Source organism: Strigops habroptila, chromosome 4, assembly GCF_004027225.2.
Source record: "Strigops habroptila isolate Jane chromosome 4, bStrHab1.2.pri, whole genome shotgun sequence".
Classification (NCBI taxonomy): domain Eukaryota; kingdom Metazoa; phylum Chordata; class Aves; order Psittaciformes; family Psittacidae; genus Strigops; species Strigops habroptila.
In genome coordinates, this window is record NC_046358.1 from 3915341 (window position 1) to 4030765 (window position 115425).

A 115425-nucleotide genomic window follows, 5' to 3' on the forward strand; every position below is an offset into this window, starting at 1 on the left:
ACTATTAAACCTCTATCATCAGTGGCTCTATTCATTGTTGCCCTGGTCTTTGTGTACTGCAGTACACAGCCAGTGTAAATGTCCTTACATTACATAGAACATAGAGTGCCTTTCCCATGAAAAACCCTAGGAAAGGAAAAGCACATCTTTCTTATGGCGGTGTGGAAATACAAACTCTAGTTATGCAGACCACTGGAAACAAAACCCAAACTAACATCTAATCATAAGTTATATGGAAAGGAAATATACGTTATCTATAAGGAAAGGCAGTATAATTTTTTAAAGCTAAGCCTTGTCTTTTGTTTTTTCCCTTAAAGACAGTATTCAAAGTATCTTCCAAAATGTAATGAAGATCAATATTGTTATTTCCATTTCACAGACCGAGAAATGGAATCTTACAGGCCGTGAATGATTTATTAAAATCCAGAAGGAAGTTAACAAGATAAAAACCTTACACTGCTGCAATGGAGCAGATCTTTTCATCTAAAAGGAAAATCACGAACCTAGTATGTGCTTCACAGCCTGTACGCTTGCCTGTACACAGCGTGTCTGCTTGCCTGTACAGGATGTGGGCACACTGTGTTCTGTTCTGGTTTTCTCATAAGTGACTGGTTTTATGCTCATTCTCTGCCTTAGGGCTCAGTCCTTACCCTGCCAGGCTCAGGTCTGGACTGAGATTTCCAAACCAACGGGCCACCAGCGCAGCTTGGAGCCATCTCGAGATCTGCAATCACAGATCCCTGTAGGGAGTTCGACCTGGTGATGTAGAGGAAAAGTAAGAAATCCTGTATTTGTTCTCTGCAGTCCTCCATCCCTCCATTTTATTTTACACTGAGGGAGGTGAGACACTGGCACAGGTTGCCCAGAGAGGTGGTGGATGCCCCATCCCTGGAAGTCTTCAAGGCCGTGTTGGATGGGGCTTTGAGCTTCATCTAGATGAGGTTATGCAGATATGTTTGGTCCCTGTTAATTTAAGCACTTCAGGAAGGGCAGCAATAAAGGGTGCAATAGGACACAGGACAAAGCAAAGGAATTTCCCTTGGGTAGTAAGCCAAAAAACAAATCCTGATGAGGATGGTCAAGCAGTGCAACAGGCACCTGGAGAGGCCGTGAAATCACTATTCATAGAGATATTTAAACTGCGAGAAGGTAGATTTAGATTAGATATTGGGAAGAAATTATTTACCTTGAAAGTAGCTAGGCACTGGCACAGGGTGCCCAGAGAAGCTGTGGCTGCCCCATCCCTGGCAGTGTTCAAGGCCAGGTTGGACACAGGGGCTTGGAGCAACTTGGTCTAGTGTAAGGTGTCCCTGCCTGTGGCAGGGGGTTGGAATTGGATGAGCTTTAAGGTCCTTTCCAACCCAAACCAGCCTGTGATTCTATGATCCCATTCAGGGATGTAGCAGAGGACGGGAGACACTTGGAAGGATTTAAGCCACACAACAAACAGACGTGGGGTGGTAAATAGAAGAATCAACCGATGTAACACCTGCTCCCTCCAGCCCCGCTGCTTCTAAGCTCTCTGTAAGACAGCCCAACTGGACGCACAAGCCCAGGGACCGCAGGCAGCGACTTATCCCCAAGCTCTGCCTGAATGACCCGAGGGGGGGGACACCGCAACCACCGGCTGCTGCTGCTGCTGCTGCACATCCCGCAGCTCCAGCCAAGCCGGGCCCGCAGTCCCACGGACACTCATTCCCCTGGGGCGAGCACGGTGACGGGCCGGACGAGCCACCGTGGGGAGATGCTGTGGCCCGGCACGGCTTGGTACGGACTGGTACAGCGCGGCACAGCGCTGCCTGGCGCCGGGCCGAGGGCGGAGCGGCCGGCGGGACGGGACGGGGCGGGCCGGGGGAGGGACCCGTCGGCACTGCGCGCAGCCCGGCACGACCCCGGAGAGCCCGGCGAGTGCCTGGCACGGACTAACGTTATCCCGGAATAAGGCTGCACGCATGTGCGTCACCCCGGATGTGAACATGCCGGTCCGGCTCCCCGCTAGCTCGCTCCGCCCGGCTCTGGCGGATGGGCTAAGCCGTGCCGAGCCGAGCCGAGCCGTGCCGGCCGCCGCGCAGCCCGCTAGGGGCTGAGGGGAGGCGGGGCCGCCGGGCGCCCTCGAGGGCCAAGGTGCGAGAGTCCCCTCCCGGCGGGGGGCCCGGGCCCCCCGAGGGGGCCGGGGCAGGGAGCGGGGCCGGGGCAGGTGCGTCGCCCGGGCGGGACCGGGCCGGGGCCAGCGGCGGGCGGGATCCCCGGCGCAGCCCGCCCCGTCGGGGCCGCCGCTGCCGCCGCGTCCCCTTCCCCGGCCCCCTTCGGCGCCCCCGTCCCGCCGGTACCGCCCGTCCCGTCGCGCAGCCCCGCGGCCGGGGCTCGGGAGCGATGGATTTTCGGGGTAAGAAGTACGAGCGCGGCAGTAACTGGTCGGACCCAGAGGTGGTGGAGCTGCTGCAGCTCTGGGCCGACGAGTCGGTGCAGATGGAGCTGGAGAGCTGCTTGCGCAACCAGCACGTCTTCAACCGCATCGCCGAGGTGCTGCGGGAGAAGGGCATCCACCGGACGGGCGACCAGTGCCGGGAGAAGATCAAGAAGATGAAGCTGGAGTATCGTCGGATCAAGGATAACAGCAAAGCCCCGCGGGGCGGCAGGACGTGGAAGTTCTACGAGGTGATGGACCGGGTGCTGACCAGCCGGCCTGCCCTGGCCTACAGCTCGCTGAGCGGCAGCATGATGGCTCAGCAAGTGCTGCAGGGCAGCATGGTGGAGAGCTACCACCACCAGTTCACCTCCCCAGCCCTGCCCTTTGGACACTCCCAGCACCCTGAACTGATGGAGATCAAATGTGAGGAGGTGAACTCTGATGAACACTGCTTGACCCCAGAGCCCCCACCAGCCATGTCTTACCAGCAGGGCTCCCCTGAAGAACATGAGATGGAGAGAGCCTTCTTGGAGAGGGCCCAGAACGACTCTCCCATCTCCAGGGTGGAGATTCCCATTGAAACCAGTGTTTCACCTTCAGGTAGGGAGAGCCTTTTACGTTCCAGCGTAAGGTTTCTGCCTGGTTTCCCAGAAAGAGAGATACTATTTTCTGGTGCAGAGATAGACGCCTGGTTTTCGCACTGATGCTTGGAGCCTTGTTTTTCCACATCCCACAAAGCTATAAAGTAGAAGGCTGGAAGGTGCATTCATAGTTTTCTGGCCATTCCCAAAGCATATCTTGCTGCAGGTAAATGAAACCTAAAATGAGCTGGGCTAAATATTGTGTGTGGAATCCCGAGGGCTGGAATGTCACCACAAGCTGGGCTAGGCATTTGTGCTCGATTTCTGTATATAATGCTGACAGTGCTTAACCGTATTGAAACAAACAAGAAATTGCATGCTCTTTGGTATCATTGGAACATCACCAGGGCTGTCTGCGGTCCTCATGCTGAATTGTATCAGGAGACCCTTTTCTGCCATGGCTACGCTGTAAACCTGCAGGTGAAACTTTCCTTGTGTTCTTTTAAACTGTTTTCTGGATCTAGTCTTTTAGGATACTCAGCAATGAAGAATACTTGGGAATAATCATTGCCTGGCTTTATAAGCTATTTGTTAGGATTTGGAAAGATGTTTTTGAAAGTCACTGGCAGAAACAGCATTATCTGTTTACAGGAGATGAGACTACTGCACTGATAGTGCATTTGGCCATTGGTTTGCTCCCCGGAAGGATGCAGCCTGGAAATCCTGGAGATTTCAAACCAGACTAGGACAGGCAGGTGGAAGAGCACGGCTTGATGAGGGAGACTGGAACAGGCTGCCCAAAGAAGTGGTAAATGCTCCATCCCTGGCAGTGTTCCAGGCCAGGTCGGACAGAGCCTTGGGTGACATGGTCTAGTGTGAGGTGTCCCTGCCCCTGGCAGGGAGTTGGAACTAGATGATCTTAAGGTCCTTTCCAACCCAAACCATTCAATAATTCTACAATTCTATGATAACCCCGCTGAGGTTAATGTCAGAGATCAGGAAGGAATGGTTTAAACTGGCTGCGTTTAAACCACCACACTATGTCCTCTTTGCTATGGTGGTTGTGGAGGGAACTGACAATCATGCAGGTGCTTTCAGAGGCGGAGTATGGGTTTGGGGCTGACAGCATAATGGGGGCCCAGTGTGGGAAGTTAACTTCGAAGAAAATCTCAAACTTCAACATGTACCAAGCAGCTTTTACTTTGGTTTTCCTATAAAACCCTACAGTGGATCAAAGAGTGTTTCCTAAGAAAGGCAGGGGAAGGCAGCAGACCATGTCCATGCCGCTTTACTTGCTGCACATTTGATTTTTCTTCCTTTCTTTTCCATATCCACAGGTTTCAGTGAGCCCAACATGGCCAACTCGTCCCGGATCCAGAACGTGGTTCCCCGGCCTGGCTTCTCCGCCTTGCATCGGCTGAGGAAAAAGCGGAAAGGGCAGCGCGTGAAGGACCCGCTCGATGACCTCTTGCTGAAAACCCTGACATCTCAGCGGGGCATGGAAGAGCGATTTCTGCAGATGGAAGAACGCCGCTTCCAGCGGGATTTGGACGTGGAGGAGCGCCGGATGCAGCTGGAGCAGCGCCGGTTTGAACTGGAGCGGGAGCATGAGTTTCGCATGTTCAATGTCTTTGCTCAGATGCTCAGCATCCTCAAGCAGAGCCATAGCGGCTCCTCCTCCTCCGTTGCAATGCCTCAGGGCTTGGACTTCAGCCAGGCACTGTCTGAAATCACAGGAATGGGACGAGGAGGAGGAGGAGGAGACCTGCAGGAGATGAGGGCTCGGACGCTATCCAAGAGGAGGGTTGACATGCACGGCTTCTGCAGCCCCAGCGACTTCCAGAGAAGCCCCTACCTCTCTGCTCGTGGCAACATTGTCAGCATCTTCCGTGGCTCCACGGAGGAAGGGTACAAAGCTTATCATGCTGACAAGTATGATGAAGACAAGAACCCCAATGTGAGTGAAAACCTCAAAGTTATTCTTGCTAGGATTAAAGATTTCCTAGAGGTTTGCGAACAGATATGCTAAAAGTAATGGAGTTATTTTGGTCTCACTAATACGTGGCAAGTCAAGCTGTTTGAGGAAGAGAAATAAAAAGTGGTTTTGCATATCATCTGTATATCAGAGGTGAACTCCATGTTCAGCTCGGGTGTGCACACTCTTGGTTTCCCTATGGGGGAAATAATAGCAGTAGTAGACCTTGAAAGATGTAAGAAATCTGCAGGAACAAACAGAGCTCCTGTTTCTCCTTGACCATCTCTGATTATATCTGATTGTTGCAGGTGATGGGTGCAGGAGATACAACTATATAGACCTTTTTAAATTATTTTTAACTAACAGTGCTTTTTCTGCCTTACTACACTTGGCTGCTCAGTTGTAAGTAGCTCATCAGACCCCCCTTGTGGCACAAAGGCTGAATGTTAATTCTTCCAGGCAAATTATTACCAACAAGTATAGTAGATACAGATGATCTATTTGTGCATTACTTTTAAATAGATCCTGCATTCGGATACTGAATTGCTTGAAACTTACAAAATGTTTGATTATTATCCCGGATTTTAGTCACACTGTGTTGAGAGGTGAAAAGTAGATTTCAAAGATAGAAAAACACAGTGAAGTTTTTGATATAAGGTGCATTATGATGTGCAAACTGTCTCTTCCACCAACTGTTGTCTATGTAGGAGGCAGCTTTTTAAACAAATACCTAAAATTGGACCTGTACTTCAGTAACATCATAAAACATACAGTTGCTTAAATTTCCCTTTTTTAAAGATTTATTTACCCAACCTCTTCCAATAAGGAAAATGTGCTACTAGGTTTGAACTCTTCAAGATCTAATGTAGTGCTAAATAAGCAAGGTCACATCCTAAACCTGGAGCTTTGGGGTCATCTCCCCAGAGGGGAAAATGTAGTATTTGGACCACTTTTCATGACTACCTATTTATGTGATTTCTGAGCAAATGAGTGGAGCTGAATGGTAATGACTGATAAACAAATGCTTTAAGATAAAGAACCATAGAATTGGTAAGGTTGGAAGGGACCTTAAAGCTCACCCAGTTCCAACCCCCTGCCACAGGCAGGGACACCTTCCACTAGAGCAGGTTGCTCCAAGCCCCTGTGTCCAACCTGGCCTTGAACACTGCCAGGGATGGGGCAGCCACAGCTTCTCTGGGCACCCTGTGCCAGCGCCTCAGCACCCTCACAGGGAAGAACTTCTGCCTAAGGTCTCATCTAAATCTCCCCTCTGTCAGTTTAAAGCCATTCCCCATGTCCTATCACTATATGCCTTTTCCAGATTTCTGATAGCCCTCTGAAGGGTAACAAATTATTTAGAGAAGTGATAGCTAAAGTGATTTTTGCACATGTTTCTTGTGTCTATAAACAATAAGTTATTTCTTTTTTCTAGGGCATAATAAACTTTGGCACCAGTGAGAATAAACTCTGCTTTGACCTGATGTCTAAACGGGTAAGTCCTATTCCAAACAGAAACATTGAATTTGCTGTGTAGTTCCTCCTCGGTGCTTGCGCTTCCCTGGAGTTATTGCTGTTGCTTAAGTTTGTCTGGCAAAGGTTTTCATTGTGAATTTTTCGTTTGTTGGAAGTCACTTTTGAATCCAGCTATTTGTACACTTGTGTGTGTCATTTTTCCAGGAGGAGAGGAACAAAGGTATTCTTCTGTTTCTCTTCAGAATGGATTTCCTTTTGGGGACGTATTTGGCTCAGAAAACTAAATGAAACTAAGATGCATTTTATTTTCTTCTGCTGACAGTAGTTGATTCAATACAGAGGTTTTGAAATTAAGTTTGAACTCGATTTAATTTCAAGGATCTTCACATCTGTCCATTATAAGTCACACAATTTGGACACCCAGTTGTGAACTTGCCCAAAATGTGCAAGGTTGGCAGCAGTGAATGGTGGCAGCTCTTGAACCCTCTCAAAATCAGCCTGGTCAGCTGCTACCTGCTCACTTTGTTCAGTTGCATGCTCAAAAAATAGAAAAAAGTCAAAAGAAAACAACTGTGCTGTAGAGGAATGCTTCTTGGTTTGCATTAAAATCACTGCCCAGGAGCATCCTGTGAGATGGGCAGGCGGCACTTTCTCCTGCCTGAAGTTGTCTGTGGGGAGGGAAATCAGCCTCTGCGGTTTGAAGTTCATGGTTGCTCCCATTCCACGATTTCCCACCCTCAGAGTGATCCTTGTTTTATTTCTACCTGCCACTCCACTGACTCGGGGGGATGCTACCCCACCACTCCGCCTTCCAGCTAAAAGAACAGGTAAGGCAGAGCTGCTGCTTGCACGGATAAGGTGCCTTCTAGGCTGCATAGGTGGTACCTTCCTTCCTTCACTGTCCTCTCCCCTTAAACTAACACCAAGCCTGCCGTAAGTAGTGCAGAGGGAGATGGTGTCAGCTGCATCTTAATTAGCCTTGTTATGAAAATGAGTCTTTGTGGGCTGTAGTGAGATCAGCCATCATGTTTGTGGCCACAAGCTGAACAAAGATATTGTTGCCAGCTTCTCAGTTATCACAACCTAGAGTTACAGTGTGGATTCACTGAATGCAGCACCATGTGGGATCGTAGGCAAATGATTTGTTGCTATTTGGGATAAGAAATACTGTTTCCACTGAGTAAAGTAACTTATCAGATTCCTGTCTTCAACTTTTGACCCTTAAGTTAGAAAATGTTTCATGGCATGAGATCTCAGATGATATTCCTTTTATAGAATCGTAGAATCAACCAGGTTGGAAAAAACCTTTAAGATCATCAAGTCCAACCATTCCCCAGCACTGCCAAGGCCACCACTAACCCATGGCACTGAGGGCCTCGTCTACACGGTGTGTGAACACCCCCAGGGACAGTGACTCCTGCCCTGGGCAGCCTGTTCCAATGCCTGAGCACCCTCTGGGGAAGGAATTGTTCCTCATCTCCATCTAAACCTCCCCTGGTGCAGCTTGAGGCTATTTCTTCTTGTCCCATCCCTTGTTCCTTGGGAGCAGAGACCAGCCCCCTCCTGGCTCCATCCTCCTGTCAGGCAGTTGTAGAGAGCAATAAGGTCCCCCCTGAGCCTTCTCTTCTCCAGACTAAACTCCTCCAGGTCCCTCGGCTGTTCCTCGTAAGACTTATTCTCCTGACCCTTCACCAGCTCCATTGCCCTTCAGTTGGCCCATCTGTTTTCCTTACCGTTTAAGGGTTCTCCTCTTTATTACAGTAGCTTTTGGAAAACTCTGATACGTTTTATGTTGCATTCTCTAGATAAGTTTAGGAGGGAAATCTAAAGGAGGCACAGTTCTGTGCTACGTAGGCTTCAAGAACACCTACAGCAGAATGAAGGATTTTAATCCTATACTACCAGGTTGTAATTCTGCATGGGATAAGGACAGTGTCTTAAACTCCAGAGCTTGGCACCAGTTATTAAAACACCAGTACACAATATTGTGGGTTTGTTATCATGTGAGAAACTTTCACACTGCATGTTGAATTTCCCTCCTCCCCTGCACTATCACCTACTTGTTGTGTCCTCCCACGCTCACCTTTTTAATATTAACTCATAGATCTGGTTGCCGTTAAATATTTGGAAGGTACATTGTACATAATACTTGTTTTTGCCCTTTATGTTCTCTTCTCTGTGCCCATATCACCGCTGTGCTTTCTCTTGCAACTTCAAAGAACTGGATTATGTGAAACCCTGATATTTACGACCTTGAAAATACTTAGATGAAAGCAGTGTGCGTACTTTATCTACATATAAACATTAAGAAAGGCTCCACTCTGCAGGTGAATCTGGTTTTGAGGTCAGAGTGAACTCTTAATAAGGAACAAAGTGCCTGCCCCAGGGAAGAATTATTAAGAAGATTATTTCATTTTTCTCCTGTATTTTGAAAGCTCCTGTTTAACACTTATGAAAACTTATCAGAATTATACATCTGAAGGAGCTGCAGTAGCTTGGAACTGAGGTATAAATGAAAGCTAGAATTCATTAAAAAATAATATATTGCAAGTTTATTAAAGAAAATGCCTATCTGTGATTCGAAATCCTTTCTGTCTTTTTCTGACAGTCTAGAGCTGAGCTTTCACAACTGTGACTTACTTTCCAGCTGAAAGCTCTTGTCCTCGGAGCTTGGAACACCCTTTGGGACTCTTTGGGTTGCTTCTCTTGCTGACAGTCTTCTGCAGGCATCTTCATTATGGGCATCGTGTGCATTGCCCATTCCGCATCCCTTTTGTAGATCTCCATGCAGAGAAGTTTTGGCTTCAATAACTTAGCAGAACCCTGTGCTTCATATAACCTGAACTTATCACAGATCAATTTGCTGGTCTTTGCTTCTCCAAGCTGCGTTAATTTTGATGGTCAGTGGCTTTCTCAATCCAGTTTTACAGCTGTTGAAGTTGCACATGTGTGTGTGCATGCACAGGCATGTACCTGTATATGGATCCCGTCTATGTCCGTGTTTCCAATATTACTGATTAGGCTTTTAATGGTTCTTCTTTGTTGCTTGCAGCTGACACAGACTGACATGAATCTGATGGAGCCTCCACTGCTTCAGTATCCCGACTGGACAGGACATATGTTGTAAGTCTTCTCTTTTCTATAACTCTTCTCTTTTTGACTTCTTGTCTGATAAGCAGAATGGATGAATACATACCACTTTTCTAGGTCATTTAATCATCTTTTTCTTTGCAAAACTGTAAATTACCAGTTCATCCAGTTAAAAATCATTTTATGTGAGAGAAGATACAAATTTTCTAAAGCAAACAAAGTTTTAAAAGCAGTGTATACATTAACAAACTAGGTAACTCCAAACATTTCTTTGAAACATAGTAAACTTGGGGGACTTTAATCCTTCTCTTTGGTGCCTCAGTTAAAGCTCATCAGAAATGTATGCACGATTATTGACAATTATCCGTGACACCTTTGCCATGTATAAAAGTCATGTCTCTGGCATGGGCCTGAGCTATCCTGTTTTCTGGCTATTTTCACCAGCCTGTACTGTGCCCTGGCTTTATTTTCCTGAGACGTGGACCTGGGGAAGCCCAGCCTCTTGGAGGATAAGCTGAATCAATATTTGCTTTTGTGTCTTTCTCAGTTTACGGGAGGAAGTGGCTCGATTTTTGACCTATTACTGCAAGGCCCCTGCACCTCTTAAGGCAGAAAATGTGGGTAACCCACTTTCCATTGGTGTCTATTCTAATGTATTGCCATTTGTTGTCAAACAGTTTCATCTTCTTTTTTTTTTTAACAAATGATTTGGTAAGATGACAGCCTTTAATCATGTAAATGGGATTGATTCATAGCCATTTCAGTAGCTTTTGATGCGCACTTCAGCCAAAACACTTTGGGTCTACTGTATATTTTCCTTATGCTTCACAGTTGTGTGCCAGCTCTTTATGCCTTTGCTCTCTGTGGGGCTTTGTGTTTTCATCCCCTTATTCTTTTCTGGTGCCTACTGTGCCTGTATCCCTCAGCCTTGACGAAGAGTGCCCATTGTTTCAGTTGAGTTTAATTTCATCCCATTCTGCTGTTACACTGCAGGACAAAAATCAGTTTTATCCTGTAAAAGCTGGTGCAGCCATTGCTTTTCTGGCTGCAGTAATTCGGCAGAAGCCCATACTTCATGTGAACTGAAGTTACCAGTGATCGGTTTACTGACCCTTGCTTCTCCAAGGCAGCAGATTCTGCCTGATGCTTGAAGTGAAACTCATGGGACGTGTGAGCATCTGTCTTCTAGAAGCAGGAGTCAAACCTCCTCCTGTACAGGAGAGTGGTTCCACTTTTGAAAAGTTTGGCAAGAGGTCAAAGCTGATGTTACCGTGAACAGATGATAACAGAGTATTAGCTGATGAAAAGCAGTTTGCTTTTCTAGCAGTTCAGAACTACTCCCCATTTTATTCCCTATTTAAAAGCCTACTCTTTTTCTATTGCTTATTAGAATCAGGAATGGCACCAGGACAAAGTGTCTCTGAAACAAAGAACAGGATTAAAGTTATTTCTGGTGGAAGTGGGATTTCAGCAGGAAAATTCTGGGAACATCCATGCTAGAGAATTGGAGAGGAAATATAATTCAGTGATATAGTCAGAAATTATTCTGTTATAGTGTTTTCTTTCTATGGGCCGATATATCACTAACTTCTCTCTTTCTCCTGTAGGTGATCGTTTTAAATGGTTGTGGCTCTTTATTTTCTGCGTTAGCTACAGTCCTTTGTGATCCAGGGGGTAAGTAGATGGTTGGGAGATGTTTTTAATGTTTATTTTTGCTTGGAAATAATGTGTTAGTCTGTTTAAATGTTGTTTGATGGAAGTGAAGTAGTGGAATTGGCCTTGGCCTGCTGTGAAGTTCTTGTTCCGTGCAAGATTGTGCTAGGAAATTAATCATCTCCACGATCTACACATCATACACTCACACCTAGTGTCTTGCCCACTCTTTGTGGTTGTTAGACCTAAATGTGGGCTATACTCATGTTTTACCTGGGTCCTTGCAGAAGATATAAGAATTAATGTAAAAATAAAGTGGAGGGAAAGGCAGTAATATTGCAGTGTTTCCAGAGGGCACAGCTGTAAAACAGCTTTCATGTTTAGCTGACGTACATTAGAAGAGAGAGAAGGACTGTGACCTATTGATAACCAACCTTGTTTTCTTGGTTCCAGAAGCTGTTCTGATTGCTACTCCCTTTTATGGTGGTATCACCCAGAGTGTCTTCCTCTATGGTAATGTCAAGCTGGTGTATGCCTATTTAGACAGTAAGGTAAGATCTGAAGGAATACCAACCAGTTTAAAAGTAATTGATGCTAGAAAGAGCCAAGCTTTGGGAACCTCTGAAAGCAATCCTCAGAACAAGATTGGGCAGCAGCCTGTGGCCATTTTCCCAATTTATTGCTGGGAAGTTTGGCACATAATTTGCAAGGAAGTTTGAGACTGAAAATCTGGATTCCAGTCTTGTCCTTTTATTGTATCTTACTCCCAGTAATGGTTCTTGTGAGGGAAAAAATGGTCATTTTGAGCCTTGGAGACAGAAGTATGTACTGTCCCACTAAAAATGGTTGCAGGGGTGGAAGAGCAGATAGAGATCTTGCATAGTTTTATTTATTCAAGGATAAGCAGAGAATTCTGTGTGTGGCCAGCCTATGGTGAACATATTTCTTTGACTTTATTTATTTATTTGTTATCTCTGTAGTATAAAAGGATAAGAAGATGGTTCCTAGGTCATTATAGTTGGGGTTTTATTTTCTTTTGGGGAACTTTTCTCAGGGGGTTGGCTCCAGGCAGACTCTACTGAAATAACTTGGCCTTTTTTTATCTTTGTGATGTCTTTCAGATTACTGGAACAAGCACTCGGCCTTTTCAGCTTACAGTGGAAAAACTGGAAAAGGCCTTGCAGGATGCCCGGGCAGAGGTGAGTTTAACTGAGCTTCACATCACCAGTTAAGACTACAGTATGTTTGAGGTGGCACATCCCAGAAGTGCCAGCCTTGAAGAGCAAAACGTAGCCCCTGGCTTTCCAGTTGTCCTTGTAGATCACCTAAAATCAGGCAAACTCAGGGGCAGTCTTAGGGGGAACCTCCTAGTGTTATGCCTGGTCACAGCAGAAAGGATAAGCCAAGGTACCAGATCATTCACAAAGCACTGGAACCCATTCATATCACACATAAAAAGTGCTTGGACATGCACTAGAAAGTGAGCATTACCCAGGGTTTATCCTTCAGAAAGGCAAGGTGAGTTACCCCAAAACTGCTCTACGCAGTAGCGCACATGATTCCACTAAGAACACCAAGAGTTTTTGCAGGAGGGTGAGAGGTGCAAATCTAGAGAATAAAAGTAGATGAGTATCATCTTTCTGAAGAGTTAGTCTGTAAGTTTTGATGTTGTCCTAAGCCCTGTATACGTTTAGCTGCATCTTTAGATCATTACTGGCTCTGACATCTTCAGCCAAGTGTGCTTAAATGAGAATGGTTTGCATCCACATAGCTCAAATTCCCATCTTTCTTGCCACATTCATGGGCATGAAGTAATTACTTCCCAATTACTGATACAGCTGAGAAAAAGTTCTCTTCTGTGCTGAGAGCATCTTTCTCATTAATTGATTGACCAAATGGAAACAGTTGTGGCAGACTTCCTCTTCTCAAAATCATAGATTCATTCTATAATCTTGTCCTCGGTTCACTTTTCAAGTGATATAATAGTAAAAAACACCCTTAATTTGTGGTTCAAAGCTTTCTCATACAATCTAACCTTTGAGGTAAAAGTCACATTGGAGGCTTAAGGGGAATCTTGTGTCACACTCAAGTAAGAGGGACTGAAAATTTGCCCCATGATGTGCGCTTTCTTAATACTGTGTTGTGTTCTGCAGGGTGTCACTGTAAGGGCCTTAATTCTTCTGAATCCCCAAAATCCCCTTGGGGACATCTACTCCTTGTCAGAGCTACGGGATTACCTGGAATTTGCTAAAAGGTGCGTCAGTTTGGGAGGCTGAGGCATCCTGAGTCAGATACAGCTTCCAGAATCTGGTGGATTGCTTGCTGTCCCTGACTTTATCTGTGAATATCTTTTAAGTCAGGCAATCAGTCTATTCACACAAAACAGTGGGCTTAAGAGGGGAGAGGGGAGTACTGGAGACAAGGGAACATGGACTGTGCAGTCATCTGGAGCAGCAAAGCAACTTGCATCAAGGAATGCAAGTTTTATATGGTGGTAGTCCTAGTAAACACTATGGTGCTGTGCTTCCCTGGTAGGAAGCTGTGTTCCTTTCCTCACAGTTTTTCTGAGCAAAGACAAAGAAATATATGAATATGGGTTCCCAGCTTCATCCTGGATCATGGGTACTCTCTGAGATTCAGAATCCATGAGATTCTGAGTGAATGATGATAAAACTTACTCTAGATGGGTAGTACAGGAATTAATTTTCACTGGTGCATTCGAAATGACTGAATATTTATCTCATTACATGGTTGCAGTGGGTGACAGGGGAATATATCTCAAGTCACTTCAATGTACACATAATGGACCTTCTGAGTTGTGAGAAAAATGTTTTACTTCTGCAAAATTGGGTGTCCCTCTTCTTTGCGCAAGTCTATGCAGGCCTGAATCTATCTCTGTTTCTAAGCCAGAGCCTTCTTTTGTAATCTCCATTTTGTCTTTTTGCAGACATGAATTGCATGTGATAGTAGATGAGATCTACATGCTGTCAGTTTTTGATGAATCAGCCACGTTTCACAGTGTCCTGGGCATGGACAGGTAAAATCAGCTCCTATTCCCTGGCCATCTTCCAGTGACAGTTCAACATGATGCCTTGCTGAGAACTTGTGACTGGAAGTTAAGTCATGAGCTCGCAAATTCTGCCTTATGCCCATTTCCTCCTTTTTGTAATTTCTGAGTGGCAAATGCATTTTGTCAAGTGCCATCTAGCAAGTGGAAAATGGTGGTTAGTTTTCTGTTGGGATACATCTTTCAATGTGTGCTTTGGTATTTGCTTGTGACAGTCCCCAAAACCGGGAACAGCTGTTTAATGTGTTGAGAATGAGGCTTTTCTTCCTATCTAAACTTTGTTACCTCTTTCCTATGTTTCTGTTGATGCCTGTAAAGACTTTCTGTTGCTGTTTACTTTCTTTTTTTCACACAGTAGTCATGGATCACAGTGTTATTGCAGGCTGGAGGATTGGTTTTATTAGGTATTGATTTAATGAGATGAAAAACTTTACAAATCTCACCTTTAAAAATATAGTGGGGTTTTGTTTGGTTTTCTTTGGGTGCTTTTGTTTGTTTGCCTTTAATTTCTAGTTTTCACCAGTGGTGCTGTCTTTCTTTTCATGCTCAATTAAAGGAAATAAAGTGCACTTGGTGAAGTGTTAGCTCAGTGTTGCTGGGCTTGGATGTAAAAGAAAATTACTTAATTCTTGGCAGTTACATTGGCACAAGCCTGATTTCTGGCATTCTATGTACAAGCTTCATATGTGCAGGAAATCTGCTCATGAAATTCAGCACTTGCAGGTATCTGCATATCTGAAATATTTAAAACTCATGTCTAAAACTAGTTCCAAGGAGTTCCTATCTTCTAAGGTTAGATTGGATTTGAATTCTCCCTACTTGACTGATGTTCCGTGCTGCAGTGTCTGTCATTGTGTAATGCTGCCTCTCTGTTTCTGCAATGCTGCACTGGTGATCCAAAAGCTTCAGCACCTATGAAACTAACTGCTCATCTGCATCCTTCTACATACAGATTGCCTGATCCACAGCGGACTCATGTGATGTGGGGAATAACCAAGGTGAGTGCTGGTTGCCATCATGCCGTGGCTTCCTGGCTGGTAGCGTTGACCTGGTGTCCTCAGGTTCCTCATGCTGGAAAGAACAAGGCAGTAGTAATAGGATCCTGGTCTTCCTGTGTAATAAAGTAGTGTCTCTTGGTCTTCTGCAGGATTTTGCTGTCTCTGGGATTCGTTTTGGTACTTTATATACAGAGAACCAAGACGTTGCTAATGCAGTGGCTTCTTTGTGTTATTTCCATGGGGTTTGTGGATCTGTCCAGCACAAGGTTGCACAGCTGCTTAGAGACAGAGGTGAGTCAGTAGCTCCATGTGTGATCCTCTGCTGTTCCATATGTCTTTGTACCTGGGGCATCCCTCTGCCCCTTGCTTTCCCAAGTGGTCTCCTGTTTGACAGTCTTCTGTAATCGTGAAGCTGCCCATGGAACACGAGGTGACATTTCTACAGAAAAGGACCATTTCTGCGAAGCTCCTGATCAGCAGAATTACAGGAATGTGATAGCTATTTGTATAGAAATAGGCAGTGTTGTGTAAAACCAGCTGAGCAGAAACAGAATACAAGCTTGTGGGATGAGGGAAATGGAACTGGATTTCTAGCTTTGCCTTCTATGGAGTGTTAAACAGTCCACAAAAACGAAGAGCTATGAATGGAGGGAAACTTCCTTAGAGAGGTCAAGAAGATACTCTTCTGCACAGACTTGAAACTGCTAGATAGTTCTTGCCCCTCTTTTTGCTATTTGGAGAAACAGGAAACCGAGGAGGTGAAGGGTGAGATGGAAAAAGTCTCTGTGAGTGTTTTGGAAACTCAAACAGATCTGAATTCTTCCTCAGTTCATGATTTTTGTTCTCTTTATCTTCTCCTTCTGGTCAGACTGGATCAACCAGGTATACCTGAGGGCCAACCATGCCCGCCTAAAGGCTGCCCATACATATGTGACAGATGAGCTGAAGACTCTTGGGGTTCCTTTCCTCAACCGCAATGCAGGCTTCTTTGTCTGGATTGATTTCCGAAAGGTTGGTAGTCTTAGGGCAGGCTTCTCCTGGGGTGAGGGCAGGCACGTAGTGCAGCTGCATCTAAAGGAAGGCTTAACATTGTGATAAGCGCTTTGTTTCAACAAATCTGTTGTCTGATGAGCAGAGGGAAAGCTACCTGGTATTTCTGTCCGTTCTTTTCCTTTCGTCTGTCTGTGCATTTCCCTCCCTGCAGGAATCTTACTGCTCTCAAGCCACTTTCCTCCCCATTTCTTCCTTTATATCACAACTGCTGTACTTCAGAGGTAAAAGGTGTCTCCCCGGCCTTTGCAGACCTCATGGGAATCACAAATTCATGAGGATCTCAGTGATGTAGCATGTATGTTACTAACCTCTGGTCTTTCTGCTGACTCTCCTAGTACCTTAAGACAGGCACATTTGAGGAGGAGATGCTGCTCTGGAAGCGTTTTCTGGATAACAAGGTCCTCCTGTCCTGTGGTAAAGCCTTTGAGTGCAGTGAGCCTGGATGGTTCCGCATCATCTTTGCTGACAAGACCCACCGGCTACAGTTAGGTCAGTAGTCTTTTTTTCTTCCATCAGAATTTCTGTTTCCTCCTCTCTTTAAACCTAAACTGACTCTATTGTCTTTATCCTCTTGTCTTCTCAGTTTTTCCTCCATTTATTATAGAATCATGAAATAGTTAGGGTTGCAAAGGACCTTCAGACCATCTAGTTCCAACCCTGCTGCCATGGGCAGGGACACCTCACACTAGACAATGTCACCCAAGGCTCTGTCCAACCTGGCCTTGAACACTGCCAGGGCTTTACTGGCCATTTACATTTACCAGTTCTCTGGGCAACCTGTGCCAGTGCCTCACCAGCCTCACAGGGAAGAACTTCTTCCTTATATCCAACCTGAACTTCTCCTGTTCAAGTCTGCACCCACCACCCCTTGTCCTGTCACTACAGTCCCTGATGAAGAGGAACGTACCAAGTCCATTTCCTTGCATCCTTTGAATTTTTTTCTGGATTGGATGGATGTGGGGATACTTGTGGCTTAAACTAATCCACTAGTGTTTCTCCTTATACTACTGCAGGTATGCAACGGATCCGCAAGGTTTTGGAAGAGCGGGAGCAGGAGATACTGGCTGAGGAGAAGGAGCAGCCTTGTCAGTCAGAACAGGATGGCAAAGCAGATAGCACAGATGAAGTCATTTTTGTGTCGCGCCACCAGGAGCCTACCTGTGCCAGTAGCTCCAACCTTGGTGACCTTATTGGCCTCCTGCAGCAACAGATGCGTTCATCCGACTGGCTACAGAAGAATACAGCTGAGCAGTTTGCCCAGGAAAAGCCAGAGATCTATGATGTGTTCAGTAAACTGGTGGGGAAGCAGTAGGGGTCAATGCCTCCAGGGGCTTTCCTGAGCAGTGACTGACCCTGGGCCCCTAAAAGCTCAGCAGTGACTTCCAGCAAATAATATATTTTCTGTATAGCAAGAAAATCACTTTGTAAAACCCCTCCTCTCCCCGCTGTTGGAAATCTCTAATTTGTATTATATAGGTGCATTCCTTGGATTGGGGTGAGGGTAGGGAATGGTGGGGGTCTTATTTGCCTGCTGCCCCCTGACCTGCAGCATCATTGTATTTTGTATTTCATTTCTAATGAATATGCTCTTAACTCTCTTACAAGGTCCTGTGGTGTCATTTTTTATGCTTCTGATTTCATGCTTTCCAGAAAGATGGAGACTTGAGATTGTTACAATGTGTAAAGTTTCCCTTTTCCTCAGTGATGATCAGATGTAACTATTTCAGGGCCAGAAGATGGCTGCTTTCTCAAGGAGGTGCTTTTGGGCTCTAGAACCCACTGTCAGTCCTGATAACCTCAGCTAAGAGTACATAAGCACATGTATGGGTTCATCTGTATGGGTAAAGCTTTTCATTTTGAGTTGGTTTCCAGTCTAACCTCAGGTTAGATAGACCATATCCAACACCCTTGGTTGGTGAAATGCCCATTTTTGTTTCTATCCTTCTGTTTTGTATTCATATAAGCAAACAGCATCCATTGGCCACTTGGCACAGTGTCCACCAAAGAACTAAGAATGGAGAGGCGACTGAAAGTAGACGTTCTTTCTGCAGCCCATGGGCTTCTAAGGTGGCATTTTCCACAATTATCAGGGTAATTAAGGCAATTTTTTAGCTATGTTGGTCAATTTTTTGACTAAACACTATTCTTCAGCCTCCTTCCTCTCTTTTCCATGTTAAAAGACACTGTTTCCTGTATAATGGTGATAAAATATCTCAGTTGGAAAGTTTCAATGCTCTTTAATCTCTGGTACTATACAATTTTAGCTATCTTAAAGTAATTTAAACTGTTTTTTCTCCATACATATTAATCCAGAGTTCAACGAAATTGCCCATGAAAACTCAATGGAAACGTGCCTTTGTCCTCCTGTAATTTGTGCGGAGTTTCATCCTGGTGGCATTGTGGAATCTGTTTATATAATGAGTTAAAGAGGTGAAAGATAAAATTTAGGCTAAATTCTGTGCTGTCAAAGCAGTTGGAATATGCTCATTGCAAGTGAAGAATTGTCTACTACTCTTCTGATCAAGCCTCCAATATTGAATTGGAAAAGAAAAAAATTCTTCCATCTTGTTAAGTTTCTTCTCTGTGGATAATTTAGGAGAAAAATATTATTGAGAGTTAACAGGAAATCCAGATTATTCTTTGGTTCAATATTCAAGTAAAACAGCTTTCATCTTAGTTACTTTGTGAGGTGGGATGTCAGTGACTGATGGCTCACAGAGGTACCATTGTGGCTCTCTTGGTTTTGTTCTTGCGCACAGAAGATTCGGACATACGGGCATGTTGTAATGAGTGACAAGAGCATCTGTCTGTTTCATAAACCAAATTACCAAGGCATGGGTAGCAAATAATAAATGCAACTGCACTTTGGTGAGGTGATGGTGTAGAGTTGCCTGGACAGAGATGGAGTCTGACCAGTGGCTGAGAAGATGGTGCTGCATGTAACTGGTCCCTCTCTCGGATGCCAGCAATGGGGCAAGGCTGGTGATTAGGAAGGTGAGTGCGAGGGATAGATATAAGCATCATATTTGCTTATTAGTTTGGAATTTGTCCATATACAATTTTTTAAAATATATTCTTTTTTGGACAGGGCCTTGAGCAACCCGGCCTAGTGGAAGGTGTCCCTGCCCATGGCAGAGGGTTGGAACTAGATGATCCTAAGGTCCTTTCCAACCCAAACCATTCTATGATTCTATTATACTTTATTCTCCATTTGCTCTTGGGTGTCCACAAAGAAAGCTATAGCACAAGACAGGTCTCCTTAATGGAATGGGAGGTGAGATGTGAGCCAAAACACAAATGGACATACTGGTTTGCCCTGTCTTATTTATGTATCCAAAGGAGCAACAGAAATTTAGGGAGAAAGCTCTTTGAAATGAAGAACCAGGTAAGACTCTTCAGGCATTAGCTGAAGTGGTATTTCAGGGGATTCCTATAACTAACTCAACCCATTAATTACTCCTCATTTTCTTTTCTGCTGGTGTTCTGGTCACTCCTATGGTTGGAGTATGTTATTATACAACAGTAGCAACTAGTATAATATGTTTTTCATCCGTCTCTGTGTGGAAGCAGGTAGTAAAGCACACCTCTCTGTAGGAAAGGGCGTAAAACAGTAAAAAACCTCACAGCTAATATCATATGGCCCACAGTCACCTGCATCTGAGCTTGCTGTAACTCAAAATAACAGGACAGACACACACTTTATTGCATGGAATATTTTCCATGGGTGTTTTTTCAGGTTTAACAGCTGCCTGAGGAGCTCTCCACTGAGAAATGTAAGCCTGGTCATAGAAAGTCAAAATACAAGTGGAAATGAGGCTGGAGAGAAATGTGGTGTTACGAGTCTGCTGGTGGAATAAGCAACATTTGTTTTGAAACCCCATAAATTCTGAAAATGGCTTTACTGGTTGAAAAGAATTGGAAAATGTTTAGAAAGTCCTGTGTATATGTATATGGAAGTTAAATCGACTCTTATTTGCTGTAAGAATACCCTGACAGAAAAGAACACACAGGCTCTGCCTGTACAAATTGTTTGTTCCTTCTGCTACCTCCATGTTAGATGTTCTCTCTGCTCACTATTTCTCATCATTGTTATTAATGGCCTTTTATTCTCTGTGGTAAATCTCTACAGGAAAAAAGAAAAAGATAGAGAAATGATTAAGGACTGTCCCCCTCAGATTTCTTTCCTCTTTTTTTTTGTCAAGCAATAGGCAGAGCAGTACCTGAAACGATGAAGCAGTCAGATCTGTATTTTTAAAACCTGCTGCATTTCATCTCAAATAAGAAATGCCATCAAGATGAGTATAACAGTGTGCCTTCATTGCTTGTGTCCATTGTAATTAAATAAGGTGATAAAAGCCACTTTGCATACAATTTCTGTGTTCAGGTTATCATTCATTTGAGCACAGAGAGGATCTTAAAGGGTTTCATGGTCCTTGCCATGTTCCAGTCTCTGCCTCCCTTCCCCTCCATGCCCTTCTTTCTCTATTTCAAGGAAATGTGCAGCATTTTTAGCTTAGACATGGGAATTTCCAGTATAGCACTGCCCTTGGTCATAGGCACTTCCCTAACATACATTTCAGGTCTATTCTGGATGTGTCCATGTTTGTGGGAGGGGAGAATCTGTGAATCTCCAAGTGATTAACCTGTCTTATATTGCAGTTAAGTGAACAGCATAGGTGGAGCCCATTCTAGCTAAATATTTATGAAGGATCATGCACGGTTAAGGAATGAATCTGTGAAGATGAGTCTTCCCTTAAGGAAACTGAATACATCCCAAGCAAAATATCCATAAGGGAAAATACTCACTGTTAGCTTAATAGTTCTCTACCTTCACTGAAGAAGGGCTCAAATGCACTGTGATAGATATTTTCTTTTCTAAATAAATGCTAATACCTTAATTGTTGACTTTCTCTGTTAGAATGCATCCAACAGAGTATGTAGCTGGACTGACTGGTGTGTGCTCCCCCCATCCCCATAATCACCCAGTTATTTCAAATCTGCCTTGAGGTCAAATTATCATGTATATTGAGAATTTCTCTGCAGTCCTCCTGCAGTTACTTGGTTACAGAATCCCTCTGTCACTCTCGTGCTGCTGGCAGAGCGGTGATTTCATTTCATCAGCGAGATGGTGGCACACAAGGCTGGATATAAAACCTTCTCATGGAGGAAGCTACACAGATTACACCCCTCCAAAAAAATTCTGCATCTAAAATATCAGGCGTGCCAAAGGGTAAAGCTGCTTTTGCACTTTTAGTTGCATATTGCATATGTAATTTTTAATTGCGTATTGCATATGCAGCTATTTTTGTAAGATTGGCTGGCCTAACAAGGGATTGCTTTGGTTCTTTCTGAATCATGAGGAACAGGGCAAGGTAACCTACAAGTATATTTATATATATATACACAAAAAGGTATGTATTCCATTTGAGAAAATCAGAGTGGCAAAGTACACTCATTTCTTCATTCCAATTAATGCTCTTTTTATTAGTGACTTACATAAAACACTGCCTGATGACAGGATCCTACATTATCTGCAGCCGACAAATGTACTGGAGAGTCTGAGATGGTTATAAATACTCTACTTTTTGTCCTCAGTTTGCTGGGATTGGTTATTTTTAGCAAATAGCCAGTCGACCTTATCAAAATGGGGAATCAAAAATAGTCTGGAAAAACACTGCAAGGAAAGGCTATTTTTAGCTCTCTGTCTATTCCCTGCTGCTATCCAGCAAGGTCTGATGGCACAGCTCATGCTCGAGCACTTAGTTATTCTAGGAGAATGCTTGTCATGACCTGTTCTTTCCCTGAATACTTCACTGCAGAAAGCATCCAATTGATTAAAGATTAATGCATCTGCAAACCGTGACAGCTGAAAGCTTTAGGGAGGGGGGGGACGTACAGTGACAGAGCGTTTCTACCTGCATGTTTCTGCCACATTATAGCTTCTTTGAAGGGAACGCTTGCCTAACTGAATCTCCTCATGTCTCACATCCTCCAAAGTATATTTACATTTCTTTTTCCTTTCAATTCAGGAAGGCAGTAGAGGACGTAAAGTTACAGACATCAGGCAGAGACACTGTTGACCAGTGCTAGCAGTCACAAACCAGCAGCACTGGAGGTGTACAATGGACTGGCTTAAGAGGTAAAACCATGCAATTGGCTGCTAGATACAGTTTATTGATCTCACTAATTATAAACTCAACTGATATAAATGAGGGTATCATCTGGTTGTAAGCCATAAACCAAAATAGTGAACCAAGGCAATGACCTGGCTGTTACAACATCTTGCCTCCTCTCATACTAGAAACTCTTTCCTTTAGACCTTACATATTGATGGTAGCCATTAACACACTTTTCAGAAGAAAAACCCCGAGCTCTGATTTTGTAGTTATGCTATGCCATAGGCTGAAAATAAGGTGGAAAAGATGTCCCCAAGCCATTAGTTTTCCCCTCCATATTTGACTTTTACAACAATCTCCTTTTATTATAAAGGTGTTTCCAGAATGTGCTGCTTCCTGCACTGACTGCAAAAGGCAGAAGGCTCTCTGAGCATTTCTTTCTCTTCTATATACTGATTACCCCAGCAGAAAATACACGGTGCTGTATGCGACAGCAGGCAAATGTATGGTGTGATGATATAGCCCTTAAAGACGAATTCCCAGGTGACCCCCAAGGAGTCACAGAAGGCGGGACGCAAAAGGTTAAAGAAAAGAGAGGTGAAACATCTCATGTCTCTTGTGCAGTTATAAAAATTGATAGCCCATTATCAAGATGCTGATGAATATTTTTACAAGCTATAAATGGCAACCAGGAGTCTAAAAATAGATGCTGTGCTGCAGACTTGTCTGGCTTAGCTACATCACTAGAATATAAACAGGCTCCCTGATGTCGTTTCAGGGAACTCTCTATCAAACCAGACTACAGCCTCCATTTTTCTTGCTATTTTGAAAGAAAATAGCTGATGCTGCTTGCATTTCTTTAGTCCTGGCTTTTAATAAAATTGTATTGCTTTCCCAGTTTTCCTACAGGAATGAAACGATCATCAAGCCTCAATGAATATTTCAGCTGCAATTGATTTGATGCACTTTCTTCTCCCTGGCAGAGCAGGGAGGCAGGGGAAGTGCTTGTGGGCACTGCATGGGTTGTGCTCGGTGTCCCCCAGCCCCTCTGGCACATGTGGGCTGGCTGCTGTCCCCATCACACAACAGGGCTGTGGTCCCCCCTTCCTGGCTCAGTCACATCCAGGCATGGCTCATGCTGATGAGTCCCACGGCTGCAGAGATGCAGTGCTTGTCCCAGCAGCCCCAGCACATGAATGGTGCCCCTTCCGATTCATAAATGAGACATGGTCCATTCACCCTCCAGAAGGAGAGTTCCTGCCTCTGATTTATGAATGGTGCAGCTTGCAGCAATTTCAAGCTGATGTGTTAAAACCATCATATTAAAAACATCAGGTGCTCTAACAAGAGCTAGAAACTTGCACCAGGGTGGGGGGAAAAGCCAGCATCAGTGCTCAGAAAGGATGCTTTAAGATCTACGAGTCCTTTCTGTTAATGGCTTTGAATGTCACGGGCAGGATGAAGGAGGCAGCAGTGAGTCTGAGGAGAATGCTACATCACCTGCTGTGCAACGTGTGTGAGAAGAGGTTGGGAGAAAGAAGACAAAGCACTGCGGTGACAGCGTTTCTCCTTTCTTGCCGGAGTACCGAGCTGCCTCTGTGCGTGCATGTGGATGGCTTTGCAGAAAGTGGTATTCCCAAGGGCAGGTGAAGGGAGAGAGAACTAACTCATTGCTGACAGGCAAGACTGCTTGAGGACACTGTGCTCTGAGACAGAGAGACTCAGTTTAGAGGTTCAGAGCAGGGACAGGTACAAACTCCCCATCCTTTCAGAAACAGACGTTACACGATAGTACACCATCACCTCCCCAATGTATATAAGATGTAAATATATAAAAATGGATACATCAAAAATTAAAGAGGGGAATACATTTCAGGCCAGCAAAAGCTGACACTGTGAGATACATGTGCTAAGAGTGTTCTAAACAACCAAGGATTACAGGATTGGACCAGAGCTGGCCTGACTTGCATCCCAGGCAGTAGGGAGCAGGCAGCAGACTGGAGATGCTTCTGGACCAGAAGTCAGGCGACTGAAGGGGCTGCAGCAGGAGATGTCATCATGGCAGGATGTCATTGAGCTCTGGCAGCTCTGTGGCTGTTGTGATGCTCTCTGGAGACCTGCAGCTTTGCAAAACAGAGGACTTGCTTCTCAAACAGTCTGTATCCATCCTCAGACTGATAGTAGAGGAGAGCCAGTAAACAGATGAGAACTGTTTATAGGTAAAACATCCTAAAAATAGGATATTTATAGGAAACATCCTTGTTTCCCACTCAGTGGCACTGAACATAGCCAAGGTCTGCTGGTTTCAGCTTAGGGAGCAGAGGAAGGTAAAGTACACGGTGCCATATGCAGTGCCACTGCTGCACTGCTGCTGCTGAAGCATCCCCACTGCAGCACTACAGTGTGCACGGTTCCCCTGCAGCATCCTACCTACTGCTTTTTTGTTTGGAAAAGGTCAGTTTCCTCACAGACCAAGTCAGTTCCTATTTTTGGGAATGAAACCAGTGTCTGTGATTTCCATACAGCTGGAATTTTCTGCAACAAGTCTGTCCTGCTCTGCCTTCTGTCAGAAGAGGGGTTGGTTCAAGTTCCTCTTGAGAAGAGCTTGGGAAGGGTGCAGGTTTGGGTTTTTTCCTCACTTCAGCAGTGTGATCTGGCAGGTTGGAAAGTGACGCATGACCCAAAAATCCTCAGTCAATGAGAAAGCCTAAAATAGAGTTATAGAATCATGGTATGTTTTGTGTTGGAATGACCCTTAAAACTCATCCAGTTCCAACCCCCTGCCACGGGCAGGGACACCTTCCACTAGAGCAGGTTGCTCCAAGCCCCTGTGTCCAACCTGGCCTTGAACACTGCCAGGGATGGGGCAGCCGCAGCTTCTCATAGTTCTGGAAAGGCTCACAGAACTGGAAGAAAGTGAGCCAGGAATGCAAACGTGTGGAAAACCAGAGCGGTGGCATCTCATCAGTACCAATTTTGAACACCCAGACAAACATTAGCATCATCCCAACACCCTTCCTCACTTGAGAGCACCGCTTCAGTGGGGAGAGGCTTTCCCAAATCCCACAGCCAGGCTTTAGCACAGGGCTAAATCCAGTATTGAGAGGAAGTTCCCAGCAGGCAGGAAAGGTCCCCAGGGTGTGAAGCAGGTTCGAGGGGAGCCAGGCTGAGGAGCGTTGTACATGAGTGTAGCAGCCATAGCTGTGGTGACAAGATCATGAGGTGCAGGAACAGACACATAAGTGTTTGCGTTTGAAAATACTGGTTTTATCCCGCTAAAAGAGGTTGGAAGCCACATGAAAGCCAACGGGCGTTAAGGGGAGGACGCCCTTCACCCCTTTGTCCCCCCACACCAAGCCCTGACCCCCGCGGTGCAGGTCCGCCCTCCCGCCGCACAGAGGCGCCCTTCGCGGAGGCGCAGCCGGGCCGCGCCGCTCTTGTACGGCGGGTGGTGGTGGTGGCGGCGCCCGGCGGGCCCCGCGCATGTGCAGGCCGCGCTGCCAGGCCCGGAGGCGGCGGGGACCGGTGGCAGCGGGAGCCGGGTGAGCCGCGCTCCGGGCGGCCGCGACCGAGCTGGCGGCGCGGGCGGGCGGGCCCGAGCGACTGCGGGCGGAGGTGAGTCTGGGCGGCAGCGGAGCGGGGCCTGCCCTGGCCCGGCGCCGTGCCGGGCTGTCGCGGGCGTTGCCGGTGTCCCCGGGCCGGCCGTGTCTGCTGTCGCTTCCCGCCGCGGTTCCGTCCGCTGGGCAAGGGAAGCAGGCGGAGGGCCTGGCTCCTGCCGGTTGTGTTCGGGCAGCCGGGCCGGTACGGGCCCTCCGGGGCTGTTCCCGTGTCAGTTTCATCCCACAATGTTTTCCAACCTCCTTTGACTGCTGTGTCCTATTCCTGTTTATTCCAATGCTCCAGATGCCCGCAGGTGGCCCGAGCGGACTGTGTGCTGTGTGACAGTGATTAAACGTTTCCAGGGGTGGAGAGTTGCATTTCACTGAGGTTTTCCGCCCCCCAGGCTTAGGTCTAGACAGCTTTGCTGAGTGACTCAAGTGCTTGCTGCAAATTTGTAAGCTTTGTCATCATACAGGTGGTTCTGGAGCTCTATCAGGAAGGAGGAATAATGTGGTTAACAGTCAGAGGTGTATAGACAGTTTTTAGTTATAAAACTGATATGAATTTAATGTTCTATCTATCTAGAGGGTGCTGAGGCACTGGCACAGGGTGCCCAGAGAAGCTGTGGCTGCCCCATCCCTGGCAGTGTTCAAGGCCAGGTTGGACACAGGGGCTTGGAGCAACCTGCTCTAGTGGAAGGTGTCCCTGCCTGTGGCAGGGGGTTGGAATTGGGTGAGCTTTAAGGTTCCTTCCAACCCAGACCGGTTTGTGATTCTATGACTTTATTTTAGGCTTTCTCATTGCCTAAAGGTTTTTGGGCCGTGTGTCACTTTCCAACTTTCCAACGCAAACCAGTCTGTGATTCTGTGATACTGACATCTGTCATGCTAACAGCATCATACCTGTGTAGTCCTGTACAGCAGGCTTTAAAAGTTATCTCCAGAATCAGAATGTGAATGTAAATTGATGAAAGCAACTGTTAAATGTGGAATATCTGTTAGCATTTGAGATTATTTTTGTGCTGCTGTAAGTGCAGTCACTTCATGCATTAGCCACCCAATCTAAAGAGTCTTTTGTTAAGCACTGCCAAAGAACCATAACTCAATTGGTTATAGAGATAATTTAATGCCTTATTAATCCTTCCTTTATTCATATTTATTGTCTACAGTTGACTGTCAGAATTTCTTCTTTATGACAAAGCAAGAAAACGTCCCATTTGTCCAAAATGAAAACACATAATTATACCATCCACATTCTTCTTCAGGAAAAACAGGCTTACTACATTTAAAAAGCTGCCACTGTGGAGAATTCAGATTGGATTTATTTAGTATGGAAGCTTTAGCCGAAAGCCTAAACAGGTTTTTGCATGCAACAAGTAGCCAATTCTTCAGTCTGTAGTTAATATAAATTGCCTCTTGCTTGAACCACAACTCTGTGTGTAAAAGATGAAAAATTGCCTTTTCTTGCCAGAAAACTAGCATCTGTCTAGTTGGATATGGTGGGGCTCCTGCAAAATTCAGTTTGAAGGCAACTTTAGATTGGGAGCAGCATTGTGATTCTAAGTTCTCTGTGATGCCCCATTATAAGCCCTTTGTGGAGTATCCAGGTTTAGATGAGCAGTTTATTCTTTCATTAGTATTCACGTAGGTGCAGATGGAGTGGCACCTGCAAGGACTCACCCCTTCTGTAGTGTCTGGGATTTCGTCCTCCCTCACTGCCCAAGCCACGTTCTTTTCTGACTTGTGCTTGTTAACTGGCCAGTATCATTCCATTACAACCAGTCCCAGCACATCAGCCTCCTGTTGTCCTTGCCAGGTAGCAGCCCCAGTTGGCATCTTATGTTCCAGTGAGACATGTGAGGATCTGAAGATCTGAAAACCTCTCTCTTTCTGTTTTGTAGAGACAAGACATAGTTGATTCCATTATGTGTGCGTCAGCCAAATACAACACCCGGGGTCCAGCCCTCATCCCAAGGATGAAAACCAAGCACCGCATCTACTACATCACTCTCTTCTCCATAGTTCTGCTTGGCCTAATTGCCACAGGAATATTCCAGTTCTGGCCTCACTCCATTGAGTCATCCAATGACTGGACCGTTGAAAAACGCAGTGTCCATGATGTGCCTGTGGTCAAGCTTCCTGCTGACAGCCACATTCCTGAGCGGGGTGACCTCAGCTGCAGGATGCACACCTGCTTCGATGTCTATCGCTGTGGCTTCAATCCCAAAAACAAAATCAAGGTATACATCTACTCACTGAAGAAGTATGTGGATGAATACGGGACCTCGGTGAGCAACACAATTTCCAGGGAATACAATGAGCTCCTGACTGCCATCTCTGACAGTGATTTCTACACTGACGATGTGAACCGGGCCTGCCTTTTTGTGCCATCCATAGATGTCCTCAATCAGAATGCGCTCCGTATCAAGGAGACAGCTCAGGCTTTAGCACAATTATCCAGGTACTTCCTGAAAGTTCAGTGTGTGAATTTAAAGAACACAAAGTGGAGAAAACCAAGGTTAATGCAGGAAGGGAGGATGCAGTGAGTCGATGCCACAGCTAGGCTTTGGCAGAACTTACCATCTGTATATGGAGAACACCTTTCTAATTGCTGTCTGTTTCTTCTTTTGCTTTAGGTGGGATCGAGGCACAAATCACTTGCTCTTCAATATGCTGCCTGGAGGGCCACCAGATTATAACACTGCCCTGGATGTTCCTAGAGATAGGTATGAGTTTTGCTGTGTTTCAGTGCTCAGGTCTGGGTTTAAATGTTATTGAATAAGCAGAAGTGCAGAAGCTGAAGCTCAGAAGTGCAGCTGATGGCAAAGGACGTGCTCCTTAACCTTTACAACGCTGGAATATGGCTTTGTCTCTTCTCAAAAACAGGGAATAGAGAAGTCCCTGTCTTATGCAGACAAGTGCTTGCTCCTGAAATTTGACAGTTTAGGCCCATCCTTAATTTTATATGGGATGTGGCTGACAGCATTTACTCTTAACTGTTGGGCTTGCTGTAAGGATGGAGAATCTTGAGGTTAGACCTGTACGTTGTGTGTTACTGAAGCTGAATGCTTTACAGAATGTCCCATTTGATGTAAATTAGGAGTTCAAAAATGATTGTAACTGCAGCTTTCTGATAGAAGTCTTCAAGGGCCTTTTAAAGGGCTCTACTTGATTGAACTATGGTGAATTTCAATAGTTTTCGTTGTCTTAACAATTACTGTGTGTTAGTAATCGAACAAATGCTCTTAGTTATTCTCTGGCAAGGGTGTTATGAAAATATTTGCCAAAAACTTAAAAGGCATGAATCCTGAGCTCAATTTTCACTTGCAGAATAGTTTACATTTGGAAGAAGAAAGGAGGTTGTAAGGCAAAGAAAACTGGAATAACAGTAAGACATACTTACTTAGCTTAGATACCATTACTGAATGTTTCTACTAGCTTAGCTTGTATGTGCTTAGTTCTGCTGTGTTACGTCCCATGTAACCAGTCCATCTCTTGAAGGTCAAGGTTAACTTTCTTCTGCCAAATGTCAACAAAATCTTGCCTGACATGTGGGATCTTTGCTAAGATGATTGTGTATGGAGTATTTCTTAGTTTCTTTGCACCAAAGATGATTTAAAACATCCTTCAGTGCCAGAACATGTTTTTTCAGGATATGTTCAAAGAGTAAGTTTACTCATTGTAATTACATCACTGAATGTGAAGTAAGGCTTTAGGTTTTTACTTCTCTGTATGAAATATGTTACGTTCATGTGGTTTAGCCTGAAGAGGGCAGTCAAGCATCATTCCTACATAACCAAACCTGTTAATCTGTTAGTAAATACTTGGATGTGTTATCTTAAGATTTATACTTCTTAAGGGGAATTTTCATTTGATGATGCTCTGCTTATTGGAATGGACAGCTCTGGGACTGTGTATTTGCAGATGCACGTGTTTATTGAAGAAGCGGATTCATTAATTGAATGCAGTTCTAACACTGTACAACTGTTGGGGTTTTTTTAACTTCTTTTTCTATGTCAGATGTCCATTCATATTTGGTCTTATGTGACTTGGCTTAGTATGCAGGAAGTGTGTTATTTTGGTAGGTGTTTGTTCTAAGAGTTTGTCGTGCTAGCATGGAAAGTAAAGTAATTGGAATAAAACCCCAGATCTTTTTTGGCATACAGCTGTTGTCATAGCTTGCCAAACTGACTCACCCTGCAGCTGTATGATCACTAGCTATAACACATAAGAGAGGCAATAACAGTGCTTGGGATGGAGAGAAGGTGGAAACTCCTTTTTGTAGGCAGCCAACAGTCAGACTGTATTCGGTGTAGTACAGAACCTGTACTACAGGTCACTGGTGGAGTATGAGGTTATGATATGATTTTGGGGAACTCGAGTTCTTAGTTCACGTCTAACAGAACAAGCAACCTGTGTGTGTTTTTTAGTTTGGGAATGTTTGCACTTGCAGACTGGGTAGTTGACAAAGTGTTGTAGCATCTCAGTTGTTTGTAGTCTCACAGGGTGAGAGGCTGCAGGCTAAGATGAAGGTGCATTAGCAAAGCTCACTTGGTTTTGAATGACTCGTCTGAACTGCACCAGTACAATTCCAGAAATATTGGATTTGTGGGATTTTGTGCATCACTCATGAAATACACAGGTAACATTTGTGAAGTCTGCATAGGGAATGTGGCCTGCCTTCCCTTTTTGGCACATACCAGAGATCATACATAGCTGAACAGTAGTGAATCGTGAGGTTTGAGAGTTGTGTTCTGTTGACTTGCTGCAGAATATTAATTCCAGGTAAAATAAGACCTTATACACAAAGGGAAATTCAGTTATGGTATTTTTTACATCTGGAAAAGTCTTTAGCTAAAAAGTTACCTCACTGAGGGATTGTTTGTTTATTAAATCTTTAAATCCAATTTCCAGAGACAGCATAAAAGTGCTTCGTTCCATAATTTCAAAGATGGAAATCTGCCTTGTGGGCATGGAAGATATGTGGCTCGTATTAGGTGCCGTAACATATGTAGTCTTCTACCATAAAACTTAAAAAATAAGCTCTTTATTATTTGTTAATAAGTGCTATTGAATTTGATACAATAATGAGGATGAAAGGATTTCTTTTGCAAAGCTACTCTGTCGCTGTAGAATTGAACATATGAACTAAGATACTTTTTTGTTCTGATTCAGTTGATGAATTGGGTCTCAGTGACTTGTGAAGTTTGGCAGAAAGTTCATGATGGTGGCAGCTGGGCAGAAACATTTACTGTACAGGCCAGTTGGGACACTTCCTGGAGAGAGACAAAGAAGGATCAGTACCTAAAAAGTGGCAAAAAGTTGCTCAGGACCAGGCTTATTCCTCACTGATGGGTGCAATTGAAAGGTTATTTGTCTTGAGTACATGAGGAGTTAATATCTCTACTCTCTTACTGCACTGTACAGTGAAAATCTGAGCAGAGTTATTTAACTGGTGTTGGTTCCCTGTGGGTTTATTTAGGTAAAAGTCTGCATGACACACACCTGCTTTCTCAAGGCTGATGAGGTGCTGTCATGTTTTCACCGGATCCAATTAAAACAATCTGGTTGTAGTTTCCCAATTAGGGAGGGGGTTAAAAAAAGAGGAGGGGGTATGAAGTGCAAGAACAGCAACACCCAAGCCAGTTTTTTCTCCCTGCTTATAACTGACTTAATGTGGATAAGACATAGAACATGTGGCTTCAAGGGTGAGAGCTAGTCAGAACAGTGTTGTACATGTCACCCAAAGGGACATTGGAAAGGAATCCAAAATAATCACTTGATTTGGAACATAAATTCCCACCTAGCATGTACGTGATATATCATCCTGTTCTCAAGTTGATTTCTGCTCCTGCTATAGTTTGTGTTCTGAGTGAAGAGTAGTAAAGGGCAAGTTGTTCTGATTTTCTAATTGTCATCGGGCTGAAATGCATCTCTAATCCAGATCCTCTAATCCAGAGCCTGGGATTTTCAAAGAGCTTCTTAAGTGACACTTTGGACTGCTTGCTTGACTATATAGGTGAAGTCACATTTATGGCAAAGTGTGATTGTGGTGTTTAAACGCTGAACAACTGTGCTGCAGGTCAGAGCAGGAAGTGAAGTATCCCATGGGACATCTGATGGGAGTTAGAACAGGCAGAACATACTGGTGTCGATGTTCCAATGGGAAAAAATGATAGGTATTAGATGATAATTAGGTATAATGATAATTTGTTGTGTAACAGCTGTGGAAAAACTGCTTCTCCAAACACTATGCTAAGGATTTCATGAGCGATATCTGAAAAGAAGAATATCAGCTGATGGTTTGTCAGAGTGACCAGTGTAGTGGTGTATTTGTGTTCTGCTTCTTTCCACAGAGAGGGAGAGACATGAGTTGGAGTAGTTTTTTTGCAAACTACTTTGTATGGTACATTAAGCAGACCCAGTATCCCTGGGGCAATTTGAAGTATCACACGCCCTGCTGTTTGGTGACAAAGGACTGAAAGTTTGATCAGCTGTTTGAGAAGATTCACTAAAGAAGCTGAATCTGAGCTTCTTTTGGCAATGGGATGATGTGTTCATGGTGCCACCTGGTCACTGGAGATGAAACAGCAACTGAAAAGCTGATAATCCTCTACTAGCATGTTTCAAAGAAGCCTGATTTGGGATAGGAGATAGTACCAAGCCCATTTTTCTGGCCTTGTGAATGATGTATTGCTTTTTTCTGTACACATTGTTCTCTTCTGTTTCTTAATGCTCTTTTGTGTGGCAAAAGGTTGTCCCATCTAGGAAAAGCCACAGTCAGGGTCATCCTGTTGGGAGGTTGAATTACTTCTTAATTTATCGGTCCTGGATGATTCCCATGCTCCCTGCCACACAGTGTCCCAAAGCAGCCTCTACTGCTGGGATTTAGCTTCATAATATGCAGAGTTCTTGTTGTCATGTTTTCTGTTAATAGCATTTTTCCCTAGTTTGTATGATCACTTTAAAAATACAGTTGCAAATAACTCTGTTTTATTTTCCAGCCTGAGAATTCTAGAGTCACTGAAGCTGTTATTGTACCTGAACTTGTATCTGAAATATAGCTTGTCTCTAACACTTTGAGAGCTGTGCTATACGCTATTTCAGTGCAGGCATCGAGGAGTATTTTAACTAGTATAAATAATTGACAGTATATTTCTGTATATTAAAATTGACTTGGGACATGTAAGCTTGCAAAAATGCAAAGTTATCACGATGACTTCAATAAATGGTCCATTCCTGAGTGATCATACACAATCATAAGTATTCCGCTGATGACTAGATCCAGTCTGGCAGTAAGCCCAGTCCCTGAAAACTCAAGTGAACTGAAAAGCTGCATGAAAAACGCTGCTTACAAAATCTGAGGGCAAAACTTATCTCAAAGCATGCATCTTCCTGACGTTCTGGTAGTGACAATCAGTAAGTTATGCTCTGAGTTTGAATGGTCTACGTACTCTGTTTAAAGTAATTTTCTTGTGTTTTCCAGAGCTCTGCTGGCTGGTGGAGGCTTTTCCACATGGACTTACCGGCAAGGCTATGATGTCAGTATTCCTGTTTACAGCCCCTTGTCAGCAGAGGTGGATCTGCCAGAAAGAGGACCAGGGTAAAGGAATTACCATGAATTGGGCAAAGTATATTGAATATCATGTTTAATATTGATGCTGATAAAATATAAGTATAGCTACTAACTGGGCAATGTTGTAAGAGTTGCTTTTAATAACTCTTACTGTTACAATATATGATGGTTCCAATGCTAAAGGCTTTGGCTCATCTGCCAACACGTGGTTTAGCTATAAACTGAGGATTTCTTTTTGAGTGATTCTGGTTTTTTCCACTCCAGAAACTGATCTGTGAAATACTACAGCATGACAGTGTTTCCAGTAGAATTAGAATCAGTATTTCCATTGAACTGACAAGGTATTTAGCATACAAAGAAAAGCAGTTGTTATGTTTGGTTTCTTTAAAGTGTAAGTAAAGCTGGGCAGTAATTCAAAGCAATACAGATTCCCTAATACGTGATCACTTCAGACAAGTTGTTTTAGGATACTTAAAAGCAAAGTAACAGCAAAAGATCACTAATGCAATGTTAAAAGCATTGTGCTGTGCATCCTTTGTGACTTTAAAGAGATGGAAGGGATCATGGGGATCAATATGAATGCCTCAGGTAGTGTCAGCCAAGGCAAACTTTGAATGAGTAAGAGGAGGATACGAGGATGTGATCTTTACCTCAGTATGTCTTATAGATACATTCTTCATAAGTAGATGTTTTTGTGATTCTGAAGTCCTTTCAAAATGACATTGAGAGTTTGAAATGGGAGAAGCCTGCAAATACAGCTCTGAAGGGAAGCAGCTCTTGCAGAATGAATCTGGAGGAGGTTAGTGTGGTTAGCTCATGAAAAGAAAAATGAGAACTGATTTGGTTGTGGGAATAGTTACATTCAGAGCTTAGAATTCTGATTTTGTTTTTTCCTTTTCTAAAATAATGGAGTAAGACATAAACACAAAAAACACCCCACCAACCTTGTAGTTGGAAGTAAAACAAGACAAGTGGGAAATAAAGCACTAATTTTAACAAGAAATGTAATTAGCCATCACATTGAGCTACCATGGAAAGCGGTAGTTTCTCTACTACATTCATGTCTTCAGAATCAGAGTAGGTAGAAGTCTGGAAGACATATTTTGATTGATTATGGAAGACCCTTTTAATATTTTATAAGCCTCTTAATTACACAGCTGACAAAGTTTCACTGTAGCAAAGTCTTACCTCTGTTATGGTTTAAAAGATGGGCACACTGAAGCAATGGGGGAATGAGAGTAAATGATGTGTCCAGTGATTGTGAAGACCACATTTAGAAATACAGGAACTTTAGGTCCTTTTTTCTGACAGTATCCTGTAAAGAGTATGAATTATTGAAAACTGATTGAAAGGGTGCTGCCACTATTGGACACGAAAAGTTATTGTACTTTGGCTTGTACTTTGGCTTCAGTTGTCTTCTCCGGTAAGGGCAATGCTCTTGCTCTTGCTCTGAGGTGCTCTAGGTAAGATACCACAGTCATTTACAGGCCAAACTTGTGCAGCAGCTTTGCTCTCACCCTCTATGGTCCTGCTTGTGATGCTCCTGGACCAGGCCAGTGTAGGGACATCTGGTTGCATCCCAATTGATTCTTCATAGGTCTCAAGTATTACAACAGTCTACTGCTATTACTACTACTATTAAAGAGTGAAAGCCTGCTTTGTATTTCTGCCTGGAAAGCATGAAGGTGATGATAGGCATCAGCAAATATAGAACCAATTGTAAAGAGAGATGCAGTTGTATTGTTCCCATTCGTGTAGTCAGCGAAATGCTTTGTCTGGTTTTAGGTCAGTTTTTAGGATAAGGGAGACTGTTATGTGGGAGCCGATGCAGTGCATGAGTCTGTGTTCAGTGAAGGTGTTGGAGCTTCCATGTTTCTCAAAGGTGGTGGTTTTTCGTGTGTGGGGAACATACTGTTGTCTCCGGACTACCATCTAGTGGCCAGTTAGCATTAGTAATTGAAACGCATTCACAGGTTGGATTGCTTTATACTCAGAATTCAGGCTTGCTTGGGATAAATTATTACATTCCACTACACCAGTGTGTTATTTCCTGGGAGCTGGGACGTACTTTTGTAGCAAGATTTGATAACAGGATTTGGAGCATCATAGGATGGTGAAAGTTTCAAGGCAAAATTTGGTTTTAAACCTATACATAAACAAACCTGTATAATTTTTAGCTGGTGATAGGCATTTATTATCACTCATCTGCATCAGTATTTCCTTTTTTTAAGGCAAATCCTTTTTTATACCCCTTACAGAGCTAAACTGAGGAGGTTTGATTTACTTTCCTTTTTAGTTGGATTGTTTAAAACATTTTAAATCCACCTCTGCTGGAAATGTATATTCTGTAGAGCTGCTGGTAGCAAGTTGGTAGCAGCTGGAGGCTTGGGGAAAAGAATGTCTCATCTGTTAATTGGAGCAACTAAAGTGACCAGCATGAAAATGAGTAGAAGAGGTGAGAAGAACAGCAGGAGAGGTCTGACTTTATAAAATGTGTGTTTGTGTGCGTTTTCAGAGCTGTAAATTAAAGATAGCATCACGTGGAGTAGAACTGGAATCCTAAGCACAGGCTTCATGTTTGCTGTGTTCTTTTGGCAGCGCGAGGGCAGGCACTCGCTGTGTGTTCCTTTCAGTGGGGAGCAGTCTGGCCTGTTTAAAAAGGAAAGCAAAGTAGATGAGAATGAGTAGATGTTATATGAAATGCTGTTTCCCAACTTTAACATAACTTTTTAAAGCAGCGAGTACCTACTTTGAGACTGTATTCCTGTATGTTTTACCTTGAATGTTAATTAGTGTCTTGAAACACTTCAGTATTAAGGCACATCTTAAATATTCATGTTTTTGGAGCATGGTAGGAGTTGAGAGTGAATGGGATAATGGGTCTTCAGCTTTGTCCTGGAAATGTTGCCTTTATGTTGCCTAAAAGGGACAGAACTGAATCACACCTACAGCAACAACACACACAGCACAACACACACACACAGCAGCAGCAAGAGCTTGTCTTGTTGCTGCTGTCACCATATCAAGACTAAATAAGCACAGGGTAGGTGAGCTGTCAGTTCAGTATCTTTTTCTTTTTTCACTTAAAATTGATGAGAAAATACATGAGAGGAGAAAATAGCAGCAGCATTCAGTGTCCTATCTACTTTGTTATAGTACACAAACACCAAATGAAAGAAGAAACAATCCTGGCACCAGTGACAAGCTGTTTTAATACATAGCTAAATACTGTTTATTTCCATTTGTAATAGAGGTTACAATGCAAATGTCTGTTCTAATGTAATAAGCACTGTTTCCAAGTACAAATTTATTCAAAGTTGTAAATAATGCTGAGCCACTTACTATCCAAGGTTTAATTATATCGCATCATTACTTTTTCCAGCCTTCTCTTGAGTACTATATGGTCTTGGCAGTGTATCCACATTTAGTTAATCTTGCTCTGCTTTTCCAGGATGGAAGGAAATATGTTCTAGAGCATTTTGGAAGTAAACTCCCAGTGCTGTCAGGTAACCCTGCTGTGGTTTTTCAGTCCTCGCAGGTATTTCATCCTGTCATCTCAAATGTCTCTGCACCCAGAATACCGGTCTGAGTTGGAAGCACTTCAAGCTGAGAATGGGGAATCAGTGTTGATCCTAGACAAGTGTACAAACCTGTCCGATGGAGTCCCTTCTGTTCGCAAACGCTGTCACAAGAATCAGGTCTTTGATTATCCTCAAGTGCTTCAGGTAAGGCTGCCTCTCCTGCAAACTTCTCTTCCCTTTGGTGACTGTCTGAGAATCACAGAATCATAGAATGGTTTGGGTTGGAAAGGACCTTAAGATCGTCTGCTTCCAACCGCCCTGCCATGGGCAGGGACACCTCGCACTAAACCATGTCACCCAAGACTCCATCTAGCCTGGCCTTGAACACTGCCAGGGGTGGATCATTCAGCACTTCTTTGGGCAACCTGTTCCAGTGCCTCACTACCCTCACAGTAAAGAACTTCTTCCTTATATCTGACCTGAACTTCCCCTGTTTCAGTTTAAACCCATCACCACTTGTCTTATTGCCATAGTCCCTGATGAAGAGTCCCTCTCCAGCACCCTTGTAGGGCCCCTTCAGATAACGGAAGCTGCTCTGAGGTCTCTGCGCAGCTTCTCTTCTCAAGGATGAACAGCCCCAACTTTCTCAGCCTGTCTCCATATGGGAGGTGCTCCAGCCCCTGATCATCCTCGTGGCCTCCTCTGGGCTTGCTCCGACAGCTCCATGTCTTTCTTATGTTGAGGACACCAGAATTGCACACAGTGCTTCAAGTGGGGTCTCATGAGAGTAGAGGGGTAGGATCAGCTCCTTCAACCTGCTGGTCACTCTCCTTCTGATGCAGCCCAGTATAGGGTTGGTTTCTGGGCTCCGAGTGAACACTGCCGGCTCATGTTAAGTTTCTCATCAACCAACACTCCCAAGTCCTTCTCTGCTGCTCTGAATCACTTCTACACCCAGCCTGTATGTGTCTTAGCTGATCCTGTTTGGCACCGGTAGGGTACTTCCTTGGATAGGGTTGACTTGCTGACTATGTTTTGAAACTGTCTAATTTGTTACGTTAACTTGGATATTATATCCTAACTTTATTCTTATTTTTAAGAGTGCCAAGAACTGTGTACTCAAACTGTGCTGCAAAAACACTGCTTCCGTATAACAACTTCATGAAATTGGTCATGGTGGTCTTCTAGTAACACATGATAATGTCATGTAAACTTAAAAATGATATGAAGATACTGCCAAATCCAGCAGCAATGGGAGGGGAAACTTTTGGAGGCCAGACAAAATTGCTCACTTGAAAATTGGGGAAGAACACTGGAATCTACACCTTCCAGAATAACCAGCAAAATGACCTTCAGCAGGCATGAATTTAAAACTGATTCTTCACATACGACAATCCAGGCCTTGCTAGCTGAAGCTTGGAGCAGAGGATGGCTTTGTCAATTGGAGGGAAGATTAAAATGAAGTTATGTGAGGATTTATATGGGGGCAAAAAAAAAGAGCCCTCCACTAAAGGAGTTTGGGCAGATTGTATTTTCTGTATGCAGCTTAGTAGTTAAACCCTCCCAAATTATCTGTATAGATGCGACAGACTGAGCTAGAAGACTTGTCAACATGCAGCTATGAAAACATCTAGGTGAAATGTGTTTCATGGCCTTGGCCCAACTTCCTTTTGATGTGTCAGTGAAGATAAAAAACTAGATACCGTTCTCAGCCCCCTGTGTCTCTTGGCAGTGCACGGACAGAGAGGTGCTTTGGCATGCAGTGTGGTGAAGTGAGCTCTGCCACAGGCCACTGTGCTCTGTCTGTGGCCACCAGCACATAATGTGTCTTTGAACTTCAGCAAATGATGATAAAACAACAAACAAGCTGAGGAAAGGCGAAGTTTCCATCCCTCCTGTTATGTTTTGTAGGAAATATGTTTAAAATTCCTTGTGGAGGAGGGGGAGAGGGAGGAAAGGATCACCCTGAGTCCTAAACTTTCAGCCAAAAGGAAAAAAAAACCCCACGCTTGTTTGCTTTATTTCTTTAAGTACAGACTGGATTACTTAAGGATAGCAAATCAGGGAATTTATATCTATATCTTGCTATATATGATTTTATAACTCGGAAGAGAGTTGGCACATGCCGAGATTGTTAAAATACTTTCCTTTGCAGAGCCCTGCATCTCCCTTTGGAATGTCTGGCTGATAACAGTGGTGATGCAAGGAGATATATTTATAGTAACCTTTGTCTAGACAGGAAAAATGGTTATCTGGGCAGATGAGCATGTGTGTCCACATCTGGGCTGCTTTGTTTTTTTTCTCTCCCAGACCTTACTAGAGTTTCTTCCACCTGCTGCTGTGTGATCCAGTGAGTCAATGGTTAAAATGGTTAAAATGTGTGTTCTTTCTGTTCTTTCCATTCCCTGCACTCTTCTTTTGCTTCTCTTCCTGTCTGAAAGAGGGGGAAGGGGGATTGCAATCACAGTTCATCCTTTCCAGCACTGCCTTTATAGACTTCCTACTAGACAGGCTCTTGGGCTTCTAGGTTGCTAATGCTTCCTGTTTGCAGTCTTCTCTTGGATGAAATTTTCAAGGCTTTTAGTACTTTATGGGTATGAACACAGGTCTTACGATTGCTTTAGGAAACAAGAGAAGAGCCAGCAAACCCCCTTGTGTTTCCTAGTTCCATTTTGATGTTTTGCTGCCCTGCTGAGCCTCCTGGCTCCTTTTCCTCAGGCCACAGAACACAAGCTGGAGAGATGTTTTCTTATCTGTGGGAGCCCCTCTATCAACTTTATAATTTTTCTTTCTTAGATTTAGGGATAATACTGACTTGGGCTTTTTCCTTGTTTGTGTAGCTGAACTCTACAAGTGTTTATTTTGCAATCTTGAATCTGTAGGAAGATTCCTCAGTGGCAAAAGTCCCCATTTACAGGGTGAGTGCGGAATAGTCAAGAAGTCTTCTCTGCTGCAGTTTAAACTCATGGCTTTTTGTCCTGTGTGTTGTGGACATGAATAAGTGGATTATATTCTTCCTTTTTGCAACAACTTTTTATATCTTTGAAGTTCACTTTAGCCATCTTCCTCCTGCCCTCACCCCTTCACAATAAGTAGTATTGATATAGTCAATCTTTCCTTGTAGATCATACTTTCGAGGTAAGTAATCATCCTTTTTTTTTACCCCTGGAAGTGCATTGCCCAGGACTGAACACGCGGCTGTGTCTGAGGTCTTTTGTTACTGAGTAAAGTGAGTGATTCACTCAGGTTTCTTAGATTGTACTTCTTTTTGATTCTAATACAACTTGTGGGTGGGGTGGTTTGGTTTTAAAACAGCACAACATTGCTGACATGTGAATACCCTTTCTGTTCCTGTTCTTTCTGTAGGACATGTCCTCTTCTGCAAGGTGCAAAAGTTACTTCATGCTTTATGTTTATGCAGTTGGTTATTTTTATCTAAGTATTGAACCCTATACATATGGCTATTTTTAAGTCAGTTTTATCCATATAATGTCAAACTCTAATCCCGTTATCTGTTATGTTTGCTAATCCTACAAAATCTTAGGTATTGTCAGATCTGTTAAGTATGGTCCTAATTCTGCTACTCAGGTAATTAAGGGACACATTAAATATTGTTGCACCTAGGAAAGCTTATTTGGTCCATCACTGTTTTACCTGTGAGCCACTGCAAAGTGCTTTATACTTAGAGCTCTTTCTGTAACTGTAATTTATGTAACTAGAAATCCTATGAGGGCTTTATCTAGCCCATGATTTCTTAATTTGCTTAGGAAAGTACTATCAAATATGTCAAATGCCTTTTAAAGTTGAGATACAAAATCTATTACTTTTCTGCTATTACATAGAGCTGGATTGCGCTGTGATGGAAAAAAATTAGGTTGGCTTCATACAGTTTGTACTCAGTAAGTTCATGTCAATTGTTGCTCATCTTATGCCAAACTTTCAAAATTTTAACTTATTTTTCTCCTTGAAATTTCTCAATTAGAATTCTGAAGATTGGCCATTAAAATATAGCAAAGAATGGTCCCATTAGCTGATTTCTTATCTCTACACTTACGATATTTTTGAGCTTCTGGAAGATGAAGTTGTGTGATTATTTTGAATTAGCTAATAATTCAGAATACATTGGTTGCATGGAGCAAACCTGTTTTTGTTTTGACTTTTTTTTACAAGGGAGGAAGGCAGGAAAGCGTAATGCAGAGATACACACACACAAAATACAAATCTAACCTTTTGGGTTTTACCCTCATCTGTGTGTTGGATACCATTTGTTGACAGGAGTCCACATTCTGTGTCGTTCTACGTGGTGCCCGCCTGGGACAGGCTGTGCTGAGTGATGTTCTTCAAGCTGGCTGTGTCCCAGTGATCATTGCAGACTCCTACATTTTACCTTTCTCTGAGGTTCTGGACTGGAAGAGGTTTGTACTCTCACTATTGTACATTGAATCACTGCATAAGAGGCTTCATTGCATTTGGTGATTTGAATAAAATCTGTATAAGTCAAGTGTACTGGAGGTAACAGGGAATAGAATACAGACTAAGAAACTGCAGTCTTTGCCCTTGATATATTATGCATCAAAAATAGGAGAGGAAAACAACTGAGGCAGAGATGACAGAGTGTTCAGTTATCCTGTAGCTAATCATATTTTTTCTAAAACAGACTTGCTTTATTATCTTGTGCTTGAATTCAGTGAGGACTGGTCTGCATTCAGGTTCTTTTAAAGAAAGTATATGCTAAAAATTGAGTCACTTAAATGCTAAATTCACGATATTGTATCCTGATTCTTAAGTTCATCTGAGACTGAAAGGTGTAATTATTCTGTAGCTGAGTACACTGTGTTAAGAGCTTAGATAATTTTTCCATGCATACATTGTGCCCAGTTGCATGATCCTGGGATAATATGTACAGAAGTTATTAGTTTGGATACATAGCGCTGTATATGCTATATATGACTCTTCGGATGTATATGACTCTTTGGCCACTCCAAAAATCTCAGCTGACAGCAAGTCACTGGCAATCCAGAGATGTGAAATCAGGATTTCTGGGTGTCTGTCCCTTCCATGTTTGTTAGATTGTGTGCACAGATCAGACTTTTGTGGCATCAGCTGAGGGTAGACTGGTGTTGTGAAGGAACCACTACAGAATAATCAATTACACTGAGAGAAGATTGCTTCTTTCCGCTAATATCTTCTGAATATGTCTTATTAGAATAGGACAAGATTTTGGGTGGGAAAAGCAGTTGACATCTTTTAATGTATAACTTTTCTTCTTGTCTTACCATTCATTTATTTTCTGGGGTTGTTTTTTTGCTTATAGGGCCTCTGTTGTCATCCCTGAAGAAAAGATGCCTGAAATGTACAGTATTCTGCAAAGTGTCCCCCAGCGACAGATCGAAGAGATGCAAAGACAGGTAAAATAATGTCCTGTGTTTAAATGATTTTCCTTTATTTACGGTTGGAATGTAGGTTCATATACTTGCCTTGCTATGAAATCTGTTGGAATGCAGAAGCATCCATTGTACTCTCATGTTAATACTATATTTGACCCCCTTTCTTTATGCTAACCATATGCATTCACCGTTACTTCAGTGTTATGTCTCTACCCATCACTGGTGCAGCTAAATGTGATGAACAGCAGGTCTTGTTCATTACTACATTACCCATCAGGTGAGGAAGTTAAGAATATTGCATATGATTGTGATTGCAGAAGACCACTTCAGTTACTCAGTGTGGATTTGCTCCAACCTACTATGTTAATGTACGTGCTGTTGTGAAACATAGTACAGGATCTTTAGCATCCATAGTGATCAATGCCCACTCATCCTGGGTTGCAGCAGACCTCCTCAAGAGTGAAACTGAGGTTTTAACTAGTGATTTTTCATGTAAAGATCATGAGGTATTTGTCATGAGTGGAGGCTGCCAATTTCTACCAATGTAGTCAAACTCCACTTTGATATCACTTTTTCTTATGTCCCCGCTGCTTTCTTAATGCACCCTGGGATGGAAGCTCTCACTGAATGCAGGTGTACTGCCTCGTGATATATTAACATACTTCTGATGGAATCACGGTGTATATTTGTTTATTTTTTTCTACATAGTATTTAAATTGTATTAAAAAAGAAGTTCAAGAGTCTTTATCTGTAGAGAAGTTTTGGTTTGTAGATACATTTTAATCATTCAAAACACAAGGGAAGCATTAAATCCAAAATGTTTCAAATATTTTAACAAAGTTGACATTTTCTCTCAGTTACTTCTTTGGTGACTGAAAGAGCTGAGATCACGAACTGTCCAAACTCATGAATGAAGTCTGTGTTGACTGGGTATATAGTCAAAAGGAAATGTCTTACAGTTTACTCCAGCTGATGCTGATTCCTGTCTATTAGCTTTGCTGTTATGGACACTATTAGTTGTTTTAATTCTAGAGCTCACACACAGAGCAAGCTCAACAGATGAGGACTGTTAGCTGTGTGAGGATTTTCACAGTGTGAAGAGTTTTATTGTCAGATTAGGGGGTAGAATTCAACCATACTGTTCTTTTGGTGGCTGGAATATGTAAATTACATTTTGAGCCAGCAAAGAAGATGTTAATATCTGTTGTAAACTTGTATCTAGGATCCTATCATCCTTGTCACCTTATTGTACCTGAGTATATATAGTTATAATGTAGGAAGATACTGTTGTTACTATTTTTCCTGATGAGGAATTGAGGCATAGAGCAAGTGAGAGCTAAGTATGTAGGGAAACACTAAACTGTCTGATTTCAGGTGACTTTTAAAGATGCATGGGATTGCTGTAGTCACATTTCTGCAAGAATTGTGGAGACATGTTTCTGGTACTTGCTTACCTAACCTTAGTGACAGTCATCTTTTGTGCGGCCCTTGTATAGAGTGACCCAAGGTGTGTTTTTTTCAGGGTATAAGCTACAGCAATCTAGTTTTTTCTACCTAGACAGTGCTAAAAACTGCAGAGTGTATATTAATACTGACTACGTAGGAGAGAATAGACTGAGAATTAGCAGTAAATAGCTTTTTACATCAATTCTGTTGCCAGCTTCACTTCATTCTCTATCCAGAGAAGCTGCAAATATCACAGCAGCCATCAGAGGTCTCCTTTCTCTTTAGTCGAATCACCCAAATGAGCCCTTTTAATGGGGGCCATTGGCAGCACCAAAAGTTACTACCAGAGATGCAGGTGAAAAAGTAGCTTTGCTCTTGCAGCTCCTAGAAACATGGTTTTGCTTTATTTTCTTTTCCTTCTCTGAAATGAACGTAGAGATGTTAATACTAAGGTCTTTTGATGAATAAAGCTTTGAAACTGACGTTAATAGTCTCTTGAAGTGTGCATTGATTTTTCTTGCTGTCCATTTTACTAATATCATAAAACGACCATTTTGGGATGGTGTACTCCTCCCACAGAGAATGCACTTGACATTATGGAAAGCTTAAACAGTGATTTTAAAGTATGAAATCAGGAAACAACACTACTTTGTTTAAAAACAAACATACAAACAAAACAAAACTAACCAAACAAAAAGCATTCACAATGAAATAAACCAACAAAACCCCTCTTAATTCAGATAATCTGTAAGTTATCTATATTATCTGTAACTCCATAAAATTAAGTTGAAACAGAAGATACTTTAATACCCAGTATGCACTTGTATTCTGTGCCTGGAGTGAATTTTGTGGGATTATAGATGGTTTGCAGTAGTCATTGGGTCCAAAGCTTCACTGCACCTATTAGAAACTGTGATTTTATTGACCAAAGGTGAGAAGGATGTTTTTCTAAAGTTTACTCTCGCGTCTTGATGCTTTTGTTGAGGATATAGTTGTGTGTTTTGGTAGCTGGAGTATTCAGGATGAAATCACAAGGTCTGTCTTTCTCTTGTCTTCATGAATTTATTTCTGGCTGCATATTGAGGACACTTACACATGTTATCCAGACATTTCATGTCTTGGCAGTCTTATTTACAAGGTAAAGTCCCAGTGTAAGCATCTGTGAAATTCCCTTGCTGACACATGGTTCTATGTTGTAGCTATCTGATAAGGTGAAAAAGTACTTAGTGACTGATACTGTGTGGACTACCAGTAACTTGATTGCTTTTCCTAGCTGATAGTATGCACTAATATTCCACCTGTGCTACAGATTCTTGTTTCCTTCCTCCTCTTCAGTGTCACTGTTGCACACTTGCTGTCTTTCCATTTAAATGGTTTGGGAAAGTATGTTAAGACTTTTTGGCAAGACAAAATGTCTTACCAGTTTTTTTCAGCATCTTCACTTTATCGACAATGTGCAGGAATTAGTGAATAAAGATTCACAACATAAGGCTAAAGGGATGATAGGAGAAGAGATAATTTGAAGTTGGAATGAACCTTTAGAGGCTGGTGCTAAGGATAGTTCAGAAGCAAAGTTAATTTGGGCTGCTTGTGGTTTAAGCCCAGCCAGCAACTACGTACCACTCAGCTGCTCATGTGGGATGGGGAGGAGAATTGGTTTCTTGGGCAAGGAATTACTAAAATGAAACTCAACTAATACCCATATATAGAATGAATCTGCAAATGAACTGAGTGATTAATACATGTTTTCAGATGTGATCTATAACAGTTGTTTATTCTGCTTAGCCATGGAAAGGCTACAAAAGCTTCAAAGTACTCTGGTTTTGCAGGTAACCCATATTTCTCAATAATATTTAAATAGATTTCTTTGCTGTTTCAACTTCAAGGACTAATATAATAACACTTGATATACAATATTTTGGTGCTTGTTTTTCTGTCAAGTGAAAGAGGACTGACTTGAAACTGGTCTTGTTCTATGTTTGTCTTTTTGTGGTCTGTTCTAGTTCTCACTGAGTTCTCACTGAGGTCTCTGTCTAGTTCTCTTACCGAGATGGAAACATAGTTAGATCACACTGATCGTGTCGTTTCTTGTTTTTACATTGTGAAACATTTGGGTTTGATATAACAGTGACAAAAAGATTGGTCCACAACTGATGTTAAAATGAGGAAAAAATTACATTTGCAAAGAGCTTTTATTAAAACTGATATGAAAGTTGTTTTACAAGATCTCACTGTTTCCTTTGCAGTTAGGATTTGATTAGGTTTTTGAAATAAAGCTGGTTTTGTTGCACATAAAATTCCACTAGAGGAGACGATATGTTTTTGGTAAAGATTTGTGAAACATGCTTTGTCAGTACCTGCCAATTAATGTACTTTAAAGTAAAGTAAGAAACCAATTGACATGTTCTGACATGAGTATGGTTGAGATCATTCTCTTTTTAGCCAAACAACAAATCCTTGCGCTAAATTTCTCCTGGTTTGAGTAGGATGAAGCATGCATTCATCATACCTATCAGAACTTCCGGGTCTGATAACCTTTGTGGGATGGGAGGAGCCTTGGTGTCTGGCTGCTTTGCTTTTAGTGGTTCTCTTGATTATAACGTAATTCTTACGGAAAACCTCACAATTAAAACAGATTTTATTGTAAATGTTGGCTTGCCAGTTCTCTTTGTTGATTAGGTACTCTCTTTGCAGTATTCTATTGCAGTTGGTACTCTGGTGATCATGCATCAAGGTTAAAATAGACATGTAGATAGATAAATACACACACATATATGTATATGTAAATATGATTTTTTCAAGTTGAAATAGATTGTCTGCTTTTAATGAATATTCTCTATGCTTAATTTTTTTCTTTGTTTCTGGAGGTACTTCTAGCCATCCAGAAGAAGAGAGGAAGGCTCTTAAAGAGAAGTTATTACATTTAAAATACACAAGAACCCATATTTGAACATATTTTCTAATACTTTGTACACTGATCATGAGCATCACAATGCAGTCATGAAGAGGATGAAATACAGGTGCTTTAGCTTTCATTATATGCTAGGATCTGTGGCTGGTGTGACCTGGGCTGTGATTTCCTTTCCAATTTTACACAGCTTTATTTTGCTCAGTTGTTTTGTTGGTATATGGTATAAACCAGGAAAGAGATTTGTTGGTTTGAGCAGTGCTGGAGTGTGGGAAATCAAAGTTAATTTCTACTGTCCTGCTTTGTACCTGATTGTGCTGAGATCTCTGGAGATTAACTGTATTAACTTACACCTCTATTGTTCAAACTTGCAGAACATTTTGCCCTCAACAATTCCTGTTTCAGTTCTCTGTATTTCCTCACAAAAGGGAATGGTTTATGTGCTCAAAGCCTAGTCTATGCTGTTGTGAAAAATTGTTATTCAGTACTACATCTACTACAGTACTTCAGTACTACAGCCTCTGTCCCTGAGAACTGGAGACTAGCATATAAACTGCAATATATTGACTATCAAAAAGAGCCTCTGCTAGTTGAGCTGCTAAAATTAATAGCAGTCAGGATGAAACTTTTGCATCTCTGGGATCGCTGCCTTGTCTGTTTTCTACAGTAATGTTGTCATTCTCATTTTCTTTGAAGCTTCCTTGAACCATCCCCCTCTCACAAATAGTTCCATATGGAGCCTGAAACACTGGCAGAAGTGCCCAGAGGCAAGTCGATAAGCAGCTCAGCTGCGCAGCTACTGATCCAGCAGACTTGGTGCTGCATCCCTAGGCTTTCATTTTCTCTGCACCACAAACCAGCACCCAGGTAATAACAAAGTTCTAGGAGTGGAGGGGCAAGAAACAGAAGTAATAGACCTGCATGATAGAGTGATATTTGACATCTTGTGTTGCTCCTGAAGGAGAGTGAAATAGGTAAAGAAACAAAAGCAGAACAAAACTTTGCTGGTATCTGCTTATCCCATGCCTTGTGTAGTTTCCCTTTCCACAGGGTTTTTCTGATGTTTTGCTTTGGAAGCCTGCTAATCCCCAGAAACATATTTCATCGCTGTAGTTGATACAGAACTGTCTTAACTGTATGAAAGTTTTCTTCGGCTTATATCTGAGCCTCTGTGCCTTTTTCCCCTTCTTTTTGAGAGGTGAATCAGTCTATCTGAATATAGAGATGTATTGTAAATGTTTTTCTTCACTAAATATCAACATACTTGGAAGTCTTTTACCACAGATAGGCTCATGAAGGCATAGGATCAGAATATGAAAGTCTATGCAATGGGAATAGAAGAGTTATTCCTCTGTTTATTTAGGCATTCTTTCTCACTGGACAGATTTTAGGTAAGGAGTTTATTTTCAAAAGAAGGCTTTGTGTGCCTGTTCCTTTTTGACTTTATAACACTCCCCACCTCCTCAAAATAAAGCTTTTGAAGTAATATCTAGTCTGAAGACTGGGTGACTTTGTGTGCTCTAATGATGCAAGAATGAAGAGCTAGTGTTCTTGAGTGCAGGAATTCTTTTCATCCTGGTTTCCTAGGGAAACAAGGCTATGATCACATACAATGTGCATGCTGATTTCTCTTCTCATTTCTGTTACTTTCAGCCAATCTTACAGAGAGGTAGAAATGCTGGAGATAAAAAATTCCATAAAATCAGGTAGCTGTGTAGAAGGTTTTCCCAGAACAGGATGGCTTTTTAAGGGAAAATTTGCAGCTCAAGCTAAGAGTAATAGAAAAAAACTCCATATGAATGATTCTGCTTTGGGAAAGGTTTTATTTGGAACTGCACATCTTAGGCCAAAGAAATTCAGGTACAGCATGGCCAAATGATAAAGTGGCAAATGAAATTCAGTCCATAGTTAGGTTCTCCCGTCTTAAAAATGATATAATAGAACAAGGATGATCAGAAGTTTCAGAAGATTGATTAAATAACCTAACACTCTTCCATCTTGACAATGAATGGCTGGGATAAGATGAGGAGCAAGAATATAGTACAGAACTATAAAATAAGAAGGTCATGAGGAAAGTGAATGGATAGGACTGTACATTGTTTGACAAAATTTCATTTGGTGTTTCCTAGGACTTGTATTGTTGGGAATCTAGCCTGGAAAATTAAAGAAGGAGATGATCTTTTCCCAGAAGTAGTAGGTAGTCTGTGGGACTCACTGCTTCAGCATTTTGTGTGAGTGAGGGGGTTTTATTGGCATTAAGGGTGAATGAAGAAATCCAGAGAAGGAAAATCTGTCAGAGATGAATGCAAAGATATACCCCCTGGCTTAGTCTGAGTTGCAGACTTCTGGAAGCTGTAGAGTGGTAAAGGGGAAAAGGGGGAAAAGAGGATAAAACGGGGGAAAAAGGTACCTGCTGTGTGGACTGTTGTCAAGGACAGAATACAGGAGCAGAAGGCCGTTTGGTCAGATCTGGTGCTGTCACAGTGATGCAACTTCAGGACTCAGCTTTGCAGGGAACTTCGGTGTTATAATGCCTTGTGGAATAACCTTGTCAGATCATCAGTGGTTTTTTTAAACACATCTTAACTCCACTGGCTGCTAAACACTTCAGTGTGAGAATATTGACCGTGATGTATAGTAAACCGTGATGTTTCCTCCCTTGCATGAATGGACAATTCACTCTCCTGAAGCCCCACAAGATACTCTCTCAAGTAGTGGCCACGCAGCATTCTTGGGTTTTAGTAATTAAAGTTTTAGATAATCACAACCTCTTGTCTTTTCAGCCCATGTGGAGAATTAAAAGCTAAAAAGGGATGTAAATTGAGTTTAAAAAACATGGCTAGAAAACATGTAGTTCACAATGTTTGTTCCCACAGCCAGAATACCTGGACAAGCTATTGTGGTTTTTCTAGTGCATGTCTCATGTGCCTCAGCCCTGACCTGAAGAAAAGTTCAGACTCTGGGTCAAACAGAGCTGAAGACACATGCGTAAATCAATGACTTGTTTTAGTGCCACGTTAAAACAACATGAGTGGCTGGCTTTTCTGACCCCACCTCTCTTTCATTTAATGTGCTGCTTTGGCTCTTCTTTAAAGAGGGCTCTGTAGAGTAATTTCAGCTCTTATCAGCTTGCTGACAGCTATATGAGCCTTTCTGCTGGCTCCAGGCAATCACTGCCGGCGTGTGAAACATCCCATCCTTACAGTGAAACAGTCCTGGAGAGAGTTGAAGCAAATGGGTGGTGGAGTTTACCTGTGGGTGGTGCAGCTCACATAAAAGAGCTGGGATTTAGTTCTTGTTAGCCAATTAAACACAACTTCAATATCTGAACACTGGAAGCTCTTTGAGCATAATGAGATTTTTACAAGTCCTTTTAATTAGAATATTCAACTTCCAGCTGCAGTTCTTTCCCTGACAAGGGTACAGCTTCTGTCTCAGGGTTCTTCAGACTCATCATTATCAAACTTAAACGAACTTTCATCTCTCTGCCATTTGTAGCATTTTAAGGAGCGCGATCGGAGAGGCTCACCCTGCTTTCATCCTTTCAGAGTGCTTCAGTGGAGCTCCGGGTCCCCCATAAATGTCAGGCCTGGACAATTTGCCATCTTATCAGATGCAGGGAAGTTCGTTCCAGCCCTCTCACCCCTCCCCCAGAGGAAAGATTTGTTGCTGCAAACGGCAAAGGAAAGAGAAAACTTTTTCCTGGCTTACAGCCAGGATCACCATGGGAGTTGTAGAATCCTTGGCATTTATATATGAGCCTTTCATTGCTCCCCCCTCCCTCTTCATTTCTTGCAGAGAGTATCCTTATCCTACATTTTTTTTTCCCTGTTGTCTGCCTTGCCCTGTTGCTTTTCAGAATGAAGAAAACTCTTTTCATGCTTGTTGTATTACAGAGGGATCTTCGTGGCATGTCTGAGAAAGAGCTGTGCAGTTTGAGAGCAATCAGCACCTCGGTGAATGATTTTTATAGGATGCAGTTGGGCTGCCTTTGTATCTAGATTTGCAGCCTCTAAAAACAAAAGAGTAAACTTCAAGTGTAAGGGAGAAATGATGCTAGTTTAAGACCATATTATTACTATGTTTTCAAGATTAGAATTTAAGAGCCTGTATTTTATGTTGTTATAAAGGGGACTTCTGGTACTTACCCTTTGCAGTTTGCTATACACAGCTTGGATAGACTACAGATAAACCCAGATGATCCAAAAATTGGAAAGGCATGTACTTCTTTAAGAAAGAATATTTGAAAATACTCTGTGTCATGCACATGAAGCAGTGCAGAGAAATGGATGATTGAGCATCTCTCCTGGTGTTCCACTCATTCTTTGTTACTCTGTGTTCTCCTTCTGCTGCTGCTTAGTCTGTACATCACATTTCTTTATCAAATTCACTTGCTCCCCTTACCCCTTCATTACTGAATGTGTTACAACTTTAGCATTTACCTGTGTAGTGTAAATACACTGCATTGCTGTAGTAATTTGCATGTGAGTATATTACATAGTAGTAGTACATACAGCTTGGCCTTGTATCCATTTTACTGATGTTGGATAGAAGAATAAATAACCATTTTACTGAGAAGAATAAATAACTTGTACAAGGTCAAATCATAATACTAATATAATACTAATAGTGGAATTTAGGAATCCTGGTTCCTGTTTTAATGACTAAATCAAATGTATCTTACAACACAGTAGGAACATTTGGCTTTTAAGTTAGAAAGGTTTTACATGTCCTGTAGAAACACTCTGCTGCCAGATAATCTTTAGATGGCTTTTACTTTAATCTTTGTAAATTGTGCAGAAATATGTGACAGTTTCTTAAATGACCGTATATAGGAAAATTATCTTTGTTACAAATGGAAAAGTGGGCCGTGCTAAGAATATACTGTAATGCCTTTAGGCTTGCAAAGGGTGTAACTTGGGGGTTGGCTCCTTCCTTTTCCCTCTGCTGCTCTTTTTTTGTCTTTCTTTTTCCATTAGCTGACAATTTTGAATGGTCTTCAGGAATGAAAATGGCACCTAGCATTAGTTGTCTTTGAATATATATTCTATCCTGGTGGCTTAAATCTGTGCAGATGCTCTGGAGAGGAGGATTGTAGAGAGTGTGTGTATGATGGGATACTTGTAGTGTAGTAGAGAATCACAGATAGAAGTTGTTACATTATGATTAAGCTTAAGAAATACAGTTTCCTGCAGCCAGACTCAGCCAGTAATGGAATTCTGGTCCCAGGGGATCCACAGAATACTTCATCTCGGTTTCCCTGCACAGCAGAGTCTACCATAAAATCCTTCCCGGCACTGTAGGAAACAAAAGCAAAAAATAGCAATGGTGCCTGTTGAGGCATTGGGAAGAAACTTTCCTGATCCTGAATCTGGTGATGAGGCGAAGCCTGAGCATGAATGCAGCACCCATTAACCAACTATCTGAACCACTTTGGTAAGCAAGCAGCACCAAGCCTGGGCTCTGAGCTTTTCCTCTCACCACTTGTTTTGTTTCTGATCTGTTGCTGCCTGTGTTTAGTAGCCAGTGCTTCAGGGAACCTCCATCTATTCACTGGAGTCATGTTGTATGTATATCGAGGGGAGAGGGAAAACAAGTCTTTCGTCACAGTTTAATGCAGGATAAATATGCAAACACTGGTCAGTGGTGTGCTTTCAATCTTTTTTGGGGGGATAGCAAGGACTTCTGTAATAAGCTTTAATGATTATCTTTGAGGTTACTGTTCCTTTTTTACAAAATTTGGCTTCATGCGGGAAAGACTGTTCCTCTTTAGCATGTTATTTCAGATGTTTACCAAGAAGAAATAAATAACTCTTGTTGCCATCTCAATTATTTTGTCCACGGAAAATTATCGGTCCTGTTCACTTGCAGTGTGACCATCATGTAGTATTATCACATCCAGCAATTATTAATCACCTTATCTATTTAATCAGAAAGCCATGCACAGATTTTGAGTCATGAGGATGAGGGTTTTTTACATAGCTTGGGCTAAGATCAGTTACTTTTAAGGTGTGGGGTTAAAAAGCAGCACCATGTCCTAAACTGAATTTTTCCTGTAGATATGGAAAAAAACGCATAACTTCCAGTCCTTCACCTTTTATCTTTACAGAAGTCAGTAATATGTATCTATGTTCAAGCAATGCTGGCAGTAATGTCTGTGGTTAAAGTTGTCCAATGTTGAAAACTCTGTGTATGGGATTATGTGTGTGTTTATGCTTATATAAAATAGAACTATATAGCTTACAGGAAACTGAGCAAAACATGCCTTCATCAAAAGGGCAAGTTCTTCCTGGTAAAGAGCTTAAGCTCTGAAATTGAGGTATGTGCTGATTTTTGACTGCTATAATATGGTGGTAACCCTACCTAGACTTTTTTTTTCCTTGCTTCAAAAAGCTGTCCTTTCATGTGTGTGATTGGCACTGGGCTCGCTTTGTGTTTAGCTTCTCTAATCAAGGGAATTTAAGCTTCTATTCTCCCAGCATTAGTACAGCAGTCATGGGAAATCTCAAACAAGACAGATCTTGTTGCAGCAGTTGACACAAATAAAAGCAGTTGTGCTTTTATTTATTTATTTTTGATGCTGGATGCTGATTAAAAGTTTCCAAGCATCCTTTAACCATGTTATAAAGCCAACCAGCAGAGAGCAGGGCAGCTGCTGAGGAGGGGAGGTGCTGGTGGACATAGGACAAGATCACAGTGGGAAGCATCAGTGTGTGTAACTCAGAAAGCTGGGAAAGGTGTAAACAGATCCCCAATTTATCTGTAGAGTGGGCTCTCCAAACACTGGTTTATTGGCCAGTGGCTCCTGCTTTACTAACCTCTAACCTCTGCAATACTCGGAGGTGCTGCCCACCAGCCAGCCTTGTCTTTGAACCTCCCTTGGCTCCTGCCACCTCAAAGGCTTGCAGTCAGATTCCTGTGTTTTGCTTGGGACCTCGCCTCTCCGCAGGATGCCTGCAGCAGGGAAAACTGATCTACCCTGAGAACATAGACATATTTGAAGGCAATACCCCTAGGACTAGAAACCTATTGCTTTCAGTTTCAGGAGCTGTCCATCACTTGTCAAGAAATGTGGCTAAAACGTCCCCCCACCCCTCAACTTGCGGTTGTACAGTAGTTAAATGTTCCCTGCAATTACATGCATGTATTTTGTTTTCTCTTGTTTTCTAGACTGCTGTTGAATCAATGATGGCATAAATCTGGCTCGCAATAGGTCTTGTTTCGTGTTGTTAACAGGAATTGTGTTAGGTACAGGTATAGATCCAAGTCATTTTGACTATTCCTCAGGTTAGATGTGCTTGTCCCTTCAGAGTAACAGCCTGGTGATAGTAGAGTAATGAAGGAGCCCTGCAAACCTCTGGAAACTGGAGGGAAGAGGATGGGCTATTTTTTGTGTCTTTACATCATTTTCAGTGATGATTATGCAGATATGACTATGGAAGCCAGCCTAGGATCTATATTACTCTTTTACAGCTGTGTTATTTCTGTGGTGTCAACACATGTCATTTGCCTGTAAATAGGAAGACAGAACTGAAAACTCTTTGGGAGTGAAGGGAATTCGGGAAATGGTAGTTATTTTTTACATTTCTTGTTTTCAAAGCTATATGAAACTTTGCTTTTTAACTCAACTTGCTGCTTTCTTTGCTGGCTCTGTCTCTATGCTTTGCAACAGTATTCCCAGCCACAGCTGAGAATGGGGTGGTTCCTTGCTTCTCTAGTGCTGATACCTATTTGTTAGCTCTATAACTTGAAATGTCTTTTGGCAGTGGATTTGTAGGGTGCCAGGGCAGTAAGTTGTTTCCTGGCTGGTGCAATGTTGCTTTCTGCAACAGAGTGGTGGAGCTGACATACTCAGTAATCAAAGAAGCAAGTTTTAGATGCAGAAATGTATGGAGGGAGGGGAGAACACTGGTGCTAAGTGGTATTTTTATCTATTCAAGTCTTGTGTTCTTGCTATTTTTAAAACTATCACTACGACAAGGAATAGCAGAAATCTGTGTTTTAGGGGTCAAGATAATGAGGATTTCAACACCATATGAAATGTTACCATTTCATGAGAGAAAATAAGTACTATTCTATTGAAAATACCTTCTTCTGAGTCGTACAGTTGAGCCTGATTTTAAGCAGAAGGTTCTTGTTCCTAACAGAAGATGAAAACCTAAAACACAAAACCCCAGCTCCCCAAAAAAACTTCAAATCAAAAAACCCCAAAGAACCCCAAATCCCCACGAATCATGTGAAAGCATGGAAGCAAGACTCAAAATGTTAACTTTAACAGATATGCTTCGAAGAACCATTCTCATATATGCATCGTATGTGTTGTTATACATATGGATTACAATGACTGATACAAGGGATTCTTTTCAAAGCACCAAAGAAGAGAGTCTGAGGAAGACTGCAGTGCAAGAAGCTGGAGATTAATATCTTGCACTAACTTTTTCCTTTACCCTTAGCTCTTATGAGTCAGCATTTGTCAAATAGTTTACAGCAATAAAACCGAGAGCCAGTAGAAGTCAGTTACTCCCAAGTGGCTGGTATCTGTAGGGTAAGACTAGCATTTTGAACTCTGACCTCTGTCCCCTTATGAATTGCAACTTCAAAAAGAAAAAGAGGGGAAAAAGAATTTTGGATAGTGAAAAGATTTAGTTTTCACTCTCTGTTGTACCTGAAGTAGGCAAATGTGCTTGTTTCATGGCTGAAATCACTACAGTGGAGAATGTTGAGCCTGGTGATTAAATCCACCTCCTGCTTTCCTTTTGAGCCTGAATTACAATAAAAACCAGCGCCACAAAGTGTCTGTCTAGAATCTCTTCCTTAAAATATAGGGATGTAATGATACAAATTATTGTTTTACTTGCTCATCCTGCAGAAGTGTCTTGTAAATAAGGAATATTCCTCCGTAGGCTGCTCATGTAAGTTGTATAAGTTAAATAGATGGATATTTTCAGGGCTTTGCTTGGGACTCATGCAGAGCTCAGAAACAAGAGCTGAAAGATGGAATGAAAATTTAGGAACAATATTAAAAGGATGTTGTCATGTTCCATTAGAAGCAAACCTTGGCTAACTGGAAACAACTGTATGTGCCCTACATTGTTCTACTGCTCATTCCTTCTTTTCCCTTGTAGAGAAACTTCTCGTTTAAACTTTGGGAAGAGCCAGTGTTGAATTATGGATTAGTCTTTATCCAAAGTGATCAGAGACCCCCAAAAGTGTGATTATTTGCTACTCCCATTTTTTAGCTTTCAAAGGGGCATGCTGATGTTGTAAGCACTCTTTATACAGTATCTTTATATATATATGCACATATATATACACACTACAGCTTTTCTTGGATAGGTCCTTGCTGATAGATAGACACAACACAACACATATTAGGTCAAATTTGAAAGGTACTTTTAATCTGATCTTCTATGAAACATGAACATAATTTGGGAAACTCTCCAGTTTTAGACAAGTTAGCATGATTTTACCAGTATTCCATTGATTTAATGGATCAACTCTTAGAATTCCTACATAGTAGTCTACGTATGGGGACAAGAATCTAACTTTTACTTTCAGATTGCAATTTCTAAAGACATTATCCCCAGTTTTGGGTAATTGCACTGGCACCCCAACATAAGCCAATTTTTCAGCATATGGCTCTCTTGCATTTTTCTGTAGCTCGAATTACATGAAATATAAATGAAAATGTATTCTTTTAATATATTCTACATTCTTGTTTGTTCTCATTTCAAATCTTTGTGGCTCTCTGGGAAAATGAGAGGGCCTTCAGGTCAGTTTTGAAGATAGGGCTTTAAGGGGAAGAAGGATCATGGCCCACAGCTAGTCATTTACTCTCTCCTCTCATGCTCCCTTAATAAGAGGGGAACGGATTGTTCAGGAGGTATTTTAAGGTACCAGAGCTCTAAATTTCTCTCTGAATGACCCTGTTTTTTTTTCCTGCAGTGATTACAGAGAGAGGATTGAGCCAGCCAGCTTTAGGTGTGTTGAAGTTGATTGTGTGATATTGCTAAGGGTCCTAGACCAAATAAGCACTTTTATTTAAACCCAAATTCTTACCGATTTCTAGAAACAACAAATTGCTACGTAATTCTTAATAGTATAAAGTTTTCTGAGGGTTTGTTGTAGGCCTGTCTAAAGAAACAAATACAGCACTGATTTTAGCTGCCCCAGCTGGTATTGTCCTTGATGAAGAACCACATACTAAGTGCTAGGTGTGATCAGCAAGGAAGTTGTTTGAACAGGGAACTGACAGTAGAAACAGTAAAGCAGTCCAGAAAGAGGGGGCAGATTACGATTCGTAAGCAGAGAAATGTGGGAGTTTGGGGTTATAGAGTCCTCAGTCTGAACCTAAAATTTGCCTTGGGAAACATAAAATGCTTGTTCCTCCAAAAGAGGAACTTAAGCTTTCTCTTCTGTCCCATTTTATCCTGGGAGAGGAGTAGGGGGATTGAGAGCTCCAGCTTGCTATCTGATTATTATATGTCATCAGCTATCCTCATAGGCATTTTTAATATGGGGCAAATGTATGATAATTCAGTTTATCTTGAACCTCAGTAGCATATCTAATCCTAGTGCATAATGGAAAGAGATTAGGGTGGGGGTTGCCTGTGACCAAGTATAGTAGTTTTCGTGATGGGCAGTAACTTGTTAGGTCTCAGTAACTTAAAAAGCATTTAATTATATTACAGTATCACGTGTAACTTAGGAGCCTGAAGGTCTTAGTGGATGAACTTCCATGCCCAGAGCTGTTAGACGCACAGCAAAGCTGTAGGTCTCTTGTAATGTCTTTCATATCTCTGCTGAAAGTACACGTTAGCAAAGTACTGCTGCAGTCAATTACAATTAGCATTGTAATAGACCTAAATAATAGCTCTATTAGTTTAAGGTTTCTTTGTAAATAATAAGAGAAAATACAGTTGTTAATGTTTTCTGTTCTTCTATCCACCCCAAAATTTGAAAGGTTAAGTGTCACAACATCTCTGTGAGGTAAATATTACACATACTGCTGAGAGGCTGAAGTAGGGGCAAGAAATCAAATGAATGTCAAACATTTATCTGTAAATAAGTAACAGAACCAGGATTAAAAGTAACATCACCAAGCTCTCAGGCCAGTGCTGGAGTCTTTGGCCAGACTTCCTAAACTCAGCTGGCCACAGGGTAAAAACCAGGAACACCAGAGCCATCTAGAAGGGAAAACATTTAAGTAGAGTCGCCTCAGTGTGAAAATGGTTATATTTCAAGGCCTCGTAAACCTTTTAGGGCATTTTGGAAACACTGAACTCCTGCAGCGGGGCAAAATCTTACAGCATCATGGCGCCTGACCTAAAAGCTCAGAGAGGTGGTGGTTTATGGGCAGTTAACTTTTACTACTCTTTTGCAAACCTCGTTTTCTCCCCTTTTGCTAACTTTACCAACTCCCACCAAATCATGGGCTGTGAAAAGGCAGGAGGCTAGAAAGTTCCTTTCCTGGACTGTTTTCCCCTTAATCCAAATGTTACAGAAAGTATTCCTTTCCCTGCCTCATGCCCAGTGTTTTTCTTTTCACAAACTAACCAAAAGATTTACATTGATCTGTCTTGCACTCTACACCGGAGCACCATTAGTGGCATTAACACTAGAACTTATAAACATTATATGAATGGAGTCTGTAACCTGATGCTATTCTGGCTTGTAAAGAGCTTATAAAAAGATGCTGGGCCTTCAAGTGTGTTTATTTCTAAGGAAAATAACACCTTACCTAAATAAATGTTACCTTGTGTGAGTAGACTACCGTATTGCTGTGTGCTCCTGCCTGTTGTTTCCTATGAAAATAACTGCACATGCTTCCATCCCAACCTCTTGGCTGTACCAGTACATGCTGAATATTGTCAGTTTGGTTTCTTTGGACTCCACTTGAGCAAAATCCGGGAACTGAAAACAAGTGGAATTTGAGTTGGATGCTTGCTTAGTTGCTTGAAAGAACGCAGGATTGCCCGTTCCATCTGCAGGTTTGAGGAAGAAAACAACATTTCTAAACTTTTTCTTCTGCCTTACAGATACGGTTAGTATTCCTCAAAATGTGCATATGTATTTGTAGAGATAAATTATTACCTCTATGCTAAATTAAGCAATTTTAGTCTTCACAGAAAGTGGTGGGTGATCTAGTGAGGATGCAGCAGCTGAAAGTGGCGTGGGGAGGAAGGAAGGGAAACAACTTGAAACTACTTATGGCGTGCTTGAGTTTGTGACCTTGGTCTGCAGGGTTCACTGCTTGAAGAGAGGAGGGAGTTTGGTCTCCGATTCCTTCAGTCCTTGGCTTCCATGGTGAGGCTGTCTTGGCTTTGTAAAATCTTACACAGAAATTGAATTCAGGTAAATTAATTTCATGGGGAATTTATTGTTTTCTTAGAGATTCAGGTCACCCATTGGGCACACCAATAATATAATATATTTCTCATTCTCAGTCAAGTCATTCAGTACTCTACATTTGATTCTTCCACACACTGGTAAAGCTGTTACAGAAAGTACTGCATCTCTGTCTTTCCTCTTGGATCTATCCTAGATTTTCTATATGTCTAGAATTTTGGAAGGGAAAGAGAAGCTGTGTTTCTTAAATACATGTTTGCAATTCCTGGTAAGCCATACACCCAGAACAAGGTCCCATCGGTTAACATACATTCATCTGTGTTGTCTTAGCAGTTGTACAAAGTACCCTTTTGATCTCTGTGTATAATTTAGATTGCCCATGAGCTAAGCAATATTTAGGTGTATAAAAATGTTAGCATTCTCTACAAGTCTGTGGTCCATGTAGTGTGTTTCCTTAGAAAATTCTGAAACCTCATCAAGCAGACTATTGAAGTATTAGAAGTTAATTTCAGTTCAAGTTGAAAGGAATGGCAGCCTGACCATATCATAGAATCATAGAATGGTTTGGGTTGGAAAGGATCTTAAGATCATCCAGTTCCAACCCCCTGCCATGGGCTGGGACACCTCACACTAGATCATGTCACCCCATGCCTTGTCCAACCTGACCTTGAGCACTGCCAGGGATGGAGAATTGACCACTTCTTTGGGCAACCTGTGCCAGTACCACCCTCACAGTAAAGAACTTCTTTATATCTAACCTGAACTTCCCCTGTTTCAGTTTGAACTCATCACCACTTGTCCTATCACTACAGTCCCTGACGAAGAGTCCGTCTCCAGCATCCTTGTAGGCCCCCTTCGGTAGTCATAGCTGTGTATAACCAATGCTGTATGTAAGACAAGATCTGTAATTATGGATCTTTTATTTCAAGATCCTGAAAGGCTTTCAGGTAGCTCTGATTAGTATGTTAAAATTGCCATACTTTAAAAACGTTACCCAGTATATTAAAGCTACTCTCAAATATATAACCATTAGTTTTCTGAATTCATAGATATGGAAAAGAGAAATGGACAGATCAGAAGCAGTACGTAAGAATGCTAAGAAAGTCAGGAACAGATCTCTTGTTGTTGTTGTTGTTGTTGTTTCTCCTGTTTCCCAGATGAGTTCGTGAGATTTTTCTCTCCTCTAGGTATCTGTTACATTCCAGCATAAGCTTTTCAACCACACCAACTAGAGCAGAAAATACATTTCAAATGGAATCGACGTATATCTTCCCAATAGAAAACTTTCCCAACATGTTTAGTAACTTCACATGCTGAGCAGCAGACACTGGCAAGCCATGTTAATCAGTTCTGCTTTATAAAAGCAAACAAGGTGGGGAGGAAGTAAGGAGACCCTGAAACATCTGTTTGGAGACTTCAAATCCCCTTGGAAGGTTTTGAATTCTGCCTTAAAGAAACACAACTCAAAAAAACGTACAGCCAACTGTGGGAACATTTTCTGGCTCTTTACAAAAAATTAATTACATAAATATTAGTCTGTAAAAAGTAAATTCCCTCTGCCCTCTTCTCCAGTTTTGCTTCTGGTATAAAGGTGTAATCTTGCCTCACATTACAAGTGTTCTTTCAGCAAAGAGAAGCTAGAGCAGATCCATCCTGGTTTTGCTGAAGGAGGAAAACCAGCTTTGGTTGTTACGAAGCTAGATAATCATAGATACTACAGTATAAATAAACAATCTGAGTTAGAACAGCATAGGAATGCTGTCATTTAATAACAGTGAAATACAGAGTCCTGTGTGTATTTCACACAATTAATAGCTGCTCAATTGCTATATAAAGTTACATGCTAAAAGGCTACGTAAAATAATTCCTTCTTAGTGCTGATTATAGCAGTGGTTCTAAATTGTTGTCTAAATTGAAGATGAAATTTGAAATCTGTGTTCTTACTCTTGCTTATTTAGGGTACTTGAATGGAGAGGTTTATTGTTCTGGTTAATTTTAATTCTTCATCTGCTTCATTTTTTATATAATTTGCTGCTGAGTTCTGGATAATAGAGTTTTTCTTAAGAAATGGAGCATGGGGAAAGGAGTACTTATGTCTTTGCTTAGCATGTGGTGTTTGCTTCATTTAATGTCTTTTTGGTATTTTAGGAAGGTAGACATTATTTATTCTTACCCATTCATATAATTCTGCTTTTATAGTTGGACAGACATAATATTCATTTTGGATATATATAATATTCATTTTGTTCTGTGTTCTTGGTAATCAGCCTGTTATCCAGCTTGTTAAGTCCTACCAGGGAGGGAAATAAGAAGAGGGAAGTGATTCTGTTCTAGAGTGAAATGGCTCAGCACTCCTTCTGGATGACAAGCTCCAGAAAAATGTAATTTTTGGACATACTCATCAGTCTCCTTAATAAAATTCTGAAATTATGGTTGTTAATGTTTTCTCACAATAAAAGTAGTGCTCCAGAGAGCACTTATCTCTTTCCTAATTAGCTTTATTAATTGTAACATGGATTTTTTTCGTCTTAAATATTTATAGAAGTATTGTGAAGAGCTGTTTTACAAAAGGCCCATGGAGTAGAGTTTTAGAGCCAGCAACAGGTTTTTAGTTCTGAATCCCATAGATTACACAGAATACAGTACAAGGTAGAATATGCATGAATATGTGCAAATATGCTTGTGAACTTGTATTTTCCCTACTTGTAATCTTTCCTGTACTTTGATATTTAGCCTAGGAATGCCTCAGCACAAGGTCTACATGTAGGAATCACTCTTTGTCTTCTATTAAAGTACTATCTTGCAGAGTGGGGCGCACTGGTAACTTGTTAAGAACAGCTAAATGATAGTTATTTTTGGTTCATAGTACCAAAGTCTGGTATTCCTCCAAAAGCTTGGTATTCCTTCAATAACTTAAAATGCTAAATAGTATGATTTAGTATTATCATAGTATGTGATTAAAGCCTTTTTGCTGTTTAAGGAATCTGTGGCAAGAGTAATACAGAACTTGCCCAAATTTATATGTTGTCTTCAGTTGTTATATTCTGGCTCTGAAAGCTTCGTAAGCTTCCAATGAATGAAAAATAGCCTTTTATTTTAATTGCTCTACTACCTAGATGCAAACGCACACTCTTGGAGCTGATACTGAACCATAAGGAGATTGCAAGTTAAATTACCTGCTGGATGCTTCAAGGTGCTGGAGTTTCCTCAAGGAAAATTATGTTGAAACAAATTCATATCTGTTGGGATGAAATTCTTGAACTACATTTACTGACAAAGTGTGTTTCCTTCTGGGTTGGATGGGGTCCTACAGGATCATTGGATGGTTCTAGGCATTTAGAAAGTATGTTTATGTCTCTAACAGAGAATCAGATAAGTCAGCATTTTCATTGCCAAAACCCTGCTTTTCTTCCAGCATTTCTGTCTTATACAGAAACTGGGACAAGATTAAAACTTGCATGACAGGGGCTTAGGTGGAAAATGACTCATCTGTGCAATTCAGTGTATCTGTATAAGAAAATCCTGTTTCATTTCAGTGGTTTTACGCTGTGTTGTAAATTAGATGAACAATCGTAACAAATTGGCATGCACATGTACTTTTATGTACAAATCTTAACATTTACTTGTATAGTATTTGTTTTCTGGAAGACTTGGAAAGGTGTTGATTCATGAGTATTGACATTCCCTAGCTGATCAGCTGTCTCGAATACTGATGTTAAAAAGTGACTTCTAAGTTCCTTTTAGGACTTCTAAGACCTTTTAGGCTGCAGCTTTTACTTGGTTGTTTAGCTGCACTGTGGATTCCTCTGCCTTGGGAAAACAGAGTATAACAGCAATTTCTTCTGTTTTATGGTCAAATTGCTTTTGACATTTTTCAAGAGAAAAACGTGACAAATACGTGAAAGTAATAGATTCCTTCAAGTATTCTCATTCTGTTTAATCACTTGCAAAGCGATGTTGCCGCTTCCTTTTATTGGCTGTAAGCCCTAGTTTTTGGGGAGTGGAGTTGAGTTTGAAGCCTTCAGGCTCTATGGAAATATCCTACCTACAATAAACATGCCTCCTAATTTAATTTCCACCTGATATGTTGACTGCATGGAATGTATCATGCACAGCAAGCCAAAGTTGATTATTAAGCACTGGATCTGTGCAGTGTGACAGTGAACTTTATTCTCTTTACAGGCAAGGTGGTTCTGGGAAGCATATTTTCGATCGATGAAAGCAATTGCTCTTGCTGCTCTTCAGATTATCAATGACAGAATTTACCCATATGCTGCTATTTCTTATGAGGATTGGAATGATCCCCCAGCTGTGGTAAGCAAATTCGTTTGATTTACTCATAAAACAAATTGTGGGCTTGTTGGTTTTTTCTTCCTTGTATAAAAGGTATGTGCTATGAAACTTGGTAATAATTCTGTGGATGTGTGTTTGTGTATGTGTTGTGTTGGTAACTTGCACAGATGAAGCTAATATATTTTATGACAACTGGCAAAATAACTAGCAGTTCGTTTTATATCCTGATGGTGAAATGCAAACTTTTCCCTTTTGCTATTTCACACACTAAATTGCTTGCTTATTTATTTCTTTTTCATGCATGCATCTACACGCACACTCTTCTTTTTTTCTATTGAATTTAGTCTGAGCTTAATGATCTTAAAAATGAATTAACTGCAGTGGAAATACTGAAGATCTTAAACAGTCTGCAAGGCTCTTTCCTGTAATCCTGATGAAATAGCTAGTTCTTCCTGTGCCTACAATTTTCTCCATGTTATTCCTCCATAATTTCTCTTATAAAGACACTGATGATCAAAGTTTTTCTGGGGAATTTTGTTTTTCCTTTAAAGAAAAAGAAGTTTCACTGTTTGAACCCACCTCCGTTAAGAAGAAACACTGGAGTATTAATTAACCTTCTGCACCAAGCAGCTGGTTCTGATTTTTTACTATATAAAAGGCTGCAGATGATTTTCACTCATAATCAGTTAATTTTCTCTGTGTCAAAATATAAAACATAGTTTTGTTTTACTAATAAAACCAAACTTGTTAACTGTTTGGCTTTATGATGGTGTAGAGAGAGTTTCTCTGCAAGCTGGGTAGGAGCGCTCAGGAGTAGGATGTGTTTTACTTTAAACTCTTCATCCCAATAGTGTGAACAGTTGCTGACAAAGACTTAGAAGCTCATTGCTGGCTTTCAGAAGATGATTTTCCATGGCCTAGCCAAAGGCATTAATAATCTCTTGTTGTCATTGCCTAGAGAGAAAATGTGGCACTTGGCAGTAATGAAGGAAGAAATCAAGCTGCACAACATGTGCTCTACAAGAAGGAGATTAGAACCTTAATACCTTTAGATGATATTAGCAGAACAAGCACCTTGAAACACCTACTAAAAGGAAGAAAATAGGTTTAGGATTACTCAGTCTTTAAAGGGGATGCAAAACCATCCTCTCCTGGGTTCTCTCTATCCATTTCTGGGGAAGCCAATCTTACTCCGAGCAACAAGCAGGCTCCTTTTTGTTCTTTCTTTTTTAATATACACTTGGAAAAAACATTTATGTTAGTCATTCAACCTAGAGGTTCTTAGGCAAAAGGTTTATGACCACAGACATGGCAACATACAGAACAGAGCTCTGTAACTGTGGAGGAACATGTAACAGGAATACCGTGCTAGGGCAGTACAAGGAGTGGGCAGGAATATTGTATCAGTGTGCAATTGCAAAGAGAAGTTAAAGGCTGACTGCAATTAGACAGGCTGGAGTTTATCCAGGACGTTGGAGTTAACACCTCATATCGTGACTCCCTCATGCCACGAATGGTCAGTTCTTTGATGGTTTTATGTCTCAGCTGAAAGAATTTGATGTTTATCCTAGACTATGAAAATTGCTTAATATGCGCATGAATTCAATTCTTGCTTCAATATGAAACAGAAATGTCATTAAAAGTTCCTTTATGGGCTGTGTAAGCTCCGTATTAGCCAGCAACAGAGAGTGCTTGTGACCGTTTCTCAGAGGGTCAGTTAAAGAAAATAGAATTCAGATCAGGAATTGTTCAAGGGCAGTTTACATTTGTAGAACAGCAGTACACAATCCTGTGGTATCTTTAACTGGGGGTTTTGATAGCTACTCTGAGCACGTATGAAATTTCCTTCCATCAGCCTCTCTTCTTTTTTGTTTAAGCCAGCTAATGCTCTTTGGGTTTGATCCTTGTTCTTTCATTCAAAGCAAATAACTGGAGCCTTCTCCAATTTATCTTTGAGGTTTTTAGGGTGTTTTTCCTGTGATTATATTTTATCTCTTTGAGGAGAGAGCATGTTACAGTTGTGGTCTATAGGGAAGCATAATTTTCAGGATTCAGCTAATTTATAACTTCAAGCAATTTAGAGTATAGAATAATTTAGATATATACAGTATCTACTAATACATTTAATAAGTCATAGAATCATGGAATGGTTTGGGTTGGAAAGGACCTTAAGATCATTCAGTTCCAACCCCCTGCCATGGGCAGGGACACCTCGTACTAAACCATGTCACCCAAAGCTCTGTCCAACCTGGCCTTGAACACTGCCAGGGATGGAGCATTTACCACTTCTTTGGGCAACCTGTTCCAGTGCCTCACCACCCTCACAGGGAAGAACTTCCTTATATCTAACCTGAACTTCCCCTGTTTCAGTTTGAACCCATCACCCCTTGTCTAATCACTACAGTCCCTGATGAAGGTTTCATAGTAGTTCTTATTGTAAAATAATTAATTTTTCAAAATAGTTGTGCTAGTCAAAATTCCACAGTTGGTATCTGCTTGTCAGGGGAGTAATGGTGCACTTGAGCCTGAGTATGTTTCTCATCTAAGCTGCTACCTAATGTCCATTCACAGCACTGTAACAATTTCTGGTAAGCCTGGATGAAACATTATAGTTGGAAAGCAGGTACGTCTGAGGTAGGAGAAGATGCCAACTGTATCCTCTGACTCTGATAAAACAGAGTAACTAAAGATGACTTGAATGTGTTCCTCATTTACAAGAAAATTGCCATATTCTTCTGTAAATAAACTCCAAGACTGAAGCTTTTATAGAGAATTATTTCAGCTCAGCCCCAGGGCCAGGATATAGGTAACTGTTTAAAATGAAGCACCTGCGAGTTAACATTAACACAACAGTGAAATGTGTGAGCAACTGGGTGTCATAAATTCTTATGTTACTGGCCAGAGCAGTACCTCCACGCTTGCCATGTGTATTCTGCCTTCAAACTTAGCTGGCTCAGCACCCAAGTCTTCCAGCTCTGCTTGTTGTTCCCTGTGATGTTGTGGTCAGTAAGGATTAATGCTCATCTATATGCTCTTGTTTCTGTTATATGGTTTAGATAGAAGTGTGGAGTTGCAGGAAGAACTTGTAGAAGCTGTTGGCAGATGAACAGGAGGTGCAGAGGTGCAATCACCTTTTTAAGGCAAGGTGCTTACAGCACAGAGATCCCTGTGCTCTGAATGGTGAAGGTTTGAAAAGGAGAGCATGGATTTGCTTATGAAATATTTATGTAGGAAATGCCAGCTTGAATGGGTTTATGAGCTTACTTGCTAGGACAAATACACCTTTCTGACAGATAGAAGAGCTTGCTGTCTGTGCAAGATCATTGTGCAGAGGAGGATCCTTAGCTAGAAAGAGTCCTTGGCCATGGTTGCTTACCTGCCTGTCTCCTTGGTTTAAGGATTTTTTTCTTTGACAGCTTATGGGGGTTAATTTTGCTTAATATGTCATTAGGATTCTGAGAAGTAACAGAAAATTAGTGTCCTGGTTACTAAATGTTTGCTTCCAATTTTAAGATTCATCGTCTGATTTCAGTCTGTTTGCTTTGATTTTGTGTAGTACTGCGTGTTATTATTTCGATTATAGTACAGTAGAATTGAATCTGAGTTAGCACACACTAGCAAAAGAGATTACAGCCTGAAAGTATGATAGATAAAAGAGATTTTTAGGGGCCTCAAACATTCAGTGAAGTTTGTAACAACAGCACCTATGAAGAGAAAGCTGCATCTTTCACAAAAGGCTGCCTCAAGTTTGATGTCACTTGCAAAGCAGGACCAATATGCAGTTAGGGCTATTTTCTGAAGCTTTTTTCTTTGCTTTATTTTGAACTCTTGATACTCAAGATTTGACTCTTGATTCCTCAAATTAGGAATGTGGACATATCTGCAAACATAATAATGATTACATTCTCTTTTCAGCAAAATGACACTGATTTTTTTTTTGTATCTGAGGGGATGGCTGTTATGTTGGACAGCATGGAAGTAATATTCACTTACTTAAAATCAGTGAGGCATGCTCATGGCTAGGTCTGCATATAGATAAGCCTTATTCCTGTTCCCCGGATATTTCTCAAGTCTTGACAGAAAGAAACACCAGCCCACCTTGTGTTGAGTCTGTAGTTTCCCAAACAGTTTAAACCAGGTACTCTTGCCAAAAGCAGCAGTCCTGCACATTTCTGTAGTTGGATGACAACTTCTTTCTCAATGTGCTACCTTCTTTTTAATTTTCTCATTCACTTGTGAATTAGCAGAAATTTCCTCATGTAAAACTTAAACAGCAAAAGAAAGAAGGTTGCGGGGAAATGGGAGGGAAGAGGGAGCGGGTGGCTGGAAGGCTGCTTTTTTTGGCATTAGTTTAGCTTATATTGGCTCAAAATATTAATGAGGCTGTTGCCTGAGTATCTTCACCACTGTGTGGATACAGCAGCAGTACAGGGTGTTTTTCCAGCAGGAGGGACTATAAGGGACACAGAAGATAAATGAATATGCAGTTAATTCTATATTTAGTACGTTGCTTTGAGGAGCTGATCTGAGCAGTTTTAAGTGTTTGTATGGTTTGACTGAAGACTCTTTGGCTTTTCTATATTGAAAAAAATGCATTCTGAAATGGATTATTTTCCTACGCACCCATTATCCTGTTGAGGAAGTGGAAGACAAGTAGCATATAACATACTAATATGTTATGGAATAGTGCTTCAAAATAGTACAACAATAGTACAACAAAAATGCACTAGAAGATATTTCCTCCTTTTAGTGAAGAGGGGCAAATGATGTTTTCAGGGCCTGAAATTCATTCCTGGACCACTTGAGTGCTTTATCTCAGACAGTCTTTTGCTGCAAGCATGGGAGTTTAGTGCCTTTTGTATTTCTTGGCCCAGGCATTATCCATTAGGCAGAGGCAATTGGTTACGTTCAAGTAAACCAGAAAATGACCACTTCCATGGTGTGCATTGTGATGATTACCAGTTTGGGCTGGATTCGAACTAATGACCTGGGTTTGAGATGTGATCTATTATCTTCAATTAAATACTTTGTTATGCTCTAATAGAGGTAATTTACTTTCTCACTTGTGTTTCTTTGTAGATTAAATTCTCCTCTTGGTTCGCATCATTCCTTGCCAACATGTGGGTTTCTGAAAAATGAGGAAGACAGGGTTTATCCAAAGTTTTTCAGTTGCTTTTGTTGAAATTCTTTCAAGACTGTTTAGAATGCAGACCTATAAAACATTGAAGGTTTTGTTTGTCAGGAGCTGCTTTTGAGCTTTGACCTTGGATGATACAGACCATAGTTTGAGAATCACTTGAGAATATCACTATGCTGAACAATAAACATACCAGATTTCATTTCTGCCAGCAAGGCAGAAAACAGCACCATCATTTAGTTTAAACTAAACCAGCCAAATTAACTTGGTGCAAAATGTGCCATTCATTTAGCAAAGCCTAATAAGATGTTCATTTGCACAATACTTCGTGGGCTTTTGCCAATGACCAGGCAGTTGACACTTGTTAAACAGTGGAACTGTTTCTAAGCTCTTTGACTAGTATTTTACAGCCCTCAGTCTCCAGATAATGCCACTGTTACAACTGTACTGCCATCCTAGCGCCATTCCTCATCGTCAAAGCATTAAGCAAATATTAACATATGCTTCTTTATTTGCCTTCATTTGCAAATGAAAAGAAGCTGGCACCTTTCTTGGCAGTGCACATCTATTTTTGACATTGGACAATATTAGGTTTCTGTTCCTGCTGTATTTCCAGTTACCTTGTGTGATGGTTTGAATCAGCTGGGTGAAATTTTCCTTTATTTACCATGTTAGAAGATAGGTATTCTTTCTTATGCCAAATAAAGTTCAGTTCATCAGTATTTTTTTCCAGTGTTAATATTATGGACAAATTGAGTATACCACATGTATTCAGGTCTAACTATTGATATTTCTGTGTCTCTTTGTGAAACAGTATTTAACAGTTGGTTTTTTAACTTACCTGCAGAGGTTAGGATTCTTCTCTTACCCAGTGGTAGATAACCTCAGTTATCCTATGGTGTGTGGCTAGTATCTAATGTGTGGGTTTAGTTCCATTGTAAATAACAGCCTTTGAGGCACAAACAACAAATTGTTGAATTTGGTTGACAGAACCAGAAACTGGATTTCTTACATTACACTTGAATGACATTTTAGTTCCCAAAACTATACGTAGCCATTTAATACCATTAGGTTTTACTTTCTCTAAGAGCTTTTTGCTTTGTCTTTAGCTTAGAAGCAGACACTTAAACACTCAAGTGAGAGACATGTTTGTCATCTTAGCAAAGCTAGTTTTGAGATGCACCTAAAGAAAGATTTTGCTGGCCAAGGATGAGGGTCTCTTCACTGTTGTTCTTATCTTGTTTGTTGCACTGCCTGGTCCCTCCTGTGGCTGCCTAACTGTGCAGCTTTACTGTATATAATAGGAGTCATTAACTGTAAAACTTATCAATATTAATGTTAACAACAACAATAATAATGATGATTATAATAATAGGGCTTTGTTGCTTTGGCTTCCATAAGTCATCTTTTCAGTACTCCCTGTCTTTTCTGGCCTTGAGAGTATGAAAGGTATTTTAAGCTCCGTTTTCCCAATTCAATTTATGTCATACCGTGAATTTTTTGGGTCAGAAGCTTCTACATTGATTTACACCAGGGGAAAGGGAAAAAAGAAAGAGAGAAAGAAAGAAGGAAAGAAAAAAAGAAAACCCATAAATCCCATGAATCTTACTCCTGGTTCTCTTTCAAATGGTTCGAATTTTCTTATTAAAGTTATAATGTTATAATATTCTTATTATTCTTATTCTTGCAAAAGAATGGCAAGAAAATTGATGGAGGGATTCCAAAAAGCATAAGCATTATGGCAGCTGTAAGTAAGAACTCACTTCTTGATAACTAACTGCCATCTTCTCACTGCAAATCTATTCTTGTGACACATTATTGAAATCAAGAAGTTGAAGAGCCTGAAGCTGAGTGTTTTGTTATGAAAGAATGTGTTCAGCCAATAGATTCTGTCAGAAGGGCTCAGACAGCTCATTAGATTTAAGTGGCTAAAAACAAATATGCTGAATAACTTAGTGTTATAATTATGTGATGTATTTGGGCAATCATAATTCACAATTCATAACAGTACCAGATTGCATGACGCAAGAAGGAACAGGTCGAAACTCCTGTGTGTTTTGTGGCTAAATTTGTTTTCTGAGAACAGTTTATAATCTTCGTCAGAACATGAAGTGGTGGCCACTGCAACTTGGCTTGTGATTTTGCAGTGTAAGCACTATTGTTGGTTCTGGAGAAGGGTCAATTCCTTTGGTTTTGCCCTATGACCACATGAGGATGGGAAGCATGATGAAATACTTTCTCAAAGTGTTCAATAGAAACTTATCATGAATAATTGGAGCAAAATAGAATAAATCAAGGCTTTTTTTTTTTTTGGTCTGGTAATTCATAATTGAAACCACATTGAGGCTAGATTGATATTCAGAACAAACCAGCTGAAAAAGCCTTACCCACAGAGGCAGGGGATAGCTCGCTGTTTTGCTTAGATGTATAGAAGTATAGATGCTTAGCTACTGTTTAAGTTCAACACACTGTTGTCGTTACCTCTGTGTTTTTAAAAGACAGTGAGGAGTTGTTGCTCAGACTGTGTGGTTTCACTAATAACGTGGTTATAACAGTCTAGTAATTGAGAATAAAAGAGGGAGGAAAACCCCACTGTCCTGTTCATGGGAGCAGTGAAATTCTATTATTCTAAAGTGTTGCTGCTGAGTTTTCTCCTGAAATGTTAGCTGGGATGTTCTTGACTCTCTTCTGTAATAATGGGACAGCCTTACACAGTCTGGTTTTCCTAGACCATTCCGAGATGCAGTTTGTAATGTGTCTGCTGTGTCTTTCTTCAAGTCTCTTTCAATGGTACTCAGTGTACACCCGAGTAATTTTTGGGATAAGACCCTGTGTTATGTCTGGTATTTTGCCAATACCTTTGAGGATCTGTAGCATTTATTATGATTGGCCAGTTCTCAGGCCGGTTGTGTTCATTGATGTCCTGAAGCTCCCATCTATCTCACTTCCGTAGCCTGCTAAGAACAGTCTGTTTAGAACTTCTCTTATAACTTGAACCTGAAGACTCCACGCAGAGTCCAACTTCAGGCATCCCACATAATGAGAATTCAACTCCCTTGATACCTTGCCCTTAGTGTGTTAACTTTTCCAAAAATTGAATCAAGTTGGTTTTAATGACCAAGAGGTAGGGCAATATTTGATATATCTCTAGTAAAGATAATATGCCTCATTTCTAAGGTGTTATTACACATGCACACTAGTGGATAGCATGCACAGGACAGCTGCAGCATTCTGAATCCTTCCTTGTGTATGTACCCATTCCTGAATTCTCCTCTCTCCCCAGCTTTAGGCTGTGCCTAAGTTCTCACTGCCATTCAGGTCCCACAGCTTTGGATTTTCATGTGAACTGCAAAGAGCTGTCAGATGACTGAGACTGTAAGACTTAAGTGACATGAGATTGCTCTTAGGAAACTGGCATTTGAACTTGATCCTTTTTGCCTATAAAAACAACCTATTAATCTTAGATTAGTTATCCTGGCTCTTCTAATGATATTAGTGAGACTGAACCGTTGTCTTATCCACAGCTGAGTGTCAGCACTTTGTCAAAGAAGGGTGATGAATGATCAATCCACTGTTGCTGTTTGCTCTTCTCTCTGAAAGTTCCTGTGAATGTTAATAAAAATGGGACTGGAGCAAATGTTCCTTCACCACTTGGTTTCTTGAGCAGTGACTGGGAGAACCCATTCCCATGTCGTTATCCACTTCATGCTTTGCTGCCATAATAGAGATTTAATTAGGTTGCTGTTGAATTAATCCCCTGTATGGTTGCTTTTCCCAAGCAGAAATCTGGAAGACTTTAAGAAATTATGGAGGCTTGAATTTGCCTGATTTCCTGCAGAAAGTGGGGTCAATAGGTCTCAGACTGTAGACACACTCTTCAGGCAGGCAGCAGGGGGTTGGCTCTTAATGGCACTTGAGAGATGCTTAATTGCCTTTTTGAAATGTTTTGCTCAAATGAGAGGTATGGTTCTCCCATCCATTAGTGTGTGTCTACAGGCTTTTCCCTCCTGCTATCATCCTTTAGTAGGTGCATGAACAAAAACACCTCAAAAGTTGCCTTAGATTCCCTAAGTTATAACCAGCAAGGGAGGATTTTCATTCCTTTCTGAAAGTATTAAAAGTTGGAATTTAAGTAATGTACCTAAAACCTAAGGTTTTAAGAGAAAGCATGATAAATACTTTAGGCAGATGTGTTTTTTTCCTGTAAGTAACTAAAACTCTTAGATGAGAGAGAATCATAGAATCATAGAATAGTTAGGGTTGGAAAGGACCTTGAGATCATCCAGTTCCAACTGCCAAGGATTAATCCTTTTCCAAAGGTATTATAGCAAGTAATTTGTTAGGAAATGCTGTTGCTAGAGAGAAAAAGTAACTAGAAAACCTTCAAGTGGGAGCCGTTAATTTAGGTGGCAATACTTGCCCATAGTAAATAAAGCATTGTCCCTAGAGTACTCTACCAGTTGCTACTACTTGTAGGGCAGAAACATGAGATTTTCTTGGCACTCTGAGTATGACGTTAAACCTCTACTTCAAGTATTAATGAAGAGAGGTTTCTGAAAGTTGTTTTAAGAAGCTGCTCAACATTACTAGGGTCATTTGGGTAATAGCAGGCTTGGGGTGGGGGTTGTGTGGAAATGAATCTGTAACGTTTTAATGAGGTGGATTATGCTCTGGTAGCATTTACATTGTGATTTGCTGGAGCAAAGTCAGAGGGCTGTCCCCATCTGCCACCAGTCATCTTGTGGAATTAGCAAAAGGATGTGTAATAGATTTAATTTTAGAAAATGTCATAATCTGAAAGCAGGTTTGTCTCTTCACATATCAGCTGCTGAAGTAATAGATATATTCTCTTCATCAGGAACTGTAGCAATAGGACAAGGGGTGATGGGTTTAAAATGAAACAGGGGAAGTTCAGGTTAGATATAAGGAAGAAGTTCTTTACTGTGAGGGTGCTGAGGCACTGGAACAGGTTGCCCAAAGAAGTGGTGAATGCTCCATCCCTGGCAGTGTTCAAGGTCAAGTTGTACAGAGCCTTGGGCGACATGGTCTAGCGTGAGATGTCCCTGCCCATGGCAGGGGGGTTGGAACTAGATGATCTTAAGGTCCTTTCTAACCCAAACCATTCTGTGATTCTATGATGTATTTTCTGAATTGCTGAGTGTAGTCCGCTGCTGTCCCAGGTAGCCAATGTTCTTTTCATGAACCCAAGTTCTGCATTATGCTGTTTCTACATTATCCTATTTTCCTGTTGGGTAAAAACCAGAATTTCATGCTTTCCATTTGGAAGCTCACAAATAGTTTATGTTGAATGTTAGTTGTACCACATCTGATAAAGTACGTGTAGCTGAAGACTACTCCATCTTTCCAACTATTTCAGGAAGTCTACTAAAAGGTATTACTCCTACTGACAAATCCTTGCCTGGAACATACCTTTAGACCATCCTGGATAAAACAGCATGCCAGTGCTGTGCTTAACTTTTAAGTGTCTTTTCCACCTCATGTATTTATCCCCCCTTCAGTGTTGCTGTGTTTGTAGAAGGAAATTCATATTCACATCATATTTTTTTCTCCTTTACCAAAATGGTCAAAAAGTTATGATCTCTTTTTAGTAAATAGGCTCTCTATTCTCCTTGTCCTTGAAGTTACTCTCGTTGGAGGTGTCTAACCGGTAAACATGAGGAAGGTGATTGCTGGGTGTATAAAGTAACCCAAAAACTAAATAAACGGAAAATTGCAAAGTTTATTTCCTGCTAATATGAGCAGATAACTTTAAGTCTATAAAACTTGCTTTGCCTCTGATACAAGCAAGCTTGTGGTATGAGTTTAACTGGAGAGTCTCGCAGTATTTTTGTAAACTGCTGGCAGTTCCTAACCTCTTCTGAGTGTTCATAGTTTTTACAGGCTGGGATTCAAGACTTCCCTTCAAAACAGCATCACTCAGTTTCTGCTTTCCCAGCTCCCCTTTTCACCTCGTCCTGAAAGGTCTTGTTTTTCCCCTTTGCTTCTCTCTCCGACCTCTGCTTGGAACGTCAGCTGGAATGGAAAAGTTGAGACTGAAATGCTGGCGCTTTCATTCCTGTCGAATGGTCCCTTCACTGCTTCCTCCCCCTCGTTGTCAGCTCCAAAGGAGGTTGGCACATTCAGTGAGAATTTAGTTGTCTGTCTTGTCTTTTGCCAGCTGAGCTGGCTTCCTTGTACTGGCAGTATATTGAAGTAAGACCTTTTAAAGTCTTAAAAGGGATGGCTTAGTTAAAATTCACGAGGAGTAGATATCTCTCATCTTTGCATCTCATGCCTTCTTTATTTAGTTTAATGTAATAGGTGTTTTTTTCCACCATTGAACAAACACAGTTTTGTGGAAGCTAGTACATTATTCTTCTTGATGCCTGCTTTTGCCTTTTTGCTTGGGTACATGTTTTATGCCAGGTTTATGGTTTTGCTGCTTTGGTTTTGTTGTTTACTCTTTTTTGCTTTTGAAATGGTGCTGATTAAGTATCTCTTGGCTTATTGAGTCCTGACTGTAAATACGAGTGTCTTGGAATAGTGATTAGTAAAGGAGAATTGAGTCGTGCTAACTGAGTTCAGAATTCACCTTGGTTTTCCTTCTCCATAAATCTGTCTGCCATTTCCACTTTATTTACCTAAAACCCCTCTTGTTTGCAACATTACAGCTAAGCAAAAATGAAAACTGAAATAAGAAATAGATTGGAATAAAGGTTTGGAGAAATCAACCTGCTTTATCTGAGCAAATTCCAAATCTGATGGTTAGGCCTGACTACATGAATTATTCCCTAATGTAATAAATACTCCCTACTGTGATAAGTCACTTCAATCAAATTGTTTGCCTGTTTTCTTGTTTTCCTTCACAGAAATGGAACAGTGTGAGCAACCCACTCTTCCTCCCATTGATCCCACCTCAGTCCCAAGGATTCACAGCCATAGTTCTCACCTATGACCGGGTGGAGAGCCTTTTCCGAGTCATCACAGAGGTGTCTAAAGTGCCTAGTCTATCCAAATTGTTAGTTGTGTGGAACAACCAGAATAAGAATCCACCAGAAGGTAAGACCCCATGGTGGGTGTGCTGGAGGAGAGTGAATCTGGTGGTAGCATGCTTATTTTCACATGTTACAGAATGACCCCTCTTCTACTTAATGTGTCTTTGAAAAGTATTTCATGGTTACTTCCAAAATAATAAATTTGGAATTTTCTTTTAGTGAGAAAAGCCAAAGCAGATGAAAAGGAAAAAAGCATTCCAGTGGTTGTGCTGCTAACTTAAAATCATATAATGGTTTGGGCTGGAAGGGACCTTAAAACTCATCCAGCTCCAACCCCCTGCCACGGGCAGGGACACCTTCCACTAGAGCAGGCTGCTCCAAGCCCCTGTGTCCAACCTGGCCTTGAACACTGCCAGGGATGGGGCAGCCACAGCTTCTCTGGGCACCCTGTGCCGGTGCCTCAGCACCCTCACAAGGAAGAACTTCTTCCTAATATCCAATCTAGGTCTCCCCTCTGTCAGTTTAAAGCCATTCCCCCTTGTCCCCTCCCTACATGCCCTTGTAAAAAGTCCCTCTCCAGATTCCTTGTAGATGCTCCACATATGAATCTGTCATTCTAATCTGAAAATGTGGTGGTTTTGTGGGACAAGAAATGTCGTCTGCTAGGAATACACGTTCAAAAAGATGCCAGATTGTGTGTTCTTCTGTCTGTAGTGAACAAAACGTGTCATTAGGACTCTGCACTTTGTCATTCTCTTTTCAGAAGCTTCAGCTACTGCAGCTTTCCACTCTTGGAAGTTAGCTATTCTGCATAGCTGCAAGACACAATGTAAAAATTAATCTCTGACCACTAGTCTCAATTTACCATCTTCCAACAGCTTCTCAGAGCCAAGCTATTGCTACCATTCGCTTGGATCATTTGCCATTTTGGCAACTTGCTCCAGTTTAAAGCAGAGAAGCTTTATTGTTTGCTTTAAAAAGAGTCCTGTAATACTGCAGTGCAAAACACCTCAAGTTTAGTGGTTTATTCAGTGTTTTGCAATCCTTTAGAGTGAGAGGTGTTGCAAATTGATGATAACTGGAATTTTTGCAGTGAGACAGGGTGTTTTTTTCTTCCTAAAAGCAAAAGTGCTCTAGTGTTATATTCAGTTATGCGAGCACTGAACGTGGGTGGATTTCACCCAAATGGATTGTTTCCACATTTCCCTTGAGTGAGTCTGAGATACAGGAGAGTCAAAGGAAATAAATCATTAGAATGATTATTTTTTTTTTGTTAAATCATTCTATTAATGTTGCATTTAGATATTCTTGAAAATTAAAGGGTGTTTAATTTTTTACCATGAAGTCATAAACTACTTAAAAAACCCCACAACAACAAAAACCCAACAAACTTTGCCTGTAGAGCAAAAAATTGTGGATTTGAGAGCACAGTTGAAAGCAGTTTTGCCCTTATGTTAGTCTAAGCATTGCACTGAAGCAAATAATTTTTTGTTTCTAGTGTCCCTTTATTGCTGTTATAACCATTGTAATCTCTTGGCCTATGGCTAGAGAGGTCAGTTTGATTAAATGAACTTGTTTTATTCCAGATCCATGCAGGGCATTCCACTTGGCTCTTCAGCCAGTCTCTCTTTCAGTCTGTCTATTAGTGATCCTAATCCTTGGACTTCAAAGCTTCTGCTGTTTATAGCCTGTTAAAGCCAGGAAGTTTCTGATGGATTAGAGCAAGGAATGAGTTTGAAGTTTGTAATGTGCACCACTGTCACTGATAAAGTCTGGTTTATTACCCTACAGTAGTATCTGCTCTTTTATGGCTATTCACTTTTAATTGGTTATAGTAAAGCTGAGGTGCTTAACCTCCTCGAGCATCAAGTGCTGTATTTCCTGGTCCTTTCCATGTAAGGGACACATGTGGGTACAAAAGCAGATCTTGGTTTTTGTTATTGCAACCATTTTGTGCATTTGGTTTGTTTTGCATGTGTAAGTGGGAGGGTGGTGAAGGACATCCAATTTGTCTTCCTTAGTGATTATGTGCAGTAAATTGAGAAGTGGATTTAGGTCTCCTGAGATGTAGCTGGCATAGTGCCACACAAATATGACATGTGGCTGCTCCTTTCCTTCCTCTGTCAACACCAGAAATACATTAGAACTGAAAATGACATTGTTATCAAAGCAATATGTGTTGGAAATAGAGGGAATTCATCCCTAGGAATAGAAAGTTTTGAAGTACATACAATTAACATTGATTTTGGGGGTTTGGTTTATTTATTTCTTTTTTTTTAATGAAAGCTTATGTACTTTTAATAATGCCTTTATGTAATGCAAGTCAGCAAACTCAGGACTTGAGAGGAAAATGGTATAAAAATGAAATATTCTCTTCTAAATATTGTGCAAAAACTAAGATGCTGTACCCCTCAAATGTGCCATTCCATAAGATAAAAATCCTTTTTTGCTTTTCCTCAGCACTTAGTACAGTTTGTGTGAAAAGCTGTGTTTGTCAGCATGACAAATACTCTTCTGTTGTGGCTGCCCCATCCCTGGCAGTGTTCAAGGCCAGGTTGGACACAGGGGCTTGGAGCAACCTGCTCTAGTGGAAGGTGTCCCTGCCCGTGGCAGGGGGTTGGAACTGGATGACCTTTAAGGTCCTTTCCAACCCAAACCATTCTCTGATTCTATGAAAACACTTTCAGATATGTACGTTTTCCAGTTTTAGATCCGTTAGGTTAACTGGTTATTTCCATTTTACATCTTTAGAAACTGGGGTACCCAGAGGTGAAGTCTTCACCATCACTCAGTAATTCAGCTTCAAGGCAAGGAAGTGATTCAGGAAGGTCCTGTGCTTTGGCCTCTATTTTGCTTAATTGAATACACAACCTTCCCATAATTTCTGTATAGGTACATGTAAAGGGCTGGAAGCTTTACTGTGTATCTTGAGGTCTTTGCTGAGTCTGTGTGCCAAAGTAGGAATGTTGTGATTTGGGTGAGCCTGGAAACCAAGGGTCTAATCTTTTGGTTTTGAACTCAAAATATGAGCAATGTCTTAAAGAAAACAAATATAACAGGAACAGATGAATCTATGAGCAACACAGATACCTTTTACAAATATCGTGAAACTTTGAGTGCTTATGATGGTAAAAATCATAGAATCATATAATGGTTTGGGTTGGAAAGGACCTTAAAATCATCTAGTTCCAACCCCTCTGCCATGGGCAGGGACGCCTCATACTAGACCATGTCTCTGGATCTTATAGATGAAATAGCAGAGAGAAAATACAAAATACAATGATGATTTTGATCTGGAACCTTAAAGCTTTATATAATGAACTTGCCGATCTTAAGCAGCCTCTGGATTCAGGGGATGTGATCTCTGCTCTGTGTGTTTGGCTGAATTTTGCATATATTCTCAGCTATAGAGTATGCAAGAATCCTGTCAACCCAACAGTGAAGTCAGCAGCCCCATGACTGTATAATATTTATAAAAAGATTAAATGCTCTGAAATACTCTGCATCCAGGGAAAGAAACATCGTGGTCCAGGTGCCTGCTGCTGGGAATATTTGTGTAGACAGGATGTTTTTCATTGTCTCCATCAGGCAAATACTTTTGCCCTTTCATTTGTAGTTGGCTAAATGGCTAGTTCTGAAATTCAAGAAAATAGTCTGTGATAGAAATTTCCACCAATGTTTCATTGCGTTTGTTTCAGACCATGGAAGAATGGAAGAAACCATTTTGTCTACCGCATCAATGGTATAAAAATGTCTAAATAGTAAATAGTTTAGTTAGTAAATACTCAACAAACTACAAATCATTTAGCGTGATTCCTTTTTAGGTTCAGAGTTATAGAAATGAAAAGTATGTTTTAAAGAATCTATACTTTCTGTGTAGTTCTGTCAGTGGTGGTTCCTGGAGCTGAGTTGATACGCTTGGAATAAGATACAGGCTATAAGGAATAAGAGACAGACTATAAGGTTTATGGGTATTACTGCAATAATCATCTTTGTATTTCAGTTTGATACTGTTAAAGGATGACATTGATCTGAAACACTGGGGATAAGGAACCTGAGCAGTAGGAACATTTTGCAATGTTATTTCCCAAGGAAGTCTAGAAATTTAGCTTAACAAACCCAGCTTAACAAAACTGGACTTTAAATACTGTCCTAGAAACCAGTATTCTGGTTTGGTTTATATAAGAGAAATTCTGCGCATTACTATAGATCAATATAAACATTGTAATGGAAGTAGAAAACACCTAATCTGAGCAGATAGTTCTAAGTTGAAGCAGTTGAAATGCCTGGATAGATTTTTTTCTTTCAGTCAGCCATTATTGAAGGAATTCTGGTAGTAAATATATGTAATATAGAATAATGGAATGGTCTGGATTGGAAGGGACCTTAAAGCTCATCTCGTTCCAACCCTCTGCCACCGGCAGAGACACCTTCCGCTAGACCAGAGATGCTTGATGATGTTTCTGATAGTGTTTTGAAACTTCAGATTCCAGCTAAGTTCTGCCATTCAGCTTTTGATACTGAGACGGTACTTGTTAGGCTTCCATCACCCATGTTCAGTTAGCTGAATTCATACAGATTACTACAGACCAATTCAAATCAAATCAAAGAGTTTATAAAAGATCAGGTAAGAGAGCTAAGCGCAGTGTATGTGATTCTCTGCAACTGAGATACGCACAGATGAGCATGTTTAGAGATGTTTTCTGCCAGGGTTTTTATTGATCTTAGTCTATCTTACGCTACTTCTGGCAAGGTTTTTCCTTATTATAGTTCTACACGGCCTCTACAGAAGTTGTGGGAAGTCAGAGCTTAACATGAATTAGTACTCTGGTGCCAGGTTATCAGTAGTCATGAGATATTCCTGCCTGTTGTTACTGAGGAAGTATATCAGGAAAAGCATGTTTGTATGAATCATCAAAATGCCATTGTTTTACCCAATAAGTGGATCTTATTAAATTTTAATTTTAATTTGTCATATTGCTACTGTCAGTCATTCAGTTCTTGCTGTGAAGAGTGGACACTGTATTTCCAGATCCTCCTCGTTATCCTTTCCTCCTGCTTCCAATTGCAGATGCAACAAGCCATCTGCATTCAAGTATCACTTGCTATTTTTGAACTTGATACTGCTTAGAATGGATGTCTCAAGAGTATTGGGTAGCTCTGTACAGCAGCTGTATTGATTCTCACTTTCCTGAGGTTGAATGTTGAAACTGGGGCCCTCAACACAAGAGGGATGTGGAGCTGTTGGAGCAAGGGCTGGAGCAGCTCTGCTCTGGAGCCAGGCTGAGAGAGCTGGGCTGGTCCAGCCTGGAGAAGAGAAGGCTCCTGAAGGGGAGACCTTAGAGCAGCTCCAGTGCCTAAAGGGGCTGACAAGAAACCTGGAGAGGGAATTTTTGCAATGGCATGTGGTGACAGGACAAGGGGAATGGCTTTAACCTGACAGAGGGGAGATTTGGATTAGATATTAGGAAAAAATCCTTCCCTGTGAGGGTGCTGGGGCACTGGCACAGGGTGCCCAGAGAAGCTGTGGCTGCCCCATCCCTGGCAGTGTTCAAGGCCAGGTTGGACACAGGGGCTTGGAGCAACCTGCTCTAGTGGAAGGTGTCCCTGCCCGTGGCAGGGGGTTGGAACTGGATGAGCTTTAACGTCCCTTCCAGTCCGCATCATTCTGTGGTTCCATGATTCTATGAAATGGATGATTAATAATTAGAGGAAGGAATTTCCTATATAAATACACTTCTTTCTACTCACTAGGTAATAATCCATCTGCAGTTAAAGGAACCCTTCAGATGCTATTAACTTCCCAGTTTCTCACAAACAAGGACACAGAGAATGATGCTATTTAACAGGATGACGGTGCCATATCTCTTTGAAAAGGCATGATATACTCCACAGAAATAATACTTTGAAAGGGCTTTTTGATGTGAGGGGGTATTCCTTTAGGTTATAATGCCTCTCTCTCATGATTGTCCTTCCTGCTCTTCCTTTTGCCTTTCATGTAATTCACTGGGAGTTATGCTGAGAAATGCATATTTAGAGGATGGATTTTTTTTTTTTCTGCTCTTCTGTATGTGAGTGGGTTAAATGGGAATATAATTATGAGACTTTTTCGATCCTGCAGTTTGTGGAAATCATCCTGGAATCATGCTTGGAAGATTTGCTGTGAGATAGGGACTTGCAGAACTTCCTGGTGGGATTGTGGGCTGGCCAGATATACAGCCATGCACATGGTTGTTAGGGATTGTAAGCCCATTAGAAGTGGAAGCTGCTTTGGGCAAAGCTGGGAAACTGCTGATTTTGTGTTTAGAAGACCACATGCTGTTTTCTGTGGGCAGCTCCTGCAATCAGTCCTAAATAGCACAGTGCCAAGAATGCCCTGAGTCTTGTTGCCAAAGAACAAGTGTAAGTGTTATTCAGACACTCTTCTTTCATAATTATTTCAGTATGATGTGCAATTGGAGGTGCCTGTCGTTCTCTGTATATACATAGTCATTTATACACTCCAAAGAGCTTTATTTTCATATTCTACCTCTGTCGTCTTCTGAATCATGGGAAGTCCTCACTGGTTTTGAAAGAAATGAGGATAATTCCTAGTCCAAACAAGCTTTTTTCTTTTGTGTCATAGAATCACAGACTGGTTTGGATTGGAAGTGACCTTAAAGCTCATCTAGTTCCAATCCGCATGGGCAGGAACACCTCCCGCTAGAAGAGGTTGCTCCAAGCCCCGTCCAACCTGGCCTTGCTTAAAGGCCAACCCTATCCAACCTATGGGGTTCTCATCCTGTTTTTATGACTTCATCTGCCTTCTTGTTTGGGCTTCTTTTATCTTTGTAATAGTCTGTTAAATGATGTGGTGCCCACTTAGTGTAAGAATAAAGCATATGCTTTTACTCTGGTTATAAGAAATTTTACTCAACTGAAACTTTCCCCCATATCTGTTTTGCTGGTGCTGAGGTTTCTCATTACTTTCCAAGCAGTATCTGAACAGAGCATGAGTATCTATGAGAGCATGGTCTAGAAGTGGCAGGTCCTGTGTCTGACTTCTCTTTAAGCCACATTCCTCCTATGTGTAAAAGTGTATCCACTTTTCTTTTATGTTCTTTTAAAGTAAGTGTAGACAGTTTTAACCTTCCCGATGGATTATAAAACTTTGACTTCTGAAGTAGCTGTTGTCTCTTTTGTTTTATTGACAACATATTTCTTTTGGAGTTCCTGCAGCAAGGCTAATTTTGAACACTTGGATCTCTGAGTGGAACCTGCTTTGTGATAAGTCATTTTTGCCCAGGCTACCACAGTGGTTACCAAGATGTTGTTGTGTCATGACATGGCATTTTCCCTGTCCATGGCAAGGGCTTGGAACTGGATGATCTTTAAGGTCCCTTCCAAACCAAACCATTCTGTGATTTTATGATTTTATGACGTCTCCCATGTGCTTTCGTCTCTGTGGGTACATCAACCTTCAATATCAGGTCATCCTCTAAGCATGCTGCAAGTAGTCTTATGCTTTCATTTTGCATGCTGCAGAGTAACTGGTACCCTAATGTCTTATTCAAAGTTTCTTCAAACTGCTGGTGTTTTACCTTCATTAATTTTAGTCCAAATTCAGAAACTCTGTATCATGTTTCTCCATAACATACCTTTTTTTTTTTGAGAACTGGTCATTTTGAGAGACTTTCCAAGCCCTTAGTAAATCACGTGGATTTAACAGGATTTGCTGACATTGGAGATGCACGCTGATGAGAATTAGATTACATCTTCATTTTTCATACACTTTTCGTTACCTTTTCTTCTGTTACCACATTTTTATGCAAGTGGCATGTCTGTTAGTAAGCTATCAAACAGTGGATTTTCGTAAGAGCTAGAACTTTAAAGTGTCCATGCTTTCTTGCTTTCCAAATCACTATTTTTCAATCCTGGTGACTTTTTAGTGTATTCTTGCACTGAAATAAGATCTTTGTTGCAGTTTGGTTCTCTTCTTTTTATGTGTAGCAGATGTGTTAACATGTATAAAATTGTAAATTTTGCTGATACTTACAAATACAAATTTACAAAGGCAGACATAGCTGTGGCAAGTTTGAATACTACCAAAACCCTTGTGACAGTATTTTGGGCATCTAGCAGGCTGCTTAAAATTACTTTATACCAATACTGGGATTATAACTGGATAATTATAGGCTATTAGCCAAAGGTCTTTAAGTAGCTTGCATATGTTAAAGTCTGCATTATGAGGCCGTGATATGTTGTCTTTGTGAGGTACCTGTAACTGTCTTGTAACTGTGGATACTTGCATGTTATATGGTAAACCAGTGAGAAAGCAGTGAGTTAACTTGAAAGTAATTTGCAATAGATGGTCCAGTCATCCAGCGTTACTGCCTCCCGAGGTTAGGATGAAAAGGTGAAAGGTGAAAATAATAAAGATGTAAGATGAAAGTAATAAAGATGTAAGATGAAAATTTTGGATTTCTGCTGGAATCACCATTCCAGGTTATGGTTCAAGCGCGGGATTTCAGAGACCTTACAATGCTGAGAATAAAATGAGGGAATGCACTCTAACTGGAATCCACGGCTCTTGAACAACTCTTTTGTGGCCCCAAAGCAGTTGCTGTGTCTCCCAGCTGCTGGCTGACTGTGACTTCCATCGGAGCACATCAGTAATGTGATTGAATCCTTCTAACTGGATTCAATATCACAAGCCACTCAAGTGTGTGTTGATTTTTGGGTTGATGCCTCTTGCTTTCTAGTAGAAGAAAAAGAGGTGAGTAAAAGTGGACAAGAACCTGCATACGTGTCAAATACAGGCCATGGTCTACAAGACCACCCAGATAAAGGTGGATTTTCCAGTCACTTTTTCAATCTCACAGGAAAGAACTCGGGGTAGGAAACGGAATACAGGTTTTACCAGTAAATATCACTCTGTATTTCTTCTCCTTTCTTTTGGCTACCCATGCATGCCAATCCTTCTTTCTAAAATTCAGCTCCAAGAAAAACTGACTTTTGAAGACTCTTACTGTGGTTTGGAAATACTGCTTTGTTTTCTCAGTAAAGCAGTATTTGGACTCTGGTGTCCTTAAGCAGTGTGCAGTTCTGTGTTTCATTTGAGTTTTGTGTGAGCTGTTAAATCTGAGAGACCCAATGGCAATGAGGATGTGGACACTCATTCCTGGGAGCAAGTTTTTCTTGTATGTGTTGCAATGAAGCAGCAGTTCTTTGGTAGTAACTCCCTAGTGCAACAGATTGACAGTGGAAAGAGGATAAAGCTGTCTTGGAAGCAGACCTGATTCTGGGTTATTATGGGATTGGAAGTGTGTGTGTAGAACTATATCATTTTGTAACTCATTTGGTTTTGGGGTTGTCTGTCATCCAGCATTTCTTCAAATCCTTCTGCTGAGAACACCTCCAGAATTTGATTATATATTGTTGTTGACAGACTAAACCCATTTTCTTGGGTTAGGATTTCCCTTATCTCAGCCCTTACAGTGGCTTTTTTCATTGACACCAGTTTTACCTTCCTCTTTTCATTCTGAAAAAACACAAGCATGAATCCTTTTTCCTTGTGCTATCTTCTGAACTTCTGTATTTGCTCCTTGTGTCCTAGTAGTTCACATTTAAGCTTCCTATTCTCATCCTGATGACAGTCAATGATGACAGTCAACAATCTCACTGTTCATAGAGTGAGGCAGAAGGGGCAGATTGTCTGGGTTGACCTGTAAGTTTTGAGTCATCACATCACAGAATCAACTGGGTTGGAAAAGACCTTTAAGACCATCCTTTCCTTTCAATCCAGCGACTACTAACTTGAGTGCATCTTCTGTTTTAATACCCAGTCTTGTTGAAAGCCAAGATGTACAAAATCAGCTGCTGTCCTTGGTAACTTCTTCCAGAAGTTAACCACTGTTACTATTAAAAATGCCTGTCTTATTTATACTTTGAATTTGCCTGGCTTTAGATTCCAGTCATTGTTTTTTGTTATGTCTTTCTCCAGCTAGTTGAACATATGTGGCATTTTTCATCTTGTGTAGGTACTTGTACATGTTAATCAAATTTTCTTTTTGTTCCTTCTTTTAGTAAGCTAAACAGATTGATCTCCAAGTTCCACCATAAGGCATTTTCTCCTGCCCTCAAATATCTTATGTGGTTCTTTCCTGCACCATTTCCAGTGTTTTAACATTCTTGGAAAAATACAAACACCAGAATCAAACAGTATTTTAGTATCTATGTGGCTATGTCTGCATACAGGGAAAATTGCTCTTCACTCTCCCCCCATTTCTTACTACTTGCCATCTATATATGCAAAAAATGTCTTAATCCATTTTGCCCCAGCAGCATGCAGAGAACTAGTGTCCACTCTGACCCCTTAATCATTTTCAGGAGGGAAAAAGTTGCTTTGGTCCTAGTGTTCAACTGTGCGTCGAGTTGTGTCAGTCTGTCTTTTTATTCACCTAAAATATTGCAGCGCTCTCAGCCTTTCCTCATAGGAGAGATGCTCCAGTACCTTCATCATCATTGTGGCTCTTTTCTGGACTCTCTCTAGTATGTCCATGTCTCTCACGCCAAGGAGGCCACAGCTGGACACAGTACTCCAGGGGCAGCCTCACCAGTACTGAGTAGAGGGGAAGGATCACCTCCCTCAAGGTGTATCCTTATATATGTTTTCATTTGACTCAGAGAACAACTTATAAATTCTCTGAGTGGTCGCTTTGTAGTTAATAAAATTTGTAGTTAATAAAAAGTGTAGTATAATAAAATTTATTTTTCTCAGCACTTGATAGAATTAACATTCCTCTTCAATGAGGAGTTTATGACTGTAGACTTGCAGCTAGTGATTGTGTACTGCTGCTTCAGGGCCTTGGAGCAATCTGCTCTAGTGGAAGGTGTCCCTGCCTGTGGTGGGGGGCTGGAACTGGATGAGCTTTAAGGTCCCTTCCAACCCAAACCAGTCTGGGATTCTGGCCATTAAGAAGCTTTTGTTTAAGATGCGAAGAAATAAAGAGTAAAGACAAGCTAAGACAGATGTGCAGACTTGTTCAGAAATATAATATTGCCTTTTATTTCTATTCATTTTTCTCTCTAGAATCCCTCTGGCCAAAGATTCGTGTTCCCTTGAAAGTTCTTAGGACTGCAGAAAACAAGCTCAGTAATCGCTTCTTCCCCTATGATGAGATAGAAACAGAGGCAGTGTTGGCTATTGATGATGATATCATTATGCTAACCTCAGATGAACTCCAGTTTGGCTATGAGGTAAGAGAACCTTTTTTTGTGTCTTTCAGGCTGTCCTCTTCAACATTGCATGTGTGTATAAAGTGGAGGAATCACTGCAGAGTCTGCTGATTCATACTGTTGTCTCTCTCTTTACTGTAACAGTTCAATGCTGACTGAAATATTTTTACAGATAGACATTACTTTATGGAAAAAATTGTTGGCTGCAAGAGCCAGCTAACAGAAAATTTTCAGTAACTGGCACAGTAATGCCAAGAGACTCCAGAAAATGTTGTGTAATTGCTATAATGGGAACAGTGTGGAGGCTGAATTGCATTCTTCTGAACAGTTTCAAAGAATTTTCAGACAAATCACAAGTGCTGTCCAAGTTAATGTGTCTTGATGGACAAGACAAGTTTCAGAGATTAAGTGTTGGGAACAGAGGAGGCCTCTTGAGGACATGCCGAAGTAAGGTGGAGTGCAGTGAAGAGAGGAACTGAAGAATGTCAAGGAGGGGATGCGTGTATCATGTGCTTGAAATGGCAAAGCTTCAACAGCTGCTGTTGTAATGAGGGTATCCACAAAAAGAAAGTTTGTCTAAGTCAGTAACCATGGCAGTAAAAAGAGGTTGACAGTCTCCACTGGCATTCGAGTTGTTTGTTAAAAAGTACACTTACTTAAAAGCAACACTCTTGTTTTCCTTCCAGACCTTTGCTCTGAATGAGTTAATTTTTGTCTCCGTTTGAGTTTATGGCACAGTCCATAATCTGACATTACTGTTACATGTGTGTATTTAAGGCAAACAGGTTGTATTTGTAAATAAATCATAAACATTAGAATATGTAATGTCATATTTTAAGAAAGGTTTGAATTATTCAGTCACTCCTGTACCTGCAATATCAAGAGTAAAACAACACTGGGCTTCATACATGAAAGCCATAACATTCAACTGTTACCTAAATCGAGTGAAATAATGAAAACCACTTTTCTAGAGGGCAGAGAGCAAACTAAATGTGATAGTTGTGTCATTTTTAACAATATTAACTGCAGTTGTTAACACAAGAAGATATTTTTTAAGAGATGTTGGAAGTATTTCTTTAAGGTGAATACATATGTGGTAAAATACGGCTCTTTCTCCCTCTAAAGTGAAAGAGACTGTTAGCAAGTAACGAGCTTTGGCCTCCAGAAATGACTTGTGGTAATGTAGGTATGCTGATGTAACAACAAGGATGTTAAGTAGTGGAGACAGAGGTTTAATCTATCATGTGTGTCTCCAGAAAGGAAATAATTCTCTTGACAGGTTAAGAGTAACAGGTTAGAACATGAAGTGTGAAAGATGAAATGAAGAGAAGACAACTGAAGGAAGGGGGTTTTGGCCACATATGCCTTCTCTATACTTCGTTGTCTACACTGAATGTTTTGAGCACTGCACTGCAACACCAAAGCAATCAAGTGTTGGCAGTTCTGCAAGCTGACTTATTTTTGTCTGTGTTGGTGCTTCTAACTACTAGTTTTCAGGGTGAACTGATGGGATGAAAGATAGCAAAGCCATAATGTGCATGCTGTGTAAATCCTGGCTCCATTTGCAGTTTGATTCTCATTTTCATCGAGCTGTCTCCAAGTAAATAAAAATAAGTTCTCTAAAAACCTAAGTGACTGTGTAACTAGTTCCAAATGAATCTCTGCTACTGGCAAAGCAGGCGTGATGGGCTTCAAAGCAGAGATTCAAACTGCAGCTGAGCTTCAGCTGTGTCAGCCAGAAGTCGTGAGAAGTAGAACGTGGTGCTCACGTGTCTGAAGCGTTTATTTAAACATCCTCGGTGGAGGATATTTGTAACTTCACGTCTATTGGGTCTGGTTGCTAAGGCAGGAAAGGGTTATCCTCATGGAAAAAGAAAAGGCAAGGAAAAGTTGATATGAATTCCCTTGTAGTCAGTGTGATTAGGTGGCAGTTGGGACTTGCAACTCTTCATCCCCAGGTCTAGCTGCTGGACTGTGCTGGCTAATTTATTGACCTTCTGTGGACCATATGCATTGGCTGTAGGGACTATGTGAGGAGCAGTCCTTATATTCAGTGTATGAATGTAACTGTTGGGACTCAAGATTGTTTAGTCTGGCAGACTAAAGACTATTGCTTTTGCAGATTTTTTGCATTTTATTGTAAATCCTATTACTTTTTGATTCTGGCAATTGAGCTTACTGCACAGCCACATAGATGGAAAATAGAAATGCCTTATAGAGCAGATAGCTGAGTTTGAATGCTTATATTTTGAGATTGCTTTTTATTTCCCCCCTGTAAAATGCATAGAAATGTTTTAAGATACAGCAGATTATTCTATAAATACACATTTTTTCTCATATAGAGGGTGGATGATGTAGTTCCTACTCTCTGGCGCAGAAGTCGGGGGCTGAAGATTGATCTTTCCTGTCCCTGAGTGTCTGTGACTTGCTTGACAGGCCTGAGCTGGCTCCCAGATGTTTAAATTGTCCTCAGCCTGTGATAATTTATTTATCTGTTTATGTGTGTTACCAGAAAAGTATCTCTCAAGCTCTTGACTCATTTGCAGGGGAATCCAGAGGGAACAGTAGCAGCATATAATGTTACTAGAAAGTTTTCTTTGAAAAGTATGTCTGCTTCTGCTTTGGGCATAAGGAGGGCTGGAAACGTGACGTTCAGTAATTTTCTTTTCTCCTCCTGACATCCTTGAGACTTTACATTTAAACATGTGGCAAAACCCCCTCTGTCACAGGCTTGTCTGAATGTATAGAGCAAGCCTAAAAAAACCCAGGAAACTTTGATCTCTGTACACTTTCAGCCATAAAAAATTATAGTAACACTCAAAGTGTCAGACATTTTTTACTTGTTAAAAGTGAACTATTATGGTACAGTGATTTATGGCATTGCATAAATCTACTGGAGCAAGCGGAAAAATAGTCCGTGTGTGCTGCTGCATGAAGGTAGCAGAAGAATACTTATGACATTCTGACTTTGGAAAAAGTATTTCTGTTAAGTTACATGACGAAATCACAGGCATGACTTGGGGCACTGGGGAAAAAAAGCTTTTAGGGCTAAACAGCTTCTTCTCCACATACTGATCTTTGTGTCCGCAGAGGGAGTATCAGAAAGATTCAAGAAAAGCAGCAAGTAGATTTAGATTATCATAATTTAAACAAATGAAACCAGAACTATTGGCTCCTCGAGTGTTTGGTGTCTGAAGGTGGGACTGAAAGCAAGCATTGTAGTGTTCCCACCTCTGCATATAACTGGCCTCAGGGTAGGTGGCCTAGTGGTTTGTCACCCTAAAAAGTGGGGATACAATTTCCAAGTATGAAGTTCATGAAGATTTCTTATGTACTTACACAGCACTTTGTCCTTACAAAGTATTTTCATTACAGCAGGAATACAAATCATCTAAATTGGGATTATTGCTCTGAGTCTGTTTTTTTGTTCATAGAAAATATTGTTTGGTGCATTGCTAAGTTTGTGTTTTATCATTGGAAGCTTTTTGCCTTCTGCTGGTAGATGATCTTAGTCTGTCCCAGAGCTATTTTTCAGTGTTTCATGTTTCTGACATTCTTTAAAACCAATCAACTCTCTGATGAATTACATGTTTCAGTAGGCTGAAATCATCATAAAGCTTGAATGCCCTCTTTAGAAGAATTCTTCCATACCCATTCTGACTGTTAAAAGTAGATTTTTCAGCATTCCTTTGTAGGAGGAATAATGCAACTCTGTTTCCAAAACACTTATTGATGGTTAACTGCTGGCTGCTTTCAAAGCTCTTTTTCAAATTGATGTTATTTTACAAATTGAGTGCATGTGAAGCATCATTTATCTTTTAATGGGCTTTGTGTTGTTATATTGCTTTGGGTTTTAGAAATAGCACAAGCCATCCCTTTGAGGACCAGGGTAGAACTAAGGGTGGATGTGGCTCTGGGCGAAGAGAAGGAATACTGATTGGTTGGGATTGATTTCGTTCATAGAGGATAATCAGTGATTCATTCTTACAACATTGCCATTGGAAATGCTGATTATTTCTCTGTTTATTAAATTGTAAGAAATTCTAGTTGTAATTAGCCAGTTCCAGTTGCATGTGAATTAATGTAGTCTAATAAATTTCATGCATAAATGTTGGAGTTCTGGAAAAGGAAAGGCTTCTCTGTCCTTCTGGCTACATGGAGAATGAGTTGTGAAGGCTGTCCTGATGGCACAGAGAAACAACACGGAATGGTTGACACTTGGAGGCAGAGATGAGACTTTGTCACTCAGGGAACTCAACTTGGAAACAGAATTGCTATCATTTTCTCTTGGTGTCTCTCACAAGACTTTTAGTAAAACTACCAAGTCAGAACTTCTCTTCAATTTTTCATCTGGGAGATGCTTCATCCAAAAATACTGATCTTCGGGGTTCTGTAGCAAAGTCATTGTAGTGTTGTCTGCAAAGAAGCATACCTCCTCTTCACTCAGCAATATGTTTTTCCTTGAATGCGTCCCTTACCAGTATTAAATCAGGCTATCCTCCTTTAGTCTAAGAAAATTAATAAGATCACTGGCTAAAATGGAATGTATTCCTAACAGACTAATAAATTAGAGGCAACCCTCAAACCAGAAAATGGATCCTAATACAAAATAAAGAATAGTATAAGAATATTATCAGTACTTTCCTTCTGAAAGCTTCCTTATAAGCAGTAGCTGTATATATTAATTTTGGCACAAAACCTATGTATGGATTTGGGCAGTGAGCTGGATGCAGCTATTTGGAGTCTTTCCAGGAATTACGATTGAATGAGCTAGTGATGAACATTATGTAAAAGCCAAGCTTTTCCACTGATAGCATTACTTTTAAATGGAATCTTTGTTTAAAGCAACCAAGTTATTTTTTAGATGCATCAAACTGACAGTTTTCAGAGGCCAGAATCAGGGTAGGGTTGAGTTTTATAGTGATACAAAGAGATCTGTTTGACTAACATGCATTATAGCTTTTATTTTATGTCATTTGGACTCTTGAAGATGACACCAAGGACAAAAACTAGAAGGGATATGAATCTCTGCTGCTGTGTTGTGAAGGCACTGAAGTCCCTTGGGAAGCAGTAGCTGAGTTTAATCTCTGTTTCAGCTGCCTTTAATAGCATGCCATTCCCTCTACAAGAATTCATAGCCCAGTGCAGTACAGATCTGTAGTGTTCTGTCAAATCCTTTCTTGAACCTCAGTAGCTTATGTGGTGGTGCCTTCCAACAGCTGGGAGATGAGCATTTTAATAGTCAGGTTTCAGATTATACTAAAATAATTAACTTTTGAATCCTGGAGAGCGAGGAATGACATTTTGGAAGAGGGATTGGTCATCCCTTTGGTTTTGTGTTCTTTATTCATGTTTTTGATGTGACAAAATAGGTATTTCAAGACCTCACTGGCTTGCCTGCCAAAAATCTGTCATTTTTAATTAGCTGATAGCACCAGCTTGTAACAATGTCCTATGAATTTTCTTCCCTAAGTTCCAAATCATCTCTGCTTTCAAGAGCCCTTTGTGTTAGAGCGTTGTGCTGTCTAAATACACTCCCACTACTTGTGCCCTAGAACTGTCTAGAAAGATTGATTTCTGGATAAAGTACAAGTCAGGGAGTCAGAAGATCTGGTTCCCATTCTTTGTTTCCTGTATGATTTTTGGCAGGTTTCCTCATCTGCACGTTTGAAATAATAACTGCTCTCATCATGCGATTCTGAAGCTATATTAACTGACAGCAATAAAATGTGTTGAGATGTCTAGATGAAAAGGTATATAGTAATGCAGAATCATAGAAATGTAGATACAGGAGCAGTAACTTAAAGCTGATTGTTTTATCATATTTACTTTGATAAAATACTTGCATAGAGTCCTTGCAGTCCAGGCCTCCCAACTGAAACTTACTGGCACATAGAAAGTGCCCAAAGTGAACTGCTGACGAGGTGAGGTTTGCAGGATGCTGGACTTCAAAATAACACTTTCTATAGTACAAATTCAACTATAGGGTTCCCTTGCCTTTTGTACTGAGAAAAGAGGTTTGCTAGTGAAGAGATCATTGGGGATGTTTGAGATATTTTGTTGTTAATCTTGCATACACCATGAAATTTGGGGCTGTGTGTGTTTATTTATGCACTACCAACCTAAACCAGAAACTCTGTGACCTAACACTGTGTGTCAGACAGTTAAGGCTTGTATTCTTTTAACAAACCTAGCAGATATTTGGATTAAAGGACAGATTTTGAGTAATTTGTCTGCAAATAACAGATAAATACTAACTTTGTTAGTGATCAGCAAAAAGACAAACTGCATTCAGCAAGCAAATAGTGTTCAGGCCCTTCTAAATAATTATAATCCTTTCTCCCTTTTTTCCCAACACAGAAATTGTCCATTATTTAATGTGGCCAGCAGTGTGGAGAACTGGGGTTGCGTTAATGATGCCCTTCTCCTTGTTCTTGTCTACCGTGTTTGATCCTGTAGTCAGCTACAAAATAATGTATGGAGTGACAAAGATGGTATCTTGATTGTATCCAGCTGTCTGGAACAAGTCAAGGGCAAAGAGGCCTTCCATGTAGCAGTAGATCCATCCAAGCACCCATTAAAGAATACCAGAAATATTAAAATATAAGCCTGTTTTAAGCCTGTCCTTATCAAAGGAAGCACGTTGGTTAGACCCAAAGCCAGCTGTGAAAGTAGTTAGGTTATAGCCATATCTACTGAAGTTAACATCAAAAGTTCCATTTTAATCATGCTTGGGTTTAGTTAGTGTTAAAATCTTTTTGAGTAGTTGGTTATATTTCTTTACAACAAGGAAGTATTGCTTTAGTGGCTCTGTGGTATGGCTTCCCTGAGTTGTAGGGTCCTTCCAAAGCAAGCTTGGGGTTTTTCATACTGCTTCCAGGCACCTTCCTATTCCAAGAATTAGAATTTAGAAGAAGCTCATAGCAGCCTTCCAGTATCTGAAGGGGGCCTATAAGGATGCTGGGGAGGGACTCTTCGTTAGGGACTGTAGTGGTAGGACAAGGGGTAATGGGTTCAAACTTAAACAGGGGAAGTTTAGATTAGATATAAGGAAGAAGTTCTTTACAGTGAGGGTGGTGAGACACTGGAATGGGTTGCCCAGGGAGGTTGTGGATGCTCCATCTCTGGCAGTGTTCAAGGCCAGGTTAGACAGAGCCTTGGGCGACATGGGTTAGTGCGAGGTGTCCCTGCCCATGGCAGGGCGGGTTGGAACTAGATGATCTTAAGGTCCTTTCCAACCCTAACTATTCTGTGATTCTAACTGAAAGTGATCTTTGCACCACTGTAACTCTAACCTCCCAAAGCAGATGTGTTGCAGCATGTCACGTCTCTTTCTCTTCAGGTTTGGCGTGAGTTCCCTGACAGGTTGGTTGGATATCCAGGCCGCCTGCATCTTTGGGATCATGAGATGAACAAATGGAAATATGAATCAGAATGGACCAATGAAGTCTCAATGGTGCTCACTGGGGCAGCGTTTTATCACAAGGTAATGTACAACTTGTAGTATACTAATGTACAACATGAACCTTTTTTAAAGAGCTGTATGTGATTCTGTTGTTCTGTGTTTTGTGGTGCTGTGATTATGTTTTCTACAACATTCAGAGTGCCAGTTGCAAACTTACCCCAAGCCTCTTGCAGTTGCTGTGAAAACAACTGATTTGTCTCTGCCTATAAAATAAAACCATTACCTTCATGAACGTAGAGGAGAACTCTCGCTAGTTTGCATGACCTGTAACTACACAGTAAATTCTGCAGTGAATGCAGCTTTGGAGCTAGCAGTTCAAGAAAAGAAAAGAAATTGTAAAGAAATTTATGTGCTGGTCAGGAATTAAGCATCCAAAAATGATTTTCTGTCTGCTAAAGTAGTCCTTGACTGAAGACAGTATTCACAGTTTGTCCATAATCCGTCCTTACCCGCCTCTTGTTCAGTGACATATTTAGTCTTACGGTTTCTGCATCTGTATTTAAAATTATCTTCTCTCTCCCTCAATCCTGCAGTATTTCAACTACCTTTACACCTACAAAATGCCTGGGGACATTAAGAATTGGGTGGATGCTCATATGAACTGTGAAGATATTGCCATGAACTTTCTAGTGGCAAATGTCACTGGCAAATCAGTCATTAAGGTAGGACTTTTCTGCAGTTTAGCTTTACAAAGTTTCAAAACACAATGTATATAATCATGCAAATTTATTTAGTAAGCTTCAATATATTAATCATATTTTTTCTCTTGTTGACCGCTGTTCTGGTGTCTCGTTCTTCTTCCATGGTAGAAAAGCCCTTTTAGTAGAACTTTGATGCTAAAGAACAGAGAATTGTTTTACCAGTTGTTTCTGGTGGTTATTTTAGCCATGGAGATGAGGTATGAAAAAGGTGATTTAGATGATAGCTATATATATGTGGGTGTGTACACACATACACACTCATATATATATATATATACACACACACCCCCACATACATATATTTTAACTATTTGGGATCACTAGAAGAAAGAAATTGCCAACTGTCCACAGCTCTCTTTGTCACGGCCTGGCAACAGCTGATTTATAGGAATGTTAATTGCAAGAATGTTAATTGCAAGATCAGCTTTAAATGAACTTTTTATCCCTGAATTAATTTCCTGACATGTTTCGACACGTTTTCAGGTCTGGACATTCACTCTGTACATTCATTTCCAAGTGTGTCAAGTTGGAATGAGATTTAGAGGCCACCAGGCATTACTTCAATTAGCAGGGTCCATTTTCTCCTCTGTCCATCATCATTTACTGGGGCTGGTGGCTGCGTTTCCTAGAAAAGTCTTTAGAAGATAAAGTGTGTGTTTTTGCTGAGAAAGGTTTTGAGCTCTATGAGGGCACAGCAGAGTAATTTGGCACCTCTGTGCGATTCGGAGAGTCTTGTAGGGTTTGCCAGTCAGCTCTTAACTGGAGCGAGCAAAAGAGCGTCTGTTGGATTAACGTTACGGTGAAGTATGGGAAGCTATATTTCATCGCTGTTATGGCTGCAAGAACAAATGGTGTTTATACAGGGACCTTGGCAGTGAGAAAACAGTCATTAAACAGGAATTAAGGAGCTTGTCATCGCCACTTCTTTTCAGTTACAGAAGGAAAAAAATCCTCCAAGCCGTTTTTATTGGGCCCCTGTGAATCTTGCAGTCAGCCAGGCCAGATGGAGCTGAATGGAGGAATGGAGTGGCTTTTTTTCTTCCTTTTTTTAAACACCACCTTCCCCCCCCCTTTTTGAGCCAGCTCAGCTTACACTGCAGGCATGTTCAGAGGTATTGCACTGCTCTCTGAGCAAGGAGATTAATGTCCCTTCTGTTGCTATTTGATGGTATCTGGCGTGCCTTTCTGCAGGTGACCCCACGGAAGAAGTTCAAATGTCCAGAATGCACGGCAATTGATGGGTTATCACTGGACCAGACACACATGGTGGAAAGGTGAGTGACCACCTTTTATTCCTCTTGATTACCTTGTTCTGATCCCTAGAATCTTATCCTGTGTCTCATTAATTAGGATCAAAACCACTCACTGATTGTATTGCTCTAAATTGCTCATTTTGAAAGAATGTCGCATGGATATTAACAGCAAAAGCCATTCCTACTATGCATGATGTGACATTGAGAAGTGCACTACCACAAGAAAGGACTTTAGAAGGGCACAGTTTCTGGCAGCTTTGCTGCAAAGCATATAGGACACATATAGGAAATTCAGGTTCTTGGCAGTACTTTCAATAATACCACATTTTTGTTTTACTGTGGCACATCAACTGTATTGAGTATGAGATCTATTTTCTTTTTGAACCAGGCAGTTGCTAGCTTACCAAAGAGAAACAAGGATATGAGTTATTCATCATGTTATTTGCATTGATGTTTGTACGTTGTCTTTCTTCCAAAGATTGTGAAGCACTTTGCTTCCACTAATGAAGGGCATTTGCCTGCACAATTGCATGTCACATTTTTTGACAATCCCAGCATTAGTATATTTTTGTGAGAATTTAATTTTGAAATAAAGTGTGTATTTGGTAAGGCAGTGAATATTGAGAGTGAAATACTGGAAGTTGGTAAGTATAAGAATTGCATTCTCTGCTTGGCAGTAAAATGGCTTCCCAACCTTGACCAAGACACTAACCGTCCCTCTGCCTTGGTGGCTTCTCAATGTGTAGAGTAAGGGAAGGCTTCTTCACTTTTATAAAGCTGTTCAACACCCATGTTTGAAAAGGACTGTCTGTTAATCATAGAATCATAGAATGGTTTGGGTTGGAAGGGACCTTAAAGCTCATCTAGTTCCGACCCCCTGCCATGCTAGTTATTAGGTGGAACTAACCTGTGATCTAGAACTGACAAAGGCATTTCACCTTGGGCTTCTTGTGCAGTTGCATCTCTCCTGCAAACTTTGGGAAGAATAATTTGCAGCCTTACAATTGATGAAGTAAGTAAGCAGAGGTAGCTATAGTGCTTGAAAAGACCACCAGAAGAGGTGACAGAATAAAAAATACCTGAACTGCATTTAAAATAGGCCATTTCAGATTTGCACTGAGGCAAATGATTATCTTACCAGTTATCATCTTAACAGTGAGCTTTTTTCTGTCCTCTGCAGCAGTCAGCAAATTTAAAGTGGTGTATGCATTTACTGGCCTTTACTAATGTAAATGATACTTGTGTATTGTAATACATGCAGTGAACTAATGGAGAACTGGTGAGTAAGTTGGGGCTTATTTACAAGAAGACTGCATACACGTGTCTGATGTGTAAACGCACATGCTGCAACACACACAAACACATACGTAGTTTGGCTGATTGATTATTAACAAAGGATCCTGACAAGTATTGAAAACCATAACCACCAAAGTTAGCGACAAAGTATTTAGATTGGATGTATAATAAGGCTGGATTAAAAAGATGAGTATGCTGGTTGGAAGTAAAATGTACACCATTAAGATGGTAAAAAACACTCTGCAGAAAACTTCTTAAGGAAGGAGTGGAGGCTGTGGAGATCTTAAAAGTGAGCTGAAGGGGAAGCACAAGAGGTTGTCCTGTGCCTAGCAATTCTGCACTGGCTTTACAGGATGGACTACCTGAAGCCAGATGAGCTTTCCTATGATCATGCTAGTAGCATTACAACATCACATAGGAATTTTAATCATGGTCTAGGTTCTCATTAAGGTAAACTCTATGAAAACAGAAGATGAAAAAGTGCTTTTTGCTCCACAGCACATTATGATGCAGGGTAAAGGTCATGTTTCCATGTCTATAGCAATTCTTGTATCCTCAGAGTAAAGTATCATTGACAGTTTATTGAGACCATGTTGAAACTGTTGCTTTGCTTCTCTGTAGTTTCCAACAGTAGAGATAACTGGGTTGTGGGCAATGTTAGATTGACTGCAAATCCACATACTTTTATTTGCCCAGCCAAAGGGGAGTACATGCTGAGGTAGAGTCTGAGTGCAGGAGAAAATCTTGGGGGATACACAGTTTGGGTGTATTCAGGCTTCATTTTGAAGGTCATTAATATACTGAAACATGCTACACCCAATACTTTCTCACCCTGTGTTGTTATTATCTACATTCAATATAAGGGAGTTATTTGAAAATCTGAAAGGGCTTCTTTTGAATCTTCTAAGCTAGCTTTTCATTTTAAGTGGGTAATAAATGATAGTAATTCTCCTAGAGCAGTAAGGCTCTTATGGCATCAGGGAATCTTTGTCATATTATCAAAGAATAACTCTGTACAGATAACTTTACAGTGTTGGGTACCAAGAACAATACCTGGGCTATCAGGCACAGAGCCATTATCGGCTCCACTTACAGCTTCCCAAAGTGCCTGACTCCTTGTTTTTTAGCATTCACAAATAACAAACAGGTAGTCTGAGCTGATTATTTGCCCAGATATCTAGGGATCAACCTTCTGTTTCTGAAACAAGCAGTTTAGCAGAGTTGTCATGGGCATGCACAACACTTAGCGTTACATTTCTGGTTCAGAAATAGCAGAGAGATGCCCAGCAACTGCCTGATGATTGTTTTGTAAGTGTAAAATGTTTGAGAAGTCATTTGTGGAGATCTGTCCAGGAGGGACGTGTAACTGACCAGTTCTGTTGGACCTTTTGACACTTTCAGCAGAGACAAAGGGAAGATGGCAGAGTTGAACTCTTGTCTTCAGTATTAAGAGGAGGGTTTTTGACCAGTACTGAAATATATTTACAACAACTCATGGGAAAGCCAACACTGCTGTTCTTCCGGCTGTGTAATTTCTGTGGTATAAATAAAAGACTTCAGTCCCCAGGGTTATCAAGCTCCATCATTAAAATACATTAACTAAAGAAAGCTTTGAACCAAGAACTCCCTTCTTGCCCTAGGTTAGCCTTTACATCAGGTCACAGATGAAGCTGTAGGAAGATCTCATAATCCCTGTATTTACAGGTGCTGTTTAGCAACAAGTTTTCTGCCTTTAGCATCATTGCATCTGGCCCTCAAAAAAGGGAAACTCTATAAAATGCAGCCTAGAGGGCTACTGCCTGTACAGTAAATACAACAAAGGGCTGAGCTGCTTCTGCAGTCACATTAACAGCAGCGTCTTCTTTAGGACATGTATTTATTAGAGTCAAAATATGAAGCCATTCCTTAAGAGGCAAACGGACCAGGTAACAGTTGGCCAAAGGCTGTAGGTGCAGAGTTACCCTGCCAAAAAATCTTTGGGTTATAAGGGAGAGGAGACTGATTAAGAGAGTCCTTAACAGACATGAAGTTTACCCAATTCGCTAGGGGCAACAGGGCTCTCGAGTTCTGAGTTCACACAATCTTAATTCCTTGTTGAGCACAACTGCATGGTGTCAGCAGAGCAAAGGAAGAACCCAAATAATTCTTGGAAGGAAACATGCCTCTGTTAGTATGAATTTGCAAAATTTTTGACACAGCCAAGAAAAACACCTTCCCTCCATATGAAGGTGACATGTTACGTTCTCTTGGCTACCTAGCTTTGAATGTTTAATGTTCTAGATACCCTTTCTGGTTTATAGAATCATAGAATCACAGAATGGTTTGGGTTGGAAAGGACCTTAAAGCTCATCCAGTTCCAAGGGCAGGTGGGGCAGCCACAGCTTCTCTGGGCAACCTGTGCCAGTGCCTCACCACCCTCACAGGGAAGAATTTCTTCTTTATATCCAACTTTAAATGTCCCCTGTTTAAGTTTAAAGCCTTTACCTCTTGTCCTGTCACTACAGTCCCTGATGAAGAAGGACTTGTGTTGTCCAAAAGTGGCAAAGGTTTTGAAATTCAAGTGATTTAGTTCAGTGCAGAGGATGAAATTCTTGGAAAGAGGTGACTTTCCTTCAAACACATTTTGTGGCTTTTCTATGACATTTCTTTCATCTAAAAAAGCCTGTTTCTGATCTTTGATATTTCCTGAGGACTAACTTTTCTAATTCAGCTAGAGTGATTAGAACATAGTGGGTTTTCCATTTCTTCATTTCTTTAACAATGAAGTGGTTTCTTGGTTGAAGATGCACTGTACTTGTCTTGTATGGTCTTGCCACTAATGGTCTGCTGGAATGGTCTTGCTACCAGAGTAAGTTTGGCTGTATCACAGAATCATAGAATAGTTTGGGTTGGAAGGGACCTTCAGAGGTCATCTAGTCCAATCCCTGTAGGATTCCATCTTGATGCTTTCTCATAAGACCTCATCTTTGATGTGGAAGTATAACTTTTGGAGGGAAGAGGTCGCTTTTGTCTCCACTATCCATTTAGTCTTGTCTTTTGCTCTGAGGGTGCCGCTTAGTTCGGGTTGTGCCAATGGCTGATCTGATGTGGCCACCTGCCTACCAGGCAGCAGGCTGAGATAACTAATTCATTTCACACTGGCCATCAAGCAGCTGTTACATTACAATGTCTTTCAGTCATTACTGTCAGAGGCAGGATTTGACCCAGTAGACTGGAAGTATTCTTGTATTCCAGAGACCAGTGAGGGCCAGCAGCTGTGCAAACTCCTCATATGAACACCACTCAGTGCATCTACCTCCTCGCCTGTGAAGTCTGTGGTTTTCCTGCCACGAGGCTTCTCCAATACACACAACTTGGATTACAGTTAGCCACGTTTCTCAGAAATAGCAGATGATTTGGAAGTCTTGACCTTACCTGAAAATCAAATGTTTTTAAGGTATCTCATTTGGGCGTCTTGTGGAGGCAACAGAAACTGCTTGGTGTTCCTAGAGAAAACACTCAGTTCCTGCTGTCCATGTTACTGTAACCTTTATGTCCCCATGGTGCCTGTGCCCAAAGCTCACTCTCCCCATGGTTCACCTTCTTATTGGAGACATTAAACTTGAGTGTCTTCACTTAAGTCCTAACTCCTGAAACAGCTCCTTCGCTGTTTCAGATCTGTGCTACCCAGGAGCAAATAGTGCTTGAGCTGGATCTAGAGGTTGCTTTCCACTGCACACAGTTTCCTCTTACATCCTGAATTCCTTTTGATTTGTTTCCTAGCCCAAAGATTTGAATCTGGAGGTAGGAAGAATTATGAAGGGACGAGAACACAGCAGAAATATCTGCATTTACCTGTATAAATATTTTATTCAAGTATCACCCCATATGAATTAGTTTTCTGGCACTTTTCTTAGGCCAGAAAATGTCCTGAAATGTGACCATTATAGCTTGAAACAGCTATGTAGAGATGTAGCACTTTAACAACCTGGACTTTGCGTTTTCCAGTCATTTACTCTCGTTAAGCAGGGAGCCATGGGATGGCTCAGAGGCTGAGGAATTGATTTTGAAAACCAGTCTTGCTGTCCCATCTACTTCAAAAGAGTATTTGGGGCAGTGTTGAGCAGTCCCCATCAGAAAACTGTCACACTCAGTTGGTGTGATTGACCGGGTCTGTTGAGGAAAATTATCCTGGAGCCACAGTGACCCCCTCACCCTTCGAAGGGGTCGGGAGAGGGTGCAGTGGTTGGAGAGCAAGAGACCTGCTCTGGGACCGCCTGCAGCATGTCAGCCTCTGTGGCTTGAGCCAGAATACTCATTCACTTTGTGTTTTCTCTTTCGAATGGCAAAAGAAATGTGACCTGTTTCCTTGTAGCTGTCTGATGTTACGTGTTGGGGACTGTTGTCATGATTCTTGGTGTCTCAAGTTCTTAAAAGCTGGTTTATAAAGTACGGAGCTGATGTTTGCAGAGTGCTCGCTGTGGGGAGGTGAAGCCAGGTTTTTCCCTGCCTTGCTTCCACAGGTACTGTGCCTTTCAGTGAAAGAGTTAAAGGAGCAATGTAAGGTTAAACATCTGTGTGCTTGATTTTTGAAGCACATGGCTGTTCCCTTCTGCAGCATTACTGACACCTGAGATTATTAAAACTGAAAGAGCCATCAGTGGTCCCATCTTTTTTGTGCTAATGTGCCTTATTGCTCAGGGTCTTTTTATTTAGACAAGGAAAATAAACTGATTGGTTTCATTTTATAGTTTTAATTCAGCTTCTCTTTTAAGTTACAGTACAGTCAGTGCTGACCATACACATTTATTTTTGTGGGAAAAGACAGAGCTTCTGAAGAAGCCTGAAAAACCCCAGACTTTTAGTTAGAACTCCGTTTTCACAAAGGCTTGGGTTTTGCAAAACCTTCGTTATGAGCCAAACTGACCCAACAGTGGCCCTTTAAGAGACATGTTGGCAGTTAATCTGTTCTGGTTTACAGCATGTACATTGCTTTAAGAATGACTGGAATTCTAGGGGGAGGGAGAAGGGAAGCTTTGACCTCCATGTGCACATGTGCTGCTGCCAGCATCCCCTTGCTCGTCTCTGTGATTAAATGGATAAATCAAAGAACACCAGCTTCTTCTCAGTTCTCTCCGCAGTGAGGCTCTTTTTAGTTATTAGTAGCCAGCATGGTTGAAATACTTCCAAGCACAAGAGGGAAGGTTTCTACCAGTTATGTTGGTGTGGGAGCTGGTAGCCAGCCCAGTTGTTGGGGTTCTTAATGACACTGCTTTTCCCTTTCACCAGATCTGAATGCATCAATAAGTTTGCCTCTGTCTTTGGGACCATGCCTCTCAAAGTGGTGGAGCACCGTGCTGACCCTGTCCTGTACAAAGATGACTTTCCTGAGAAACTAAAGAGCTTTCCCAATATTGGCAGCTTGTAAAGGCAGCTGTGAGACAAACCCGAGTGATGAAAACGGGAGCTGAAAAGGTGCTAAAAAGGAATAAAAAGGAATATACGGCCCTGAAGAAAAGAATCACTAGAGAGTGCGTTACGTCTAAGGGAGATGGGAATGAATGTTGTATTCTGGTATGTTGTCTTCCTTTCACACTGCACAGAGATGTAATGGAAAGCTGAAGAACTGCTTCTCTTTTGATCACAGAGGATTGAATCTGTTCATGGGTCCTCCCAGAAAGGCCCCCCATGCACTTTCATCCAAAGAAGGCTGTATGCATCTGGAAGAATCAAACAGAATCTCGCTCTCTGATTGGCGTGACTGACCTCTTCTGTCAAATGTGCTGCAGCTCTCTGGTTTGTAGCATCCACTCAAAGCAACTGTGTGCAATGTATAGCTGCTCTCTTTTCAGAGGAGCTTATTGCCTGTGTGGTTGGTGAGCCTCTGTCTTTTGAGCTTAATTGGTGGCTTAAGTAACTGTGTAACAATCATTTTCTTCTGCATAGTGAGACAAACATTTATCTTTTTACAACATCAGCAACAAAAAGCTGTGTGTTGTCACATGGCTTAAAGGGCAAAGCATTTTGTGTTTCATAAATCATTGTGGTGCAAATTGAGACATGCAGCAGCTGGGAGGATGGTTTCCTTCAGAGCAGAGACCTGCAGGAAGAGAACCCCAATTGCTGCACCTCTTCTTCCTGCGTAAATCTCAGGTTTTCTGCTGCATCCATGCAAGAGACTGTGACTCGATGTCAAAACTAGTTGTGTTACACAGAAAAAGAATATGTGTCTTTCAGTCTTACTATATTTTTTTATTTTCATTATCAAAACAGTGGTCAAGTTACAGTTTTATGTCACAGCCATAGATAAGAACAATTATGAAGTTTTTCACATCTGAATCCTCTTCAGCAAGCAGTGAGTTGTAGTATTGATTTGTAAAACACTTAAACTTACAGAATTTCCCAATTACAGCTTCCATGTGGAGGGATGTGTGTATGTACAAGACACTATTAATGCATGCTTTCAAACTCCTGTGAAATGCCATTCAGTCTTCTGCCAGTAATTTAAGGAACAGCAGCCTGCCACTGAAACGTACAGCACTGGAATTGTTTCTCAGTGCTGAAATTAACCTGAATTAGAAAACTAAATGCAACAAAATTAGAAATAAAATTGCCTGGACTGTTACTTTTGCTCTACAATATTAAAGAGGATCCCAAGTTGGGGTGAGAAAACAGTCTCTTTTCCATCACCACTGATTATATGTTTGTTACCAGATATGGGTGATTTCACTGTCTTTTGAAACCTCCATTACTGCCAGTTACAGAGACAATCCTACTTGATGGGCTGTTTTTCACTGCAAGCAACCTTATTCCTCAGATTTTGCCAAACCCCAAACAATAGGACAAGTGTTAGGCATCACGGTTCACCCCCTCTCCTAAGCTGGATACGCAGCAATGACAGAAACCAAATGAAAGTCAGGCTAGAAACAGGAAACATCTGCTCCTATTTGTCTCACCCCCCCACTAAGACTTATCTTATTGCCCAATGCAGTGGATGTGCTGTGAATGAAAATCATATTGGAACAATAGCTCTGAGGGGATGCTTCACTTCATAACTCCCCTGGGATGTGCCTGTAAACTGTATCGTCCGATTCTCTGGGAACATTTAATTACTAGTAAATGTTTTTCCCTGTAGTCTTTGTTTCATTTCTAAGTTGCTGTGGGAGGGGCTGTTGGGGAGTTAGGATGGCTGTTGCAGTGATAACAACTGCTGTCTGCATGGTGGGTGTCACAAGAGAGAAGGAGGTTTGTCGCTTGCTGTTTCTCCTTTACAGCCTCTCAGGTTCATTGACATGAACTTTCTTTTTGAATCTTCCCATTGATTTACGTCATGGTGCTTGAGTATCAGGAGATACCAGCATATTTCCCTTGAGCAGTTTGCTTTGAAAGGGTCAGTGTGGCAGTGCAGTAGTCATTTCAGTTTTGGCTGTTCTTTTGGGGCTGATCTCAGCTTGGCAGGCCAAAGCAGTTTAACTGAGTTATGACGTCTTCCTTACACAGAGCAGTGGAGCTGCTGTGATTTCCTGGTTCTTTCTCAGTGAGCCAGTTTTGCACAGTGTTAAAAGACACACGGAGGATTTGAAATACTTGGTGGAGTATTTGTAAGTGGGGACAGCCCAGTCAGCGCTTCTAAACTGATTTACAGTCTCAGGTCAGTAGAAAGGCAACAGGTCCTTGTGCCTGCATCCCAAAGCATCCACAAAATGCCCAGTGGCCCCTAACAGTCATGTATTATCCTTTGGCATTTTACATTTGCATCTCATTTAGATGATAATTTGTCTCTGTTTTGTGCCATGGAGAAAATGGGCAATTAACTGTAAAAAATCCAATGTAAAATGGTCTGCTTCCCCCCCTCTGTTTATTATTGTGATGTTCCTGATGGAAAATGTGAAGGTAAGATGTACCCGTATGTCTGATTTCAAAGGGGTTTGTTGTCAATCTTTAAATTAAGATAATTTTTAACTTTTAATTGTATGTATGTTATCAAAAAAAAAGTTTAATGTTGGTATATTAAAAAGTAAATCCATGGAGTGTTCGTTGTGTTTCCCTTCTGGAGCAGCACAAGGAAACATGGATGCATTTAGAAGGGAGAATTGTAGCGACAGGCTGTTTTGCTACATAAATCTGTGTTAAACTCAAATATCCACAATGTACTTTAGAAAGATCTGTCAGTGTTTTGTCTTTCCCATAACTGGAGTTGGATGGTCGTCTTTGAAGTAGAAGTTGGCTCTGCGCGAATTCATCCCAGTCACCTTTTTGAGGAGAGTAGTTGTTACTCTAATTTTCTGCCAAGGTTTGACAGTAGCATTTATCTTGGAAAAATAGGGAACAGATCCTTTCTCTTCTTGTGAAGAGAGACAGCAAATGTTAAGAAATGGTGCTTTTGAGAGAGAAGCTTTGGTGGAGCCGTGGAGCTTGTGGAATCCAGTGTGGTGGCAACTCTTTGTTTCCAGAAGTGCTGCAGCACTGGAGCATGCTGTTTGTGCATAGCAATGGGTGTGATGGTGTGATGTGCCCCAGTACTTGCCCTGCCAGTCATGGGGTGTCTTAAGGATACATTTTTAGCATCACCAGCTCTTCCCTACAGCGTGTTGACTCTTTCCTTCTTCACAGCTCCACTATCTCATTACAGGACATGCCGATTCAAGCTGTAATGTTCTGAATTACTCTTTCCTGCCATCTCCAGCTCCTACTCCTGAACCTCCTGCCTTCCATCATGCTTCCGCTGATGCAGTTCAAATATGCCTTACTGCAGCAAGTAGTTTATCCCTCTCAATTATCAGTTCAAGGGCCTTTTAAACTCCAGGGTCTTGGAGACACAGATAGGAAAATAATTGCGAGGTGGGATTTAGCTGATGCTCAGCACTTCAGGCTCATTTTGCTTTTAGGCTGTATTGGCGAGTGTTGAGCACTCCGGAAAAATGCTATACTGAGACACACGAAAATGGATTTAGGTGGGCAATTTTAATGTTAAAATACCTTTAAAATTTGGATAAACACCCTCCATAATGATTGTCTGGTACCCTGGGTGCTTCTCAAAGTAGAGCACCTTTTGACCAGGAAAATGGTTACTTGGTAGAGCATAAATCTTCTGCCCAGCCCTTTCCCATGGAAGCTGCTGTTGTAACAGGGCTACAGCACGATACAGGAAAGACAAACTAAAACTGATGGTGCAGATGAGAAGATGGATTTTAACCATGGCCAGAGATCAGACAGAGTGAGTATGAATTTTTTTATCATTCTTCTTAAAGACTTGCATGTTTAAACAATATATTCTGCAAAGTTGTGTTTGATTAAATACATGCTAGAAAATGAGCATCCGGTTGGTCCAGTTGCTAACTTCAGTGTAGTCATGAAGGATTGGGAAGATACATATTCCACCTATATTGTCTTTTAGTTTTCAGGCTGGAAACAATAATTTCTATCAAAACCTGCCAGAAAACTCTGAGCACAGTACTGTTTGCCTCTTTCTGTAAGATCTAAAGGTTATCCCATGAGGAGGTAGTCACTTCAAACCTCTTGCTATCATTGGTATGTAGACAGAGATGGCATTTGCTTAGCAGAAAATTCAGTTAGATTGTGCTTTACTGTTGAGTTGTGGATTCTTCAGTTGTATCTTGTACTGTTGCTAGAGCATGTAGGATGGTGTGAGTTCTTTTTATGATGCCTGTATCTGAGCACAGTATCAGAGCTTTATGGTCCTCCTTCTTGGGTATGATCAACCTGCAACTACAGATAAGGAAATGGAGAGAGACCATCATATACCCAAAGCCTTAGGAGTTGCATGGGTTAAAACCAGGATTAAACACCAGTACCCAAGCCTGTGTTTTAACAGAGTGGCCACGCTTTTGTCTGAAGTGTTTGTTTGGAGTTTTGGGTAGCTCAGTACCAAGGTAGAGGACTGTTAGCCTTGACATTGAGTCAAGTCTGCCCTAGCTTGGAGCCATTTAGTGACATTCCTGGTGCACTCTGTGTAATTTCAGCCTGATGGAAACGGCTGTAATGAAGTCCCACCTCTGCTGATCTTCAGGATTCCCCTGTCTGCAGCTTCTTGTGGTTGCTTTGAAAGCGAGTTGTGTTTCCCATTAAAGGATAACAGCGACAATTGAGGCAATTAAGTGGAGTGGCATGGAGCTAGCAGCGCACAGGGAGTTTTCCGACTGGAAACAGGGCAGCTCAAAGGTTCTCCCTGCAAGGTTGCCTGTTTGCTGTCTTCATTTGTCTGGAAAAGGATCCAGTAATTCCCCTTCACATTTCCTTTACTCATTTTAAATGCCTGTTTACTTGGCTCCAGACAAACAGGGCAGCTCTGCAGTGGCTGTGGGCTGAGATCAAGGCAACTTGGTCACGGTTTCATTAGGTGTACAAACTTGAATCAGTGCTCGCTACCAGACTGTATGCAGGGGGAGAAGATGGGCAATGGGAGAACTGGTTGTCTGTAAAGAGAAATAATCCATGTTGTGAGTATTTCTACAGAGTCATAAGAAAAAGAAACTACCAGCTTAATTACTAAGTCACATCTGTGGGGTTTTTAACCTACATTTTAATTGATGGAGGACTGGAAAAAGGTGAAAGCTGGATTGCTTGACCAAGAATTTTGGCTATACAGACCTGTGTGAGGTTTTCTATGTGTGATTATGAGATGTGGTTGCTCTTGCTTTTAAGGGTGAAGCTTATCTCTTCTGTCCCCTACCCTGTTCTGTGCAGCAATGGGAACCTGTAAAACTACAAGCCAAAGCTTGGGACTGACTGAAAAGTGCAAGATATCCACCTGCCCAGTGGGAACATCTCGTGCTCATACAGTAGATAAGCCCATAGTCGCTTAGAAAGATACCTTAAGTTTTTCCAGGCCAAAGGCTCTGTGTTCCCTTCTGCATGTATGGATCGTAGAATCCCAGACTGGTTTGTGCTGGTAGGGACTTTAAAGCTCATCCAGTTCCAAGCCCCTGCCACGGGCAGGGACACCTTCCACTAGAGCAGGTTGCTCCAAGCCCCTGTGTCCAACCTGGCCTTGAACACTGCCAGGGATGGGGCAGCCACAGCTTCTCTGGGCACCCTGTGCCAGTCCCTCACCACCCTCATAGTGAAGAATTTCTTCCTAATATCTAATCTCAATCTCCCTTCTGTCAGGTTAAAGCCATTCCTCTTGTTCTGTCCCTACATCCCTTGTCCAAAGCCCCTCTCCATCTTTCCTGTAGCCCCTTCAGGCACTGGGAGCTGCTCTAAGGTCTCTCTGGAGCCTTTTCTTCTCCAGGCTGAACAACCCCAGCTCTCTCTGCCTGTAACTCAATACGCTCAAGGAAAACACAGTTTCTCACCTGCTGCTCTGCCTATATGAAAGCTTACAGGTCCTTCTTTTGTGAAACCTTTCCTTCAAAGGGAGCACCAGGCCTCAGCTGGGTGCCGGGCACGGATGCTGCTGGGTGCCTTGGGGAACAATACCCCCTTTGCCACACTTCATCCAAACAGGCAGGGGAAAAGGCTCGGAGCAGAAAGGACCGTAAAATGAGATCCAGGAATTCAGCAAGGCCACAGCAAAAGGAGCAGATCACTAACTCGGAGCATCTGTCTTTACCCCGTGAGTAAGTTACGAACTGAAAAGCAAGAGAAAGTGGAAGATCCTTTCACAAATAATAAACACTTGTTTGTCTCAGATTAAATGCAACACCTTTACATGTGGGCTCCAGCTGGCCATAAGTAGGTGCACCTTGCGTGGCTGTTCCCTTCCTTGCCCATGAGAAGATTATTGTACATCCATCTGCTTAAAGGTTAATAACCTGCTTTTAAAAAGAGGAAGAAAAAAAGGCAAATCTGTTTAGTTTACAGGAAGAAAAAAATTGTTTTTCATTAAAACTGCCCGAACTTTGCCCTGCCTCAAAGTCTCATTCTCCAGCAGGGAAGGAACACGTTAACCTAGGTGCTGTAGCCACATCTCCCAGAAAGAAATTGTTCCATGTGTTTTAAACAACTCCTGTAATGCCAGTAGGGAAAGTGCAGCTTCAAGTAAAGAATACACATTTCTGGTCTGGGACCTGCCACCATCAAGAGTTTATAGAGAGACTTTTTAGCTCTTTGGCAGCCTTCAAGCTAGGAGCAATTTCTGATGTAAACCCATACAACCAGGATGTTACTGAAACTGGCTTCAGGCTCTCAACACCCTAAGCTCTGCCAACATCTGGAGGATCTGGCTTTGAGTGCTTGGGGAGGGAAGGAATTTTTCTCCTCCGAGTGAGAGGAATGGATAAGCTTGCAACAGCACCTGCATTATCCATTTCTTTGAAAGATGGAAAACAGCCATGCTCCATCTGAACTGAGCTGATGCTCCCAGCCAACTGATGGAAAGGCCAGAGGGGGTCTGTGGGTTTGGTGGGTTGTTGACAGCTGCTGGGCACCTTCTCAGCTCTGCATGAATAAGAAAAATCGCAGCATGGTTTGAGTTGGAAGGGACCTTAAAGCTCATCCAGTTCCAACCCCCTGCCACGGGCAGGGACGCCTTCCACTAGAGCAGGTTGCTCCAAGCCCCTGTGTCCAACCTGGCCTTGAACACTGCCAGGGCTGGGGCAGCCACAGCTTCTCTGGGCACCCTGTGCCAGCACCTCAGCACCCTCACAGGGAAGAACTTCTTCCCAATATCCAATCTAAATCTCCTCTTTGTCAGCTTAAATCCATTCCTCTTGTCCTGTCACTCCATGGCCTTGTCAAAGCTCCCTCTCCTATCTCCCTCTCTTCTACCCTCCTTTCCTCCCCATGGCCGTGGTACGCTGTGTGCTGAGTATGGATGCGGAAGATGCTGTCCCTGGATATGGATGTGGAAGGCCCAGTGTGCTGGATATGGATGCAGAAGGTGCAGTGTGCTAGGTATGGATGTGGAAGGCACTGTGTTCTGGGTATGAATACAGAAGGTGCTGTCACTGGGTATGGATGTAGAAGGTGCAGTGTGCTGGGTATGGATGCAGAAGGCGCTGTGTGCTGGGTATGGATGCGGAAGGCACAGTGTGTTGGGTATGGATGCGGAAGGTGCTGTGCACTGGGTATGGATGCGGAAGGCACTGTGTGCTGGGTATGGCTGTGGAAGACGCTGTCCCTGCATATGGATGTGGAAGGCACAGTGTGTTGGTTATGGATGCGGAAGGCGCTGTGTGCTGAGTCTGGATGCGGAAGGTGCTTCCGGAGCAGCCCTGGCTCCTGGGAGCAGCCGGGCAGGATGTTCCTGTGCCAGGACCCATCTCTGCACAGGGAAGAGGCAGCAGCCCGTGAGCTGCCACCTGTTGTTAATCTACCCCAGCTAATCCCCCCCTGCGCTGCGTCAGCGGTTCAAAAGGGCACTGCTGGGATCCTTTGCCAGCTCCAATTAACGTGAGGTTCTGGAGGCCCCTCTGATCGCGTTTCATCTCCGGGAGTCAGGAACAAACCAGCCACATCGCACTTGGGAGGAGAGGAGAGAAGGAGTTTATTGCAAACCAAAACAACAACAACACTGTTTGTGCCCCCCCCAGCCTTGGCTGGGGCCCGATGGGAAGTTGGGGCTATTCCCGATGGGGCTGCTCCATTAAAAACTGGGAAAATCAAAACTGGTGCCCAGGAATTCCACCTCCCCCCCCAAAAAAAACCAACCCCTGCAAGTGCAATAAGTTACTTCAGGAAAGGTGAAAAAGAACCAAGCTGCAAGTCTGTTTCTTCTTCTTTAATATTCCACTGTAATGAACTGGTAATACATGGTTGCATAGGCAATAACATTGCATGGCACAAACCTCTCACATGGCAACATTTTTAATGATACTTTTTTTTTATTCTTTTTTTTTTTTTGTTATTTTCCTGATCTTTTTTAGTACTTTTTTTTTTATTTCTTTATTATTTATTTTAACTTGTCCTACCCCAGGCCCTTAAGCTAAAGGAGAAAAAAAACATATAACCCAAAATAAAAGGTTGCGTTTATACAAGGTTACAATATTTTACAACAAAACCAACCCAATAGTATTGATTGAGGTTTGTTTTCTTTCCTTTCTCCCGGTCTCTCTTTCAAACACTGCACACCTAAACCGATATATTATTATACATTGAAAACTGTCCTTCAAAATCAGTAGTATAAAAGTCCTAGCTCTACCTTCCTACCTAGCTATGTGGGGGAGAGTGGGGAACCGTGTTACCAGCAAAGAGTTAAGGGGGTGCAAGGCTGCTGTGTTGCCTCATCCCAGCTCCCAACTCCCTTTGGAAGCTGCAAAGGGCTGAATGACTTCCCATCCCATTCCCCCCTCCTTCCCATTTGGGTTTAATTTCTCCTTGGGTCTGTTTGCTTTTTGCTGTGTCAGTCAGAGCAGCAAAATAAACACGGGGCTCTGCCTCGGCTTGATTATTTTTCAGACCTTTTCCCAGGAAACTACCTCTTTTTGCTTTGGTTTGTTTGGAGAGTGTTTTACAACGTGCTGCCCAGCCTGGGTGTGCGCTGGGAATCTGGGAAATGCCGTCTCCCTGCCCCAAAAACACATACACTGATGGAGAAACCCAGCCAGCAGCCCTCTTTTCCGCTGGGGATACCCGGCCTGGGCTGGTGTCCCCATGGCTATGGGGCAGGTAAAGCCATGTGTGCTGCAGCTCTGCGACCGCATTGTCACTATGAATGGCCTTTCCCTAATGCTATGGGAAGAGCTCAAGCCAGGCAACCTCTGGCAGGGATATGTGCTCCAGCAGGGATATGTGGTCCTGCAGGGATGCACACACATATATGCTGCCATGGGCTCTAGAGGAGAGGGAGGCTGGTTCTCTTTCAGCTTGTCTTGCTCCTCATCCCTATGGGCTCTACCCAGGTAAGTGCTCCAGCAGTGAGACCTGAGCTGAGTAGCGTATCCGAGAGGAGGCTGGAGAGCCAGCTGGGAGCTGGGATGGACGGTGGGTGATGGCCCAAAGGGCTGACCTGGCCCCATCTTGCTCTCCTCTATGAGCTTGCTCAGGCACAAGAGGCTCAGCCCTTAGAGTTTGGACTCTTCAAGGCCCAGCAAGCCCAAACCTGGTTCACCACTGGCTTGTAATTGCTACGAAAGCACTAACTACTGCTCATAAGCGCCTCTGAATGCTCAGCAGTGAGTGGTACGCAACAGCTTTTAACCCATGCTGCTCTTACTATTTGCATCCTCCTAGTCTCAAAGCTCTGGGACATCTCTGGTGTTTCTAACCATGGGCAACATAAGGCAATCCTTCCTTTTTAATGTACCTGCTACACAGGCAGGACCAGGACTGCTCTACTACCTCCATGAAGCTGAGAGGGTGAACCCAGCTTGCTGGGTGCTGCACCCATAGAGGATGCCACCACGGGCATCGACAGTGTCCATGGGACAAGCTGGGTCTTGGGACATGTGTTGGTGGTGGCTGGGGATGAAGCTTGCAGCTTCGAAGGTAAATCAATGTATGGACAGGAGTAAAATACTAAATAAGAAATAAATAGAGAAGAAAGTCATAAATAGAGCTGAAAGGTATTAAAATAATAACAATAATAATTAAAAAAGGCATCATCATGGTAACTTGAGATTGCAAGGACAGCACTGACCCTGTGACCCTTAAGAAACGCAGTAGCCGCAGGTTGGCTAGATTAAGATACATATATATATATAAAGTATATATATATTTATACAGTTTTTCTTGTTAATTTAATAACTAGTTTAAAAAAACCTTTTAAATTAATTAAAAAAACGTGTGTAAATACAGATGCACGTAGCTTAAAACCTGCCAGAATAGCTGCTTTTGGAGATTTCGGAGGGAGCACCTCGCAGCCTGACCCGTGGATGGGGGCACAGGGGCTGTGCAAGGCAGAGCCAGTAAGGAAGGAAGCCTGGAGCCAGGGGAGCTCTAGGGAACAACATTCCCCCTTGGATCGTGATGCTTCCAGGCAGGCTCAGGGCTGGGCACGCACGTGGCGATTAAAATAGATTGAGTCCAACATGTGCTTTGCACATGGATTTTAAGGTGAAAGAAAGTGGGGGGGGCAGCCTCTGTGAATGCCAAGTCTGCTTCCAGGAGGCTCTCCTGTCTCTCTAACAAGACAAGGGATATAGCACTTAATCATAGAGTCACAGAATGGTTTGAGTTGGAAGAGACCTTAAAGCTCATCCAGTTCCAACCCCCTGCTACAGGCAGGGACACCTTCCACTAGAGCAGGTTACTCCAAGCTCCATCCAACCTGGCCTTGAACACTGCCAGGGCTGGGGCAGCCACAGCTTCTCTGGGCACCCTGTGCCAGCGCCTCAGCACCCTCACAGGGAAGAGCTTCTTCCTTATATCCAATCTAAACCTCCCCTCCATCACGATAAAGCCATTCCTTTGTCCTGTTACTATATGTGTTTGGACTGTTAAACAGTTTGGGTGAAATCCTGGCCCTGTGGGAGTGCATGAGGAAAAGCTGCTCTTTAACATCAGCAGGGAAAGAAGCTAAGCTCTTTAATGGCTACAGCCCCCCATTGGAGCTGCCTTCAGTACCTGCAGGCTACTTGGAACCCATCCCCATGTTCCTGCCTCCCCACCGCGCCTCCTCAGCTCTGCCTGTTGCTAATTTACCTTGTCTGGAGCTGTTCAGGCAGCGGCCCTTCCCGGGATTGCCTCCTGACCATGGGAAGCATCACGTTGTACCTGTGACAATGCTCCTGACACTGTGCTCAGCCTCCTGCACAGTATCTGCTGGAGATCCACCTCCTGTCACTGGTCCCTGGGTGCTTGGTGGGGTGATGTCCACCTCCGTCTGCTCAGCGTGATCCTGCCTGGTTCAATGATGAGCATCACTTTTAGCACCCGAGCCATCATGTCTGATGGCTCAGATGAATGTTCAGGCTGGGACATAAGTCCTGGCTGCTTGTGATGGGAGATGCTCTGGTTGTAATACACATGGTGTGGTTAAATGTGGTTCCCTGCGAGTACCAAAGAAGGCATCTCTTAGCACTTCTGAGGAGAGGAAAGAGACACGACTCCTGGTCTTATGCCAATAAATATGTATTACATCTGATCTAGCAATGGTGTGTCATTTAGGTAGCGTGTGACAGTCTAGGCACTATAGAAATACTTGTATATTAACCTGAAACCATTTGGTTGTAGCTTATTTGGAGCCTTTTCCAACACCACTATATATTCCTGGGCCTTGAACTGCAAAATCGCCTAACACTGAGCATGAGGAGAGAGGGCAGGGTGATGCACAGATTTTTATGGGAGTGAAATCCTATATTTCCCTTGTGAACTTCGGAGGCTCAAGCTCAGCCTGTATAGTCATGCTGTGTGGGTGCTCAGCTGATCCTCAGCTTCTCCTTGGTGCTGATTCAGTGGGGGAAAAGGATGCTCCAAAATCATTCCTAGCACTACAAGATCACTGGAAAGCTTTGGGAAGCAAAAGGGATCTTACCGGGTAGCACTGTGCATGTGAGAGCACTGGGGAGGAGAAGTGAGGAGGCACATTGGCTCAGACAAACCAGGCAAGTTCTAACATCTCCTGCTTCCTCTGCACGGTGGAGAGGACCCGAGGTGGCTGGAGATGGGGCAGATCCAGCCTTGAGTCCCTTCCCAGCCTGCTCCCTGTGCTGTTCCCCATTCCCCTGCAGTGCCTGTGTGCAGCAGGAGCGAAGAGCTGCAGGAGGGAATGTCATTGCTGTGTCTGACCCGAGGACATGAGGAATTTGATGGCCTCATGCACTCGTGGTTGTGTGTTTCTCAGAGCGGTCTCACTGGGGAGCTGTGGGTTCACACGCAGCTGTGCTCCCCTCCCATTGAGGATCGCAATTCCCAACACAGGGAAAGCCAGAGGAAACGTTTTCCTACCCCACCATGTGTGTGAGCCTCACCATTGACCATGACTATGGCAAAGCAAACCCCAGTTTGTCCCTGGGGCAGTGAGCCGTGCTGGGAAGCTGTTGTGT

The 115425-nt window shown here is 41.7% G+C and overlaps 2 protein-coding genes across 3 annotated transcripts; both read left to right on the forward strand.

Moving 5' to 3' along the window:
* Nucleotides 1-2306: 2306 nt before the first annotated feature.
* ACCS (1-aminocyclopropane-1-carboxylate synthase homolog (inactive)) lies at nucleotides 2307-17901 on the forward strand. Of its 2 annotated transcripts, XM_030482337.1 has the most exons (16): nucleotides 2307-3010; nucleotides 4329-4948; nucleotides 6399-6458; nucleotides 7255-7266; nucleotides 9492-9562; nucleotides 10077-10146; nucleotides 11137-11203; nucleotides 11636-11733; nucleotides 12304-12381; nucleotides 13336-13436; nucleotides 14130-14219; nucleotides 15202-15247; nucleotides 15397-15538; nucleotides 16116-16258; nucleotides 16636-16789; nucleotides 17314-17901. In XM_030482337.1, the coding sequence occupies exons 1-16, from the start codon at nucleotides 2374-2376 to the stop codon at nucleotides 17610-17612; spliced, it is 2688 nt and encodes an 895-aa protein (XP_030338197.1). In that variant the 5' UTR covers nucleotides 2307-2373; the 3' UTR covers nucleotides 17613-17901. The 2 variants fall into 2 exon arrangements, with proteins under 2 accessions (XP_030338197.1, XP_030338198.1); XM_030482338.1 differs by lacking the exon at nucleotides 7255-7266.
* A 7940-nt stretch (nucleotides 17902-25841) lies between these two features.
* On the forward strand, nucleotides 25842-105699 carry EXT2 (exostosin glycosyltransferase 2). The gene is made up of 14 exons (XM_030482339.1): nucleotides 25842-26031; nucleotides 27917-28476; nucleotides 28652-28741; nucleotides 33502-33618; nucleotides 37121-37316; nucleotides 41388-41527; nucleotides 42427-42520; nucleotides 63384-63515; nucleotides 75501-75690; nucleotides 86698-86864; nucleotides 94186-94329; nucleotides 94842-94970; nucleotides 96201-96283; nucleotides 102827-105699. The coding sequence occupies exons 2-14, from the start codon at nucleotides 27941-27943 to the stop codon at nucleotides 102963-102965; spliced, it is 2157 nt and encodes a 718-aa protein (XP_030338199.1). The 5' UTR covers nucleotides 25842-26031; nucleotides 27917-27940; the 3' UTR covers nucleotides 102966-105699.
* Nucleotides 105700-115425: the final 9726 nt, after the last annotated feature.

Bases quoted from the DNA above. Each gene is read 5' to 3' on its own strand.
- ACCS (XM_030482337.1), top strand. From the start codon at position 2,374: ATGGATTTTCGGGGTAAGAAGTACGAGCGCGGCAGTAACTGGTCGGAC. The intron at 4,949-6,398 runs GTGAGTGAAAAC...TCTTTTTTCTAG, and splicing joins ATGAAGACAAGAACCCCAAT to GGCATAATAAACTTTGGCAC. The intron at 13,437-14,129 runs GTGCGTCAGTTT...GTCTTTTTGCAG, and splicing joins TACCTGGAATTTGCTAAAAG to ACATGAATTGCATGTGATAG.
- EXT2 (XM_030482339.1), top strand. From the start codon at position 27,941: ATGTGTGCGTCAGCCAAATACAACACCCGGGGTCCAGCCCTCATCCCA. The intron at 41,528-42,426 runs GTTTGTACTCTC...TTTTGCTTATAG, and splicing joins GAGGTTCTGGACTGGAAGAG to GGCCTCTGTTGTCATCCCTG. The intron at 63,516-75,500 runs GTAAGCAAATTC...TTTCCTTCACAG, and splicing joins GGAATGATCCCCCAGCTGTG to AAATGGAACAGTGTGAGCAA.